The sequence below is a fragment of the Apodemus sylvaticus genome, chromosome 3 (genome assembly GCF_947179515.1).
Source record: "Apodemus sylvaticus chromosome 3, mApoSyl1.1, whole genome shotgun sequence".
NCBI classification, from domain to species: Eukaryota; Metazoa; Chordata; class Mammalia; order Rodentia; family Muridae; genus Apodemus; species Apodemus sylvaticus.
The window spans coordinates 42,406,527-42,550,705 of NC_067474.1; the positions used below are offsets into that span (position 1 = coordinate 42,406,527).

General features: G+C 36.5%; 1 protein-coding gene across 1 annotated transcript; it reads left to right on the plus strand.

The window, feature by feature from the left end:
• Positions 1-7,620: 7,620 nt before the first annotated feature.
• On the plus strand, positions 7,621-98,938 carry LOC127680224 (ephrin type-A receptor 7). The gene is made up of 13 exons (XM_052175777.1): positions 7,621-7,696; positions 8,962-9,117; positions 10,066-10,401; positions 75,659-75,783; positions 78,402-78,570; positions 83,662-83,770; positions 84,383-84,438; positions 88,612-88,737; positions 89,663-89,848; positions 90,409-90,470; positions 91,463-91,672; positions 92,372-92,521; positions 98,741-98,938. The coding sequence occupies exons 1-13, from the start codon at positions 7,621-7,623 to the stop codon at positions 98,936-98,938; spliced, it is 1,959 nt and encodes a 652-aa protein (XP_052031737.1).
• Positions 98,939-144,179: the final 45,241 nt, after the last annotated feature.

Here is a 144,179-nt window from a genome sequence, read left to right on the forward strand (position 1 = left end):
ATCAAGTTGTGACTTAAATAAAACATAATGCATAGTTACTACAGATCAATACATTTGAGTGTGCTAAACTAGCAGCCCTAATTTAAGGGTTTCGCCCCTAAGATAACCATAATAATGATACAGTTTACTATAGGCTCTGAGTAGAGGTAACATTTCTCTATTTTGAATTATATTTTTAAGTGCAGTTACCAAATCTTGACAGTAATTAATTTTAATTTAGAACACAAATATGCATGTATGTGTATGTTTGCACTCACACAGGAGAGAGGGAGAGAGGGAGAGAGTGAGAGAAAGAGCGCGAGAGAAGGAACTGCAGAATTTCAGTCCTAGACTGTGACATAAGGATAGTACTGAGCGAGACTCAAAGGGCATGTTACTTTCCATATTTCTTCTTAATGGAGCTGATCTGTTGTTGTTGTTGTGGTGGTGATTTTTAATGAGATATTTCTGCATTTTTACATACAAGAGTTCCAAGATCATGCAGATCTTGGAAAAGAATTTTAAATAGTGGCTGGGGAGAGCTAGATGTGATAGACTAGAAGACGTGATAGGCAGCCAGGGACTGTAAGGGAAATTGATGTGTACATGCAAGACAGCCCTTCTCTTCCACATTCTCGATGAAAGACTGAGCAAATGCCCTGCATTTGCATACCACTTTCTGTGATGTGCAGGGAGGATGTAATAGAAATATTCACAGCTTTAAAGAAACCCTTTCAATTAATCAGTTATTGGGTCACTAGCGCTGTGCTATCCTTAAGAGATGTGTGACATCTTAAAAATTAATTAAATAGACAACCAAAACCTACAAATATTTCGTACTTAGTATTTTAGGGTTAATAACAAAAGCAACAGAGGAAATTGAAACCTACTGTTAAATGAATTCCCCTCAAGTACATTCTTTCATGGTCAAGTAAGATTTGAACACAGGTGTTTAAAATCGAATTCTCTTTCTCTGCATCACATTACCTTTCTGTCATGGTCTAGCATTTAGAGAGGAAAATAAAGAAGACAAAAAGGAGCTAGAACATTTCAACCATACTTTTTAATTCTCTCTTTCCACCATTTTGATAATGACACTCTAATCATGATGATATTCTGGTAAAAGAATGCTTAAACGTCACAATCTAGCCACCTTATCACATCCAAATAGATAATTTAGTTAAAATACTTTACACACAGATCTGTTTCATTTCACGTCATATATTTTAAAAATAAAGCTTCCAAGTCTTTATTGTTTTCATTTCCACCTTATAGCATACATACATTAAATCCTCAATTAAATAGCCAAAATAAATAACAGGCATTCATGCACTTACTAAATTCCCTGCAATGAATAATTCTTTTCAGTCTTAAAACTCTGAAATTGTTTCCAGACACTTAAGTACCTGTTCTCCTCGAACAGAATATTCTTCATGGTCTCTTTTGTACATTTTTGCAAGTTAGTTATAGGGGAATGTGGATGGCGCTTCACAGACCATAATGTACTCATTACATCATGTCGGTCTGATCCTCCCTGCCCGCTGTTCATTCTCAATGTGAAAAACCATAGCCTATCAATGACAGGAGGTCTGGATTCTGGGCTGACTTTTGTAATTATTCCCACTGCGGGCCTGTCAATAGGATTAAAATACAGAATCTGGATCTGTCTCCTCCAGATGAGGTCAGCACACTGAGCAGGGGGAGTACTACTTCTGCAAGCTGTGCTTCCCTTCCGAGTTATGGAAGCAGAGATATTAACGTGACACAAATATTTGAAAGCTCCTATGGAAACAAACTCCCCGTCCTGAATTAAGCAAAAAAAAAAAATATCCATCTGCAATAAATAAAATGATGGCATTCATTAGAGGGCCGGCCATGTATGTACATAGATTCTGAAATAATATTAAGGTCCAGAAAGTTTCAATTACAGAACAATCCTTTAGTTCATAATTAATAAACTTTTTGCAGCTGTGTTACCGTGGCCGGAAACATCTGCAATCCCTCATATTTAGCACACAGACACACATGATTCCTTTAGAAAAAGTTCAATTGTGCTTAAAATCACAGGTCTAGAAATGAAGTAGGACTTGAGCAAGAAGAATCCAGTTTTATTCAATTAGCACACGGGGAGTTGGGGTGTGGATGATTCAGGGGAATCAAAGGATGTTTGCCTTGCAAAGTTACAGGGAAAACAAGGAGACTGTGCAGGATGAGGTCAGCTACTTGCTCATAACGAGATATATCTGATGGATCCAAGTTCTCTCCTGTAGTCAGATGCTGTGGTTCATGATTGAGCCCAGCAGAAGTAGACACAGACGACTGGAAGTCTGATGTTTACTGGTGCTCCAGCCTCAGCTACTTACTGTGTTTTGAGACAAGTTTGGCCTATATAAGACACCACAGCAAAGCCAATGAGCAAAACTTAAACTAAAATTGTATTATAAAATCGTAACTGTAAATTCGGGCTGCTAATCATTTCTCTTACATCAGAAGTTTCTGTACAGATAAGAACTAAGCTATGCAGCTGTAAACTCCACACCGAATAAACATATGGGGAAAGACGTCGATGATGTAAGATTTTAGTGACTTGCTATTAATTCCTTACATATACATACTTTATAAATGTTTGCATACAGAGTGTATTTGTTGAAAAAGAATTTACATGACCAGTTAAATCATTGTATTTTTCCTAAAGTTTGCCTGCTGGAACATTTAGCTATGAAGTTTGCCTGCTGGAACATTTAGATATGTATTACCATTGGACTTTATTTTCAAAGCTATAATGCAATACAGTTCATATGCTGTATAGAGCAACCGTTGAAGGTCAGACGTTAAGTTTCCCATCGCCACAGCCACTGCACACTGCTCTTAGGTCACTGGCATCACACCAACACCAAACACTTCCCACTAACAGCACTGGCTTCTGCCGATCGCTCCTCCTGTGACCATAGATATACATCTGTCAATAGATACTTATCTGCCTTGGATAGTTCACGTAAGTGGATTCACCTATGTAATAGTCAGGAACTTTGTTCCTTCATGTGTTGGCTTATTTGTACTGCCCTGAGTGTCAGTACTTAGGACTGTTGGTTTTTTTCTTTGTTTTTTCTTTTTCTTTTTGATAAACACATACTATTCCATTACATTTCATGGTTTGAACGTTTACCCTTTTGAGGAAGTGTCACATCCTCATGGTCATGGCAGAGACACTGACTCTAGTTCGCATTACTCTATTTCGTTGCTAATTTTCTCCTGGTGGTTTTGAAACATTTAGTTTTACTTTTTGTTTTGTTTTGTTTTGTTTTTTGTTTTGTTTTGTTTTTTTTTGTTTTTTTCCTTATTTTCTTTTTTTTATTCGATATAATTTATTTACATTTCAAATGATTTCCCTTTTCTAGCCCCCCCACTCCCCGAAAGTCCCGTAAGCCCCCTTCTCTTCCCCTGTCCTCCCACCCTATATTTATCCTGCTCTAAGGCTATGCCCTGCTATGTCTACCCCACCCCACTTCAGCTCCTCTGGATGCCCCTCCCAGGTAATTTTCCCACCCTCATGCCTTTTTCCCACTCTCTTTTTAAGCAGCCTTTGCAACCGCAGCCATCTTCTTCAACGTAGATGGGTCTCACATGCCTTTGGCTCGTGCTTTTCTACATCCCTGTATGTGCCTATGAGCCTTTACATGTCTTCTATAAAGAAGTATATGTTTGTGTTTCCTTATAAGTGTTTTTATTTCATAATAATTATATCTCTGGTTTTGATTGGCTTACAGGTGTGTTTTAATTTTGTAATATTTCTTCAAATTCTCATGGTTTGAGTAGCTTCTTATTTTAAGTCACAATCTTGCAATTTGAGGTAAGGTTATGCTTTGTTGGGCATCTTACATGAACTTCCCTAATTTTGTGAAGATCATGGAATCTTCAGAGTGCTGGCAATGAATATGCAATTTACTTTAAACCACAGAAATTTCCTTTATGAGCAAAGATTGTGACGTGCATGAACTGTCATTAATGAAGTCCATTCTGATTTTCAAATTTTTTTTGTGGTATATGCATGTGTATGCATGTGTGTGTGTATAGAAGCCTGAAGACAACTGATAGCGTCATGCCGGATTGCTCTCTACTATTTTGTTTTTTTGAGATAGTGTCTCTTACTGAGCACAGGCTTGCCAGTTGGCCTGGGACCGCAGGCCAGCAAGCTTCCTGTGCTCTCACTGACTCTCCCTGCCAGCATTGGGATCACAAGGGAATGTTACTATGCCTGGCTTTTCAAGCCTACAGGCTTGGTCAGGAAACCCCTAATCCCTCCATTTCATAAAGTGAAGATACATTAATAATTTTCAAAACAAAAAATATCCAGGGCCCAGTCATGCTTTAACGACTGTCCCTTAGTCAAGGCAATTGTGTCTTTTCAAAACTCTCCTAATGTACAGTCAATATGAATCTCCAAACAAAATAAGGACTTCTAGTCAAATGTTAAGGGTAATGTAAAGTATACTGGACATAGGTGGGTGTGCCCACTCCCAAGCAGGAAGTCTTTCTTAACTATAGAGGATCCTTAAGTTCAGTGGGTTGCATAAAAAGTATCTTTATGAATTTGTTCTCTTATTTGTTTCAATGTGTTTTAAATGAAACAGAATTATATTCCTACCCACTCCTCCCTCTCCTATCTCCCAGATACCCTCCCTCAGGTCTTCCCATTTCTCCTCAAGTAGATAGCTTTCTTTTCTTTGATTTTTTATTCACACACACACACACACACACACACACATGTGCACGCGCGTGCGCATGCACGCACATACACACAGCTTTATCTAAATATAACCTGCTGATTTTCTTTCTCCTAGCACTCTAGTATCTTCCGGCAGTTCTTTGTCTATGGGTGGGATACTAAGGAATTTCCCCCTTTTACTTTAACATGACCATTGATATTGCCATTGTTCCAGCCTTGTGCATGCACTAAATAATTAGGTAGGACGTTCCCCAGGTTTACCTCCATGGGTTTTAAGAACCAAGCCCAGTCTTGATATTTGAACACTGGTGTAGAAGGGAAAGTAGTCATCTTAGCTTTATTGCTTAGCCTGGAGCAGAGCGAACGATGCTTAGTGTTTTTGTGTGGACTTAAGGAATGTTCATTTAGAGCACACATTCTTTCAAACAGAGCTCTGATTGTTCTGCTGACTGCATTAGACAGAAATCAACTCTGAGGCCAGGGTGCTCACTGCTCTAACACCTGGAATCCAGGGAAGGCAACGGTGGTAATGTGATTAGTAGGAATGCAGGAGGAGAACCAAATACAGAGCTTTAGAATCAACTGTCTTCACTATTTTTATATTTGGAAGTTGGCCCATTAATAATACTTTTCTTATGTAATTATTTTATAAGTGGTAAACAGGACTGCCTTTCTGTGCTTTTTAAAAGGAATTTGAGTTGCAAATATTCCTTGAATAAGTTTACTATATAGAAAGATATATTTTCATTAAAAATTAATTGAATGTTAAAGTCTAGTTATTTCATTGCTGCAAACAAGAGAGATTATTGTATGCTATCATAAAATTTTGTAGATTAAACAGAAAATTCTTGTAGTTTAGTATGTGGAGCTTTCCTACACTCTTTCTTCGTCTGATTTTCTGCTTAAGGAACAGTCAAAATAATCAAAACTCACTTAGCATACAAACATTGACTTAGAATAGTAAATTTATTTTTTCATTAAGGATTCAAGAGCAAAAGATCAGTCAAAAGAATCAAATTTAGGGCTTTGCCACAACACAGAAAACTATTATTAAAATCATAGGTGAGAATTTATCTTTATATAGACAATTAAATATTTGAGACAATTTTTACTCATGACCTCACTCTCCAAGAGGCAACACTATGGTACTTTAAACCTATGTTCAGTTTCAAACTGTGAAAGCCTAAACAGTAAGGACATTAAATTGATATGTTTCTTATTGCAATTTATTTTTCCATAGAATTGAGCACCATTAAAGGTTGCTTTGAGTCAAGTTTCATGGAGCTAATTTAGATGTAAAAGGAGAGTTGAAAAACTGAAGTGGCTATTTCACAGTTCCTATGAAGTTTCTCTTATATGATCCATACTTCCGTGTATAGGAAAATGTCCCTTTGTGCATTTGCATGTGTTTACCTCTGAAGTCTTCTCCTAGTGCATTTTAGAAAACCACCTGCATTTCCAGAGAGAAAACTTGCCAGAGTTCCTGTGCAGTCATTTTTGTAGTCCTTGGGAGACTGAATTCTGTTTCTTGTTCATTCTAGATAGGCTACTTTATAAGTTTATCTCATTGAGTATTTGACTTTAGCTATTTTACATAGATATCTTATCTAAGTTTCTAATTTTAAGAACATCTGTTACTTCCTTCCCAAGGATTTTACCACCCACTTGCTCACTGTTATCTCCAGATATAAAGGTTCTGCTTTTACATTCTTTTGCTTTTATTTTAATATCCTTCTTCTAAAGAAGTGGTACTTACTTTTAATATCTCTAAATTGATAGTTTCCTTTGAGGTTAAATAAACTTGTTACAACTTATAATTTTCAACGATTCCTGCACTACAACCAAATATTGCTTCAAAGGAAAAAATAATGAACATTTTTCTAGTATTATCCTTATTTAATTATAGCCATGAATGCATTCCATAATTGTGCACTGCCAGAATTAATAGTGAAATTGAGATGGTCTCCTTAATATCTTTCATTAAAATGTATTAGAGTATTGTTACATAGACTTCTAAACAATGGTAGTAACTTAGTAGCAGTGCATTAAAAAGATAATAAATATCTACTGAAAATTATAAAACTACTTAGAGTAACTAAAATTCTTGGGCTCCAGGAGGAAAATGAGACTCCTGTAGTGAACAGCATACGGTTTTATGTGTGCAGACCTGCATTCTAAATCCAGTTTTAACTCAGGCAAGTGGAATTATTTGAAGAATTCAGGTTACTTTTGCTTCAAATCTGTTTTCCCATCTGTTAAAAGGGAAATACAATTTAATGCAATTTGAAAGATGAGCAGTAGGACTTTTAAATTTCTCAACATTACATATTATAGGTACATTCCCAGCATCATGAGTGTTCATTGGGAAATTGACTTTCAAATTTGGAGGCTGATGGGGTTAGGAACATGGGAGAAAAATCCGTAGGGATTCCATTAGTTAGTCTTAGCTTGCTCCCTGAAATCCGTACCTGCTAAATTTCAAGTCACAGTGCTGTTGTGGTTTTTCTTCATGCTTTCGCGCTCCACATACATGATAAACATACATGATATCAGTGACACGAAGAGGCTCTCTCTGATGTTTCTAAGCCTCAGTGTTTCAAGAAGCAGTGACTTCTCTGTGTTCTCCCATGGTACCTGTTATCCTTGTATACAGATGGAACATGAAACAAGATTCAGTGGACAATGATAAAGTAACAATACTGTATGGGGCGGGAGGGGGTGGGGTGGGGGCTGAGAAGTTTAAACCAGACTCTCTCTTACCAGCGAACATCTATATTAGGGCAAAATCAGATCTGCATGTGTCCTTGATGTTGCTGTGACTTTATATTGTGGAGCTGCCTGTTCTCTCGGTACCTCAAGTGTGTAATAATTGCTACTGAGAATACGTAAGGCTGCACTGTGTGTCTTTGTCTAGTATGATTGGAGGATCGGCTTCTGAAGGCAGTAGTGAATCTTATTTTTACAACGAGATGATGGTGCTTTTGATTAACTGTATGTCTGTAAACTAAATGTATGTTATGGAATATGCTTGTCTTGTAAACAGTGTTCATTGCTTGAAACCTAAATAATAATAAGCCTTTCAAATTTTCAAAGCTGCATACAAAAATATTGAGTGTGTAAACAAAAGCAAAGAATGACTCAAACGTTTTGGAAATATGACACCCCAGTAGGATAGTTCCCACTTTACACTATCCAGGGAGTTAAATCTGAAATATTTTTTTTCTGATTAGTACATAAGGAGAGCAAACTAAACCTTCAATAGAGATTAAAACTTTAGAGCTGGTGTGGCGGCACATACCTTTTGTCCCAGCACTTGGAAGGCAGAGGCAGGCTGCTATTTATAAATTCGAGGCCACCCTGGTCAACATAGGACACACAGGACTACACAGAGAGAGACCTCATTTTAAAATACCACAAAAAAGATTAAAATTTAAAACAGATTGGCATAAAATATTCACTAATGGTTCTTTAGAGATACAGCTGTTTTTTCAAAAAATCTTAAAGTACGGAGGTATTATTTTAATAAATATAGAGAATTATGTTTGATATATTTAGAGCACCCTTAAGAAATAGGAACAATGCTGAAATAATCAGAATTTCAACTTGAGAAATTTTAATTGAAGATAATGATGATCATATAAAATATCTGAGCAGATTAATTGAGGCATGGGTGCCTCACAGAGTGGTGTCTCAGTTAGTGGCTGTAGCCACCTTGGGAAGGAACTGAAGCATCTGCGACTCGGCTCACTGCCTAGAGCAGCTCCTGGCTTCCTGAGCATTAACCCTCCCTCAGCCCAGCTGATCTGGAAGACCATCCATACCAGGTCCTATCTGCCTTCCTCTTTAATGACCTGTCATCCCCTACACTTAGGATTTAAGTATCTCTTTAACAAAATGGTTCTATCATGGAGAGAAGCCTGCTGAATAGCTGTCAAGTGTTCAACTTGAAGCTTGCAGTCCCTGGAAATTTGGAGCATTTTTTAGTCATATCCCGATGAAAGTTTGCATATCATTATTAGCGCTATGCAGTTCAAATATTCATGGGAAATCATGGGAAAGTGCTCTGTTTTTACTTGAGTCCATCACCTGGCTCTTCAGTGTACAATATAGTAAAGCATTTATCAGGTCATGGGAAGTTTATTTTTCACAAAAGAGATAACGATCTCTCATTCCGCCCCCCCCCCCGAATATCCCCAGAAGTAGCAGTCAGTACTGGCCCACTTCTCCTTACTCTGTCCTCCCTCTCTCCTCTCCAGCCTGTGGCCGCAGGTTCTACAAATCTTCCTCTCAGGATCTCCAGTGTTCTCGTTGTCCAACCCACAGTTTTTCCGACCGCGAAGGATCATCGCGGTGTGAATGTGAAGATGGGTACTACAGAGCTCCTTCTGATCCGCCATATGTCGCATGCACGAGTAAGTTCAAGCCACCGAAAAGGCTTAGATCTCCTTTCCATTCTTTTGCAGCACTCCAAAGGGCATCACTCAGGCAGCCTTTAAGTTTGAAACTTTGAGGGGAGGCCCTTGGTCCTGTGAAGGCTTGATGGGAATGCTAGTACAGCAGGGGGAGCGGGGGAGGGGGCGGGAGTGGGGGGGTGGATGGGGGAGCACCCTTGTGGAGGCAGAGGGAATAGAGGGTTGGGAAGGGGGTTAACATTTGGAATGTAAATAAACATAATAACCAAGAAAAAATAAAAAGAAAACAAATTTTCTTTAAGCAGATTCATTTAAGTAGTAACATTAGTCTAACTTTATTTCTCAACATTTAAGAGGTGTTTACTAAATACTATTTTACATATAGTATTTCTTAGAAATTATTACACATTACTGGTCATATGGTGAGTCAATTGTGACTAAGTAGTAGTGTTTTCTGAATTTAAATCTTGGTGATAAACCAATTTTTACATTTTTTTCAAAATTAATGAATATTTGAGAGGCCCAAATAGAAAGCAGACCCACTCGTTGCTATCAATAACTCTTGAGCATATTGTGAGTGAAATCAGTGTGTTTACTGTAATATGGCTCAAAAGAAAACTGTCACGTAACTTTTTTTTTCCCTTGGATGTGGTAACTTTCTTAATTTCTTAGAAGAAATATTGTGAATGGCTGTGGAAAAAAATAGAAGGACAGTGTTATCCCATTCTTGTTCAACATAAATGGAAAATAAATAAAGTCTTGTATCAAATGAATTCATGAGAGGCTTATATAACTTCTCTAGTAACTACAATTCTATGCTTATGTGAAAGAAACCACATTAGCTGTATTCTGTTTTCATATTCCACATAGATGCTAGTGTTCAATTTGTTTGTGTACATTTTTCTTCTTCTTTTGCCTACTTGTTTATTTCTGTTTTGGCTTCCAAAGGGCCTCCCTCTGCACCACAGAACCTTATTTTCAACATCAATCAAACGACTGTAAGTTTGGAATGGAGTCCTCCAGCTGACAACGGGGGAAGGAACGATGTCACGTACAGAATCCTGTGCAAGCGGTGCAGTTGGGAGCAGGGGGAATGTGTGCCGTGCGGAAGTAACATTGGATACATGCCCCAGCAGACAGGATTAGAGGATAACTATGTCACCATCATGGACCTGCTCGCCCATGCAAATTACACTTTTGAAGTCGAAGCTGTAAATGGAGTTTCAGACTTAAGCAGATCCCAGAGGCTCTTTGCAGCTGTCAGCGTAACCACCGGTCAAGCAGGTATGTGCAGCAGCGTGTTTCTACTGAGTTCCTAATGTTGGGCTGTATGAGTTAGTGCTTTTGCTTGAGTGTTTAGTTAACGCCACTACGCAGATTTTTATTTTGCCAGCATTTTGATTATTTAACTTTAGCTTATTTCTCTTGTTACTTGTTAAATGATATTTATAGTTATTAATATCCCCACAGTTGTGGCAGTGAAAGTAAGGGTGGGTGCATTCTAAGTCAGTTTCAAGTGTCATACTCTGAACTGTTTGATTGAAAACTAAAAAGATGTGAGAAACGACTATTGAGATACTGAGTGGTGTTTCTTATGACCGTATTCACTATGGCATTAAAAATAATGAATGTGGCCGGGCGGTGGTGGTGCACGCCTGTAATCCCAGCACTCTGGGAGGCAGAGGCAGGAGGATTTCTGAGTTCAAGGCCAGCTTGGTCTACAGAGTGAGTTCCAGGACAGCCAGGGCTATACAGAGAAACTCTGTCTTGAAAAAAACCAAATCCAAAAAACCAAATAATAATAATAATAATAATAATGATGATGATGATGATGAATGTGGTGGTTGTGCTGTTGTATATTGCTTAAGCCGTTTTTTTAACTGTATAGAATATGATTGTTGTAGTTAGGGTTTTTATTGTGGTGAAGAGACCATGACCATGGCAACTCCTATAAATGAAAACAATTGGGGATGACTTACAATTTGAGTGCTTTAGTTCATTACAGCCATCTGGGGAATTGTGACAGTGTGCAGGCAGTCATGGTGATGAAGAAGAAGCTGAGAGTTTTACATCTAGAACTTGAGGCAGGGCATCGGGAAGTGAAGAGATCTGAGCTTCTGAAACCTCAAAGCCCACCTCCTAGTGGAAGGGAAACCACACCTCTTCCAGGAAAACCACACCTACTCCAACCAGGCCAAACCTAGTAGTGTCATTCCCTATGGGCACTGTTATTCAAACCACCACAAAGGGTTTTTGAAATATCTGAAACTTTGCTTTTTAAATTCTGCGTTAGTATATTTTATGTTCATCAGTAGATGTGGGGTCTTGTGACTGTCCATATTTTGTAACAGATACTTGGCCAATTTAATGAGTATTTCAAAAGAAATGATAATTATCAACTTGTAGCTTACTCTAATACCAGCTTTCATTTTTTTCCTTTTTTTTTTTCCTGATAATTGAAATGCCTTCCTCAGTCAGCTTTTGTTACAGTTAATATGTTCTGAAAAATGTGTGTCAGGAAGTCAGTTGGAGAAGCCAGACATTTCTAAAACCACCAGGAAAAAAAATCTTATTACTGGAAGAAGTTTCAGAAATTGGAGCTTTTCTCCACTGACACTGTTGAAAGATGCTGTGCAGTCGATATTTAGTAGATGTCACTAAGGACTCGGTTATGAACAGTACTAAATGTGGCCCTGCACCAGATGATGAAGTTTGCCGAACATTGCAGTAGGCTTATAAGACATTCTTTGTGATCTTTGGCTGAATCTAAACCAATCAGCATTCTAAGAGCCTGCTCTAGCCTTCCTTTCTTTGCTAATTTTCACACCCTACTGTCTGTTTAAATTGCAACCATATAATGACAACTACATATGGACCTGTAGTGAGGTACACTATACTCTTTTTATTAAATATATATATATATATATAATGGGATATATATATATATATATCCCATGGACTGTATGATGCTCTAGAAAGCACTGGGAAGGAATTCAGCTAAAACCTGAAACTTCATGAAGAAGTAATGGATTGATTCTCAAACCGAGCTTACTAACAAGCAGTCAGCAAGGCTTGCTGCTTGGTACGAGGAGCTTGATTGGGGTGGGCTTGAGATTAGACAGCCAGGAAGAGGAAAGCAAACAGAAATGAGCAGCTGGGAAATTAAGCTGTGACGCCTTCATGTTGGAATCTTCTTTAGTCTCCAGGGAATGGTCCCCATTTAATGAACTTCCAATGTTATCCTCTATTGAAATGAATTTTACACTTCAGTGTCTCCCAGATATTGTCTGTAAGTTTCACCAGGAAGGAATATCATTTTTCAGGCAAATATGTCTATATTCTGATGGAACAGGGAAGTGAGTCCTGCTTCTTGGCAGCTATCTCAGCATCTGGTAAAACAATTTCTTTTGTCCTTCACCAAGGGGACTGTGACCACCACATCACAACATCCATTACATAAAATTAAATCATATTAAAAAAATAAGGAGCTAAGTTCAGGCTGTGTTTACAGAAAGACCATGATCTGGGCTGGGTCAGTAAAGATTTCCCTGAAGGGCTGGTGGGAGCCTAGTGTTGGGAAATCAGGCCCTGTGTAGTGAGAGAAGTACTGTGTTTGGGAGTAAGCAAGTTGTTGTTGATGGAGTATAAATCTTTCTGTATTTTTCACAACACAACTACATATTAATTTTACTGGATTTCCCCCTTTTATTGAAAATCGATTCATTTCCTCACATAACATATCCTACTTATAGTTCTTCTTCCCTGTACCCTTCATAGTTTCCCTCTGCCTCCCTGAGTATTCATTTGTTTCCCATTATTATCCCTTAGCCTTCTAAAGGATGACAATAAAATAAAATATAAGATAAAACAAAAACTAATTGGAATTAGATAACACAAACAATGGGGAGTGAAAGGGCCCTGAAGAAGGTACAAGAATCAGAGCGCCCCCAACTGTGAACACTCAGAGGGCCTCATCTTCAACTAGTTGTGGGGACATTGCATTTATATACAGTCCTTGATGTGAGATTGCTGGAGTACCCTATCGTTTTGGCAATTGCCTGGGCTGTTTGGGGGTTCCCATATGACCCCTTTGACTAACACGTAAATTTGCTGTCATCTACTCTCAGGACTGGATGCTTCCTTTGGTAAAAAGAGATGGTCAGTTTTGGCTTTGACTCTTTATTTGTCATTATTTGTCCTCTCCAGGTAGATTGTCATAAACACTTCTCTAAATTCTGAAAAAAACAAAACAGTATGGAGCAGATATTTTCTGAAGACAGGAGGGTGTATCTGGACATTAGTCAGTGTTTGGCAGACATAATACCACTCATTGATATCTTAGTGTCTTTTCTCTTGCTTATATTATAAGTTTGATTGTATAAGGGTAGATTAGATTCATAGAACTAATATCATATCATTGAAAGTTTGAATGATTTTGTGAAATTTTACAAGTAATACATTGAATTTAGAATGTGATATTAAAGGATCACCAGTAAATTGTTTGACACATATTGGTGCAATTTATTATACTGACTCCCTCAGAATTTTTAAAAGTGTGTATATGATTATATCAAAGATTGTTTCCTAAATCTCTTAGTTGTAAAATCCATGGGAATTCTCAGGTTAAGTAATATATGAACTATTTACAAGAAGAAAGGGATCTAATAATGTCCTCTGGATACTAATGACAAAGTACCTTTGAGACAAAGTATTTTTATTATTTGAGAGTAATAAACAGTATTATCTCTAGTGGTCATTTCAATCCCCTTCTTCAAGGAAAAGGAGAATTATATATTTTAGTTCAATTATTTTTATTTTTTTCAATTCCCACATCTGATTTCTCATCTAAGATTTATTTCAGTGATCCCTTTAGTTTGATTTGTGGGGTTTTTTTTTATATAATGTTCCAAATTAAGTACATTGGTAACATCATATGATATGGCATAATACATCAACAAAGCTGTGCACAAAACTTTTTGCTGACTCTTAGAAATAACCTATTCACATGAATTAATGTGATTCAACTATGAATATTTTTTCAAAAATAAACCCAAACCACCCCTTTCTTATGATTTAAAATGAACACAAATCAACTTATATGTCTGATACGTGAAATGAATTTGTTCCATTTTGGTGCATTTTTATAGTTCTTGGAAATCTAAACCTTGGTTTATATATTAAAGGAAACATGCTATTAAGAAAATACATCCTCTGGTTCTAGAAACTTTACGGGTTATAAAGTAACACTGAATTCACCAATCTTCATAAAATATAATCAGTTCACCACTAGGTATAAAAAATTACAATTACAAAATCCAATAAAACATTTAGGAAGTGTGTTAATTTTATTAAACGTACATCGTAAGCAGACCTATGTCCTCTGCCCTCTCTAAGCGCTTATGCTGACTCTTAGGCCCCCAATGTGTTCAGATCAGGTGACAGGTTGTAACAAGGAGGAAGGAGGAACTGATGGCTTCCAATAATCTGCTTCCTCACAACCCAGGACCTTTAAAGAAGTGATCCTAGGAAGTGGTCTTTTACCCCCTTGCCCCTCCTTCCACGTACACGAGGACAGGCTGTAAGAATACATAGATGGAAAACCGTGATCTCTAAGCCCCAGCGTGAAACCTCGCCAAAGCTGACTCCTGTTGGGTTTTTTGGGGGGAATTTTCATTCCCTTCAACTGTAGGAAAATAACTTGAAGTAAGCCTATGGTGTATGTTCTAACAGACCGTGCTTATTAATATAACTATTCATCTTTGAAATAGTTGGATTCCACTCAGTTGGTGAGGTGTCCTCCCCTTTGTGTATCTGGCAAAATGTGAAAGTTGCAGATACTTACATTTTGTGTGTATGTGTGTGTGTGTGTGTGATTTTCCTCCTCTAACATTTTTCAACTTGTTTAGTGAGAGTTGTGGTAAAAGGCAAATGGACCAGTATAAGGCTGTTCTCTATACTCAAGGCAAGCTGATTAAGTATATAATGAAATATGCAGAATGTGCTATGATGCTGCCGTATAACTATGTACAAATTAGTTAGGAATTGTTGTTTCAGTTTCTAAGCTTAAAATGTTTGTCATATTCTTGGCAATTTTAATCTATCAATTTGCACACAATTAAGAAGTAACTGCTGAATGTAATATTTTGTGCAATATTTTATAACTATATTTTAGAGAATTAAATTTGTAACTTACTAACTTTGAACCCCTTCTTTTAAATAAACCTTGGATTATTATCCTTGAACAGTCCATAATGACAGTATTATGTAAAGTAATTCTTCTACTATGTATTGCCCTTAATAGAAGCTCTTTCATTTTGCTACTGAAACGTTCTTGAATCAAGGCATAAGCCAACTAAAATACATTCCCTAAAGTGATATTTACAAAGAAATAATGACTTCACTTTTAAAAGTTAAAAAAAAATCAGCTAAGTGATAAATAGAAAGTTTCTGTCACTAAAATGTGCCTACTACTTTTCTTTTAAGGAGAAAAGGTACAAAAAACCATGTTTACTTAAGGATTTAAATGAAATATGCAAGAAAAATTCAGAATACAATCTTTGGTATAGATCTGTTGAATCCATTATCTGTTTTTGGAGTTTCTAAACAATTAAAAAGTATTTAGTACAACAAATTAATTACTATGATAGTAATTGAAATGCTCCAAAGGTTTCCAGTATTAATTAATTTAGAGGGTACCTTTTGTGAATCTTTATTTGGTCCAAACCAGTTATTCTCTGTGATTTACTTTCCAATGTACAGACAGCTTTGGTGTGTGAGTCATTAATCTGTTCTTGTGGAGACAGTTGTCAAACCATTTCTGTTACTAAAATAAAAGCATTCTGGAGACAATGAAAAGCCGGAGAGTAGAGAGGCTCACACCCTGGTTGTGTGCGGGTGCGTTCACATAAACGAGAACAAGCACTTGCACCCGTGTAGTAGTGAGACACAGCTCTTGCCAGCTCTGGTTTCTGTGCACTTCCGGTCTTCCCCACGCATGCCCATGGAGTTCCTGAACCTACATAGTGGCATCACCTTGAGAACAGGAGAGGGCGGGCCTTTCACTGATCAGCATTTGGTTGTTCCATTTCAGCACCGTTCTCCTAAAAGAGAGAGTAAATGTTGATTATTTTATTTCTCGCTTTGTCGGTGATGAATTGAAGCAAATTTGATTCGGACAAGCAATCTGGTGGAATGAGGCAGGGATATCCAGAAAACATCTGTATTTATCCACGAAGGCAGTAAATTAGACGTACCTAGAAAAGACATTGATTCACGAGAATCATTAACAGTTCTAACCAAGTGATCCAAGTAATAGGGTAAAGGAGAGAACACTATCAAGATCTCGCTTCTCAGATCTGCCAATTAGAGCTGCAATAGGCTGATCTTTACTTTTTTAAATCTGTTTTATGACTTTGTTCTTTTAGAATCAATGGGCAAAATCAATTAAGAGGTGAAAGACGTATGAAAATTATCCATCTTTACTGCACTTCATTTACAAAGAGGTCAATCAGAAAGGAAGAGATAATTGCTCCATCCTAACAAAATTAATCTGGGACACTCAGACCTGATGATGTATGCTTTGTGACAAAATAAGTGACAGGGATGCACATATAAACCTGTAGATTCTTGTCCTGTTGCAATGAGGACCATCTAAGGGATGTGTCAAAACAGTCATCATAGACCTCAGACATGCAGTTCTTAATTAAGCAGTTCATTTGACATCTTATAATTAGCATCTCAAGTTTTGTTAATATCTAGTCATTAAGTTCAATGTATAGAAAGATGCAGACCATTGAGCATACCATGCAGCAAGACAATTTTATATGATAGAAAGCAAATACTGGTTTGGTTATTAGCACTAGTGGGTTTTTCAAGTGTTGTAATACTGTTAATCACAACTATTAACTCTGGATGTGTCCAACTATACTATATTTATTTTATTGTACAAATGTGAACATAAATTGTAATAGCTGCATATAGATGAGAAAAAATCCTTTTAGAACCCACAATGTTACAAGCTGGTGGGACACCAATGATATAGGATGCAAATACAAATGGAGGGCTGTCTGAGATAGAGAGCAAACAAGGCAGGCTGCAAGGTCCGAAAGGGGCGCTTTCTCCTCTTCAGCCAGGTACTGACAAGTTCAAATGTCTTAGGAGGTCATCTGAATGAAGACAGATGGAAATCCTTTAGAGTTGAACATTTGGAGCTATGAGAAGCAGTTGTGCTGGGAAATTTGAGGTAGAAAAGACTGTAATCCTATTTCCATGGTCAGAAACAAATACACTGTGGCATATGCAGCAGGCGTGCTTGGGGTTGGCTGGACTGAATTGTAATAGATTGCTTTTTATGCTGATTTCATACAACATTTATCAAACCGCTAAAGACTGAGACGGAAAATGAGCCTGGGTTGGGTTTGGAAAGAAATGGCTGCTGATGTTCTCTTCTAATGCATTATCACAACCTTGTTTTCTCCTTGTTTTGACATTTCACTCTATTTTCTTACATGCCTGACATCACTAAAAACCCACATTTAGCCTCACATAAATTTTATTGTTGAGAACCATATAATAGCACAAATAGAGGTCACAAGAAAGGAGAGCCGTTGATTCTATAAAGAAAACTGTACACATATAACCAACTCTCCTGTAATATGTTGCTATTGTTACCATTTTGAATGCTACAAATTCAGTGTGTATCACATAGAGCACCGTGTATCTTTCCATGTGTCACCATGGACATCAATATAGCTTGTCGTTACATAGTGTTGTTTTATTGTACATTTGTTTTCCCCATTTCTTTGTTTTCTCCTTTTCCCATGTACCACAAACTGTGTAGCATAGTGCATGCTTACCTGTTTTAAAGTTGGAAGAAATTTGCATGATACGTACTTGTGTGACAGACATAGGACTGATAAACTTCCTTGTGGTAGCACTTACCTGAAGCACTCTTCCTCAGCTTGCTCTTTAGGAAAACATAGGGACACACAAACACACACAAACGCACTAATAAATACAAACATACACACCAGTACACACACACAAATACAACCTCAAACATTCAATCACATACACACAAACACAACAAACACACAAATATACACACAAACACATAACACACTAAAACAGAAAATTGCCTAAAAGTTTTGTAATGATTCTTGCTATTTTTTTTAACATCTGTTACCACTGAACAAACTTCGTTTTCTCATGTGGTCATCTCTTTAATTTAATTTTAAGTTTTAAAATTTTCATAAACAGAATGCCAAGAAGTCATTTCAAGAACCCTTGGGTTTTAATGTCATTTTTACTGTAACGCTACTGCACTAAACACTGTCATGTCAGAAAAAGTATGATACTGAGTGACTTTCTTTAAATTACCATGTATTTCGAAGTTTCATTTTTTTTATTCAACCGAAGGTAGAAATGTGTGGGTGGATTCTAATTATTGTATCCTGGTGACTCCTCAGTCTGATTTCTGGACATACTTCAACAAATCTGCTGAAGCAAGAAGAGTTGACATTATATTTTATTTGCTATTAAATTATTGATTAGGGAACCTCAGCGGATGTGAAGAGTATTGTCTTCTGAAAAAAAAATACATTGGGTGTTTGCTGAGTCCATTTCAGCTTTAATCTGTAAACTTTATGAATGAAGATGATTCTGAGGGTTTGTTTTCATGTTTCTTCCTTCAATACTACAGAACCAAGCACTCTCTGTGTTTCTGTGTTGAAATCTCCTTTTTGTCTGCTCGTTTCCCTCTGAGCTTTCCTACAGCTGAAACTAGAACCCTATGAAATTCATTTTCCTATAAAACAACTTAGAATTGTATCTTCATTAGAACTAAATTAAATATTTATATTCAATCTTTTAAATTTCTTGTGGTCCAGTGACATTTCAGTTTTGATTGGATTATGTTTTAGAAATTTGAAATAGTTTTATTTCATATTTTGGAAAGATGGAATTTTAAGTGTATTTGAATTCAGAGTTTTGCAATGTGTGATTTAAATTATAAAATTCTAGAAAGTCACACAATTATATGTTTATAAAAGTGAGCCAATAGAAATGAGGGGGTTGTTGGTTGCTCTTATTTGACATATCAAGGATAAATATGTATTTTTACTAAGAACAGTTATCTACCAAATATGTAGGTTTTCTGTACAGCATCAAGTTTGTTTCGGAAGACAAGAAAACTATTATATGTATTCTTAACAGAAGTCAGTAAAAGAAAAATATGTTTATGTTTTGAAGCAGGGAAATGAGTAGCACATAAAACATTTTTTTCAACAACTATCACTTAATTGGACATTTGGTTTTGTCTGTTACTCTTAGGTGTATAATAAATATATCTGGGAGAATTGAACACAGAAATTAGATTTAGAGTTCCTCTGGGTAGCTGAAATTACCCTGCCACTGTTGCGAAACGTTGTTTTTTGTTTTTTTATTGTTCTTGGAGTATGAATAAATGTATTGACTGTAAAGAATTAATAGCACATCCAGGAAGACTTTATTTAATAATAATGATGCAAATAGCTTTTATGCCATTCGATTTATCCAATTTATAACTCTGTTTGATTGCCACTGCATGCCTTTCATCTGTAAGAATTGCACCCTAGGGAGTAGTCAACTTATTAATTCATCGCCTGTCTTTCTTTATGGTTGCAAGTCCTATTATAGTATGAGCACAGACTGACACTCTTTTCTGAAAGCTGCCAGCCAACTGGTTCCAGTCTAGCTGACCTTTTGTTTGTAACCATGATCCTAATGGTTTTCTTATTGGCTTCTGTTTCTCATAGATTACATTACAATCTACCCTTTTGTCTTATGGTATCTTGATGGGGACTGAACAGCAAGAGTGAATTGCACACCTGCAATTACAGAGCTTTAAAAAGAGGAAGGGCCTGCTTCAAGTTAACCTGTAGGCTTTTTTTTAAATGCCTTTTGATTTATCTGTCACTTGATCCATCAGCAATGAATAATTTTCATGGAAGGTGCACTTTAATTACATTCCCATTTGACTTGCATTATCAACCCCTATCTAGGTAATTAATCTCACCAAGTATCCAATTTCGGCCTTTATTGCTGGCAGGCAGACCTTCTGAATTATGTGTGCTTGAATGGATCTTGGGTCTTTTCACCAAGCTGCCCCTGAAAGAGATCTGAGACTCTCCAAATCCCAAAACTGTGTCTTAGGTTTTTTTTTTCTAATAGATACTGTGAACAAATTATATTTAGTATCATACATGTACTTCCACAACTTATAGTTTTGTATTATACTTAACTAGGAGATGAAACCAGGTCATGGGTACCTTGGGGTACCCATACTGTTTTTCATTTGTAAGGGGAAGATGTGTGCTAAGTTAGTAAGTACAGTGAACCCTTGAGTCTACCCGCTGATGTAAGTTAGATAATAACCATATAAACTTCAATGGGTTATTTTACTTTCAGGACTTTGTTTTTTCTGAATTAATGTAAACAATTGGCTTGAAGATAAATCAAAATCAGAAGGACTTAAAATTACCTTTATATTTTATGTCATCAAACTCCATTTTCTATAATTTTCCCCTCTCTGAGTTTAGGTACTTGACCTAGAGCCTAACTTTGCACTTTTAATTGCTTAATTTCCCCCACTGACTAATGCCAGAAATGGCTTTTGCTGTTCTAGTTTACATGTGCTGTTATGCACAAATACTCTGAAATATTTAATTCTCCCCCTTTCTTTCCGTAAAATGCTTGGACACTGATGGTTTCCAGACCTGGGGATTATGCAGTATTTTACTTCTCTATTGAGTACACTTCAAATACATGGAAAACTTCTTGGGAATAAATCAGAGGACAGAAAAAACAGGTTGGCTCTTTGAAAGTGCTCTAAATCCATGACAGGATTTTAAGGGCGGATTTGGCTGCTGTGCAGAAGTGAGGACCGTGTGATCAGTGCACTGGAGAGGGTAATGTGCCACTCAGGGAAATGCCTTGTAAGACAGAGACAGTGATGGGGGGGGGGGAAGAACAGTACTTTCTCATCACATACAGAGGCATCTGCAGAGTGTTGGCTTGCTTTGTATATTTGAAATCTTTAATCAGGAGTGAACTTATTTAACAACAGAAAATTAAACTCCTCTCTTGACTGTATTGGTCGGACTCCTATCCCATTCAGTTTATGTATAGGGTAAAATTAGACTTTGTTGGAGTTTCATGATTTCAGGGGTTTATGTGTAGCTTTAACCCCACTCAGGACACCCTCTTGTGTATCTCCCCAAGAACATAGATTATGATTATATTTATAAGATCAAACACAACACCATTAAAAAATAAATTTTATTTTAATCCTTTAACATGTTTGTAGCTTTAATTTGATTATTTTAATTACCACAATTGAATATATTATAATATATAATTATGTATTATGAAAACACTTAACATCTTTTTATAAAAATAGTATTTCTTTTTAATCCAAGCATTGTTTGCCTTTTTATATTTGCAAACAATTATTCTCCTTTTTTTAATCTTACTTCAATTGTATATTTGCCATCCCGAATATTTCGGTAGAAAGGAAATAATTCAGTTTTCTTCTTAGGATGTGATCATAATAATTGTTTACAAGCTATACTGAAGAGCCAAATGCAGTTGAAATTAGAAAAAATAACTCATTCTCTGTGATGTACTATTATGAATTTCTCAGTAAGGCCCATTTATACATATGCCTAATTTATTTGTGTTATACATTTTGATAAAAGTTATTGCCTTAAAATTTATTATTATCCTATGCATGTCCTAATAATCAGATGTAAATGCCCAAGATTTTTTAAACTTGTGTCGTTATGTTGATCAGTTTTGGAACATCTGAATCATGAAAGTGTATATCTTTAAATAGTTTTATTTTTACTCCCTAGAACACTATTTGAATTAGAATGTGGACATTTCATTGATAGCTAGAGATAAAGGAATTGAAGTTAAATAATAGTGACTTTATATCACGAGTCCACGGGCTCTTGGTTAGCATTTAGAGCAAATTAAGAGGCAGGAGATTTGCTTCTGAGTTCTTTTCTTTCTTATTGTATATCCTTTAGACATATATTTTTTCAATATATTTTCAGCCTAAATGTGTATTACTTTGGTTTTTGAGGCAATAAATATCGTGAGCTGAGATTAAATTTCTACAGAAAAATAATCCCAGTTTCTATGTGGTACTACATCCATGACTAGATATACCATAGAGACAATGACGACAACGTGAATACTGGATTTAGAATCATAAGTTTGCATTTTAAGGTAATCACTTGCCTTTTGTTCTTGGGAAAATATTCTAATTTATAACATTAGTTAATCACCATATTATATAAGCTGTTATGCATTGGTGGCAATGCTTAATAATTGGTTAAGAAAACCACATAAATTTTTGCAAAGTTGTGGTATAAATACAACTGTAGTAAAAGAGTATCTTGTTAAAATCAGTCAAATAATGCTAATAATTTTATGTATGGTTAAAGTTGTCTTTATTATTCTAGTATATAATACTTTTGATAACCGGGACTATAAAAGAATTATAAATTATTGAATAGTCTTTGAGCAAATATGTTAGCATTTTCTTGGTATCTAAGCAAATCTTTTATAGTCCATACTTCCAGGAAATAATAGAGGTTTATTAGGTATAATTTCATTTCAAAATGGGCATCATCTTTCGATAAAGTGGTTTCTATAATGATTTTTTAATATTCGAATTCTGTATGCATTTTATTTTAGTGTACATGATGGTTAAGTTGTGAAACAGATGTAGAGTCTTCATAATACTGTATGGGAATGCACATCATTTATATATAGATTTTAATATCTATGAAATTTAAGTTAAAGGTGATTAATCACTTCCTATATACATTTATAATAAATACCATATCACAGTGTATATAATTTGCCAACAGAATATAGGAAATATTCAATCTTTCTACTTAACTTATATTTTAAAAGATAAGTAAATAATGCTTAATGGTAATATTATTATATGAATGACAGTGAAAAACTTCTAACATCAGTAATTTTAACTTATTTGTGTTTGTAAACAAGTATCCTTTAGCTCCTTCAAACATTGTGATAGTTCAAACTATCTTGGTTTTGTTTTTTTTATTACTATTGACTATTCAAACAGTTAACATCTTTGTAGAGTTTTATATATTTGCAAATCTTTATATTTGAATTTCAATACTACTCATCGACAGACTCTGAGAACTATTATTTGGTAGAGTGCTAGTCTGGAGAGAGAATTTGATTTTGATGACGTGATTCAGATTCTCATAAGCAGAGCATTCACTTTTCTAGTCCTAGCTGAATTTACATGTTACCACCTAAACACTACTCTTTCATTTAATATATTCAATTTGATTCAACTCACGTTAACAGCTCGTTATCAGTTGACCAAAATGAGCCTTTTGTTTGCATGTTTATGCATATGCAATGTTCTTACACTGTCAGAGCATTAAGGGAGAGTTATTAAACTAAAGTGTACAACAGTAAGAAAGATAAAACCTTATAAAGGGATTCCATGTGCTCTTTGGATTTGCAGAGCAAAACAAAGACAGTGAATGCAGACCTTCCTCTAGATAGAGAATTGCATCCTCTGGCTTTACGTTTTTTCCTGTGGCCTGTCTTGTTGGTAGGTTTTTTTTCACACATGTTTTAGGCTCCTCCTTCTCTGCTTTTTTTGTTACTTTACCAGTTCTCCTCATTTGGTCAAATCTCTCCTTTCTTCTGCCCCACCTGCCCTCTTCCTCCTTTCTTTTCATGCTAGGTATTTTCAGGAAGAGCAACTCATTGAGAAGGGAAAAAGCTTATTTATAAATTTATAATACAGCCAATATTTTAGTTTCACATAGGTCCTGAGAAGGGTCAATGCAGAGCCAGAGTTACCTGTTTTATTTTTTCTTTAATTACTTTTTAAAGTTCATCATCATCATCATCGTCATCGTCATCATCATCGTCATCATCATTACTTTACTACTATTGGAGAGAGAAAGAGGAAGGGAAGGAAGAAAGAAGGGATGAGGGAAGGAGGGAGGGAGGATAGAGGCTGACCCGCCACGGCACATGCATGCATGTAAGAGAACAACTTGGTGGAGTCTTTTCTTTCCTCCTACAGCATGTGAGTTCCAGAGATTGAACTGACTCCTAGACTTGAGTCCCAATTACTTTGACTTTCTTGGCCATCTTGCTGGACAGAATGTATTGATTTTTGACTGCTGCCTTGTCCTGTGATATTTACTTCTCCTGAGTTGCTTCCAGCTCAGAGTTGCATTTTGAGACCCGTGCTAAGGATAACAGCAAGCCTGTCTGTGATACACTTTATTAGTTGATATGAAAAACTGGACTATTTTCTTTTTTTAAACCAGTTCCCTATGAAAGAAAACTCTCACCCACCAAACATAATTATATAAACCTGAAAACTCTTTTAAAAATAGCTATTTGAGACTCTTTGGAACAGATTTTCTATCTTCCAACTTATAAAAAATTCAATGCAACAGAATGGCCAAACTGCTTTTATATTTGGAAAAGCCACTATTTTTTATAGCTAAAACTGGTCAAAAATGTATGGAAAAATAGGTCTAGTTTCTAATCTGTATTTCAAAGAATAGAAATGTTCTCTTGCTACGGCCCAGTTAAGACAGTGTGTAAATACATCCACTTACTGAAAGACCTATGAGTCTGACCTTTGAAAAATGCTGTGCCTTCCTTAGAACCTTGCTTTTGACCACTGGTAATCTTTGACATTACTGAGCCACCTTATCTGTGGACATCATCCTCTAGTGTTCTGCCTTCTCATAAAAGAAAAGCGAGTCTTTGAATTGTACATTTGATAGCAGTAGCATTACACTCTCGCTATTTACAGACACTTTCTTCGAACATTTTGACAACCATGTTTGTGTTCCACACAGATATAGTAAATGATAGCATGGATTCCTCTTAAATTATTATTTATGCTTTACTCATATTTTTTCTCTGACTACTTCAAGCCCACACTACTGTAAACTGCAAACCAAAGAACAAACAAGCGGATTTAAGTCTCTTTGTTCTATCCTTCTTATGCTGTTTTTGTTGCTCTGAGCATCTTCAGGTATATGCTAACAATACTCAATTAGGAGCACTAAATGAGACAAAGAAAGAAGTTGCTATTGTGTGCTGGAGCACACTGGAGGCTTGTTGGGGTAAAGCTATCCCATTCTGTTCTTGTGAGATGACTGAGTTTTCTGAAAGCTATTTAGCTGCCACTGTGGCTTTCAAAACATGACACTTAATGTTCAGGCCGCTGTAACACATAGCTTATGAGTAGGACCCAGAATGTTCAGATATGCTCTCTATTTGCCAAATTTACTGATGTTAAATTCCTCACAAAGAACGTAGGAATACTCCTCTGCCACCCTTAACAGTCAAGTGTAGGGTTGGATGCAAATTGTGTGACAATGGTGCATTATTTTCTCTCTCATTTTTTAAAGGTTGGAGGAGGTAAAAAACTTGACAGTTTTATCCAACACTTGAACTGGTTTTCTCTTTAATAGATGACTTTTTTTTGTGAATCTGTGTATGTGAATATGCAGACACATGTGTGCACAGGCATTTGGAGGCCAGAGGTCAACCCTTAGTTGCCATTCCCCAAAAATATTCCATTTGTTTTGGGGACATAGTCTCTGGGACCTGGAGCCCCAAGCAGTAGGTTCGAGTGAGAGCTGAGAAGCTACACGTTTCCTCCTTCTTAGTCCTGGAGGGAGAGACTGTGCCATTATACTTTGCCTTTTCAGGTGTCTTCTAAGGGTTGACGCAGGTACTCGTGCTGGTGGGGCAAACGTCTTACCCCATGGCCTACCATTCTAAGAATTTTAAAAGGACACCTTTTACTAGTGAAGTTCATCCAGTTTGTGTTGAGCATCAAGGATCGTCTCTATGTGTCTATTTTCTATTATAGTAACAAATATCCACTGTGTATATTTCCCATAATGTGCATAGCCCTCAATAAGCCATCTTTGTAGACCATCAATAAGAAATAATGGAATTTCTCCTTGCATGATTGGAAGGTAAATAATCGCAATTTCGTTGATGAATAGAAGTATAGTTTCATCTTTAATTTCACAAAGTGTCAAGGGAAATACATTAATCCATAATTATTTCTTTTTAAGACATAAAGTTTCATAGTTTTGTTACAAAATATGATCGTTTCCTACTCCCCGTTTTAGAAGTGCCTATGAATAATTATTTTTAATGAAAACTTCAATGTTGGGTGATGTGGATACCACCAATTACTATCTACCCTGCTACACTTCAGGGTCAATACTCATTCCCTTGTATGCCTTTCTTTCTCTTATTGTTTCATAACTAATCTTCTGGCATCTCTTGCAAATCACAGGTGTTTATATATATATATATATATATATATATATATATAGAGAGAGAGAGAGAGAGAGAAAACAATTATATATCATTGTTTTTTCTCTTTAAAAATAAAACAAAAAGATGGAGTTCTTTATTTTCTTCATGATGCCCCAGAGCTTAATAAATTCTTTGGAATTATAATGTAAATACCAAAGAACCTATGAAATTTTAAATAGAATTCATGTCTCAGGATTGATCAGAGAAAAAAGATTATGTTACAACTGTAGACAGATAATACATCACATGTGTGGATGATTATGCTGCACATTAGCTGGAAACCTCATGCTATTCTAATAGTAAAACCAGAAGGAAGGTATTTTCCTTCCTTTGTTCTTCTTTTTTTTTTTCAGTATTTCTTGAGTATCCCCATATGTTCTTGTGGCAGAGAAATTAAGCCTAGAAGTTACATGAAAAAGTTTCAAGAGAGGTCAGTCCTTCCTGGTGTTAACACTTCAATGACTCATTAACAATCAAACCTGCAGCATTTTTATAGGAAATATATTGTTCAAAATGCAGGTAGGAGGTAAGAGCTTGTCAAGATGAGAGGGCCTATGAAGAGACAGAGGACAGTAAACAGGATGGGCCAGGAGCCCTGGCCCAGCTCAGCCTTCCAGGTGACATATCCTTTCCTGTCCTTGTATTTCATGCTTATCCTAAGTCTGCAAACAGTCATTTCTGATAAATATGATGCAAGACATAGTGGAAAGCATTTGAATAAGGGCACATATCACAATTTATACTAGTTTTACGTAATATTAAGTCTAAAGGTAAAGCATGCAAATATATTCATGGTTATCAGGGAAGGAAATGAATTTGCATCAAACTTTTAACCTTGATATTTCTGATTTGATTCAGAACATCCTTGTTCTAATACATAGAAAAGCCACAAGCTCTCCGTACAGAATAACAGAAATGACATCTTAATGCGCTACTTTGGATGATATATATTAAGTTTACCTGCTATTAATTGTACAGAGCCTTTAATTGTTTTGTTAATGAAAACTAAATTTTCTATCAAAATTACAAACTATGATCTGATTAGTATTTTTATATTGAATTTAGTTGTCTGAAATCTTTTTTCTAACCCAGTGATGATCATACCATTTTTTTTTAAATTTTGGATTTTAAAAAATCCTAATAATACTTTATTCAAATATGCTAATATTCAAGCATGTTAAAAAGTATATTTTACTTTTACTTTCATAATTTAATCTCTATGGGCAACATAGACACAGAGTTAATAGTAATGTTTACATAAACTAGTTTATTTTTGTTGTGAGTAATTGTGCCATGATATAGCCTAGAATAAAGCTTTATTTAAGTGACAACCGTGCCTCTATATAGAAGGTGAAAGTAATTTAAAATGTAAGCCACAAAGCAAGGTAGAAATGGCATTTTCTGGTGTTCTTTAACCTCATACCTGATTAAAGATTTCAAACATAGAAAGTCCTTGTTTGGCAGGTTTTGCTGTTCACGGTGTGTTCTCTTTACATTACCGGCTTATAGAAGTGTAACTGTTAGAGGTTAGGTGTAATAATCATGGCTGTGTGGCTCATGGCACGCATAAGACTCCAGCACCATAACAGAAAGATGTATTTTTCCAATATTGTGCACATTTTATTCCATCAATATCACTCACTCAATATTTTTTCAAACGTATTGGTTATTTGGGCCTGTTTAGTTTAGTTCCTCTCAGCTCCCACGAGGCCAAGGTCTTCTCCTCTGGTCAGTTGATATTAACCTGAAGTGAGGGATGCAGAAGAGTTTCCTTAGGCTGAAACGAGTTGCACTTAAACAAGTGCACATAGTAAAATGCCTTCAAAGTCAGAGTCCTAACAGAGGAATTGAAAAGCAGTTGTGTATTGTATATTCCTGGGTTGATAAATTATTTCTCTCGAAATATGTGAAGAGACGAAGCACACTGTTGTCTGTTTCCCTTCAGGCAAAGTTGTATAATCAAAGCTTGCTCAGTCAGTCTTGGCTTCAGGATGCAGAAAATGCCAGGATGGTTCAGGAAAGCCACCAAATAATAAAACAGCAGCTTTGAAGAAATAATTATTGATTAACAGGGTGTAGTGGGTAGAATTGTTCTCTAAGTTACACTGTGGAATGTCTTGAAGGACAAGAGAATGTAGTGTCTTTGCACATTTTATTTGAAGTAATTCTGATCCTTGGCTGTTCTCGTCATCTCGTTAACTCTCCAAAATCATTTTCAGAACAAAGGAAGCATTATCTGTGCATATGAAATATGTTTATAATATCTTCTGTAAAGAGGTATCTTTTCCTACATAAGTCTTTTAAAAAGGCTCATGATTGCTTTTAATAGGAGAGGAACTTCATTCAGCATTTGATTTCTGTGTTTTATTCTTCTAACTAGATAAAGTGTATTTTAGGGCGATACACTGTTAAAAGTTGCAGCTCTTTGAAAGAGTTTAAGAATGAAGACAAATCTAAGGAAAATCCTTTGGATTTCTTTGAAGAATATCAGTGGAGGTCATTGAATATACAGTTTTCTTATGGAGTATGTTTGTATATGTGCAAAACAAAATGAAGAGATAAGTTAGACCTTCTCTGCTTATTGCTTTTCCTAAGATGTAGTGGTGATACCCATTCTGCCTGGTTTATTTGTGCTTCCTTTTCTTTTTTTTATATTTATGGATTTTTTTTTAGTTTTTTTATTATTATTATTTTCTAAATTCTTTGTTTACATTCCCATTGCTTTCCCCCTTCCCGGTTCCCCCCTCCCCATATGTCCCATAAGCCTTCTCTCCACCCATTCTCCAATCACTTCCCTCTTTTTTCTCTGTCCTGGTACTCCCCTACAATGCTGGATCAGGCCTTTCCAGGATCAGGTCCCTCTCCTTGCTTCTTCATGGGAATCATTTGATATGTTACTTATGTCTTGGGTATTCAGAGCTTCTGGGCTAATTAATATCCATTTATCAGTGACTGCATTCCATGTGTGTTCTTTTGTGATTGGGTTGCTTCACTTAGGATGATATTTTCCAGTTCCAACCATTTGCCTAAGAATTTCATGAATTCATTGTTTTTAATTGCTGAGTAATATTCCATTGTGTAAATATGCCACATTTTCTGTATCCGTTCCTCCATTGAGGGACATCTGGGTTCTTTCCAGCTTCTGGCTATTATAAATAAGGCTGCTATGAATATAGTGGAACATGTGTCCTTATTTCATGCCGGGGAATCCTCTGGGTATATGCCCAGGAGTGGTATTTCAAAGTGTTATTGAAAGTGTTGCAGACTCAAGGCCTTCCTGGTACTGATTTAACATTGTAGCATCTATAGTACCATTGAAAAATTTCAAATATATGGTTTTATTTTTTCCAAAAAGAATTGACTTACTATTCCCTTTCTTTTAAAGTATTTTTATTGGATAATGTCTTTATTTACATTTCAAATATTATCCCCTTTCCAGGCTTCTGCCAATCCCAGAAACCCACAATCCCATCCTCCCTCCCCCTGCTTCTATGAGGGTGTTCCTCCACCCACCTACCCAGTTCCCATCTCCCTGTCCTCGATTCCCTTACACTGGGCCATCTGTCCAGCCTTCGTAGGAACAAGGACCTCTCTTCTCCTTGATGCCTGACAAGGCCATCCTCTGCTACATATGCAACTGGAGCCATGTGTACTCCATGTTGGTTGGTTGCTTAGGCCCTGGAGCTCTGGGTTGTCTGGTTGGTTAATATTGTTGTTCTTCTTATGGGCTTGCAAACCCTTTCAGCTCCTTCAGTCCTTTCTCTAACTCCTCCATTGTGGACCCCATGCTCAGTCCAATGGTTGGCTACAAGCATTTGCCTCTGTATTTCTAAGGCTCTGGCAGGGGCTCTCAGGAGACAGGCATATCAGGTTCCTTTCAGCAAAAACTGCTTGGCATCTACAATAGTGTCAGGGTTTGGTGACTGTATATGGGATGGATCCCCAGGTGGGGCAGTCTCTGGGTGGCTTTTCCTTCAGACTCTGCTCTACATTTTGTCTCCATATTGCTATTCTTAATGTAAATTATTTATACATTTTACCCATGCATATCTTGCTTCATTCCAACAAGGCATTTGCATCCATTCAGTTCCCCTTGAAAGCAGCAGAACTGAGATCTTCTCACACTTTAGGATGAGTTTGTGCCCCTGAAAGCAGTCCTTAGCATTGTGGCTCCACATCTTCAGATCCGAGCATGTCTTCATATTTATTAAATCTCACTTAAGGTGTCCTGCCCTCAGAAGAAGACTGCATGTTAAATAATATTCCAGATTTCACTTTCCAGTTGTGTCACATTTTTATTATATGAAGGATGCTATGCATAGAAAAATATTTTACATGTTATCAAAATGTTTGTGCTGGGGTCTGTTATGTAAGAAAACTCCAAAATTTTCAAAAGTTTATATGAATTCCTTTATACTATTTAGTAGATAGAACATGTTATTTAAGAGATACCTTTTTATGTTAAAGTTATACATCAAGTGGTGAGTTTTAAAGAATCATTTGAATGGTAAATTCATCCATATTGTTATTTGGAATAGCTCTCTATTTATTAATTGTGGAGTATAATTTTCAGAAGGCTTTTAGAGCATGTGTTGCAGCTCTGTCTGAATGAAAAAAACATACATACTTCCATATTTTCATTGATATTACTTATCCTCTGGTTTAGATATTAATAGCAAAGCCTTCCAACTACGTATGAAGTAAAACCTGTGAATGGCGGACGATCAGAATGCTCTTTGCTGCTGTTTAAAAGAAGCACGATAAACATGTTCTGACTTTGTGGATCATATGCTGTGATTATTCATATTAGTTATATGTTTTATATGATCTTACGGCAGATCTGCAGAAGAGAAAAAAATCCTCACTTAATTTAACATAATTAAGAGTTTCATGTAGTAAAACATCTATTGCTGTATTCCGCTCCACTGTGTGAGTGAAGAGCTACTGTTCCTGTTGCTATGATAAAATGGTGTAATCCAAAGCAAGTTGGAGTAGAAAGGGTTCATTCAACTTACAACTCTCAGGTCACACTTCACACTATTTCAGGAGTTCAAAGCTAGGACCAGGAGGCAGAAACTAAAGCTAGACCAAGTCAGAGGTGTTAAGGATTTTAGAGACTCCATTGGGAGTATGTTACGTCTACAAGGCAAACATAAAATCTAGTGTAACATAGTCTTGAGTTCAAGTCATAAGACTAAGGGACACAAGAAGAGATTACAAGTATAAATACACCAAAAATAAAAAATTTGATCAAGGGAGAATGCCCAGGCTGGTGGACAACACTCAAAAGATGAGCCAGAGGAGAGGTAACCAGTGAGACAGGGAGGAAATTTAGAACCTGATGCCCCAAAGCAAAGCATTGGGGTTTCAAGGAAAACACATGCCTGAGAATAATGAGGGAATCATGCAATGAGAGGAGCGAGCGTAGAATTCGGAAGGTCCTCAGAATGTCTAGTGTCATTCACATGCTCTAATCCAGTGAGAAAAAGCAGCTGATACCTCTGTGTCAGTCCTCACTGAGGAGTTCAACTATCAATAGACACAGCATGTTATCTATTACAAATAGATCTTAATGTTACATGCTATACGAAGCAATTGGCAGTTATCTATTTTAGAACCCTTTAGATTGCGTTGACTAACTTGGGAAAAAAGAGGAAGAAATAATAGTGATCTTCTAAAAAGTCTGCAGCCTCCTGTCTTAGAAACTCCAACGTGCAGTGACAGTTTATCTCATCTGCACTGCTCATTGATTCAAGAGCTATTGGGTGCTTTAGATGAGCTGCACGGTCTCCTATGCAATGGTGCTGAAGGAGTATGGAAGGGAGACAGGATTTTTGTGTAGTGCAGTAAATTATGAGGCACTGCTGTGATTTCCTGGGTCCTCAACATTTCTGTATTCTCAGGAATCACACATTTTCACCAAGTTCCATCCATGAAACTTAAGTCTATTCAGAAACTCCCGTATGCAATACAGGCTCACAAGACACTCCAGAAAAATTACTGTAGAAGGATTGATTAATCTAGTACTTGTATCTCTCTGTAGTCTAGGTCCCACACAATCTGTCTTTGTTTTTTCTGAACACTTTTGTGGCAGGTAATGCAGTCTAAAATGATGAAGAAGAAAATAATGTCTTAGTTTAAATATGGCTTTCTATTCTGTCCACTTGACATTTTCAGTAAATTCCTGGATTCATTGTATGTGGCTGATTTATGTCATGCTACTCAAACTTTATTCTAAGTAAATTCTAGGTGTGTGTTTGGTTTTATATTTAGGGTGCCTAAAAAATTGTATCCATATATTTTCAATCAATAGAAAATTCAGTTAAAGTAGTAACTGATGACACAAGTACTTGCTTAGTAGTGAAGAGCTCTGCCTGCTCTTCCAAAAGGCTAGGATTGAGTTCTGAACACCACATGATTGCTCACAAACATCTCTCCAAGACTGTGAAGTCCTCTTCTGGTTCCCATGGGCACTTCACAAGCTTAAGATTACACTGAATCACTTACAGGGCTGTATACAGATATGGATTTTGGTTTCACTCATTGGAATGATATGTATTATATTCTCATGATGTACAGGTAATCTCTGAGGAAAACAGACATGGATTCTGAGGTACTCTGATTAAGGGGATATAGAGATACCACTTTCTACCCTTTTCATATCTACTAATACTATGTTTTTCTCAAGCGTCTTATGAGATTTTTCTTGTATGAAATCAATCTTGTGAGTACACTCTTTTATAAGGCTAGTGTATGGTGATGATGTCAGGTGTTTAAAAAAATTAGAAATATTATTCCTGAGCCATTTGAAGGTCTTACTGATGGGGAGATATGTTACTGTGTCATTGACTCAGTGAATATAGACATTATAACTTTATCTCTCTTGAACTAGCAAAGAAACATTAATTTCATGTATTTGATAATAACTATTTCTTGGTAAATACTTTAGGCCTATTTTCTCATTGATATTTTCTTGATTCAAACCTTTTTATAGCCATTTATCTATACTACTCTGTGTATGGAAAGAGAGAAGGATAACGATTTGGATTTGGATATAACTATGTTTGTATAAAATTATAAAATATTAAGTAAGCAAGTTAAAAAAAGTTGTATTAATGTGGTCAATATTGAGTAAATCCATGCACACAGTAGTTGAATAAGTGATAGCTTATTTTGTTAGAATCTTCCAAAGATTCTCTTCATTTTCCTCTCCATCTTTTTTCACCTGGGTACTCTTAAGTGCTATGGTAAGCTCAGAACTAACTATGGAGAGTGGGAAGAAAATAATCACTTGGGAATTAGTCTGCTTTCCACTACTTTGGACAGTTTTGTAATTAAACAAAATTTGACATAATTGATCCTAGAAAGCGTCCACTCACGTTATCTCTCCTCGTTGGCTTTGCTTATGTGACCATACAGATGAGGGCATCTAACATAATTTGGAATGTCTTGACTGCTTGTCTGGGAGACAGGAAGTAAGGATGTATGTTTCCTTGTTTGTATCCTGAAATCACAGTTGACTACTTCTTTTCCTGATGGATCACCAGTCTGCAACAATGACGAATATGGTGACTTGCTCTGATATTGTTGTTTACGAAGGTTTTCTTTTTGTTTTTTGTTTGTTTGTTTGTTTTGTTTTACCAATTGGTGAGTGAACTGGATGTTGTGCATGTGCTTTGCCTTGGAGTAAAGGAAGGTCTATGTGCATTAAAAAAAAAAAAAAAATCTGAGCCGGGCAGTGGTGGTGCATGCCTTTAATCCCAGCACTTGGGAGGCAGAGGCAGGCGAATTTCTGAGTTCAAGGCCAGCCTGGTCTACAGAGTGAGTTCCAGGACAGCCAGGGCTACACAGAGAAACCCTGTCTCAAAAAAATATCTGTTCACCAATGTTCTTTGGAGATAAGGTGTGCCATTTTAATTGACCCTAGTTTCCTAAGTCTCTTGCATGAATTCACTGGGACTGTATTATGAATTCTGGTCCTGTATACCTATAACCCCCACTGTATCATTTTACATTACCCTCATTTTTTCTGATAACAGGTGATTGTTTATTAATGATTCTTCTCCACATAAGAAAGTTAAGTAGCCACTGATTTAGGGACTTTTCCTTGGCACTACTTAAGTCTGATTTTAGTTTGAACTAGAAGATTGTTTCATTTCTTGAGATTTCCTTGGTCTATCTAATAGATGGGACCTAATTACAAATATCTTGACTAAGATGATGAGAACTTATTAAAACATGGTGTGACTGTTGGCACATTCATCTTATGTAAAGGAAGTTACATCAGGACAAACAATAGAGATGCTTTTAAATATTCTACCTATTACATTCATTTTGTATTTTCCATTTCTAAGCAAACACATCAACATTGATTAGAAATAGTTTTGCTAGGGTGAAATCTCTCAAAATTGTTTCTTATGCTTTGGTCATCTTTCCCTCATGGATGAGCTAAGATAGCATCATCCACTTGAAGTCGACCACCCAAGGATACTTGGAGGTAGTTTTGTTTCATGATGCAACACATGGGAAGGGTGTAAGTGGAAGGGCTCCTGGAGTTAAGATTTTAATATTTCAGTTGTAGGGAGCTCTCTTTGAAAACATAGCTCTTTATACAGATTTGGTGTGAAAATGTTTAGTGGAGCAGATGGAGATCCAGCTGGTAGAATATATGTTTGTCAGGGTATCTGGCATTTAGCTACATCCAAAAATGCTATCAAACTGAAAGACGCTAAAGAGCAGCGCTGTGTGGAAGCCAGCGTGATCAGCCAGGGGTAGAGCTCTTTCGTTTCTGATTCCTAACCTTGTAGGGATACATTTTAACACACATGGAATTTTCAACTTTAAAAATAAAATCTGAGAAAATGTAAATAAAATTGTCAAACAGCTGCCTTTCCAACTCTTTCTTGATTTTTTTGTAGGCAAGGAAAAGCATGCTACTCTGTGTTGAAATGTAGTGTTTAATGAATAGTCCGTATCTCTAAGTGTACAATAAACATGTACACTTCACAGGGGTTTGCATTTGGGATATTGAAAATCATCATTTTAGCTTCTTTGGCGTAACTGTAAAAAGTGGTATATTATAATCAATAAAATAATGAGAAAAGCAAGGTGAGCAGCCTAAATATGTTTACAAATATTCTACCCAACAGGAAGCTAGTGTTTAACCGCTACTGCAGTAAATGAAGGGTCTGACTAATTAGAAAATAATGTGTTTACTACTGAGTCTTAAAACATGAGCATGCATGTGTGCATGTGTGTGGGTGTATGTATAATTTATTAGACATATGACATTGAAATTGTTTAAATTTAGAGCATTTTAACAAAAGAAATAATTCCACTTAATGAAAAAGATTTCCCTCAGATTTTTGTTTTGCTTTCCATTTTTTATATTAATAAATCAATGATTCATACCCTTAAATTATACTCACGACAGGGGCCAATTTGCAACTTTGTTTTATCGTTGTTGGATTTTAAGTTTTACTTAGTTCTGGTGGTCACAAATAGGCCTGTATTGAAGGCAGCCAGATTCTCCACCATTGCTTCTACCTTTCAGTCTTACTGACTGCTGCCATCTGGGTCCTGTACATTCGTGTGCTAATATTATGCACTACACTGAATCTTGAAACTCCTTATATCAGTGATCAAAAGTATCTATGGAGTGTTTTTAGGAGTCTTGTCTCAGGAGTGTATTCAAATTGCTAAATCCATCAGATTTTTTAAAACTTACATTATCCAATGACCTCATGAAGACAGGTTCTACATATTTAAGGTGTAATAAAAAAACAAAGTGTCTCTGAGTCAGTCACTGACATTGTCAAGAACACAGCTCTAAAATCCTCACCTTATCAAAGTCTTGAACAGTGAGACACATGCTTATTAATGAGGATACCTAATGAGTTAGGACTAGTTAATTATCAAAAGTATATATCTGAATCCACAAATGTTTATCATAAAAGCATCCCTCTAGAAAAAATAACTTTTAGTAGTTCCTAGGATGACTCTTATTTTATAAAGTAAGGCAAAAAATAAAATACTTTTTTTTTTTGCAATAGACTGCCAAAGATCATGACTTTTGAATTCCTGGGAAGTCTTTATTGGACTATCTTCCCTTTTATTTAAAAAGAATATTAATACCATATTTCCATTTCAAATATCATCTTAAACAATGCTTATTTTATAATATATCCTTGCAGTACAATTTTTATGGTATAAGTTAAACATATGTAATATGAATTACATGCAATCTAAATTATATAATTGTATAAATTTATCTACATGCATATATTTTTGAATATATACATCTATGAGGTATGAAAACTTGTGTACTTAGTCTATACCATACCAAGCCTGGTTTTAGAGTCTATGTATATGTTATTTTTTTAATCCTCATTAATAAATGTTAATTTGAATAAGTTTAGGGATGGGAAAATAAAGACATAGGGGATTTGAAACCCTAAATTTGTACAGAATCAAGCATATAATATGAAAGTATGGTCCTTTGAATTATTTTTTATTTTGTATAAAATATATTTTTACTTTTATATATATATATATACGCAGTATCTTTTATTAATTTCTATTATATAAAAATTCTAAAGGATATGTCTATATGTTTACCTGAGGAGCTGATTAATTAGTTTAAGAAACTTGTAAACAGCTGACTGAGGACATTGGTGCAGAGATAGAGCTGTGTAGAAAAATATATGCATGTAGATAAATGTATACAATTATATCATTTAGATTGCATGTAATTCATACTACATATGTTTGACTTATACCATAAAAATTGTACTGCAAGGAGAATTGCTGCTATGAAAGAACTGGATTTCTCTGTGTTCGTTCCGAAGATGCCTTCTTTCCCATTGGATCCAAATGTGTAAATTCTAGAAGACAAAGTAGGTTTTTTTTTTTTCATTTAAATCCCAGGTTTCCCATTTTTGATGTATAAATTTTACTACAAACAGCATCCTCATCGTGTCAAACGATTGATCGTTTTTAAAAAACGTATTTCCCCTTATGAGATCAGCTATGGGCAGTCGTTGCTGGCTGAATTCCATGCGTAATGACAACCTGCGAGCTGAACCCAGCAGAGAAGTAGGTGCAAATTTTAGCTCTGGTTGTAGACTTAATACCTTTCCTTACCGAATCTGTGAACATGACCAGTAATTAAGATTTTACTCTTGCCCATTATTTAATTACTTTATTAGCAAATTTTCACTCCAAAATTTCATGTTAGTTACTTGCCACAAATGTGGATCCTGTGGAGTAACATTCAGGAAGTTCTGATTTTGCTGGTAAATTGGATGAGAACCAATTATGTCAAGTTTACATGTATTCCTATTTTTCTAATTATTCAATATGCATATCAGATCTTTAGTGGCAATTCGATAAACAGATTTACTGTCCCACAAAATATAAATTCATATTTCTTTCACAACAGAGTTTTAAAAGAGCTTTAAAAAGAATCTAAATGCCCGTTTTAACATGTTTTAAGACAGAGTGCCTCGGGGTTACGCAGCCGTTATTGCCTGAGAACAAAAGATACACAGATTATTTTTTAAATCATGGAACTTTTTAAGGATGCTTCTTTCTAAATTAATCTAAATCATTTCTAAAACTTCCAGTTGGATGAGCTCCTACAACCCCATATTTCACACTTTAATTCTGTCTCAGGACTTAGCTAATTAAATTAGGTAACCTTTTCTCTAAAACACTAAATAATAGCAAACCTATTTAAGCTTTGCATATATTTTTCTAAGTTATATTCTTAAATGAATTCTCATGAAATCTATTTTTGGCCTTCTTTGATTATGCATCTAACATGTGTCTACTAGTGTTTTAATGAAAAAAAGAATAATTAATATTGTCCTTCTGTAGGGTGCGTTTTGCTAGCTCCATTTCATATGTAATTGTCAAATGTTAAATTGAATCTCCTATTTCCCAAGTGAAGTACAACTGAAGCACAAATTGTTTTGTAGTGAGGACTGTCTTCTTTGAAAATGGACAGTCGTGTTTGCTTTTGATCACATAGGTGAGGGCCTATGCCTCGCCCTGTATCACTATGAAAGAAATTCAGTATGGAGTCATTCCTAAAGTTTTGTTGAACTTGAAACAAGCACTCTGCATGATTCACACTGACGGAGGACTCGTGATAGATGCTTCTCACTGTGCGTCCCAAGCTCTGGGACTACATGCCTGTACCACTACACACTCCTTACATTGAGTCTTTATTTGAATTTTAATTGTCTATCAAAATGGTTTTTCTAAGCTTTTATTAGATCTGGATAATATTCCAACATGGAGATACTCCTTGTGGTTAGAAGACATCCTTTATTAAAGTATGTCTGAGTGTAATTAAAGTACCACAAAAATATCCTACCAGGTGCATGTTCTATATATTTGCAAGAAGATTAGCTAATCAGTGAAATTGGGGGTCCATGAATTTTCCTTTAAATTAAATTTTTCACTTAGACTACAAAATTCATTCTAGGGATTTTGCCACAAAGCCAATTTTTGTCTACTATGATCTTTCTTATTGAAAAATGTCAGCTCATTTAAATATATGCAATTAACCACCACATTTGATTTCTGTGTTGCTATGGGTCAGCCCAGGGCTTTGTGCATGCTATGTAAGCTCTCTATTAGTTGCATGCATCTCCATTGCTCATCATGTATGTTCAACAATGTTGTTTGATATGTTAATAAATTGATTCCTTTTTAGGGTACCACAGAATGAAAGCCATATAATAAATTACTTTTTTTGGTCTATAGGCATTATTTCCATGTATATTTATAATAACTCTTGATGGCTGTATTTATAGATGTATGTGTTCATGCTCCCATGTGTAGAGGCCCAGGCACAACTTCAAGTGTTGTCCATGACATGCTATCTCTTATTTTCGGGTATAGTCTCTCACTAGCCAGATGCTTGCCAAGGAGTCAGGGCCTACTCAGCAGCAAGCCCATGGGACTGGTGTGACTGTGTGTCCAGCACCAGGTTGCACATCACTTCCAACTTCTTTACTTTCATTCTGGGGATGAGCTTTAAGATCCTCCCGCTTGCATAGCAAGCACTTTACAGAATAAGCCATCTCTACTCAGCCGGTGACACTTACTACACTGTCACACGGTCAGTCTGTGCGCTCCTGTGAGATTCTGCTGAATCCATTGTCAACCTACTTGTGATATGGATGTAGATATAGATGATACTGATACAGATACAACCCGAACACTCTCTCCTTCCATGACCATCCACTGCTAGATTTCTTGCTTAGATCACTCTAGATCTCCATTCTAGAACTTAATATCTTACGACTGGTTCTGAATAATTTTGTGAAGCACAGACACCCCTCAGCTGTGGAAGGCACCTGCTGGGATTCCCATCTCTATGCGAGCATCAACGTCTGCCACGTGTGTTGCCCTGTGTCCTCCCCATCCAGGCTCACCACCTGCTCACTCAGACGTTCTAACAACATCAGTCTTTTGGATAATCTTAAACACATGAAACACGCACAGCACATTTGGACCTTGGCTCTCTCTCTTTCCAGTGTGGTACAACTATCTTCCACTGGATGATGGCTCGACTATTTTATGTCCGTCCGTCGAGTAACTGTTCTGATCCTGCCCAGCTGTTCTGATCCTGCCTTCTCCAAAGCTCTCTCCTGTCAACCTTTCCTAGTGCATACTTTGTAAGTGAGCTTTGGCTGAGCTAGTCAGCGCTCACTCCCTCCTTCCTTATGGACCATATCCACACCATGTCAGAATCGTTAGAAAGGTGTGTCTTCTCCCAATTTCACTCTCATAATACTGCAAGGCCACTATGCACATATGAAGCTCCTAGCATTGAACTGATTTTGAATTTGTGTCATTATTAAGAAGAAAAGTTACTAGGCGTATACAAGATATACCTGTAATTCACATCCTATTTAAGTAACAGCAGAGTGAGGAGGTAGAAGGATCAGCAAAAATCTAATTACATGTATGACAAAAGCCTACATCTGTGCTCATGGTTTCCCTTTTCTAGGATTTCGCATAATTGTAAAATGAAGGGAACACATTTTTAAAAACAAACGAAGTAAATAATGACCAGCCTTCCTTCTAATATTTCCATGAAAATCACATCCAGCTTTAAGAACCAACTCTAGTGGTATGAATAATAAAGACAAACAGCATTTTCAAAAAGGTGACAGAGGACTTCCATGGCCAGAGTTTCCCTAAAGCAATCCAGTTTACAACTGTAAACAGGAGATATAACTATAAAGTTAAAGCTATGTCTTATGTCACATACTCTTTTAAACATACTGATTCGTCTGTTCTCTTTTCATTTCCTGGTGAGAAATGAAAGAAGCAACAGAACTTTAGATGAAGTTGAGAAGAAACTGAACTTAGCCGCTCTAAGTTAGCGTACTTAGCTCAGCGGTTGTTTCCAAGGAGCCTCTGTCTGTACACACCTTTCGCTTTCCCACCAAGCAGATGGCGGCATAATGGCAAGCGAAGCAGGCACGCAGGCCAATTTATTCTGCCACACAGTGGAAACTGTGCTAGATTTTGTGGGCAAAATAAAAACAAGAGAAGGAAACTAACACTGTTATGAAGCCATATTACAAACCAGGCACTGTGTTGCTGTTTTCACGCCCAGATTTTTTTTTCAAGAAATATTTGCATTAACAAGGGCTGTATGTCAACACACAGGAAGGGTACAGAGGCTCAGGAGTTCAATTTTTAAAAAGTGCCTAACCATTGTTATTGTCCTGACTTCAGGCTGTATGATCTCTCAATCTTAACGAAAGTGTAGATTCCAGACACACAGCATGGTGATGGAGAGGGTCTGGACTTTAACGCTAGAACAGGGAGATGGAGACTCGCAGCTTTAAGATCGGAGGCTTTCCCCTTTCCAGCCTGCGTCTCACCAAAGGGATTCCCTAGGCAGCTGTGATGGCAGCAGGGGCCAGGCTCGCACCATGCAGGTGGTAGGCAAGGTCAAAGATTTCTGCCTGACAACAGCTGAGGAGATTGGAGAGGAGGGCAGGTGGATGAGTTGCACTGGAAAGACAATACACTTAGCTGTCCTTTTAATTCTGCTAAAATGGATCTACTCAGGTTCACACTTAATAGTGTGATTATGCATAATCCTGTGACCAAGTTTAAACGCAGCTTAAGATTAAATCTGTGGCAAAGCCTCATTAAGTGAAAGTTTGGAGCTGAATTAATCAGTTGGCTCACAGTAAAAGGAAAGCCTGAAATATGTGTCGGATAATTAATTCATGCATTCAAAAGGTTCAAGGTCTACAATAGTACACCCTATAAAAAGGCGCTCCCCAAATGAGTGCCTTTGCCTTATGAATGCATTTGCCCCCTTAGGTTATATATTCTTGCTACTTAAACTGTGAACATGCTCTCATTTACCATAAAGAATCCCAAAGACAGTAAATTGGGATGGTCCTCTCAAATTATATTCTATCTAACCAAATATAAACCAAAAAACAAAACTGCTTTAAAGCAATCAGTTGCCTCCCTTGCTCTAGAACAGAGAGGATGAGAGGGAGTAAGGACAGAGAAGGAAAATCCCCAAATGAAGTTACTGCGTTACACTGGTCTGTGTCTGAGTGCTCGACTGGTCACAGATAATCATAGTTTCTCTTCTAGCTTGTAAGTGAATTTGGTGTTCGTGCAGTTTTATCTCTTGTACACTTAGAGGCTGTGTACATAGAGAATGAGTTGGAAGTTCTTTAAATGAATATTTTCAGTTTACAAAGCTGTCGATCGATCAGATACTCAGGAAAATATATAATTCCTCAAGGATATAATCATACATAGTTGAACTAATGCCTTGGTTTATGTAGTTTGATATACTAGTATATGATTACATTATTTGCATTTTATATACAAAATGTTTATTGTGCTATTTATTAATTAATGTATATAATGTAAAACTATTGGTGTAAATAATTTGGGTAAGATATTAATATATTTAAAATAATAGACTACAGTGTAGGTATTTGCACAGAAATTTTCCTATAGGTACTCCATAATGTATATAATTATATCTAACTAAACACATGTTATAGTATTTAATCATGAGAAATTCTCCTGTTTCCTTAAAAGACTACTTATAGTTTTTCTAGGTATAGTTGTCTTGGCTTATATCTGTGTTCTTTTATAATGTGTAGAACTCTGGCCCCAACTTATCTGGCCTTTATGGTTTTCACTGTAAAATCCCATGTTAGTATTATAGGAGTGTTGCTTTAAGTGACTTAGTCTTTCTGTCTTACTGCTTTCAATATCCTTTCGGTGTTGCTGATGCTGTTGTTGTTGTTTTGTGTGCTTAATGATTTGACTGTGATAGGACATGTGGGAGCATCTTCTCTGCTCTTGTTTATAGGTTTTCTGTTTGCCTCTTCAGATGTTATAAGCATCTTTCCCTTAGATTAGATCTAAGAGATCCATCTTCTATAATTTTATTGAAAATATTTTCTGTTCCTTTGACCTGTATTTCATATCTTTCTTTTATTCCTATCATTTGGATGTTTTGTCTTTTTTATAGTATCTTGGAGTTCCTACATGTTTTATTAATTGGTTTTGGCTTGTGGGGATAATAGTTTATTTGACAGAGTAATCCAGGTCCCCTCTCTTGGTTTCAAGACCCAATAGTCTATCTTCCATTTGATCCATTAGTGAAGCTCTCCTCCAATTTAAGTTTTATTTTATTTTGACTTTTCTTCCAAGATTCTCTTTATTAAATTCTCTTTTCAAATATTAAATTGGTTTGCTTTTCATTCAATTAGTTGTTGTATGTGTGTGTGTTTATGTGTGTCTGTTTCTAATTGGGTCTTACTTTCATTCTAATATTTATTCATTCTTTCTGGGTTGCTTGTCATATTTATTATTTTTATTTTGAAATCACTGTCTTATATGCCTTCTACGTTTCTTTGGGGAATATTACTATGAGAATATTGTTTTTATAATAAAAGTATTATTTTCTTATTCATGTTTATGTTATTATGAGGAGACCTAAACATCTGGAGTTGGATTGTTTGCAGTCCAATCTCATGGGATTGGAATCTTCTATCTGCTTAGTTGAGTAGATGTTAGAATCTCTGCTTTCAACTACTCAAACTTGTTATGATTGAGACATACTAAATGGGGCTTGGAGCTGAGTCTTGGGACAAATTCTATGTAGATGTTTAAGGAGGGTATCAGCGATAGTCTAGGGTTATCTCACACTAAGTGGGATTTATAAGCCCAAGAGTACATGTTTGATAGAATGGGATGATTCTCATAACTACTATTCTATAGTCTTTGTGGGTTCTCAGAACTTTTCCTTAGGAAATAGGGGAGGTTAGAGTTGGCAATAGAAGTCATCAGTGAACCCCAGACACCTTCCCTGTACTGAGAGGTTGGAGGCCACACCTCTAGGGTAGGAGGACTTGGGAGCATAAATGTAGGGTGCTTCCATGGGAAAGGGAGCCACAGCATGAATTCCTCAGATTGGGTGTCTTACCTGTTTTGGTAAAGCTGGCTTGCCTGGTCTTCGTCCTTATTGTTGATGTGTCTGGAATTATGCTGAGCCTTCCTATGTTAGCACAGTGAAACAGTTGCTTTCTTTTAAGCCATGGATCCACACTGTACCTCTTACTTTCAAAATCTAGACATTGTTCATTTCACTTTAAGCAATTCCATTTCTACAACAGCACCATGAACATACTCTTAACCATTTCAGGTATATTTTAGGACACGGGTAAAGTTCTCTAAAGATTATCTGAAACCGAGAGGGAATGATTAGCTTTGGACTAGAAGTAGAAGTTATACATCTTCATATTCTGAAATCTGTATGACAAAGCATGGTGTTTAATGGCTATGAACTTGAATAAAGAAAAAGAATCAGTGCATTGATTTGGACGTCAAGGGTAGACACTCAGAAATCTCCTCAACAATTTGTATAGAATTGTATGAGAAAAACTAGAGTTATATTTTCTCTCTTTTTTATTTATTATTCTATTTATTTACATTTCAAATGCTATCCCTCTTTCCAGTTACATTTCATAAAGACTGCTCTTTGTTAGAGCAACCAGAGAAGTCAGATGATACCAAAGAAGGCTGCTGTTTGAAAGGGAGACAGGAAATTTTGTTTAACATTTTAGATTGTTAAAGATTTAGTATTTTCTCTTTAAACATGTTTTCAGTTTGCATGAATTAGGTTCCTGAGACAAGGACAGATCACAAAATATTCTGTATGTAGTCACGATATGCTTTTATTCTAAAGTTAGATATACATGTTTGAGATATTTGATAATCAGTTTCAAATGAATTAAGCTAGTTTTATTTTAGTTTCAGTGTCTAAACACTGTATTGCACATGTGTTAAAAAAAAAAGGAAAGTGCTGGAAACCCACGTATGAAGAAGAGAATAAGGAGGTTGTAATTGGAGTGGGGGAGAGGACATTGTAAGGTGTGAACTAAATACAGAAGTTAAAAACATGAAAGGAAATGCCCATCAGCGCACACTGGGCCTCACTCAATGTACTTGTCAGTGTGTTCAAGGCCATCTGGGGCTGGCTGACAGTGAGTGCCAAGGCTTCTTCCTGTTGTCTCACTTTCTTCCTTGGAGGGCTGAGGCCTCCTTCCTGGCCTGCACTTCCCACCAAGGTCTGAATCCTTCCACAAAGATTCTGTCTCTTTAAGGACTCCTTACCCTTGATGATTAGTACTCAACAATTTCTTTGTGTCATTAAAATCAGAAATCCAATGAAAAGTGTCTTCAACCTAGCATAGCAATGTAAAAGCATGTCTTATTTGGTAATTGTTTGCAAGATGAATGTCATGTTGGATTATGCAAAATAAGGATGTTTTACTATATGGAGTTCTCCTATGTTAGAATATCTGGTTTCAGAAGATGAAGATAAAATTAATTTGGTATTGAATATAGAAAGTTCGGATATGTACTGTTTTAAAACACAAAAGAGTATTGCCTGATGCAAAATACTCAGAATTTTTTTATCAGATTTTACACAATTGATTGAACTCATTATTTTTCTCAGGACTATATAGTACTATTTTTATCGAATTAAAATAGTTCTTGAAAATATAGCTTGCAGTATTCTCATAAAAGTCAAGGGGTTAGGATTTCTAACCTGTTTTCTACATTCCACTACTTCAGATAACGGCTTCAGTTTTAAATGCAAATTTGTAAAAGCCAGGTTTTTGTTCAGGATACTTCAAGAAGCCAGGTACTCAGTTGGAGACTTGGTGCATAGTGTTAATTGACTTGTCCATGAAAGTAAATCTCTGTACATTATATTGAACTGTATATAGAAGAACCTTCAAAAAATCTTTTTTGGTTTTTGGTTTAAGTTAGGAGAATAAAGTTAAACACTGATTTTTAAAATCCCATTTATTTTAAGGATGTTTTTCTCAATACTTATTTTCATAAACTGTCAAAAGGAAGCTGAAAAATTGGTTTTAGTTGAGAGTTATTATACCTATCACCATTAAGACCATAAACTGAATTTATGTGAACTTTTCTTGTGATACAACACATGCAATTTAGTCTCAAATTTATCATCGCCATGTAAATTAAATTCAATTAAATAATTTGTGTTTATTGAAGAATTTAAACATCATAACCTATTTTAGGTTCAGTCTTTTTAAGTGCATTTGAGAGATGGCTGATATAGCAACAAAGCTGTCAAGAATTTTCAGAATGTGACTCTATTATAAAATAAGAAAACTGTAAAAATCCACTCCTTAAAAAAGTAATTGTCCATGCCTGTGTAACAGCTTTCTGCATTTTTCTTTTTTTAAAAATGTAATACCAGAAAAAGGTTATACCTTTAGTCTGGTACATCAGGCTGCTAACTGATCCTGCAGCTAACTCATTCCACGGGCATGCATGTCTCCCACCCCACAGCCTCTACCAAACGAGACACTTCAAGATCATATTGTCTTTATTCTATAGATGATGGCATCTGAACAAAAATGCACCAATTCAAATTCACTGGGAAAAAGTCTGGCCATCTGAGACCTACGTAAAGGTCATTCGCTATTGTCGCTGTTGTTAAGGGAAGACAAGACGTGGCTAGTGCAAAATCTTGTTTCATGCAGACTTGAAACATATATGATAAGTACCTTCCCCAAAATGAAAAGGACAGACCATGTCCAATGGGTCACCAGGTGACACAGAACCCAACCGGCCAACAATGATGACTTGTCCATGATCTCTTTCACATCTACCCCCATTGTCTGCACAGCGCCTAATCTTAAAGCCATGACATTTAGTTTTTTTTAACCAGTGTGTGCTGACTATGAATAAGTGGCTCAAAGTTGTGTGCCTTAAAACATGAAAGTTAGATTCATGTTTCATTTTCTATTGAATAGGTAAACCTCTCAAAAACCTCTTTTGAGAAGAAAAATAAGTGTGGGCCTAAGTATACTGTTGTTTTCATGGCACCTTTTCATAAAAGAGGAATAAATCTTTTAGATATATTTGATAATTTAGTCCAGAAATATCTGAATATTATTGTAAAATTTTATGCAATATGTTATTACAGCCAAAACCTAAATGTTTTCTTTTATCAGAGTCAGAAAAATTTCAATGAATTGTCTAAGATAGTTTTAAATGCTATCTTTTACTTATGAGAGCTTTATAATATCATTAATGAGAGATTTATATTAATGCTCACCATGAGGGGGGAGTTTGTTATTTCTGATAGCACATATTTTCATATTGCTAGATTATATTAACAGAAAACCTAGCATTTTTAAATGCAGTGTTGTCATAATTTAACTTTCATGTTCATAATAGGTACAGATTATATAGACTTGCTAATTAAAAATAAATTTGATATATGTTGGTTATATTTAGAGCCTATTTTAGATATGATATTTTATTGGAATGTTTTCATGTAAGATAGTATTCTCTTAAAATTAAGTGAAGAAATTAACTGAGTGTGCCTATATATTATGGCATTTTCTTTTAAAATAAACTATATATATTTCTAATTATTTTATTTATTTAATCTTCATAGATTTTTTTTAAACTCTTCTTATTTTTGTAATAGTTCAAGAAAAAATTCATTTCTCTCACCAGGCTGATAAGAACTTAGTTTTCCTATAGTCAGCAACAGAATTCAACTAAACTTTTATCCTAATGGAAGGACACAGGTGGTAGATGGGCTAGTGAGTGTCGCTGTGTTTTTAAAGGACATATATTTGCTTACTTTTTAATAAATTGTTTTGAACTGCTTATGAAGTTCAGCTAAGAATATTTTGAATGGGAGAAAATCCACACTCAGTGTTAAAACTCTCTTAATGAATTAAATAAGATGAGGACTTCTCAATAGAATCTCTGGCACATAAACAAAAGGAAACGTTCAAAGGAGATTCTAATGAGAATTTATTATAGAAGAACAAATGTATTTGCTTGTTATGGAATTAAACATCTAAGACAAATTTATTTTATTTTATAATTATTTTATTTTTATACTTGGTATTAGTGTTTTGTGAGTTTTAGGTTTTATAAAAACATGTTTATATCATATTCACCCTAAATTTTCCAGAATCACCTCTTTCCCTCTCCTTTCAACTTTTTGTTCCTTATTAAATTTTGTTTATAAATTCTTCAAGGCCAATTTGTTCTGCCCATATACTCTTGGGTGTGTGGATATGCCCTTAGGGGGAAAAAGGACCTTTTCTTTCCCAGTAACTAACAATTTCCACTCACTCCGTGGCTTAGGGAAGAGACTGTGTATCCAAATTCTCTCCACGCTGAAATTTGGTCTGATTTCAGTTCGTAACAGTTTTCTACATGCGTTCAGAACCTCTGTCTTCATAAATACAGCTGCTTCGTCGTGACCAAATGTTCCCTCAACTTCTTATCATTACCAACCTCTTCTGGCTCTTGTCTTTCCTCCACCTCTTCTTCCATAAACTGCAGTGAGCCTTGAACCTTGGAAAGAAAAATGTAGTATGTTTGTTCCCTTTAGAGATAAGCATTTTATAGTCTCTTATTCACTGCATCTTGGCCAGTTGTGGAGCTGTGTTTCACCAGCTACTACAAATAGAGTCATCACAGATGAAAGTTGAACGATGAGTTTTTTATGGCAATAATAATAAATCATTAGGAGTCAGTTTGATACTAAGTCCATTTAGCAGTAATAGGAATGAATATGTTCTCCCCTAGGACTTAAACATGTCTAGGCATAGGTTCTTGGCCTGATAATCATGCCTTGTATGAGTTTCTTCTTGTGGACCAGGACTACTGTTTGCTTCCATGATGTTCATGCCACTATTGTGCCAGTGGACGAGTCTTGCTAGGGTCATTGGTGTATATTACATGATTCACATGGGGATGACTGATGATTACATTTCTCCTTGGAGAGCTTGCATATTACCTTCCAATTTTCTAAATAGAAATGAGGACTCAGGTCAATAGTAGCTTTGTTTCATCATGTACAATACCTCAAGTATTTGGTGTCTCCAGCAATTGGAGTTCTAGAGGGTGAAAAAAATGCACTCACAGTAGCCTGTCTTTGTGTATGAGTAGGGCTTCATTATCTAGTAACTCCAAAAGAAGTAACCTATTCCTGGCACTGGTCTTATTTGTTAGCTTCTGGTGGCCTGGTGGCTACTGAGAGCTGTCCCATTATAGGGAAACTCTGTTTTACATATATGTGTGTGTGTGTGTGTGTGTGTGTGTGTGTGTGTGTGTGTGTGTGTGTGTATTTGTATGTATATATATATGTGTGTGTATATACACACACATATATATTTACATGCATCCATATATATATATATATATGTACATGCATAGTTTACATAGTAGATTTACACACATCTTTTTTAAAAGCTCATTAGTTTTATGTATTCCTCACCATATTTCTTCTTTTAGAAACTTCTTCTTCTTTGGACTCATTTAGTTCAAACAGGTACATTTTTATATAGTAATTTCCACATGAATTTTTCATCATTAATATAGATATATTGACATGTATTCTATTTTCTTAGATGAAACAGATTGTGTTCTACTATGTTAATCCAATACCATACAGGTCAAACTATTTTCAAACAACAAGATTCTGGATCATAACTGTGTGTCAGTCATTAGAATAATAACTATCAAATATTGTAACGTGCAAACATTCGGGTTACATAAGAAAAAATACTGTTTTCATTTTACTACTTGCTGCTGAAATTGTTTACAAGTATGTCACTTAATGGTATTGACAAAAGGAACCCAATCTATTCTCATGGGTAATGGAATAAACTAATTATCTGAGATTTCCATTAACTTGAAAATGCAATATGTAGAACTTTCACAATGCCTCAGTATGTCAGGTAACACTAAAGTAGCAGTAAAAATTTATTAGAGAATATAAGAGAAAACTAATTTCAGGAAAACTTACTTTTTTCTGTGTCTGTGTGTGTCTATGAGTCTGTCTGTGCACACACAAATGCTCCAGAGTTTTTTCTCAGATTGGCACTTTTATATTCCAATCACTCAAGCATCTTTTAAAGTTTATCGTAAACAACAAACTATTGAGGCAGAATGATACTTTAAAATGTGATTTCCAGTGGCGTGTGTGGGCATCTTGAAAATCTCTGTGATTTCATTCCTCAGGGCTGCTTTTGTGCCACTGCAGCCTCCAATTTTGCTTAACCACTGCCTTTTCTCAATTCTATCACCTCTAATTCTCTTCTTGTCTTACACTTCTCTTTTCCCAATCCTATCTTTGCAAGTTTTTTTTTCCCCCTCTGAACTCTGTCTTGCCCTGATTGCACATATACAGACATAATCGTGGCAGGGAAACTTTCCCCCTGGAACCAATGATCTATTGAGATTAGACAGTTATCTGACCACTCAAATACATTAAGAAGTTGCACTGTATTTTAGAAAATGATGAGCAAGTGTGGGGGTTGGACCAGAGCAGTGAACCATAGCAATTCCAAGAGAATCTTAAGCAACAGAAGCAGACCGTGTATGCATCCAAGTACAAAGTTTTGGAAGCAAGACTGTATGCTGCTTTGTGAGTTCTTGCAAATAGAAACTGTACCCATTGCTGAGGAGGCAACAGGGAAACTCACAGGCACTGGAGCTTCATACCCACAGTGGAATTTGTGCTTTTTCACTTAGGTTTCTGGAAAGCCTTGGGCTGGTTTTGGAGAGCTGTGCTGTAATCCAACTCTAGAGCCAGGACACTGTGACAACTGTAATCATGTTCCTTGGCCCAGTCTCTTAACTTTCATAATGTGGCTAGATGTTCCTTTTACTCAAGGATAACAGATATAAAACCCTAGCCTATCCACCCCACCCCCAGCCTGCCATAGCATGTAGGACAAAAGAGAAAAAGCAACATTGATAACAATAATTATTGATTTGCCTTGGAAATTGGAAATAAGTCCTGCTTCAGCACTGGTATGTCTCGAAGTAAATCTTCACAAATCTGTTAGTTTGCCCATAAATGCAAATAATCCAATAAAACTGTTTGTGTTTCCAATCTAGAACTAAGAATAAATTCCTAAATTTTCAAATCTTCAGATTCCCTCTATTGTCTTTCAAAATATGAAAATCAAGCAAGTGTGCACAATTTAGGATTAAGTATCACCGCCACCACCCCTCCCCCTAACATGCCTCTTCAAGTCAATTAGAATGCTTCCTCGATGCCCTCATTCACTGGATTCTGTGATTTTATCAGAACAGTGCCATTGTCTCCTTCATTTAAATGCTGTGAAGGCTGTCTTAAACAACAGATGCAAACCATCTTTCTCCTATTCTCTTCTCAGACATTTATGTCTTGCAGCATGTGAGAAGCATGTTAAGTGGGCTGCAGGTAATAGAAGTAAGGTTTCCACAGATAGTGCTTGACAATTCAATCAAAGAAAATCAAGGGGAACGATTTATGGAAAAGGGTGGCTTACCGTTGGCATTCCTGAGGACATTTACAGAATAAAGAGCAACCCCTTCCTTGCTTGTTACAGTATAAAAATTCAGCAGCAGTATAAATCACCTATATGCAGGTGAACTTGAAACATTAAAAAGGCCATAGAAAGCCTACTTACTTTCTATTTTTCAATCCAGTATAGATAATATCTGTTTTTAATAATGTATGCGATCATGTAGATGTCCTTTTTTATTGCTTTAAAAAGGAATATATTGTATATAGTTATATATACCTTAAAGCAGTAGATTTCCATCTGTGGTTCATGACCCATTTGGGGGGTCCCATATCAGATATCCAGTATATCAGATATTTACATTATTATTTATAACCATATCAAAATTTCAGTTATGAAGTTGCAATGAGGCAATTTAATGGTTGTGGTTCACCACAATATGGGGACCTGTATTAAAGGGCTGCAGCATTATGAAGTTTGAGAACCACTATCGTAAAGTGATTTGTGGGCTAGATTTAAAATTGTAGACATTACTAATAATTCCTATCTCTCTCTTCAGCCTTCTTATTAACATGATTCTGTTATAATGGCATGTCCGTTACTAATTCATGGCATCCTCTATGAATTTGATTGGTATATAAGGTTGGATACTTTTGCTAGAACAGAGTAAGTGGAGTGCATTGGTGACAGCAAGACATAGCAAGAGCAACGAAAGGGTATAGTGCTGTCACCTATGGCAACAAGAGAGTCTGCTTTTATTTTTTAATATCGTAATGTAAATGCATAATTTCCACTTCCTTTCCTTCCTCCAAGTCTCTCATATAATGCTAGTTGTTCTCTTTCAGATGATTTTGAAATAAATATTTTATATACTTATACACATACTCATACACACACAGACACACACACACACATACACACATACACATATACACATACTTTTTTCTGGATATTTTGTGGATATATATTCTAGAATACATAAAGAACTGCAAAACCAAACAGTGTACATTTTGAAGATTGCCTGGGAAAGCTGGGTTCCTTGAGATATAATAAAAAGCCTGGTGCTAAATACAACGCCTCGTTTCTAATCAGTGCTACTGCAAACAGGGTTTCAACTAAAACAGCACTAGCTGTAAGCAAGCCAGATCGAGCTTCGGGCAGGGCAGTTGTGTTTTGAAAGTCTTAAGTCTGAGAAAAAAGTTTGACATGTGTGAAGTTTATTATGGCCTTGGGCTCTCTGACCCACTCTGTGCAACTTCCTTGCCCTGTGAGATGTGTAGCCGCACTGAAGAAACCTGGCAGCATATATGTAGTGATGTTAACCAATAAGATATAGCCAAACTCAGGGAACATCTCCCTTTCTTTCTATTTTAGTTGTGTTTTCTATGGAGTAACATCTCTCTGGTGACTACAGGTCCCTCAATGTAGTACTCTTTCAGTAACTGTTTTACCTGGCCTCCCTCCCCGCACTTTTACCTACCATCTAAGGATACAAAAGCAAGGAAAACCTCATTTTATAAGCTTTTCTAGCACCCATAATAAGAATCAGAGCCTCTTGTTTCAAATACAGGATTTTATCTATTAAATCCAGTTTTATACAATTTAAGATTAAAGCTAATAGATAAAACAGTCTAACTCAGAGGGTTATGTTAATGGTCACCATGTTCAACATACATGAGTGAGGGAAATGGAATATTAGGAAGTAAAGCCAGAGAGGGGATGTAAATTGTTCTTTGGTGGGAAGGCTGAAGCCTGCCTGGCTTGTGCCATTTGTTCCTTAGAAAGTGACCAGCAGAGATCCAGAGATCAAGAAAGTAAGGGATCCTGATCTCTAAAGCACCAGCTGCATGGAAGTGAATGTGGGCACGTACTGCAACACGGAGAGCATGAGGCTCAACAGACAGAATTACCCAACCGGCAGGTTCTGTGCCCCACTAACGAGACTGTAGGCTGAGAAATAAGCAAGCTCTCTATATGGAGGGCAGAGCTTAACAATTACTGACTCTAAGCTGGGCACTGGTGGTGCACGCTTTTAATCCCTTTAATCAGGAGAAAGAGGCAGGTAGATCGCTTGAGTTCTTGGCCAATGTGGTATACAAAGCAAGTACCCCATGACACCCACTGCTACACAGAAAAACCTTATATTAAAAAAACCAATAAATAAATAATTAATAAATAAGTAAATAAAATTACCCACTGTAGAGTGATATGTTTTGATAGATGTCTGATTTATTTAATGAAGATTATAGTTATTTCTTAACAACAGACATTGATTTCTAAAATTTTACTCATTGAATATCACATATAGAAATATTAGGCATTTCTAGAATATATTTTCATGTTAGAAAATATGTTTTAGACTCTACACATTCCTGGCCTGCTCTCTAAATTATGGGATTCATGTCAGTAACTTGAGAATGTTCCTTTCATACAGTCAAAGAAACTCAGAGAATACGCTACCCACTTTAAGAATTTTCTCCCATTTTCTAACTAAAGTACTTTACATGAATTTGCCATGTTTGCATAATACATAATACATAATAAACTGCGAAGTTCAGTTGGGTTGGATTTTAAATCTGTTGGAGTCTGTTACTGGTTAGTGGCTGTGAGGTGCTGGAAAAACCTTATTCATAAATAAGTTAGGAAATCCTGACTTCCTTCTTCTTCATTTCTTAAATGGCCCAAGTGTGATGTTAAAGTTTTAACTTATCAAGATGTGTATAATGTGGAAGTGTTTCTGACTCTGTTCCCACTAATCTTCCCGAGCTCTTTGATGCTATTTACTGTAAAATGCCTCCTTCCCACGGCCTTTTGAAATGCTAATTTTTTCCCAAGGCAATAAAGAGATGAAGCCAATTTCCAGACTTTCTGATCTTATTTAATTCTTCATTATTTGTCTTGTTTGCCAAATGACATTGTTTTGCTTATCAAAGATTTAGATGTTTATTTTTTATAATTTGTGTCACCTAATTACAGTTATCTTAGTGTTATAAACTTTCATGGACCGTTCATTTTTTTTGACATGTGAATTTTAACTTTTTTTTGTGGTGAAGATTTATTTTTCTACCCCGAGGACATTGTTTAGTTATCATCTTCTTGAAGTTATGAATTAATTTGGTTACAATTGATATCAACCCAACACCAATTTCCCATCAAAGAACATAGGACATCACTATGTTTAATTAGATATATCTTTTTGTAATCCCATAAATATTGTATGCTTTATATAAGACCTAAGTGATTAAAGACAAAGGCTGAAGTATATAATATGAAAGCTAAAATTTTCCATGAGTAAAAATTACAAATATTTGCTTTATTTTAAATATCTTAACAAATGACACTATGAATAATCATACAGTCTTCCCCCAGTGAGTTTGCTTGCTAGGAGTGTCTATACTACAGCAAATGTTTGCTGCTATACCTAGTGTTGTAGCCTTTCAAACTCTACGAGGAAATGAAATCTTCCTGGTTCCAACCCAGGAATCACAAAGTGACAAAACAGAAAAACCAGTATCCAAAATACAAGAAGATCTAAGTTCTATGGAACTCGAACCAGATTCTACCTTTCTTCCACTCTTTCCTTCTTTTTCCTTAATCATTTTAATTTTAAATAAAGTTTAATTCCATCATTGCTCCTTCCCTCTGCTCGCTCCAAGCCCACCCCTCCCACTTCTCCCCTCCCCTTTGTTCTCTCAAATCCATGTTCTGCATGTTCTATTTTTCTTTGATTATTGTCAGATAGATATAGGTCTAGATGTAGCTAAAGATATAAATGCATAAATATATAACTGAACCAGGTGAATACATTTAGTGGTGTGTGTGTGTGTGTGTGTGTGTGTGTGTGTGGTGTGATTTCAGGGCTTAGGGTAAAACAATAAATCTTCAATACAAAAAAACCTTAAAATTCAGATGGAAAAAATGACTATTCATGAAAGATTTTAAAAATGAGATAACTATAATTAGGTGAGAGAAATTATAAGAGACGCATCCCCTGGCAGTGGAATTCTTGCTTTCTCTGCAGCCCTTAGTTGTGTGTGGTTCTTTGTCTAGGGATGAAGCACCATCTGATTTCCCCCTTTCAATACTAGTATATCTACTAGTGCTATTGTTTGCATATTGTTTGGATAGCCATATTGTTGTGGCATATTGGGTGTAAATCCCCTGTTGTTTCTAGGAGACATAATCTCACGTTATTTTACTTCTTGAAACTCAGTGTCCACATGGGTTTTTTTTCCCTTTCTTTTTTATTGGATATTTTCTTTATTTACATGTCTAATGTTTTCCCCTTTCTAGGTCTCTCCTTTGGAACCCCCTATCTTATCCCCTCCCCCCACCTCTATGAGGGTGCTCCCCCACCCACCTACCCACTCCTGTCTTTAGGCCCTGGTGTTCCCCTACACTGGGGCATCAAATACTCTCAGGTCGAAGGGGCTCTCCTCCCACTGATGTCCAACAAGGCCATCATCTGCCACATATGTGGCCAGCACCACGGGCCACTCCATGCGTATTCTTTGGTTGGTGTTTAAGTCCCTGGGGGCTCTGGTGGGTCTGGTTATTGGACACTGTTGTTCACTCCATGCACCTGCAAACCCCCTCAGCTCCTACAGTCCCTTTTCTTACTCCTCCACCTGGGACCGCTGCTCTCAGACCAATGGTTGGCTGCAAGCCTCTGTCTCTGTCTCTGTCTCTGTCTTGTCAGTCTCTGCAGAGCCTCTCAGGAGACAGCCATATCAGGCTTCCGCCAGCAAGCACTTCCCAGCATCCACAATAGTGTCCAGGTTTGGTGGCTGCAGATGGGATGGATCTCCAGGTGGGGCAGTCTCTGGATGGCCTTTCCTTCAGTCTCTGCTCCACACTTTTTCTCCATATTTTCTCCTGTGAACGTGTAGTTTTCTTATTTGCTCAATAAGAAAACCGAACTAAACTCTACTGAATAAAGGGGTCAGCAGACTCTTAAGTTTTTCTGACATTAGTAAAAGTTGAGAAGAACCCAGCCACAAATTATAAACATGGAAAGTACTATTATCACTGAAATTAAATCTCAGACAAACCTTTGATATATCTTAAACCAAGAGGCTGTGGTACACATAATATACTAAGGCATATACCTTGCACATGTAAGACTGTACTCCAGTCTGCTTCTGTGTGACAAAAGCCAACTACCTTATCTTTGTAGAATTTTACACACCCTTGCATAAAAAGTCTCTTAACTGCATCACTGTTTTCTTAAAAACTTATCATTTTTATCTCTGTTCATTATGCCCTGAATTTTCTTCATCTGTGTATTATAGTGTATTCATCTTAACTCAAAATTGTCAATAGGCTGAAAGCTGAGCAGATGAAAGAAAATCACAGAAGAAATCCCTGGCTAACAGAGTACTCTGCTGCCACATGTTTCTTTGAAATGTAACCTCTTGGGTGGTGAGTATCTAAAGCTAACCCTTGTTCAGCCGAGGAGTAGTTTTGCTCATTCTCACACAATCCTGAGACAATTCCTTTCTAAACCTGTGCGGAATTACATTCGGCATGTTAATACGGCAACAGGGATGCCTTGAATGTTTTTTGACAGAGATGTATGCTGAAGTAGAAACTTTAGTGGCTTACAAGGCAATTAGCTCAAGCTTTTGTAGTGTGGCTGCGTGCAGGCTTAGAGATGCAGTATATATGAGCTTCAATTACTGAGTTCCTGTTTTTAGTAAATAGCCACCCTGTAGGTTGCTAAGTGCTATGGCTGACAGGCTGTATATGAAAAAGCTTTTATTTTAATAACCAATGGCAACTTGCATATATATATATATATATATATATATATATATATATATAAAAGAAAGAAAGAAAAAATCCTTTCATTTCTCGAAATACTTCTTTGGTTCAAAACCGCTGAAGAGAATTACAGTCACCTCTGAGAAAGTAGACCTAAACAGTTATTAACCAAGGACCAAATGACACATCAAAGAACGGAGATTCTAATACCAGAGTCAGGGAGCAAAATGGATCCTTGAAATGAGCCTTGGGGTCTGTATGTCTCAGTTCCAACGACAGGAACCAGAATGTACTCATGAGTGAAGCTTAAGGCTCGTATGCCTAATTTTGAACTAAGAGAAGTTATATTTCAAAAATATTTTATTTAAGACCACTACACAATAACCTGGAAATAAGCTAGCTTATTTATCTCAATGAAATATCAAGTGCTATTAACCATTACAGAAGCTGTGTTGTAGCTGTCAGCTGTTCAAGCCATGTGTTTCGTGAGCTTAGAAATTATTTTAACCCATCCCTTAGTGGGAAAATGGCAAAAGTGCCTTTCCTAAAGATGGCTCAGATTAATCAATTCGGAGAATATTTTTAGGACCATTATCAGTGTGTAGCAAAGGGGAGTTGAAAAATAAATAGCAATCCATCAAAAACATATTTGCGGATAAATTTAAAATTTTAGAATAGTTCTGTGTGCTAAATTTGTAAAACATGTTATTAGATAAAAAAAATATGGTCATTAATACTGTGAAGCAATTTGACATATCCAGTTCTTATTGTTTTCCCTCATTTTATGACAGAGCAATATAAAATCTACTTATTTAAAGACATCTCCAATACACTAGAGTTTTAAATTTCTATCCACAGATTCTACGTTATATGTCATGTATCGTCTGCACTAAGGATCTCTGTGAGTCACCTCATGACCCCCTACCCCACATATAAATGTAAATGTATATGTATATTTATATGTGCATGTATATGTGTATGTGTATATGTATATGATATATATGTGTGTGTATGTATCTAATGTTTACATGTCATATTCATGTCTGTCTTAATGTTTATGTTTATGACTTAATTGGTTGATTTCTGAATTAATTGGAAAAGGAAAAATGACTAGGGAGTGCTAAGCCAGCTTTGGAGGAAATCGTGTGACAATATATGTGAGAGTTGTCAAATTCAGGAAATTTACTCTGATGAAAGTGAAAAAGCTAAATAGCATAAACAGATGAAAATTTCATACATTAGAGGAAACACATATACAGTTTACTCACTAGTGTACTCATAGTAAATAAAAATCAATTTCATAGAAAAAGTTGTAAAAAAAATGTCTTTTGACACATGATTAAATAAATATTTATCAGAGAAACGCTGTCTATGACAAAAGTTTTGATACAGATGACTATAATTTAAAAATATTAATATAAGCCACTTACTGGGAGAAAATATCAAATATATGTGAAACATATATGCAATAACATTATTTATATATTCTAAAGAAGTAATAAAATCTTAACTCAGAAATATGAAGAAAATATCAAATGTGGAAAATTGAAACAAGAAGAACGGCTAATAATTTAATAACTAAATGTGGAGGAAAAAATGTCCCTCATTGAAAGTGCATTTTAGGAGTGTGGAGAGATGGCTCTGTCAGCAGAGCTTGTGCTTGTCATCTCAGCACTGGGCTTCCTAGAGTTGGCTGGCCTCCCTGGTCAGCCAAGCTAGCAAGCATCAAGTTCATTGAGAACCTCGCCCCATCCTCATTCCCTAGTCACCCTCCCCTGTCCTCTCTCCTCCGTCCTCCCTCCTCCCTCCTCTCTCCCTCTGCCATCTCTTCTTCTAACAGCTTTCCTGTTCCCCTAACTTTTCTTCTCAATTTCCAAATGTAAGTAATACTGCAGGATTTACAAAGTTGTTCTATATTCCACAGAATAAAAATAAGATCATAACTTTTAAATAAAAACCTTTTAAAAATAAATGACCCGCTGACAATCTCATCAAGCTTGAGAGTTTTCTTGTTCCATATGACTTCCATAGGTTGTGTGCAAACAAAGCCATGTATGGATTAATATTCTGTTAACTCCATATTCTGTGGCCTTCAAATGTGATATTTGGCAATTCCTTACATGAATTATAACTTTTAATTATGTAAGAATACATAATTAAAAAGATAATGTATAGGTATGAATTAATATTGAAACTGATAAATAATGATATATTCAGTTTGCTACACTGAAATCAATTACATATATATAATTATATGTAATATACTTGAAATGAAACTCTGCTAATACAAATCCATACCAATGTGATATTTTTGTTAAAAAAAATCCTCTGTACTTTGGAAAACTCCCTTAAATAAATATCCAATTAGTTTTTCATCAAAAAGATAGAAATTGTTAGTTAGATATGGTGATAAATGCCTATAAGACTTGATAGTATTACATAAATCCACGACCAGTCTAATATGCAAAGTAAAACCCAGGTAATTTTTTTTAATATATATGTTTATATATAATATATAGATATATAAACTTTTAAAATATATATGTGATAGAAAGATACTGTTCAGTTTTAGAATGTTAAAACTTATATTTAAATTAATATTTATTACTTCAGAATGTGTATCCTTAACAAGAATAATGAGTAGATTCAAATTTAGCTACTTTAGTTTTCCCAGATATGTCACCCCATCTGACTCAGAGTCCATCGTTAAAACCTAGGCTATATATTTTCATCTCTGCTTTTAAAATCTTAGAGTATTAAGACTCTCCTCAGCTGACATCCTTGAAGTTGACATCGTCCTGTGACTGAGTAGATAGCAGCGAGAAATTCAATTACGGCAAGTCAGCTCTGTCATTGCACCTGTCGGCTTGCACGGAAAATGATTTGTAAATTGGGCTTTATCTTTCCCATCCCATAAATCTGCTGTCCATAATTGACACTTGTCAACATAGATGAATAGTGGGAGAAAGAAAACAGAAAGTAAATGAGTGGCCCACCTGGGAAAACGATGTCTTGCTGCCCGTGGGAGTCATTTACAAACAGCAGTACCCAGGAACCAGAGTGTGCATCCCCAAGCAGGTGGCCGACTTTCTCCTCGCCAGAAATACAGTCCAGGGGTGAATCATAATGAAGACAGAACACAGTCACGACAATTAACACTCAGCATTTTTTCAGAGGATATAAATGTGACTTCCAAGAAAACAAGAGCTGAGTTGCTGTGTGGAAGGCGAACGCTGCTGCACATTTCTAAGTACCGGGTTAGTGTCTGACCTGTCAGAATGCATTCAGGAAGCAAGCATTTTGCCTGTCTAGGGAGTTAATATTGTCACTTGTTACACAATTCAGCATCAGTTCAAAGTTGTTTGATACCCGTGTTGACAGACCGGTTTTAAAAAGACATAAAAACGATGATATTTTCTTTCAAATCTCAAAGAAACAGGGTTTCATAAAGATTATCTTGGGAACAAGCACTAACCACATAGGCATGACAGAAAAGCCTTCAGGTGGCATTTGCCTACATGGCTTATTTAACGTCACATCTTCTAATGTTTACCTTTAAATTCTGAAGCACTCAATTTTAAACAACCAAAACTATTTCAAAAATGCATTAATAATCTTATGATTCTAAGAAATCATTTTTAAATCATCACGCAGAGTATGATGGTTAAAATGAAAATACAAGTGCATAAACGTAAGCGATAACAGATTGAGCACTTTGCAAACTAAATTAGCAGGCTGAATTATGGTTTCAAATCATTAGCTGAAGAACGTGATTTTACACTCTCTTCCCCATATATCCAGATTATCAACCCAGTACTTTAAGTGTGCCCTTTGATTTTAAAATATTTAATTGATAATGAAAACAGTTTTTGAATTACTGTGAAAAATTTCATTTCCAAATCATTGTCATTTTAAAATTTATAGCTAACTTGAAAGCATAACATTTTCTTTACCCCTTCTACTTCCAACATTGAGCCTGAGTAGAAAATTTATATCACCTCCAAAATGAAGCAAAGCATTAGAAATGGAGCATTGGAGGGAGGATTATTTATCTTCACAACTCTTCCTGCCCCTTCACGGGTGGTTCAGGGAAATCTTTGTCGAGATAGCTAATGTTTGCAGAAATGAAGCATGCTTATGTTTATGGTATGTTATAGGATTTTGGCTAAGAGGTAAGCCACTTCTCCACAGGGCGGTTATGTAATAGCTGATGTATAGATGCTGTAATGACACCTGGGACATTCTTGTGGAATGATAAAATACTATGTATTAACAGCATAATGCAGAGGGCGCAGCAGTCAAGGTCAGCTTGTCTTGAAACTCTGATCTTCCTCACCCCACATCCTATGTGTTAGCCATGCTTTGTTCTTGATACATACATATATGTGTATGTATTATAAATCTATATTTCTTTTTCATGTGAAATAAAGGTATAGAACTTATGTTTATTTTTTATTCTATATATTTTTTATTTACATTTCAAATGATTTCCCCTTTCCTGGCTCCCTACTCCCCGAAAGTCCCATAAGCCCTCTTCCCTCCCCCTGTTCCCCCATCCACCCCTTCCCACTATAATATTTCTAAAGTACATATCATAACTTATATATTAGATGCTAAGATTCAAGGAGCCCACGTAGTGTGGAAGGAGAAAACATTATTTGAGTTATCCTCTGACTTCCACACATATGTCATGGCACAGGTGTGCTCAAATTCACACACATGCATGACATGCATCAATAAATATAAATTTGTACTCATGTTTTCTATTAACAGACAAGATAGAATTGGCATCATTATAAATTTTTAGCTAGCATTCAGATGAAATAATGGGAACGGATTGAATTTTGGTTTTGTATTGTAAAGTCAGATTTACACATTCTTCCTTCCCTAACTATTCAGGATATTTCCAAACACCACTTACTTTTCAAAATAATTTTTGTCACTTCTGCATTTCTATATTCTGTATTCAGACATGTGGTTCCTAGCAGCTTATCAATTGGGGTAAGATGCCATAATTCATAAGTGGGAGTGCAGTTTCTGAACATTTCATTCATGACTTCAAATCCCAAGAAGGCAGAAGGCACCTTCAGCCATATGAGACTGACTTGAAAGTGTGATCGTCCACTCCAGGATATTATGCAATTATTCAACTCCATGTTCATTATATATTTTGTTCATGTGTATGTAGCCACATGTTTATGTGTATGTTAGTAGCTGTGTGCTTCATTTATGTCTTTATGTGAAGATTCAGGTGTCACACTGTTTTCCAAACTGGCTAGTGTGATGCAGAGTAACAGTAGTTCCTAGTAGTTTCCAAAATTTTTTGATGCATTAATACAAACATAGTTATGGGATGTTGTGATATATTTTTATAAATCTATACATTTTATGGTTTTATGCATTCCTTATATTCAACAGTTGCCATTTTTAAAAGTGTCATAGTCTTTTTATCATTTTGAGTTAGTTATGTAGTGCGTTGGTATCAATAGTCATGCTGGTGATTATTTCTTAAAAACAGTAGCCTTGCACCCAAATTAGCATTGCGTATGTGTCTTTTTAGTGGTGGAATTATATTACTCAATTTTTGTTAAATATTTATTTTAGCTATATGATTAGGTGCTCAATGTTAACTGTCTTTCACTACTGAAGATATATATGTATCTCTATATGTGTATGTATACGTGTGTGTATATGTACATATATATATCATGCATATTATATAAGTAGATGTATGTGAATATCATATTTCTGTATTATGCATATATAATTCTTAAGTCATTTAATACATATATGCATACATATATAATGTAAACATATGAATCACATAATGCATACATATATGAATTACATATATAAGTATATGTGAGACATTTTTTAGTTTCACAAGAACTTACTTTAAAATATAGTATGAAGAACTGGCCATTCAAAATACATTCTTAATAAGTATCAACCACAGAAAAATATGACTTTCATTTTTCATTGATATGAGAAGCTTCTAAATAAAGTACTGCACACTCTTGCTTTGTTTGCTGTCTGTGACACATTAAAACAGAAATGAGAGATGTTCTCATAAGTATTACAGATTTTTTCAGAGAGGGGTACCACTGGAAAAACATTTATTACTAGACAAAATGGAATATGTACTCATTTGAAAAAGAAATTGAGCATGTTGGTCACTAAACTAAACAGATTAGGTGAACATCTACAGAGAGATATTTGCAACATCAGTTATTGGGATGTGGCAGGACTGCAGTCAAAATGTGTCGTTGTGAATTTGTGTTTTTATTTCTCTACTAATAAGAGAATAAATATCAGATCGATGATATGAGCGGCCAAAATGCGCATGCAGCTTTCTGCTAACGGCTGAGTCCTAAAGTCCTAGGACATGCTCCTCATGCAGAGGCCAGCCAGCTGCTGCAGCAAGCGAGATCTTAGACGTGAGCGTGTACGGAACACATGCAGCTTCACATCTCAGGGAACAAACCAATATCGCCAGAGCTTGGTCACAGTTTGTGAACAGTCTGCCAGTTTAAGGGAAAGGATCTCTACAAAGCAAAATAATGGTTAACGTAAAAATAACACTGAAATGAGAAAACCGGGAAAGGTTTCTTCTTATCTACAGGAAAATCTGGTGTGATTTAAAACTGGCAGTCTCCCCTCACATCTTACTTTGTGTATCATCCACAACCCATGTTCTTTACCTACCTGAGTTTTAGATAAAGAACTAGGTTCGTTCTATAGGGCCATAATTTGACACTAGGAATAGGGGAGGAGGTCGTCAGGTAAAGTGTATCATCTCCCTCTTCCCAAGCAGTGATACACAGTGCTAGCTCCCTTCTTACTAGAGTCTTTTCTCAGTTACACCTCTCCTGAATTTTTGGAGTCACACACTCAGCTTTATTGCCCAGCCTAGTGAATGAATAAATGAGCAATAAACAGATAACCAAGTCTACTGGAAACATTGGTTTTTCTGTCCTAAGTCTGAAGCATTCCACCTTGTCTTACCATTTCTGTGCAAGGAGCTTGTGTGTGATAGCTGCTAGGAGCGGCCATATTGCAACTCAAGAGAAAGGTAAAAAGAGTCATATTTGTGTCCTTGTTCTGTTTATCAAATCTATCAACTGTCAGCAGAATACATTTTCATGAGTAAACCCAAACTTAACTACAGTTTATTTTTGTTTTCTTACAGTCAAACAAATGCTACATCAGAGAAAGTCATATTGAGAGAGATGGAAGGAGGGAAAGACAGAGGGAGGAAGGGATAGAGGGAGGGAGGGAGAAGGAGAGAGAACACTTGGTAATAAATGTGTTCCAATCCACGGGCCCCACTTCTGTGTTACAGTTCTTCATTGTCATGTGTTAACACAGAGGTATCATAGGCAAGAGGTAGAAACACATAGCCAGTAGGTCAATGGGCCAGCTGGTGATTTTCTAATAAAAGGTGAGACTAGAGGTGTTATCCCTGTACCCTGTATGTGTCTCCTCATTGATTTTTCCCACAGTTCTTTCCTGGGTGAGAATATGTGTCATACTTGTATGGCGTATATGGTGTATGTAACTGCATGTATGCCTGTGCTTGCAGAGGCCAGAGGAGAATGTTTGGTGCACTGTTCTTTTCCATTCCACTTTGTGCCTTTGGCAGAGGGTCTTTCACTGAACTTTGAATTAAGCTGCTTTCCAGCCAGGCCCAGTGACCTCCTGTCTCTGACCCTGATAGTTCTGGGTTTACAGGCCTGTGTGAACACAGCTGGTTTTTTAATCGAGCTTCTGGGGATTTGAACTCAGGTCCTCAAGGACTTCAAGCTAGTGTTCTTACCAGTCTCCACAGACTCATTATCAGCTATTAAGATGATGGTACTTCTTTGCTGGCTGAAACTAGTTTTCTATTGTATTCCTTATACAATAGAAATAATGGAACAGGCCAAGACACAGGCAGAAGCTCATCTGTGTAGGTTTTTGACTAGAGACACCAGACTGTTGGGAGGATCTAATGAGGAAGGTATAGTAGGAGGAGCTAGAGAGAAGGAGCCAGAGAGGAGGATCCACTTAGGCGGAGCATGAGAGGAGGAGAAGGAAGTGAGGAGGAGCCAGTGAGGAGGGTGCACAGAGAATTAGCCTGTGAGATCTTGATTTCTGGTTTGGTGCATCTGTATGCACCAGCAATCATTAGCTTCTATTCATTATGCCTTCCTCTTTGTTTGCTGGTACAACTACTGCTATTATTAAGACACATTAGTTTTCGACATCCTTTCTTGTGCACATATGATAGTTTAAAAGTATTCTAGAATGAGTAGTTTGTCAGCCAGAAGAGCAATCAGCTCTTTAAATGATTCTTTAGGGAAGAGATGTCCAAGATAAAAACGATTAGTTATAAATTAATATCTGAAACACAACGTGTTCAAAATTGGGTAACTTTCCCTACCTGTATGTATTTGTTGCAAGCTTTATTTTCCAAGTGCATGAAAAAATGACTCCTGTGTATCAACAGCCACATGAGGAAAGAAAAATGTATTAATCGCTTCTGAAACTAGAATATTGTATAGACATTAATGCTATGTCACAGTGTCGGTATCACTTGTGGGACGAAATCTAATGCAGTTCTTAGCTATGGCTTTCTTGGTGCAGCTTATGTCTTCTGATACAATAGCTATGAAGTACAAGCTACAAAATTAAGCACAGCATGTTTACCAGACTGTAAGAAATTGTTTTTTGTTTTGTTTTGTCTTTTGTTGGTTTTTTTTTTTTTTTGCACTCAGTTTCACAATAAGTCTTAAATCTAGATGAGTTTTGAGGACTAACCATTGAGCAGCATGGTTGTTTATATTTCTATGAACAAATGGAGCAGTTGCGATGGTGACTTTTCAACTCATCTTTTTTGATTGAAGTTAAAGAGGCGAGGCTGTATCTCTTCTGAACCCCTTGGTTTTCCTCTGCCTCTTTCTTCTGTTCTTGCCCCTCTTCCTTCTTCCTTCTTAGTTTCTCCTGACTGACTAATCAATGTAGACTAGGATGTGAAATTTAAATCAGATGAATCCTGTGATGATTTTGAAATTAAAAAAAAAAACCTGATAAGCAGAGGTGAACAATACTGAAATGTTATATTTTATTATGAGAGTATAATATAATCTTGTATCCCTTATAAAACCAGCTTTCAAGTAAAAGACAACATCCTCAACTGAAGTCATTTCTCTGGCTGGTTTGAGGCCATTATCAGTGCGCCTGTGCATGTGTGTAAGGTCCACTTGTATTTTTAGAAGGGGGCCTGGGTGAGAGCCAAGGCTTTATACACTTACTGATAAAATTCATTCTGTAAATATTCTGTCTTTAAAGCAAGGCAAATTTCAATAGTTGACTCTACAAATAAGGCAGCGAATGACTTTAGATTCACAGAAAGTTTGAAATGAAACCAGGTTTTCTGACAGACCAAGCAAAAAAGAAGTGGTTTGGAAAATAGCTCGGAGTTTCCTCAGGACTGAAAAGTGAAATCACTGGGTCTTCATTTTTTTATACCACATATTGTTTGGCATTTTTTTAAAGGAGCATGTCTTGATGGTCTTCACCCCACTAGAGTAATTTTATTTTATTTTTACTATAAAGTATCCCTTTGAAATGACTTGAAATTTAGGCTTTAGTTTTCTATCTTACTTTTATTGATAAAATATATCATATTATATAACTAGAAAATTTCTTTGGTAAAGCTATCAATGCATTATTTACAAATCAGACAGGGTCATCATTTGTTATGAAAGGCAGTGGACTCACACCTTAAAATGACACTGTAATTTCCCAAACACATTTCAAAGGAATCGTTCTCAAACCCAGCTGTGCATCACTGGACCAGTGCATTCATCTATGCATGTAAAAGACACCTATGCCAGAACTGGTATTTAGAGTATCTGATTTTAGAAGAGAGTTGTTCTGGAATGGATCCCAGACATCAGTTATCTTAATACAGGAAAAAAATAAATATTTTTCTAAATACCTGAACTGACTGTCAATTTTTAATATTATTTCTTACATACATTTCTACTACAATCTATTTGTAAACTATCGGTATTTCTATTTGGATCTCAGAGTCCCAGGCACAGTACAGTTCATTTTATTGCTCAAGGTCACATAGCAAAGAAGCCATCAACTCCACTGCAAAGCTCTTGTCTCTTGTCCTCACTCTTCTGCATTGTATACCAACATCCAAGAAACACCAGAAGAATTGAGGAAATAAAACATAAACTCATGTCTGGTTCCTAGCAACAAAAATAATACATTTGCTGAAGTAGGGCAAAATGGTGCTTTAACTAGTTGATACTTAAGGCTGCTGACCAGAAAATCATGAACCCAATCTGGGTTGATAATGCCTACACATTAGCTTGCATATAAAGATATCTCTAGATATTATACAAACAATGCCACCCCCTCTTTGCTAACTAATTTGGATGCATATTCCACTACTGAAACATGAAGTTAAAATGTATAAGGCTAAATGCAAAATATTTTGTTGTTTGCTTGTCCCCTAAAGATTTGCTGGCACCTGGTTTACATAGTCTTCAGTGTGTTTTGCAATCTATGTGTGTACAATCCTACTTTGACTTTACTAAGGTTTCCTTGAGGAGTATACAGTATGTAGGTCAGTTGATGGAGTGTAACATGGTGTTGCATGCATGTGACCTCAGGATTTGGGAAGTGGGTACTGGAGGGTGGAGAGTTCAAGATCATCCTCACCTATATAGAAGGTTTAAGACCAGCCTAAAATACTTGAGACCCTGTTACAGAAATGCAGCTAATTTCTTTAGAAGGCAGGAGGTCAGTCTTTGTTATCCATCATCTCTGTAGTCCATAGAAATTCTGTACACAATACTGTACAATTATACTATAATAATTCATGGAAAAATTACGTGCTGAAGTTCTGAATAAACAAAGCTCACCTCCAAAAATCAATAGAAATGTTAATGGTGATCGACTTTGGGGAATTTTAGTTCAGTGAGGGGCACTTGACCAATACTGTAGTTCTTTGAAAAGACGCTGCTACTCAAAATATCAGTATAGAACAGATAAGTAGCTTTTCTCAGAAGGAAAGCATTCAAAGAAGCTGTATAGAAAAATAAATGCTTCTTTCACCAAGAAAACTTGCCAAGAAAAAAAAATATCAGTTAAGCAACACACAGAAGAGGAATTTAAGGTACAGCCAGTGTATATCTGACATAAATTTTCTAAGCAAAGCATGCATACTGCCCTTGAGTCTATGCCTTACAGGGCACCTGCTGTAGAAAGCTTTGAATAAGAATGGCCTTAGTCCTTGCCTTCTTTTACAACAGTAATTCTAGGTGAATCTTGGCACTTGGCTCATCTTGTCTCTCCATCTTAGAGCCTTATCCGCCACTTTCCACCTGTAAAAGGGAGATGACTCTAAAACATTTGAAAAATATTTCGTTCTCCTTAGAAAGTCTGTATTAACTTACTGGTGCCCAGACAGCTTTGTCCATCTTAATCTATTGCTGATTGTGGTAGGAATTTCCCATGCCCATTAGTAAGGATGTGGTCCAATAAACATGGCATCTTTGGGAATGAACCCCAGCAGCTAATAAAAGGTACTACAGGTCTACACATGATAAATGTCTCAGCTCTTGAAGGGCTGCAGAGAGAAACATCAAGATTCACAGTCATTAAAATGATACCCTTCAGAAAACAAAATCCATGTATTTTGGCTTACTTTGACTTTTCAGAAAGGTTATCAGAGAAAATTAGGAGAGCTTACTTTAACAAAGATATCTTTGAAATGTAGAGAATGTCAAGCAGAGATTTTCACTTTTACTTTTGTGCTTTTAAAGTGATGTAGTGTATAAGTGGCCTTGTCATTTTAAAAGGGAAGGTTTTTTTTTTAATCTCTACTTGGTCTAACATCTTCAGGTACCAGCAGGTTGTATAAAGATTTTTTTCTTTTGTATAGCATGATGCCCACAGTTTTTCCACAACCCCTTGTTAGCTTCCTACTCACTGGGACAGAACCTCTATTATAAATGAGTCAGAAGGGAAAAAGGATAGTCTGGCTCATGGTTTTGGGTGTTTTGCCCTCATCCTAATCATCTCTGTTGATTCTGGGCTTGTGGAGAGGCACAGAATTATGGTGACTGGAGCATATGGCTGAGAATTCTGACACCAGTGCAGACCAGAGAGAGAGAGAGAGAGAGAGAGAGAGAGAGAGAGAGAGAGAGAGAGAGAGAGAGAGAGAGGAGGGAGGGAGAGAGGAGGGAGGGAGGGAGGGAGAGACAGAAAGAAAGAAAGAAAGAGAGAGAGGGAGGGAAGAAGGAAGGAAGGAAGGAAGGAAGGAAGGAAGGAAGGAAGGAAGGAAGGAAGGAAGGAAGGAAGGACAGAAAGAAAGACAGAAAGACTAAGACTGGGTGCTGCTTTAAAAGCATGTCCCCAATGACCTACTTCTTCTAGAGATACCCAGTATATAAAGTTTCCAGAGCCTTCTAGCACACATGGGAACTCTAATTAAGCTTCTGCTGTGTCCTCCCAGGAAATGAAGTACCTGGAATTATTAGTCAGGTATGGCAAATATGAGAGAATAATAGGACTAGAAGGCACACGCTTACTGGAGGCTGCCTCCTCCTCATAAGCTTTGTGGTGTCTGTATTACTCTACTTCTTCACAATAAAATGAAATAACAATATCTATCTACCTTGTAGTGTTATAGGATGGAAAACATAATTCAAAATGAAAACTCTAAGAATTATATGGATGCATGTAACACATGAACAAAGAAATTTCCAAGTTCCTAAAGATCAATAAAATGTCCTTTCTTACACTAGTAAGTACCAAAGAAATATTGGGTGACGGCAGTTAGACTAGTTTAAAAAAATGGCTCCTAAATACTGATTGAAAAGCTAGATACCTCCTCTAATAGGGCTCTTTAACCTCCCCACATTGTACTCTGAGGCTGTTTCCTCGTTCCTCCAGGAATAAGCCTAGTGAGGAGGAAGTCTCACTAAGAGAAGTTGCCTGATTGATACTGCTGTATTCATAAGTTTAAATCCAGAGGAGTTTTTTTTTTTTTTGAAGATTAAAAATGACCAGGAATTACAAATTAACTTTTAACCAGCTGATGCTCTGACAGTCCTTCATTAGAGATCGGCAGAATCACATTTTTGGGAATTCTACCTTCATGAGTCTCCACAACTTACCACACTGACCCTGACCCATTTTACTGAGAAGTTTTGCTGTAAAGGTCAGACACTTAGACTTATTCCACATCTAAACAATAGTTGGCAATTACCTAGTGATTCTAGAGAAGAAAATTTGATTCTCATAGATATATTGGCAGATCCTTTCTGTAATTCTTGTTTTAAAGATGAGGTTCTGATCAATTAGTGCAGCAGACATTGATCAGATCTGAAAATATGCTGGCATAGCTTCTGCATGCACTGGAGGAATTGTCTCACCAGGATGCACTTCTCCCAAGCTTTGCTGCGTAAACATCATGCTCACATTTTCATAGAACTCCATGTTGTAATGATAGCACTTGTGAAAACCATAAACTCATTTCATACGGATTTTTTCAACTACTTGTTATAGAATGGCATGGGTTTATTTTAGCCTAAAAGCACCCTTCCCTCCACTCAGATGATTTACAGACTTTATTACACAGTGTGTTCTTCATTGTTGCCAACTCAAATGCCTTTAGTCGTTTTTATGATCTAAAATATTTAGTTACTGTTTATAATATGTTATTAACCCTTCATAAGCAGTTAAATCTCAGTGCTTAGAAAAATCGTGTGTTGACATTTTATATATACTCTTACTTGTCCCAGAAATGAATTTGCTATATATACAATACAATATTGGAACAATTTTACTTAGGAACTAGTCCTCTGTAAATGAAATAAATTATATGTATTTTTGTTATTTTAAAATGTGAAAACAAATACTGGTAGGGACTAGGAAGAAGGCTAAATATAATCTAATGACATACTAGGGTCTAATGACGCATGTAACTTTCACTTCAAAAGGTGCTTAAAATTCAATTCTGTGTTAATGATGTATACTGACAAAAGGTTTTAGTGAAAGAAAATTGTTGTTATTCTAGAATATTACAGTACATAAAGATCTAAAGTATCTCACTTCTAGCTTTTGAATCATCTAATGGAAACTTACAAATGCCAAAAGAATTAACATGTATGTATGCATGCTCATAGGTCATTTCATACATGTTGATTGATCTCTCTTCATTGCCCTGCCAGAATTATTGATAAATGTGTACTCTTTTCCTTGAAATAAAGTTAGAAAATATGTCTCAATAAAACAGTGACCTCTATAAATAAAGTACTTTCAAAAATCCTTAACACAAACGAATGCAAGAGCTTCACTAGAGTTCTACCACACACATACAAAGTTTCATCCTATTGTGGAGTGGAATGTCTCCCTATAAAATGTTGTGTTGGGGACTTAAGTACAAAATTATCTATTGTACATTTTAGGGTAGTGTCTGCCAGGTCACATCGTGATATATGCCACTGCCCTGTCTATAGAAATTAAAAAGGGAAGTGCATACAGTTTCTTTGCTATTGCTGTGATAAGAAATTACCTTAAACTGAATAACCTAAGGCCCTTTATTTTATAACCAATATTTGGTGAGTCAGAATTCTGAAAGAACATCATTCAACTCGATATTTTTCTCACAGTTTTGCCAGGCTGTAAACTGATTTGGGCTAGCCTGCCCGCCCTCCTGCCCACCCTCCTGCCCACCCTCCTGCCTGCCTGCCTACCTGCCTGCCTCCTTTTGTGTTCCCTCCTGTATTCCCTCTCTGTTTATTTTCTGTTCTTAGGTTTTGTAATTTGGGAAGCTTAAGAGAAAAAAATGCAACCATGCTCATTCAATTCTTCAGTGCTTCATAAAGGAAGCGTTTCTCGCTGTCAGCCAGGGTCCTGAAAACCTGCCTCCATATCTTCTTGTGTTTCCCACTGAAGGTGTGCTGTCTTCCCTCACCACAAAGCACTGGCCCTAGCTGGACCATCTCTCCATATTAAAGTCTCTAGTTTTTCTTTCATCTTCAGTGTCCTGTGTAGTGTCTCCTTACCTCCTGCTGTGATTTCAATTTTTTTTTCTCTACTTCATGGAGAAAACTTTCTCTGCATACATGTGCATGCTTGTGTTCATACACGTGCACACACAAGCACACACACATGCACACACAAATTGGCATGGTTAACATTTTTGCAAGACAAAAATAAATGCCTTGTTCTGAAATCTAAACGTAACTTTGAAATCGAATCAGAAATTAAGATAAAAGATGGTATTTGGCTGTGTGAAAGCTCAAACTGTATAAAATACCTCTTGGTTAAGCTTTATACGTCAATTTTCCCTCCTGCTTAGAGATTATAAATCCAAGGTTGATCTTACCACATCAAAACCAAAAACATAGTTTTCTTGCTCTTATTTTACTTTGAATTTCTGGTTTCATAAAAATCATCAACTTTGTTATCATGCTATTGAGATCTACTATTTATCTGTGGAAATCATACTTTGATTTCCTAAGATCATATTTTAATTATCATTTAGTATCGATCTCAACTACAATTAACAGTCTACCACATGGCTTGGTGTTATATGGTGTATTTTATATATCTCTCTTGTTTCAGAAGAATTTTCAAAAACCAAGAAAATGTTATCTATTTCCCTAGTTGAAATTGTCCTATTTGAATATTTCTGTACATATAGGTGGGAAACGTTAATCATTCAATACAAACTACTAAAGGTTGTTAGAAAGCTCCGCCATATTAATACTTAACAAATATTTCCAAGTTCATATTATTGCTTACTGCTTATTAGTTTCACATCAGTTCCAATTGAATTATGTATTGATTTCATTTTAATAAGTATGGACATTATAAATTAGTGTCCTACCATGCAATTGGTTATGAAGTGTTATGTAATTTAGTTTTAGATTTCATTTTCGGAGATGAACCATGGATTATAATTAACTGAGCATATGGCGTGAGTGGATATACTGTGTCTCAGAAAGTAGATCACATATGACAAGGTAACCACAGAGTGCATTGTGTTTTAGCACCAGCACACCTATGGCACTCTTATATCAATTACTTTGTAAATGGACTTGGAATCTGACTAGTTCAGAGTTATCCATGTTTATAGATGGTATACTTTGGAAGCATCTACCTTCTATACCTAAAGTAGTAAAACTTGGGGAAAATATCAGTTTTTCTGACCCAAAACCTTGTGTTCAAAGGACCTTTCGGTCGCATGACTTGCTAATCTCAAGCGTCAGTTGCTAACACTTTGGTCTATGCCCTCTGAAATTATGTGCCTGGATATACTGTCAGGGGGAGTTTCAAAGTCAAATAAGTGTACAAAAGGATTAATATGTCCCTTACGGCATAGTTTCCTGTGCAAAAGCGGAGACATCTGTGATTGCATAGTGCACCATTAGTGCAATAGGGTGAATTTCAAATTATTACACATTTCAAATGTTTTTTTTTGGCATCCTTTTCTCCCATATCCTCAATTATCATAATTATATCTGTAAATGTTCTTTTACAGTTTCAAATAGTGAGCGTAATTTTAGTGTAACTTTCAAAACTCAAGTCTTGTTTTACAGTAGAGCTTGCTCTACATAGCAGATACTAAGCATGGTGTATTTATAGCCCACATTTTCTCCATAGCACTGAGAATCCAAGGCTTCCTGTGTCTCTCAGTGTTGAGAAGGCAACTGAGCAGAGCTTGAATAGTCACTGAAAACTACAGCATGCGACGCATGCTATTTGAAAGTAGCCCAAAGTCTTAAATGTGTTAAGCGACATCACCCATTCCTGCCCAACTTGATTTCCTGTGGCACACCTAAATGACATGTGGTAAGCACACAGAAGCGGTCCTGGAGGGCACGTCACTGGAAAGCTCTTTGTAGTATTTCCACCTGGGCTGCATTCTAGGCTTCAGAGCATATGAGACTATCAGAACCTGTTAAATGCAACATCACCTTATCATTGGTTGTTTACTCTTCCCGAGAATAAGGAGATCACTCAAACATCTCCCTCTGTGAGCTGGTCTAAGCATGATGTTCTTCAGTTTAGAGATAGGTTTTCACAGCTGCTGCAAAGGCATAAATGTTGATGAAAATGGGTTTCTCTTTGCAAATTTGCTTCATGGCAAATTTACCAGATATGCATTGACCTGTAATCAGAGGTATACAGTATACAGAGGACCTCACCTGAATTTTATTCAAGCGAAAGCCATTCGACTTCATCTGCCTAGTTATTTTTTATTATTAATGTGGGCAGAAATGGCAGTCATGAATCTTGCCTGCCCTTCTGTCAAAACTGCAAAACATGGAAGATGTGCAAAATGTGTTTTCCAGACATTGATGCAAGAAAGTATTATGAAGTAGAAGAAAAACAAAAAGCCACAGGGATAAACATCAGAAATTCGCTTAAATGACTTTGGTCCCGTATAATTGCTTTTCTGTCAGCAGGATTATTAACAATTTCGGACATCTGAAAATTAAATTAACAGCCTGAAAAATATTTTACAGAATGAGATAGAGCATGATCCATGAAACATAATGACCCCACTGAAACTCGGGCAAGCCGGTGCAGCTACTCACTTAGGCACAGTAGACGACTAGTAAATCATCACCCAGCAAATTGGACAGAGCAAATTAGCTTACCGAATTCCAAAGCCTTAGCTACCAGAAAGAGGATATGGCACTAATTAGAACGAAGGAACTCAACGCATACTATTATCAGCAAAGAAAGAGAAAGCAGCACTGGAGCTTTGAACTGCCTCCAAGGAAGCTCCCAAGTCTGGGTTACAGGGCTGCATTACGTCTGTAAGTGTATAAAGCCAATGGTCCACCTTGACCAGTGTGATGTGGGAGAAATTGCACACTTTCTAGCATGTTCACCTAGTGAAGTATAACCCTTCTCACCAAAGTCGGTTACTATTTGTTCAGAATAGGTATACCGGGACTGAAATGTATGCAGATACTCATACACAGATGAAACATAAAAACATTTTAAATCGTGTACCCTTTAAGTGAAGATTCTACTTCATGAACTTTTTTTTTCCTCTACAGTATTCCGATTTTTCTTTCAAAAGTGTATTTTTTGTTTTGTGTAAAATAAATATTTGGACTCGGTTTATCACTGGAGATTAATCCGAAATCATATTTTCTAGCCTTAATTAGCATTCATTTGCTTAATTGTCATCCTCAGCCCCATGATTTTCGTTTTCCAGTAACTCGAACAATGCTATCTTCTGCTGTTTGCACTTTCATTTAAATTTCTATTAAGGTTTATGAACAGTAATAAGGTCCTGTTTGAATATTCATTAGCTTTTGAATTGTGAGCTTTGAAAAGGTGCTTTCTTTTACCTTAATGAAACTGGCACAGCATGGGACTGATCAGTTGTGACATTTGATGTGAGGCACCCAGTGAATTTTCTCGTTGTTTATTGACACATCTTGTCCAAACAGCTCCCTCGCAAGTCAGTGGGGTCATGAAGGAGCGAGTGCTGCAGAGGAGTGTGGAGCTTTCCTGGCAGGAACCAGAGCATCCCAATGGAGTCATCACGGAGTATGAGATCAAGTATTATGAGAAAGTAAGTGCGAGAGAGCCGTGGTGACAACAGTGCGAGGCCTGCCGCCGTCCAACTGCACTGCCTGCCAGTGCTGGTCATCCCACTACTATCCGCAGCTACTTCAGATCTGTACTTCCGATTAATAACCATTTCCGCCGTCTCTGGTTTACAGCGACGGCGACCAAGATCTCTATTTGTTAACTTTCTGTGTCACGCAAGAGAGACTGTGTACTTAAAGTGGATTTTTCAGTTTTTTTTTAATTATTCGATAAAGAATGCTTTAATGGTACAGACGCAATCCAGTACATTTTGAAAAGTGTCCCTTTCAGTTGATTTGTGTGCTTGATGACATTTTAGGGCTCTCATAGATATCAAATTCTGTTGTAGCAGCTGATGATGTTGTATGCAACATGTATTTAATGTCCTCCATCACTAAGATTGTGATACTGTTATTCCATTCCTTAGATTGTCTAGCATACAGACTGAGTTATTATGTCACATGCCTGTCCTACAGAAAGTTTAAAACTCATGTGCTGCTCCTTTCTCTACTCTCTGTAGAATGACCAAGTATTAATAAGAATCTGTCCATAGGAATCTATTCACCCATATCTTATTTAGAAAGGATAAGCTGTCAACCTTACTTACAAACACCTATGTGAGTTTTACCACACAGAAACACATCCCTCGAAATTTAAAATGCAGAACTTACCACTAGTAAACAGTATGACTTTAATTGTAATACATGATACTATATCCATTTAACGGAGTTAGCTGAATGCTCCAATACATCTAACTACTTCACTATTTAGACGTGACCATAAAATAAATCCTAACATTTTGGCAAAATCTGGGAATGATCGTCTTCATTGAAATGTGTACAATTCAAGGCAGTGGCACCCTGCACCAGGTAAGGAAAACCAAGGACACTTTAAAGTATGGCACATGTCAATGTTCACAATAAACTAATGGGCTTACCATTTTCATTCGGATTTGGTTTTTCTTGGGCCCAGCTGCATTTTTACGCCTCAGATTTGTAACAGAAAGCACATTTCTTGTCCCATCAAATGTGCTTGAAGGGGATCATTGTTTTTAATGCTGCTTTCGTTATATCTGTTACACCGTAATCCCTAATAGTTATGGTCCTCGCAGAAATTGGCAGATTTTAAAGTCAATAAAGCACATTTTACAGTACAATGTGGCAGAGTTTCTCACCGGGAATCTGCAATCTTTTGCAAATCTTAACTCTGAAATAAGCGCATTCAAATTGCTGGGGTTTATTTGCATGAAAGAAACAGAATATATTTTCAGCCAGTAGTGTGTAAAATAGGCAGTTATTGGAATGCAGCACTGGAGTGGCAAACCTGTGCCCTGTGTGTGCTGAGTGAAAGCATAGGACCTGAGCATGGCTGCTCACTGAGTGTGAATCTCTCCAGCTCTGCTCAGATATACTTCAACTGTCTATAATTACATATGTAATATCCATGATCATCTTTATAAGTGATTATGCGCATGGCTAACATGAATCTCAATAAAGTTAGTCCAATTTTATTTTCAGTTTTAGAAGAAAAGGTAAATAATTCAAGGTGATATTTTCAGATTTTAGTAAATAATTTTAACAGTGGTACTTACAAAAGTCATAAACTATCCAAAAATATATATTTAAAGACATATAGCTTTTCAACTCATCTTCATAAATAGCTTAAGAAATCATATCAAATGAAAATTCAACTGTTACTCTTTTTAAAATATTGTTTTCAAGAGTTTTTATGTGCTTGAATTTTCACATTTAATTAATTCTTAAACTTATCCCATAAATGTATGAAAAATGTCATATATATAAATATAATGTGCTTAACATGAGATTTCAAAAGCTAAAAAAGTTATATAAGCTATTGTTTTAATGAACTTTGCAAGCCTTGCTGTTTATACTTTAAAAGTGAGTAAATAAAGTTAAATAAGATGTCAAACAACAACCGTAATTTACGTTTACTCTCACAGTGAAGTTTATTATTTTCTTTTCTTTTTTAAAAATTTTATTTATTTTATGTATATGAGTACACTGGAAGAGGGCATCGGATCCCATAACAGATGCTTATCAGCTACCATGTTGTTCCTGGGAATTGAACTCAGGACCTCAGGACGAAGGGTCATTGCTCTTACCCGCTGAGCCATTTCTCTTGCCCCCACATTGAAGTTTATAATTTAAAAATTGTGCTAAGTTCTATTCTGCAGATGTAGTTCTCTTCATTTTTATTGAGAGTAACTGATGTGTCACAACTATGGTTGTAGTATTTAGCTGAATTTCTTGATTTCATAGGTTGCTTGATTTTTTTTTAATACATAAATTTTGTCAACAAAATATCACTCAGAAAAATGTTTGAAAGAGCCAGATTGCTATATGAAATCCCGTACTAAGCCAGAGGTTTCCCGGATCTACCTGCATTTTAGTTAATAGAGAAATGCTGCCAAAAAGTTGTGGCCATTATGCCCTGTCACAACACAGCAAAATATTTTATCTCAGAAAGAGTGTTCCGGTGTTCTAGAAGGTTCTGTGTAGCCTAGGTTTAAAAAAAAAAAAAAAGCGGTGTAGTGACCAGAATCAACTGCCAAATAAAATTTCCCTGTAAATATCATTGCAGGATCAAAGAGAAAGGACATACTCAACACTGAAAACCAAGTCCACCTCCGCCTCCATTAATAATCTGAAACCGGGAACAGTGTATGTTTTTCAGATCCGGGCGTTCACTGCTGCTGGGTATGGAAATTACAGCCCCAGGCTTGATGTTGCCACACTTGAGGAAGCTTCAGGTAAAATGTTTGAAGGTAATTACCACCCTTGGTTCAGATTCTTCCCTTTATGAATGGTTCTAGGCTTTTCCCCTTTGGGTTTCGTTTTCCCTTTTGTATTGAGGGTGATGATTTCGCATCAAGAATAGTTTTTATATCTAAAAGTGAATATACATGAACCTACTGGTTTCCCTTATAAATTCCACTCGTCAAAATAAATATTAAATGTCTTTATTCAACAAGGTTCAAACTTTATGATATCAGTCTTTTAAATATATAGTGTATTTATTTATTAAAAATAAAATAGGAAATACATGTGGGTGTCACTCAGTTTGTGTGTTGGCATAAGGCCTTGTTGTAACTTGAATTATGTGTATCAAATAGATACCTCAAAAGATGATTTGATAGATAATACCATTCATGATTTTGAGCTCATCAAAGCTCTGTGCTTCCAGCAATGGTTTCCAACATCGAGGGTTTGGAAAGATCTCAAAAACTCATGTCTGTTTTATTTGGACTTTCTCTTTTAAACATTTGTTATGCATTATTTCATTTATACAAGAGAATATGAGGTTTACATGAAATATAAATGAATTATCTTGGAACCCAGCACTCATCCTGAAAATAGAACATGATCACTGAGATTTCAGCCTTTTTATCAATTGCTCCTATTTCACAATGACGGTGTTATATGTCATATATAAAGAGTTATAGTGTAAGACGTAAGTTTCTTCTCAGACTGTACTCAGGGAGCGGTGAGAACAGCTGCTGGTCATTCGTCAGCTGGCCTGAGACCTTGGTGTATTTCCACATTTGGGAGTTTTGTCATTCTAGCATTCCTCTAAGATTTTAAGCAAAAGTGAATAAAACCATGATATGACTTTCTCCCTTTATATTTCAAAAAGTTTTAAAGTAACAAAGCTTTGATCAGAATTATTTTGATCTGAGAAAAAAATAAAACTTTTAAATGGTAGAATAAATTGATAAATATGCTTTGTGAAAATTGAGCCTTGGTAAATTTGCTAACCATAATATCTTCTTTAAAATATTATTATATTTTAAAATAAATAGCAAGAAGGGTATATTAAATGAATATGAATGATAGATCCTTTGTAGCAAATGTACATGTAAAAGTATCAATTGAGAAAACTTGCCATAATGTGAGACAATGTGTTGAATGCCATTTAGTTTTATCAGTTTCACTTATTATGGAATATATAATAGCAAAATTAAGAATATCTGCATTCACTAGCTCCCAAACATCTATTAAAGCAATTGAAGTAGATATTTTAGCATTGAAACAAAAAAGTCACTTAGAATTGAAGTGTACTGCCATAATTTTTAACTGACATCTTCCTAATATCACCTTATGCTTTCTAATGTCTAATTAGATACTTTCAAGTTCTGCTATGTCTTCTTTAGCTTTGAAAGCTTTGAAAATGAGTTTATATCCTTTCCTGATTTTGTGAATTTAGACAAAGTCTTTATTTATTGAATTAGGATATTCATTATTGTAATTTTCACTGTTTAAAAGGAAGTAACTAAGACTTCAAAAGTAAGGTGAAGTGTCAGAAACTGAGTATCCATGTGAAATTAATGTTAAGATTATATTTTGTATTAGAAACCCTCTGGTAATTTTTATTATCATGATATCCTCTTCCATTAAGATGGAAAATTGAAGAGAGAATTTGCCTTGTCAGTGACCACTGTACTGTTTGTTGCATAGAAATCACTCAATGAATAAGAAATGACCAGATCACATCTACACAGGCTAGGTTATCAGGATAACTCAGTGCTCTGAGATAGGTGTTAGAAATCTCTCCTTAGCACAGTGTACCACTGTACCATGACAGTGCTCCATAGGGGCCACTGCAATGCAGATTTGTGACATCAGGATGCCCTAGTGTTCCTTAACAAGACACTTTTAGCTCTCATGATGCCCCATACGCAAAAATGACACATCGTAACATGACAAAACCACATCGCAACATCACAAGGCTCTAGCGCAACAACCCAACACTGAACTACGATATGGCAGGGCTGCAATGCTGTAGCACAATGCTGAATTGTAGTGCCACAGTGTTGGTTTGTGACATCACAATGCTGCAATTAGTCCACACGATATTTCTGCTTTGCCTTGATAATGCTGAATGGTGGCATCACAGTTGAGAATTCTAACATCGTAAGGCTGCATTCTGACAGCACTGTGGTCCATTTTACCATCACAAGGCTGGATTATAGCCTCCCAGCGCTGCAGGTGACATACAAGGCTTTATCATGCCATTCTAATACTGAACTGTGCCATTACAATTCTGAATTGTAACCACAAAGTCCGTTGTATTGTAACATCATAATGCTAGCGTATAATCTCATAATTGTGATGAATTATCATCATCATAATCATCATCGTGATGATTTCTGATATCACGGTGTCCCACTGTGCTATTGTAATGACACATTGAGACATCACGAGGATCTGTTATGCCATCAAATTGTTTGACTGTGACATCACAAAGTGCCACTGTGATGTCAGCATGCTACTTTGTGGTCCTTCATTATATCCTCACAGTTGTGAATTATGATGACACAATGCTGCACTGATCCATCAGAATGCAGCATTGTGACATCACAATAATAATGGGAAAGGTCTGCATGAAGGGTTACTGAGAGGAGAGTGGGGCTGATTTGGGGATATAGCATGAATAAATAAACATTTAAAATAATAATATAATAAAATAAAATGCTATGCTGGGGCCTGAGCGATGGTTTAGCCACTAAAGGACCCTGCATCCAAGTTTAACCAGTTGGGTGTGAGTCCTGGAATCCACGTGAAGAAAGAAAGAGAAAAGTAGCTCCAGCCAGTTGTCTTCTTACCTGTACTGTACACAATTAAATAAATGCAATTCTTTAATGTTAAAAAAGAAAGAAAGAAATCTTTCCTTGGTGTATCCATGTATGAATCCAGATGCACTGCTCCTTCCCTAAGTGCTGGGAAAGTAGGATCCACATTAAATTTATACATACAAAACAGTGTGGTTAATGCATAGTTTGAAGTTTCTAAAGGTCTCATTATTTAGCCAAGCTATTCTCAGCAATTTCTTTTTCTCAGAAGCACTTTTACTCTTTTATTGAGGAACCCTCAAAAGGTTGTGTTTATGTTAAAGCATTCCATATTAAATTCACCTCCTTTAGCCATTAGTGTGATGTCATTAGGTCACTGAGTTTCTGAAAAACTTGATATTGCATTTGTAAGCAAATGAAAGTATAAATAAACAACAATATATTCATATTAAGGGAAAAATGATGCTGGCCTTTCTGATTTCCTGGAAAGCTCTCCAAGACTCCCAGGGATGCCTAGTCTAGTCCCTTTGAGGGCTGCTGACTCAGCATGTTGCTTCTCTAAGAATTAAGTACACACCTACACATGATATATTATGTCCCTAATCTAAGCTTAGTGAACCAAGCGTGCCAAGTTTATGAATTCTGGCCATATGGTTAACTCTAGAAGAAGTCACAATGCACTATTACTGCTCAAGAAATGGTGATGTGCTATATTCAGACTCAGGACAGAAGGGAAGATTCTCCCTTGGAAGAGGTCACTTAGACATTATTCACACTGAAATTAGCAGGCTATCCCATTGTGCTTGCATCCCCAGTTTCCCTTCTATTTAGTCAAATTACGTCTTTTGCAGTTGTCAGAAGATGGTCTTTTGATTATGGCCTCAATAGTTCTATCTGAAGTGGTCTACCCTTGATATAGATGAAAATATTAATAAAACAGGTCAGCTATTGAAAGACTAAGGTTCAACACTGAGTAACTGTATGTAAATAAATATTCATCCATGTTGATTGGCTGTTCAGCTGAGCTCAGTGTTTCCGTTGGAGCGCTGCCTGAAAAGCAAAGGGAAGAACTGAGCCTGAGACAAGCAGAGAATTGACCTCTGGGGATCGCTGAACACAACGCATTTCTACACTTGGGTGTATAATTGTTTCCTTTCCAGTGAGAATTATTTCGCTCTGTATCTTCTCTGTCTATGTAAAAAAAAAAAAAAAAAAAAAAAAAAAAAAACCTAAATATACAAACAAGCAAATAGATAAATAAGAAGAAATGCGACTGAACTAAAAACTTGTGCTTTCTTAGTATTAGACTGTAACTCAGCTGTTAGAATGTAAAGGTGATTCACTAAATAAATAATCTTTCCTTTGTTTAGTTCTCTCTGGAGGCAGATCACCAGGAGACAAATTAGGAGAGTGTTGAATACACACATTCAGAAACTGTATGACTGGGTATCTCTATAGTTTTCCTGTATAATATAGGACCTCTCTCTTTAGGAAAGTAAAGTTCTCAAATGGAGACCACATGGGTAATACAGACAAAATCTGTTTAGTTGTTGGCACAACTGGCTGAGGCAAGGCAGTTAGTTCTGCATATATAATATTTTCTTCCCTAGAGACCCAGTCCCTTGCTACCAACAAGAAAGAGTAATGTTTTCCATCATGCCTTGTATGAAAGATTATAGTTGTTGACAATTGTAAAAGTAGGCAAATTATATTGATTTGAGTTTGCGTGTTACACATTTGTAATTGGGTAATTTTTTAGATGTAAATTTTCATTGTATATTGTCTCCAGTAATTGTATCTATCTATCTATCATCTATCTTGGTAATGGAAATGCAAGCTATAAATAAGACATAACAATTGTTACAGAGCTGGAAGTGATAAGCTCTTGTTTCTTGTAACATCCTGAGTCACAAGCTGCTTTAGGGGAGATGACTCATGGATTTAACTGTATGGAGACTATAGAGACCAGCTGAACTTTTGTTAATGATCTTGGGAGCATGATTAGTATGTATAGGAAAGACTACAATTCAATAACTCTAAGATATTTTTAACTAGTTGGAAAATTTTACTTATCATAAATATATTAATGCCTGTCTAATCTTGCTACTTCCTTAAAATCTATACATAACCATTTGTGTACATTTATATTGTTACTTAAAATGAATTTGTTAGAAATTCAAAAGAAAGTAAATGATCTGAATTGTTTCCTATTCAGCCTTTCATGTTACTCCTAGCAGTGAGTGGGTCTGAGTCTCTGTCTTCTGTTTGTAGCGACAGCAGTCTCCAGCGAACAGAATCCTGTCATCATAATTGCTGTGGTGGCTGTAGCAGGGACCATCATCTTGGTGTTCATGGTGTTTGGCTTCATCATTGGAAGAAGGTAAAGCACAGATTCTCCTAGGATTTGGCATAAAATATGTTGATTTCCCAAAGTGCAGACCATTCGTTCTATTAGAATGTCATTAGCCAATGTGAGCACTGATTTTCTGATATAAATATTAAAGGTCAGTCCATTGCTTTTAGTTTCCCCCCAAATCGACGTGCATTATGAATTTGATCACTGCTTTCAGTATAAAATGAATAATTGCTACAACTAATGTTAGGTGAATATATATTGGTTACCTTCAGTTATTTCATAATAAATACAGAAGAAACATAGGGAAAGATTTGCTCTTTTAATTTTGTTTTATCAACTTTTGTGAAAACCACTTAAGATTTGTAGTCTTTTCCACTAAAACTATAAAAATGAATATTAATTGATAAATCTGATACAATAAAACTTCCCTGTTGTCTGGTTTTGCACATAGACTCCATTTTCTGTGAATATTTTGATCATATAGGTTGCCATGTTATCATCAAGTAGTTCAAACCTGTGGGTATAATGTATTTGTGTTTATTTATACCTCTAGCTAGCATGTTCTGATGTTGTCATCTAGTCCATGAGACAAGATCAGCCTGTAAACTTTCCACAAATCTACTTTTGTCCCTCCAGGCACTGTGGTTATAGCAAGGCTGACCAAGAAGGGGATGAAGAGCTCTACTTTCATTGTAAGTGTTTGGCTTTTTCTTTCTTTCAGTATACCCAGATTCGAACAGAATAATGATTGTTCCTATTGGCATGAATGGATCCCTAATGCATCACGCTTGAAATTCTGCAATGAGCTCAAAAATATAACAGTTACATTACTTTAGCATATTCAACTGCTTTCATATCACAGATTTTGCCTTTTGCAAACCCTGCTCCTGCCTGGGTGTTCTCGCTACAGTAGCGTGCTGCTAATTGCAGCACTTTCCTCTTTTCTAGAAAGGGGTGTCATTGTAAGTTACGATAGGCCCGTTCTCCCACCCAGTGAGTGATGCTCACAAGAATCACTTCGCACAGGAAACCAGTATGAATTACTACAGAGAGATGTGTCATGGGAAATAAATAGTATAATGTTAGTCTCCAATCCTCTGATGCTTTCCTAGGAATGTGAGCTGCCTGGTTCTTAAAAACTCATGTTAGAAATCAATTCTAAAGGAGGCCTATCAATCCAAAGAAAATAGGAGTGCATCTGCATTATTTTTCTTGCAAAATGAATGGCAAGTGAAAATAAGGTTTTGATAATAAATGTTGATACTTTTACAGATGGAATAAAATCCTCAGAAGCAAATTATTTCAGTTCTGTAATTAATGAAATTCAAAACCAATCTCATTATTCCTAGTTTTAAACCATAAAAATATAAAATCTGGGTATAACTATTATTTTTATTTGCTATATCTTCTGCATAAAGTTCCTAAAATGATATAATAACTAATTATTACCTAATTGGCCACATTATTCTTATAGTACCTAAGAATGATTATAATGCCCCTATTCTAAAATGTTGAGTGTCTAAATGGCATTCAGGAATGTCAAATCATTTTAGAGTATCCTCATAACTTAAAGACAGCACGCATACTGAAGGTGTGGGTCAAATTAAAAATATTCTGCTCTGAATCTTAACTCCTTTGCATCTGTCAAAGCAGAGGTCATTTTAACTTCTGCTTTTTAAAAGAGTTGGTGTTTTGTAACAATGATCCAAACTGAACAGGAAGCTCTGTAGAATCTTAGCAAGGAGGGCATTCTCACAATTATACAAGTCAAAGGAGAGATGACTTTATCATGAGTCTTAGGCTTCAAGTAGTCTGTTATTGAACCATTCCTACACTCTGGGAGGTCCCAAGCCTTTCTCTATATAATTTTATGTATATTCCCTTTAAGTTGACATCCAGATCATATACAGTTCAAAGCTTACATGCTTTGAGTCTCCCTGCCTCTACATAATTCTGTTCCTCAGTCAGGACCTTTGACTAATTTGCCAGTGAGTTCCCTATAAAAAGCATCTTTGATGAGAATCCCATAGCCAGTTTATAGGTAGAAGAGAAGGACAGCTCAGATGTTTTTGCCTCCTTTGTGACAGAAAACAAACAAACAAAATAATACTTCCCAAAATGAGGAAGAAACCACTGGAATCTGAGTGCCTAAGACTGTATTTGCATTGAAAACCATCTACAGAATAAAAATGTAAGAGCTGGATAGGTTTCCTGGCATCATTCGTCATTGCCAGAGATGGATAACTTACGGGTGTACTGGCTTAATATCACCACCATCAATATGTCACTTTCCTGTCCTTTAAGGGATTTATATAAGACCTTCTCAAATAATCAAATATACTCTTGTTCATTGGCTTTTACCTTGTAGCGTGATGCAGAATTTAGACGGAAAGACAGCTTAAGCAAAATTCATGCTATATGTTTAAGTGTCATCCTTCAGTTTTAATATTTTGCAACCATTCACATTTTTTTTTCATGATTTACATCGAGTTTTTAATTAGAACCATTCAGAATGGGTGTTTTACGTGTTTATGTAGACAGGATGAACTTGCTGTAGATGAGCAGCTTCCATCTCTTTGGCAAAAATATCTGTGGTGGTTTTGAAACACTTAATATTTATGAGAAATGTAAATGAGGTATGAAAACACATCCACACACAAACACGTGCACGCGCACGCACACACACACACACACACACACACACATACACACACACACACACACACACTTATTTTCTTATGTTGGACAAAGCAATGGTCTGAAATTATGTCAATATTTCCTTTGATTTGAAGCATAAGACTTTTAAATGAATAAGTACTGAAATACTGAAATAATACTGAAAAAGTAAAGTGTGCTTGATTACTCGGTCCTATGTTTGACCCACTCCTTTTAAATAGCTGTCATTCAGTGTGAACCATACACTGGATCCCACTTTACTGCTTTATCTAAAAGACCTAGCTATTTACATGACATGCTGGTGTCCTTTTATTCCCTCAGCACATTGGAGATGCAGAGAAACCAGACTTGATTTTTTACAGGGATTTGGAAGCCCTGAGTTTAACAGAATGCCCAGTCATTTGTAGCAGGTGCCCTGGGCTCCCAAGAGCCCCCAGTATCACATTTTAAGATATAAATACAATGGAGGAGCTTAGGGAAGCAGTCACAATTTGCATTTTGTTTCCTCCTACCGTTTCTTCTAACAATGTCTTAGAATCCAAGCTGGGTAGTATTTCATGTTTTTATGCCAAAACAGCTTTGGCCTGTCAAAATGTTTTATGACAGCTTGAATAAAGAACCATCAGAGACCCGTTTGAGATGCAGAAGGCTACTTCCAATCTAGCTTCCTTATCGAAAACAAAAGGAAATCAAAAAAAAAAATGACAGAAAGAGAGAGTAAAAAGGGAGAAGATGGCTCTTTCTCCAACTGCCTGACAACCTAGGAGGTTAACCTATTGTTTTCTTCCCTTCTTTCTCTTCCCCTCTTTCCTGTACTCCTTTTTTCTCTTCCTATCCCCTCTCTCTCTCTTCCCTTCTTGTGTTTTTTTTTCATGTTCAGCTTTAGTAACAAATGAGCATCTGTCAGTTTTATAAACCGCAACAATAACTGTTTAAGACAATCAATTTTGGATAAACAATCAACTACAGCAGAATAAATCAAGATTTTTAAGTCCCATTTTCCTTTATACATTCTGCTTATTTTGTTGTTCTATGTTTATTTTTTAAACTCTGATCTTGATTGAATGTGACTCCATAAGCACAGTTAGGCCGCAGTGTAAATAGATAAAGACATTGTTCTGAGAGCAGTACGGTTTCATGGAAAGATTGTTTGGTGGCTTTGTTAAAAATAATAAAGAATTTTTAAGGATATAGTGTAATTTTCTTCATTGCATTCATATAACCAAATATGCCTACCTATCTTTGTCTTGAACCAAATGAGTAGATTTGGAATACTTTATTGTAATTGAATTTGATATCAAGTTGACTGAGCATTTATCTGTTACCTGCATGCTTCTGGGTGCACTGAAAGATTTTAACTTTTAAAATGATACGATGTTGTTTCAATTTTGACTACCTTTTGTGAGGCATACTGGCTACCTCCTCCTATTAGCTAAGATCTTCCAAAGCCTTATAATGAAAAGTTTATATAAACCATTTCTCTTTCGAATCACTGTCATACTTGGTAACAGATCCCAGGAATATTGTAAATTTTCTAACTTGCTCTGCACTTTGTATATCCAGCCCCTATTACCCTCAAGGTGAATATAAAACTATGTCTTTTGAATATTTCTCTTTGATTTTGTGATAGCAGTCCCTCATATCTTGTACTAATTTTATGTATATGTCAACAGTGGTTGGTCTTTAAAAATAAATCAAAGAATAAGTAAGATGTCTAAATGTTTTTAATATTGCTGTCAGTGTAGTGGTCTACCTGTAAACGAAATGTCTTATTTCCCTGGTGTATTAATTTGACGGATTGACTGGCTGATAAATTTATCAATGTGTCTACAAGTCCATTCCAACCCTCGGTATGGCTTGAAGTAAGCTGTGACGGCTCTGAGTTTAATCAAAACCTCCAATCCGATAGGTACAGGCACGTCAGAAATTTCGGTGGATGTCTTTTGTTGATTTACCGGAAAAGCAATTCAGTTAGTAACCTATGAGTTGGATCCTATGCTACCTAGAGAAGCTTGCAGATAATACCTAGACGTCAGCAGACTGGACTAGTCTGTTAGAACTGCTGTGAATGAGGTGATGTGGAAGCAAGGTCACTGTTCCAAGGAGCGCTCTGCATAATGACATTCCTGGGCTGGCTGCACAATAAGTGCTTTGCTTCATCACAGTCATGCTTTCTTACATCATTACAGTTAAATTTCCAGGCACCAAAACCTACATTGACCCTGAAACCTATGAGGACCCAAATAGAGCTGTCCATCAATTCGCCAAGGAGCTAGATGCCTCCTGTATTAAAATTGAGCGTGTGATTGGTGCAGGTAAGGCTGTTGTAGCTTCCTTATTCAGCTGTTCTATTTAGCCAAGATCGAAAGTCATATATCATAATGACAGCCAAATAATTATACTTCAAGTATAGAACTCTTGCATTTACCTGAACTATTGGAAGCAATGAGGCTGTATTTGTTTATGAAATCTTAAAGAAAAGAAACAGAAAGGGAACTTGTAGTACAGAGGCTGAATATATATGATTGTGATTTCAACTGTGGTCTTAAGATGCTGTGTCATTAGCTAACTCACAGTCACCTTTTGATGTTTTTCAAGAATAGCCTAGAATTTTAAACATCAGAATTTTCTTGAATCTTGATATAATATACATTCCTATCTTTAAAACTCCTTTTTTCTCTTTTATCTGTAACAATTAACCATTGACTATATACATTTATGTAGAAATGTGTATATACGTTAATTATATGGAATAATATAAATTTAATTTTTCAGCCAAACGGCTTATACCTAGGAAGTATAAAGCATAATAATTCCATATTTTAATAATCTTTAATACATAATGTTCCTTATACTGTAAAAGCAATAACAATTGTTATAATTTGGTAATGTGCCTAATGCTTTAGTGAGTAGATATTTTGAATCTAAAGGCTGACTCAGAAAGCGTGTTTGTTAATCCAACTGAAAAGTCTATGTAACAGACAGTTTAGCAAGGCTTAACTTCTATGAATAAACAAAACTGTGTCTTCAATTTTAATTTTTTTGCCCTTCATTTCATAAGCTGTTTCATGGCATATAAAAAAATAAAAATCTCCCATCAATTTGGATGTATCTGTTTTCATTTAGGAAAAAAAACACATTATTGCTTAAAACTTATTTTATAAATATTTTATTTCATTTTCTTTGAAAACATGAACCATTTCAGCAATTAAAACATGCCTGCTTGTTCTTTTACTTCAGGAGAATTTGGAGAAGTTTGCAGTGGTCGTTTGAAACTTCCAGGGAAAAGAGATGTTGCAGTGGCCATAAAAACCCTGAAAGTTGGTTACACAGAAAAACAAAGGAGGGACTTTTTATGCGAAGCAAGCGTCATGGGGCAGTTTGACCACCCAAATGTCGTCCATTTGGAAGGGGTTGTCACAAGAGGTAGTCACTGGTGATATGCTTCAGTTATTACATGCTGGAAATTAGTAGCATTGCTTATGCAATTAAAATCAAATTCTGGATGCATTACATTTCTAACTGATTTTTACTGGTGTGTAACTAACAAAAAAAAAAGCAATTATTTTGCTGCTACTTGAGAATATCATCAAGGAAAACACAGGATTAGATTTGAAGAATGAATCCCATGGCTAATATGACTGAATAATGTCTGTATTTATCTTCAGACGCTGTAAGAGTCTTGTAGCTCCCCTACATCGTATATAAAGTTTCACTGTTGTTGTTGCTGCTATTGTTACTCACAAAGTACAGATGCAAAGGGCAGGGAGCAGCCATGGAGCGGAGTGCTGTAACTACCTTCTGCAGCCTTGCATGTCGCCCAGTCTTAGTCCTGTGATTAGAAAGTGTCATTTCTGACCCCCCTCCCCCAGCATCTCCCAAGATTACCAAGAGGATTCAGAGTGAAAGAATGAGAAATTCTCAAGTGTAGGGCATAGCTTGTAGGAAATAGCGTTTTCTCCTTTTTTTTTTTATTTTATCATTAGGGAAGCCCGTCATGATCGTGATAGAGTTCATGGAAAATGGAGCCCTGGACGCATTTCTCAGGGTGAGTTCGCACCTCCTCCTCCTCCCATGGCACCTGGACTGGGCCTGAGAGGGGCTCAAGTGTGTGAACTGTCTTGAAGTGTGACATAGTAAACTGTAGGAAGTCAGGAAATGATCTTTGAAAACAACCACAATTTTAGACTGGGTTAACTGAGAATATTTAAGAAATTGTCTTATTAATATCATTTCTTGAAGTATTAAAGATATACCAAAGCTGTGTGATTTAAATGTCTATTGCAGGGCAGCAAAATATTCTTAATGAATGGCATATGATGCTTTGATAAATCCTTAATTATTAGCAAGCACAATTTTACTATAGGAAGCTTGTCTGTTCAAAATATGAACAAGTTAAGAATTTTCCCAGTGGCGTATCTGTATCCTTTAACAACTGAATGGTGACCTGCTTGGTTTTGAAGGTCTCTCACACAGTTGTAGAGGGTTAATGTAAGTCCTGTGGCAATACAAGAAAAGGGATAAAAGAAACTAAGACCGGCCACTGTTAATCACTTGCTGTCTTTAATTTTTCAACATTCTAAATCAAAAGTAGTTGACCCCTTTCCTTTTTTGCTAAGCAGAGAATAAATAATACATATGTAATCCTTGCTCTATGCATTCTTACGTACATGTTTTGGCATAAAGGAGATATGCTTCAAAGTTTATTTCTGGAAATTCTATTTCCTAGTCATTGTTGGAATTTTAGCATGTACATAAGTGGATTTTTAAAATGGCCAGTTATTTTCGGTTATCATGAAAATAACAAATATATGTAATATTTGTGTATATAGGTATTACCACAGATCTATTATATTGACTATCAACTAAAGCAACAAGTGCTATTTTTCCCACTAATTATTTACATCTACATTACACAGCGCATTAATTGACACGTCCTATTATGCAATGGTAAATTGCAAGGGCGCATACATTTTTTTTCTGGTGACTTTTGTTCCCTTTATAGTCTCATTAACAGGACTTTCTTTTGTCTTCCCACAGAAACATGATGGGCAGTTTACAGTCATTCAGTTGGTGGGCATGCTGAGAGGCATTGCCGCTGGGATGCGATACTTGGCTGATATGGGATACGTTCACAGGGACCTTGCAGCGCGCAACATCCTTGTCAACAGCAATCTTGTTTGTAAAGTGTCAGATTTTGGCCTGTCCCGGGTTATAGAGGATGATCCTGAAGCCGTCTACACAACCACTGTAAGAAAACCCCTATTAGTATGCTTCTTATCCTTGAGCTATGCCAAGCATGCCAGAAGGACTTAAGGTAAAATGAAGCACCAAGAGATATGCACATTGACCTCAGATTTTCCCTTCATTTGAGGAAATTGGTGTTGATTATTGCAGTCTACACATAATACCAGAAAGGAAGGGAGAAGAATAATAATGTTACATCTTACCCTAGTGTTTCACTGTCTGGATTTATACTATGTAAATATTATTCTGTTAAGTACAATACCTACTTACTGGCGTATTATCACAGAAGTAAATATAATGGTGTTTAAATAGAGACACCAAAAGACTAGGGATGCTAACTCAAGACTTTTATATTAGTGAAAAGGGATGGCATGTGAACGTTGACTTAAATGGCACAGTTTTTCACTCCAGTTTACTGGCAATGTGGTCCGATTTGTCATTATCTATTCATTAGACTTTCGCCCTGACACATACAAGGTCCATTAAGTACAGTTGCCTTAGAAATGAACACATAATGAGTGCCTAATAGAAAGATTGGTAACTTTGAATACAGAGAAGTTCAAGGTTCACAAACCTGATGCTGCTGGGCTGCCAACCCATGGCGAAACATTTAACATAGCTGATGGCGTGCCCATGAATGATGTATAAGCTACTGTGCAGACTTAAAATGTCAACGTCTTTTTTTTTCTATATATATACCAGGGTGGAAAAATTCCAGTAAGGTGGACTGCACCTGAAGCCATTCAATACCGGAAATTCACCTCGGCCAGTGATGTGTGGAGCTATGGGATTGTCATGTGGGAAGTAATGTCTTATGGAGAACGACCTTATTGGGACATGTCGAATCAAGATGTAGGTATACACACAAGACTTACGTGTTTCACACCCACTTCTCATGTAACAACGTCAATGGATCATTAAGGACACATTGTTTTAGGTTTATAAAAATATAGTTTCCTAGCCTCCCATCATTATCAATGCCAATGATGTTAATAATTATCATGAATAGGAGGGTTATTTTTTAACTTAAAATGATTACTTTCTTCTTTTCATTTTAATTGTATTGACACAATAGAATGCTGAAACTGGTATTTTGTCCTTATTTTTTTCATTTTTATTGCACATTTTCTTTACTTACATTTCAAGTATTATCCTCTTTCCAGGTTTCCCCCCAAAACTCCCTATCCCATCACCCCTCCCCCTGCTTCTATGAGGGTGTTCTCCAGCCCACCTACTCCCACCTCCCTTCAAAGGAATTCCCCAACACTAGGGCATTGAGCCTTGCCAGGACCAAGGGCCTCTTCTCTCATTGATGTCCTACAAGGCCATCGTATAGGGAACCCCTTAGAGAGTTGGGTAAAAGCAATGTAGCAGAGCAAGATGGTCTTCGCTGCCATTTAGAAGAATACCAGTAGTAAATAAAGTAGATCTGTAGTTCTCAAGTTGATATAGACGTAGGCGAGGACAGGAATCAGCTGCAGCTAAAATTCAAGTATTTTCATTAGATCAATATCATTGTTTATAATTTAGAGTTAGCTAACAAGTTCCTGTGGCTTTTAAAGGCATGTTCTGTACACGGAATGCTTTGTGATGCTTTGGCTCTCCGCATTAATTGAGAGGCATATGCTAGAAGGGGGAGATTTCTAATCATTTAGGGATTTTGGTATTTTTGAGTTGAGCAATATACCTTTGCCTTTTTTTTTTTTGCTTTGTTTTTACTGTTTTAAAGACAAAAAAAAATCTAAATGATGCTTCCTTTTGGCAGAGGCAGAGTTTGCTAATATTTGACAGGTTTCAATGTCAAAGATTTCATGGACTGTCAAAATGTGGCAAACAAATCCTTGGGGTAGAGAAAGGGAATATTTACATCCCCAGATACTCCATAGAGTTTCATCTCTTCTGACACCTTTCCTCTCATACTAGTTTCAAACCTAAAAGGATTGACAGCAATGTGAGATGACTTAAACTCAAAGTTTGCTTAACTTCTAAACATAACAGAAATGGTTGAGGAGGAAAAAAAAAAAAACCTTACACTTTTAAGTTTGGAAATTACCTTGTTTTTTGTTTGTGTGTTTGTTTATTTTTTTCTTTTAAAACAAACATCACAAAGAACTGTTATGACAAAAACAGCATTATATTGATCAAATAGCATTATATCTGGAATGGGGTTTGTTCTGACTTCAGTGTTTAGCACCAACCTTTTAGTATTTTTATCCTGGAGGTGTGAATTCAATTTGGGCATGGGTTTTTTGTTGTATAAAAGGCTGCCTGTATGGTGAATGTACAAAGAGAAATTTTTATTAATTTTTCTATTGAAGCAGATTTTGTTTTACAGTTAAGCATTAATATATAATTTAGGGAATTATGCTTCATTTTCAAGGTTGAAATGGAGATAAAATTAATTTTTTTCAAGAGAAAAGGTTCTCTTCTGGAGTCTGGCCAGAGGTTATAGCCAGTGGGTAGATCTGTGGATTCCCCAATGCATTAGAAGCTTCGCTGTTTACAGGAACATATTGCCTTTCCGGAGATGGTTGCTCTAATCAGATTTTTTCATATGTGCCAGCGCCCTAACATTGAGTTATATCCACAACCTTCTGGATAGATTTATTAAGTGAACTGATTCATTTGCATTGTTTAAAGTTAGCAGCTAGGCATTTGTGAGGCATTTTAGAAAGGCCTCAAATTTCAAATGCATTTGATTCTGAAGGACTTTTCATAATATACAATGAAAACGTGATGTAAATTTATGGTTTTGTTCCTATGCAAATCTTCAAAACTTTAGTCCGAATGTGGTATTTGATAAAGTGTCTACAGTCAATATAAGGAAATATAGAAAGGGTAGGTGGCAATGGGACAGTAGAACTGAGAGTTGTCTGGTGCTTTGACTTCATTCTGGACAGAAGAATACTAGAATACGGGGCAAGAAAATAGGTATATGCATAGCCATATATATTCAAATAACTTATCACCTCATAAGCATTTGAATAGGCATTTTTATTTTCATATACCTATAACTTTCTATAGTTTCACCTGCAAATGAAGCAGTGTTATAGGTAATATGAAATTAATATGGTAAGCTTTTTCAATACATTTCTATCTTTCGTTTTCCAGGAAATAGTGTGGATAGTTACCTGTTTTATTTAATGTCCTTAAAATCTTGTTGTATGTTGGGCAGTGGTGGCACATGCCTGTCTTGAAAAAAGATTCTTTCTGTAGCAATCAAATAATTCCAGTTCAAAGCCATATTAATTACATTGTAGAAATATGATAAATATTTATAGTACTTGTTAGTTGTATCTTCAATTGTTAGTTGTTTTTATGGTATGTTAACAACAAAAACAAACTACAGAATGTTGAACATCAGTTTCCAACAGGGTACAAGTACATTGACCAGTTTATCACTAAAGAATAGAACTTGACTTGTGCCAAGATGCTCTAAATGGAAAAACATTGCCACTGGTCGATGTCAACAGTGTCTGTGGCAACTTCTGGGTCCAAACTGGGTCTCATGCTAGGATGTATTGAAGATTTGTACTCAGGTATCAATGCTGTGAATGTGTAGCCCATTAATCTTTAAGCAGTCAGAAGAATTTTGTTTCCTACTGAGGTCAGTAGTTTTTGTCAGTAGGCTGCATAAATTTCTGGAAGGCAATGGGATGCCTACAAAAGTTTGCTAACTCTTTCCTTCCTGTAAGGTATTAGTAGTACTTGCTTCATTGGCCCAAAGTTCTAAACTTATATGGTATTCTAAGCTCAAGAATACTAAAAGACATACTGAAAGCTTGGAGCCATCTTGAAGAATACATTGTCAGAAATATCATTAAAAAAATAACTATTTTAAATGAAGATTATGAACAAAAGGAAAAATAAATAATTTTTCCTACAGGCAACCTAAAGCAGTATAGACAGGGAAGCCAGTTAGGTGGTAGAGGAAATGCTAAGAACTGAGCAAATGCTGTAGATAGTGAGTTGAAATTTTGTCAAATTAGAAAAAACATTTTATGTGTTCAGTATCAGCAAACCTTGGGTATGAGGAGAGTTACTCTTCCCAATGGGGAGAATAACTTCCCATATATTTATTGTGTGGTCATTTTAATTTGCATACATTTACATTTATGTTTTTTATTTAAGTTTCACAGGTTAAGCCACTGTTTAAATCACTTAGCCTAGATATTCAAAAGTGCAACCACTTTTCTCTAACGTGTTTTACATGCAACACTTGAATCCAAGAACAATGTTGTTATTTGAATGTAAAATAAGTTTTTGTTATAACCAAGTGGTTAGTTGCACTTAATGCTTTTGCAGAGGACCTGGGTTCAATTCCAAGAAAGTCTTACAACTGTGAATATCTTCAGTTCCAGGAGATCCAATACCTTCTTTTCATCTCTGTAGGTATTAGGCACACACCACGCTACTCATACAAACATGTAGGCAAAAAACCCATACACATAAAACTAAAAAATAAATAAAAATTTTGAAAATATGATTCCATATGTATATGTACAAATATTTGTAATACATATACATATATGCGATCTTTATAAAGTTATCATTTATGTATATTTGTCCATGGGATAAATAGCATGAAAAAGATGTATTTCAGGGGAATGTTTTCAGTGATATATGCTTACCATTTGGGGTCCACCAATGCTCATATAACTTCTATTAATGCTCATAATGTTTCCTCCTTTATTGTTCAGAAATAAACAGTACTTGTAGAAACTTGGTGAAGACTTAAGGCCATACCTGTATTCTATGAGATATAGAGTGATTGTTTCAAGACCATGTTTTTCAGGACATAAAACCATGAAAAATTGGTAACTAGTTACCTATACATACAAAAGAGAGCTCAAGACCATTCTCAGATGTCTGGCCAGGATAATGCTAAGTTACATTGGATAAAACAGAAAAAGATTGAAGGCAATAAGATACATTCAATTTTAAACATATAGATTGTGATATGGCCATGAAACCTATGAGATTTGTAGTAAAGTAATCCAATACAAACACCTGTACAGTTTGAGACGATTTGGCACTAGGGTTTTATAGTTAACACTTTTTAAATATTGCTATAATTGCATTTATTTACCTTCTCACATTATACTGTATGCATACAGGTTTCTCTTAAGGTACAAAGAGAAACCTTTGTTTTTTGTATGTATCATCAATTGTTCTCCTAAAGAGTTAGTGCTAGTTGTCTGATTTGTGTCATCCTCTGTCTTACATATGTTTTCATGTGCTATTCCTTTAAAAGAATATACATCTTGTTGACAAATGTCCCTAAAAATACCAAAGTCATTCAATAACATTTAATAATGTCAGTTCTTTGTTTGACTGTGTCTGCCTCTTTTTCTTCAAAAATTCAAGACTAGCTTTATTTAGTTTCTTTTCCAGAAGATACATATATATCCAAGCTCTCCTTCAATTTCATGTCCCCTTTTTTAATCAGTTGTTATTACAAGTATATATTAATAGTATATACATACATGTTCCTAAATATAATCTGAGTCCATATGATTTTACTTGTATGTACGTTTTCAGGGCTGACAGTCTAGCACTAGACAGCCAATGGGAGTGCTCACTCCAGTGGGCAAAGCCCACTTCTGCTGTTTTTAACTTTGTCAGTTCCTCAGTTGCCTGTAGTTCTTGGTGTAGTGTCAAGGACTCCTGGCTTTTTCTCATCGACTGTGGTGTACTCATTGGAGACATCCTTGCTCAGTTTATGTCTCAGTGATCGTGCTGGTGCAACCTTATGTGGATGGCTACTGTTGTTGCTAGGAGATATAGTCTCAGAGCAAAGTCCCTGTTCCTCTCTATCTCACTGTCTTTCTTACTCCTCTTCCACAACTAGCTCTGAGCTTCAGGTAGGGGACTGTCTTGTAGATGTATCCTTTGTGATTAGGCTCTACACCTTTGCGTTCTGATTGGTTGTAGTTTTCTAGAGTGGTCTCTGTTACACAAATAAGTTGTAGTTTTACAACTGCAGTTTACTAAATCAGCATAATTTCTAACAACAATCTATAAACATCCATCCTTACACCTTAAATTTTTAATACTATCATGATGTCAAGGGTTTGTATATCTCCTTGAGTAATATTTTTATTTGGTTTTTAATCCCTTATTTACTTATTGATTGCCTTCCTACTGTTTTCCTTGTGCTGGTCAGACTAATAATAGTTTTAGATTTTTAAGATTTTTTTGCTTTTCATATAATCAAGAACATTGGTAATAAGAAGCATAATCTCTCTAATCTCTTTAAAGAAATGTCTCTACAAACCTATTTGTTTGTAATTAATATTTGAAGTTGGTACAAATAATTACCTTGGCTGTTATTTATCTATAAATTATCTACTGTAAAAAAATGTACTACGAGGGGTACTACGAATCACTAAGCTTTGACTAACCACCCATTTCGGCTTTCTGCTGTAAAGCTTTCCCTATATCTGTCAGGTAGGTGAATATGGAGCCAGCAAGGAATCCAGCCACCCTTCACGTGCCATAGCAAACTCTATGCAGCAAGCTTTTTCATCACATTACCCAGAATAGTAGCCCTCTTGGAAGTTAAAAGAACTGTGTCTGAGAGTAGGTTCTGGCAGGCCACATTCACACTGTGTGCTCTCTTGTTTGCAGAGTGTCATCTGCTCCCATCAAAAAGTGAAACTCTTTGGCTTACTTTCAGTAACTCAATTTCCTTTTCCACTTTCATTATCTTTTACTTCTATGCACATGTGTATTCTTACAACTATATTTGGCAGAGAGAGTTCCATGACATGTCCCCTTTTGAAAACCTCTGGGGTGGCATTAAAAATATTTCCATCTCTTGCTCCCCGTGTGAACTTAATTGCTGTTCCCTATTGCTGAATTAACTAGGAAATGTCATCATATCCTGCACCTCCTGGACCTCGTAATAACATGCTTAATATATTCATGAATGTTTTGGGAAAAAAGAAGTCTTTGTAAGCAATATGTCTCACTCTTATCGGGATAAATCATTGTGCCTTCTAAGCAGTTCATTTCATTATAATTGAAGCTCAGTTGGTAATCTTTTTTAATGTCCTCTTTGGCTATCAGGTCATTAAAGCAATAGAAGAAGGTTATCGCTTACCAGCACCCATGGACTGCCCAGCTGGTCTTCACCAGCTAATGCTGGATTGTTGGCAGAAAGAACGGGCAGAAAGGCCAAAGTTTGAGCAGATAGTCGGCATTCTAGACAAAATGATTCGAAACCCAAGTAGTCTGAAAACACCCCTGGGAACTTGTAGTAGGTAAGAAATCTCCGGTGAGATGGAACTGAATGAAATTAAAACAAACCATCTACCTCCTCACCCTTTCCCCAATAGCAAACTGACTTCTGTGTTCAACCATATATTTATACCATAATGCTATGCTTGCAAAGCTTTATTGGCTTATTTGTTTTTTCCTTTCTAGATGGTCTACATTACTTAGTATTTAACAAAATCCATTCAATGTTGTTGGATTTCTCTTTTCTTAGGACTTCTGAGAACATCATAGGTCTTTCTCAGAAAGCGCTGGTTGGGTCTTTGTGACCAAGTAGCCAGCCATGCCTTGCTTCTGTGCCTCACTGTTAGCTTTTACTGTGTGGCTGTAGCTTTGCTGTATTCTTATAACGTAACTTATTCCTTTTCTTTGTTATCTGATAAATGCTTCTGTAGAGTTAGAAATTATAAAAAGTAACTCAGCATATGCTGTGCAAGATGCCCATTACGTACAGTCCCTTCACTCTGAGCACAGGGCACAGCAGTAGTTTTTCAGCTTCGGCTGCAGAAAAGCTTGCCACTGCGGGCTGCACTCAATGGGGGTCTATTATCTCCATGGGACTCCCAGTATGTCATCAAAACAGAGAATTCTTAATGCTCTGAATAGCACCCTGGTGGCCTGCGTGAGTTAGGATACAGCCAGATATCTTTTACTTTTACTCTCATCTACTTGTAAAAAAGCCAATGAACAAATATGAGTTTTCCAAGCATCATCACCTATATGGTGTTTATGAGCATGTAAGAAGACACAGGCCAGTGAGCACTCTTACAATGAAAACTTAAATTCAGGTAGTTGTAGTTTCTGGATCATTTACTTTCTTTGGGTTTTAGCTCAGACATCTTACTGTATTTCCTATAACCTTCTCCCTGTGTGTATCCAAACACCCTTTTCTGATAACTGCTGTGAATATTCTTTTTTATTGCTGTATTTTACTCTTACCTAGACCCATAAGCCCTCTTCTGGACCAGAGCACTCCCGACTTCACTGCCTTCTGTTCAGTTGGAGAATGGTTGCAAGCTATTAAAATGGAGAGGTATAAGGACAACTTCACTGCAGCGGGTTATAACTCACTCGAGTCAGTGGCTAGGATGACTATTGAGTAAGTTGATACTTATTAAGTTGTATTTAATAATTGAGGAGGTACAATCCATGATTCATATGCTGGGTTATCTTGTTTAGAGTAAAAGTCTGTAGATCACAAATTCAAGAGGGAAAGGCATTTCTCTTAGAAAATGGTTATGTGACAACAGTGTTTTTAAGTATAGTTTTCTTAAATAGCCTATTAACCATTTTATGAAATCAATAATCACATGGTAATTTTGTAAATGATAAAAGCTAAAGGTCAGAAAATTTAAATGTCCTCTATGATGACACAACAGGAGTCCGACATCTAATTTGTCTCCATGGCCAGCATTCTGGATGACTCTGCACAGTGGGACTTTCTCCTTATTAACCACTGTATCATTCAGGTTCCTATTCGCCGAGGAATATTTCTGCAATGAGCTTTCAAACAACTATAAATTTAAACTCAGAAGACCTAAGTTTTCCTTTCTAGTTAATCATTGATTAAATAGTCATTAAAACTCTCCTAAAACCCTCTCAGTCTTGGAACCAAATATTTTTTCTGTGCACACCAAGAAATGACATATACTGTCCCCTTCCATTTTTTTCTAACAACCAATACATAAAGTTGGCATGCCTATACCTGTATTTTTAAAGTAACCTTTATCTCTGTAATTCTGTGCTTTTGAAAGAACCTGCAATATAATGCAGTATTATTACATCATTGCAAAGTTTCTGGTATTTGGAAATATCTAAGTTCAACTCTTGTGGCTATTAGAAAAGATACAAACATTTACATAGTTATAGTTAACTTACTGAATATTTAAGCTTTGACTATAGCATTGTACATTTTTATTCTTGCTATTGAATTGAAGGAATGCAATTTCACAGCTAGGAATATATGCTCAGAATTATTCCTGGAATTTAGCTCACTGCACATTTTTGTCCGACATTGACTTTCTGAGCTATCTCCTGGGTTCTAAAAATGATTTCCACTGTTACAACACCCCGTGTTTCCTCCAGTTATATAATTTACAATGTCCAGTGTTTCAAGTAACATTTCATTACCTTTTAAAATAAAAATCTCAGAAGGAATTAAAAAGCAACAGTATGGTAAATTAAGAGACAGACTTGCTCATCCAGTTTTTTCAAATGAGGCTGTCCAAACAAGTTAGTATACGGTCTTCTTTGGAGTAAGACTGTAGCACTTAAGAGGGATGTTAGTACCTGTCAGCTTAAAGGTGAGAGAAAATGTGAGTGACAGGCGAGGAGCACGTGGAGCATGATCGCATTTTTGTCATGTATCTGATAAGCATGCCCTTGTCTTTTTCAGCGATGTGATGAGTTTAGGGATCACACTGGTTGGCCATCAAAAGAAGATCATGAGTAGCATCCAGACTATGCGGGCACAAATGTTGCATTTACATGGAACAGGGATCCAAGTGTGACACATCGGCCTTCCTCAGATGAGGCTTAAGACTGCAGGAGAACAGTTCTGGCCTTCAGTATACACGTAGAATGCTGCTAGAAGACAGTTGATATACTGGGTCCTTCCTACAATAAAGAGAAGATTTTAGAAGCACCTACAGACTTGAACTCCTAAGTGCCACCAGAATATACAAAAAGGGAATTTAGGATCCACCACTGGTGGCCAGGAACACAGCAGAGACAATAAACAAAGTACTACCTGAAAAACATCCCAACACCTTGAGCTCTCGAACCTCCTTTTTATCTTATAGACTTTTTAAAGTGTACATAAAGAATTTAAGAAAGAATATATTTGTCAAATAAAATCATGATCTTATTGTTAAAAATCAATGAAATATTTTCCTTAAAATATGTGATTTCAGACTATTCTTTTCCAGAATCATCTGTGTTTATTCTGCATAAGGACTTTGTTTTAGAAAGTTATTTGTAGCTTTGGACCTTTTTAGTGTTAAATTTATGACACGTTACTACACTGGGTACCTTAGAAAGAATCTCAAACTTAAAGGAAAGCAAAACTACGCACACAGTTGAGGATATGGCTTTGTCCTTCAAGGCTCTGGTATCCTGACTGTGTCATTCCGTTCTGTTACACCAGTGATGTTTTGATATTGTTTGCTGATTGGCAGGTAGTTCAGAATCGCAAGTTGCCAAGAGCTCTGATATTTTTTAACAGGAATTCTTTTTTTCTTTGTAAAAAATCAGACAACATACTAACTTTTCAATGAAAAAAAAAAGAAAGCAATAATGATCCATAAATACTATAAGGCACTTTTAACAGATTGTTTATAGAGTGATTTACTAGGAAGAATTTAATAAAAAAAGATGTCAAATTTTAGGTTTATGTGTATATGATAAAAGGCTGAGGCTTCCTCTGAAGATGCTGGTGAAAGCAGGTCCTGAGGCAGAGCTCTCCAGTGTGGGCTAACCCAATTGGAGCACATCAAGAGTTTCAGTCTTGTGACAGTAAGAAATTTAGGAACATAGTTGACCTATATTTTGTATTCTTTCTTGTTGAATGCAGTCCAAATACAAAAGTAATGAATTCAGTTTTCTATTGTTACTCTGATGCAAGATCACAGGGGCAGTTCACTTCTCACCACTCACAAACTTGCAGCAAATATTTCCACCAGAGCAGTGATATGAAAGCAACACAGGGGTATTTTATCTATGAACCGTGACACACATGCACACACACACACACACACACACACACAAACTCTTTTAAGTCAAAATTTCTTTACCCCAGAAGGAAGAAGTAAAGGGTCTGGCATTTCTGCTTCCACTTTATTGATCAGACCATATTATTTGGTTACTGTGTTAGAATTTCATAAGCAATAATTAAATGTGTCTTTATAGCTATTTCAGGAATGTATACATATTTGAGTAATGTTTTCAAAAGTTACAAAAATCATGAACTACCCCAAAAACTGAACTGTTGTACTTCCAAAGAAAATTGGGCTGTTTATAACGATTTTACTAGAGAAAGATCCCAGGGATCGGTCCTAATTGGTGTTGTTTGGTAATGTGGACCTCCACAAACAAACAATCAAGAACAGGTAACAAGCAAAATCTGTAAATGTTCCTTTGTAAAACTTGTAAATTTTATTTATACCGTCTTGTTTTGTATACACATTTCTCAGTAGTGGCTCCGAGGACATGAAAATGCTCTATATTTTTCTATTTTACTTGCAGAGCTTCACAAAGAAACAGGTATTTTCAGTGCTACATAATGTGTTTTCCCACATTTAGGACCAAAGATGGCTATAGAAAACTCAAATGGATTGCTTCCCAAACCCCTCCCTATCCTTAGTTTTTCTTTTTACCACTGTACAGTGTTATTTGATATTTTAATTTATTTTTTTCGATTGAGTAGAAAACTCATTTTAATTTCACTAAAATGTTTTTTTTGTCCCTAAGGAAAAAAATAATAATCTGTAAAAATAGTTTTAATTAGCATAATCCAGTCACCGTAGACACTTCCATTTGTAATCTTTGTAATAGACTGTAAATATATTTTTGGAACTATAACACAATGTGCTTGAGGGTTATTTTTCAGTGTCTGCAGTGTATACAAAAGTGTTTAACCTCAGTATAGCACTTTACAATTCTAATCAGTAGCGTTGGCCTTTGTGCGAATGAGTGCGAGCTTGCGCGAGTGTTCTCTAATTCCTTTTGGATTCCGGACTCACTAATAATGAAGTTCTTTTCTTGTTCATAGCTTAAGGTGCTTATTTTTTCTATTAAAAATTAAATTAACAAAAAGCCATTCTAGAAATAGAAGACGCAGTATGGTACATGCAGACAGAGTCTTTCCTGCTTTTTCTAGTAATAGATTTATAGTTGAGTAGTCTTTCTTGAGTAGAAGGGCAGAATAAAAGTGGTTTTTTTGAGTTTTCTTTTCAAGAAATAACTTTTTCCTTCAGCAATATACCTCATCTGCCTTAAATTTTTTACAGCTCTTTACAGGGAAAGGGGAGAAGGGATGGGAAAGACACAGCACAATGGGAAATGGATGATTGCATCATGCTCTCTTGTAGGTTTCTTTTGCTAATCAACACTATGATTTTGAAGTAGGCATACATGAAGCAAACGTGAAGAGATAAGGAATTAGCATTGTGAACCTGATTGTAATCCTCTCTTCCGGAAAGAGATGAGATGCTATTGCGATGAGAATGTACAACTTGCACCTTGAAATCTTTTTTGATAATTAGTGCTCAGGAGGGGGAGGGGGGAAAGTGGAGAAAGCAAACGCCCAACACAGAATTCCAAAAGTATAGAACATACGACAGGAAATGGCCTCCTTGCTTTAATACAGCCACCTTTTATAGAACACTGCCCATCCAAACCACCTGGTTTGCATTCAGTACTGAGACACATACAAGTAACTTGTTACATTGGGAGCTAATATTTTCTCAGCAATGGATCAGGGCCTTGTTTACTAGACTGGAGGCTCATGCTTCTCAGAGCACTATTAGTTGACTCATATTGTATACTTATGTAATCTACATTAGCTAGCACTCGTTAGGACTATATTTTAATTGCTCCTCTTCTTGGTGTTTTTAAGACAATGGAAAGGGTGTAAGTCACCTCTCTTTTATTTAGGTAATGCTGATCCCTCCCCTTTTGTTTCCTGAGCAGCCCAAAACTGTACTGCTCCCCTATGTGCATGTTCCAATGAATTACTGATGTGTATTTTTTTGCTATATGTGGAGAAATCATGGGGAACTCGGGGCGAAATATGCTTTTTGTTGGTTGAATTTTGTCCCTCCTTGCCTAAGAATTACTACAGGGGTCATCCTTTTATAAGGACAAAAATGCTTTTGAACAGTGTCTTCAATGTATCAAGCACAAATAACTCTTTCTTCAACACGAATCATAAGTCTCTTTTTACCAGCTTAAAATAATAAACGAGTCTATTAGACAATGTAAAGAAAATCCTGTCTCCAGTCATTGGTGGCTTCCTTCACATTCCTTATGCTTTCCTTTCCTACCTAATAGGATTTTGTGAAAGTAGTTGAGTGGGCTGATCAGAATATGAATAAAACTGATTATTCCTACTCCCCCTCATGGATACTGACCTAATTTCACTCTAATCATTTATTATGGAATAACAAGACTGTTTACAAAGGGCCAGATTGTTGAACATTTGAGTTAAAATCTGGTTTTGTTTGTTCCTGAAGCAACTACATGAGAATACCAAGAATATTTGCATAAGAAAGGAAGTAGTTTGTTGCTGGCCCTTGACAGGCATGCTAAATGTCTGACAAAGCTGAGTGACAAGGGGGAACATTTGCATTTTTACTGCTGGGTAATGCAAACAGAAACCAGCAGAAAAGGAAATGTGACCCAACTAGTTCTCTGTTCCAGCTGTGTAGCACAGACCCTGGCTTAGGGATCAACTTGCAAATTAACTAAAAAAAAAAAAAAACAAAAAAAAAACAAACAAACAAACAAACAAACAAAAACCCAAAAAAGAAAACAAAAAAAAAAAAAAAAAACAAAGACTCTTAGAGCATCTATAGGTGAAAATAAGTAGCAAACATGTCAAGAAAATACGCATTGTGTTGAAGTATCCAGTGCTGATGCAAGGAAATCTTAGCTGTGCTGATGCTCATGCTCGTCTGAACCAAAATGCAAGGTGAATATTGAAAATTAGGGCTACACTGCCCATTCCTACTGAAAGCACTAATAATATACCAGGCAAAGGGGTAATGCAGTAACAAAGAAAGAAAAGTCGCATCTTAAGTTGTACATATGAATGACTACACAGTTCAGAGCACAGAGGCAAATCCCTAAAATGAGTGGATATTTATTAAAGTTCTGTGTCTATATGTGCTATAAAAGCATCATCATTTCTCAGTTGTCTTTCCTCAGTATTATTAAGATATAATTTATAAGCATGTGACCACTCTGAAGCAAAAAAAATTTAATATTTATGATACTCATCATTTTTTGTGTATAGCATTTATTTTTGCTTCAATAAAAACTCAGTATCAGTTCTAAGGAAACTTTCTCAAAAAAAGACATGAAAATCAAAAGTAAAAGGGGGAGAATCATCTTTCTAAATTCAGAGATCATAATTACATTTATTATCCAATTGATAAAAGTCAGCACATGATGCTTGGGATATTTTAAAACTACGGCAAGGCAGTGCGCCTGAGTCCGTGTCTTGTCCTTAGACCCTTCTCTGGTCACTTTGTTGTGTGTATCTCAATATAGTTTGATGAATATAGGCAGGAGAGTAGCATTGCAATACAAAGTCTGTGAGTTGCATTAGAGTTAAGTGCTGTAGGGATTTTTTTTTCAAGTTCAATGATTGAATGTAATTAAATCTATAATTAAACAATAAAAGATCCCTTCTGATTGACCTTGAGGTTAAAATAAATATAATTAATTGATTCAGTTTAATTGGTCCTATTGCACAAATGTTTTGCGGGTAAGAATAAGAAACAGTAGTCTAGTATTTCATAGGTTAGTAGCAATTAAAAGAATTCCTAAGATATACAATAGTTATAGGCATTCCTAAATTTGATACTTTGGCAAAATAATAAGGTGCAATTTATTATGAGCTTCCATAGATAACTGAACTCCAATGAGCACAGCCTGCACTTATATTGGATTACTTCAAATGTCCCAGGTTTCTGGAGATTATTTTTGCTTTTCTTTTTAGATTGGCCATCTGTAATTTGATACCTTTATAGATTTTTGTATGTAACCAGAATAAGCACAAGATACTTTTAGTGTGTGGGTATAAACAAATGTGACTATAGAACTTACTCAATGATGCTCCTGAGAAGAATGTGGCCCATTTGTCTGGAGCGATGTTTATTCTGGTTTAGGCTAAGAACATGTTCAAGTCTCACCATTGTACCACATGACCCAGAGTACATGAAATGCAGGCCTGGGCAGCAAACCAGAACAACATACAGAAAATTAAAGTGCATGTGCAGAACTGGCATTTGGTTTGTTAGTCTTAATAATTTTTGAAATGAGACAAGCTCCTCTTGCTACCATGCAATGCCCATGTGCCCCAAAACCAGCAATCTCAACACCTAATTACCTGGCAGACTCATGACTTAAAGCTTAATTTATCAATCAGATTTATGTATCAATAATATCACAATTTACAAAATGCCAATACAATAATTTCAGAGCCAATTGATAATGATAAAAGCTTTATCCCAATATTTGTACCCTTGTGAAATCATAGCTACTTGGTAGACCTCAGCAGCCATCTCCCCTGATGCTCCTCTCTCCTCGACTCTTAGCTCTGCCTCCCTTTCCCATGTCCAATCACAGGCCCCCACTGCCCTAATGTGATTGGACAGAGAAAATCCTGCAACAATAGAGTCATCTTAAAAGTTGTTAGATTGAGTCAGCGAAATGGATCAACAGGTAAAGGTGCTGGTGCCCATACCTGATAACTTCTGATTCCCTGAACTCAAGTATAAATGCAAAGAACCAGCTCCATAAGCTCCTCTAACCCTTTCATACACATTGATAAACAAGTTCTTTTCCATTTTAAAATTGTCCACTATCCATTTGCACATACATATGTATGTGTGTATGGATGGATGGATATATATATGTATATGTTTATATTCATACATGGGCACATTATTGTGGAGGTCAATGAACAACTATAGAAGTCAGTCCTCTTAGTCAATGATGTGAATCCCAAGGAAGAACTAAGGTGGCCATGCTTGAGAGCAAATACCTGTTACTGGTGGGGCATTTTGGTGGCGCAAGGAATATGTTTTAAAACACATATGCATTCTTAACTATTAATTTACCAACAAATGAGATTTAGGTTGTAAATCATGTTTGACCCCTACCTCAAACTTATCTTTATTCCTTTTTAATTTTTTCAGTAATATTAACCACATTTGTGAGATGAGTATCAAAAATGAAAGACTTTTCCATTTATATACAACTGTCTGGTATATACAGTTGTTGTTAACATTTTGCTGTTTTTTAAACTAAGTATGATCTCACATCCAATTTCCTAAATTATGTTCACATCACATTCCCAAACCCCGTTTGGACTTGGTTTTATATTTAACTTCCTTAGTAATTTCTCCCACACCACATATAAAGGATTGTGCTATTGCGCAGCATAAAAGAATATAATACCAATCATTAAACAGAAAACTTAATTTTTAATTGACATTGATAATTTGGACCTAGTCCATGGGAGAAATTCACCTTTCCATGTTCTTGAGAAACTAAACAAATCAATTTTAGCACTTAAAAATGTTTTATCTCATTGTACTACAACCATTCTTTGGAGAATAAGAAAACATACCTATAAAATCCAACACAATTAAAGGCTGTATATGGTGTGTCTTCCTATGCAGTAATAGTTTTGTATCCTTAAATTAATCAGAAGCATGGATCTCATGCTGCATTTGTCATTCAGGGTTAATTTCAACACAGTGGTGTGTGTGTGTGTGTGTGTGTGTGTGTGTGTCTGCGTACATACCTGGTCTTACCTGTCTCTCTCCACACAGTCCTAAAATAAACAAGGTAATCAGACATGTATCTACACATTATTAAAACAGGAAAATTAAATGTTATCTAGTATGAAGCCCCAACAAAGCAAGACAACACAATTTATTCATGCAGAAGTTACAGTAGTTAAACTCAGAAACATTTTATGAGACTTGGATCATACTTGCAGCTCATAGGCTTAAGAGTGTGCATAGGTACAAATTCAAAGATTTTCTTGTTTAGCTGCTGAAGCTTGCTGTGATGGTGCAGCTTGTGAGATTTTATGCTTTGATCTCATAAAGTCTACATCATGCCTCCATATATATGGAATACATATATATATATATAAAATCTTTCCATTGTAGTAAACTAAGGATTGATTATCTTCATTTTGTTGTAATCATAGCTTCAATCCCGCAAGTGTTCAGTTCCACATATTCATTAATTCCTGCAGAAGCCAAAGTCTGCACATATCAATAATTTTAACTCTAAGAACAATTTTGTCACTGCATTTACACTATACTATGCATTTCACATGTAACAAATACAATGATTCACCTGCTTAGGAGGATCTCAGTTTTGATTAATGAATTAAAATTTTCATGTATAGACCTACATAAATTGATAAAGGAAACTTTATTTGTTGTCAGTATAAAAAGAACCAAAGGTGAGGAGAAATGTTTAAGCTTTCTACAGCAGAAGCAGCCACCCTGTTTCTAACATTCACTGATTCCTTGACATTTGGCCAAACAATTTAACTCCATTAAGCACAATTTCCCCACTTATCAGACTGGAGATAACTGCTTTGCTTGTTTCTAATTAAGAATACATGGAATTCAAAGGATAAATAAGCTTTATATATTATAGAGCAAATGTAAAATAGCATGAAGAGTATGATTTTGAAAAGATGTTATCTGCTTTCCAACTGCCTTCTCATATGCTTCAGTTCAGCCTCCTAAATTACAAAGTATTAGGAAGCAATAAAAAAATTACCTGTTAATGGCTCTAGTATATTTTCTTGGCATTTTGTGGGGATTTTCATCTCGATTGTGGCTTTTGAAGCATAATGACTTGGATGTGAATAGTCCAAAGGTCTCTGCAGAACTTTTGCTTTGATTTTGTTTTGATGACTTCCAATTAAGCCCAGTTTCAAATTCAAAGTTTTTCTCTCTTAGCTACTGAAGCTTTCTGTGATGTTGCAGCTGACGACTTTCAATGCTCTTAAACTTATAAACTCTATATCACGCTTCCTACTTCCCAAATGGGATGTCATTTTCCTGCTTCACAGCTTATCCCAGAGGTTTTGGCCATCAGTATTCTGTGTGCAGACCCCTAGCCTATGACTGAGAGATATGTATGGTTTAACTCTTACAGAATGCTCCCGAATTTAACTTTATATATATATATATATATATATATATATATATATATATATATATATATATATATATATATACATGAAGATAGATAGATAAATTGATAGATATAGACAGACAGACAGATAGATAGATAAATTGATAGATAGATATAGACAGACAGATAGATGGATAAATAGATGGATAGATAGATTTTTGCTCTGTGGGGGCTCTGGGATAGATAACTTTCAATTTTTCTGTTTAATCATGTTTAAACGCATGTCTGTTTATCTTATTTATTCTTGCTATCTCTGTGTAGAGAGGGCAGGAGAAGCCCTAACTGATGCCTTGCCCACTTTGAAACTTCAGTGACAGGACTTAAGCAGAATGCTTATGCAAAAACGAAATGGCTAAGGCTGGCAGGATTGCTTTGAAGCTTTGTAAAACCTCCATGGTTTAGAACTTGAATACAGACATTCTCATCTTACTCTACCACGACAGGCTCCAGCTTGCTCTGCTCCCTGTTTCTTTAGTTATTAGAAGATCATCTTATAGGATGTTTGTCATTTTTTGGACTTTTTACTGGGTATGTGGTTATTTCTTAACAAGTCATCTGGTGCATTGGATTCACAAAGGGCACAACAGTGCCTTGGTTTGTTTTTAAATACTAAATATGAATGTAGATACGTATGTCCAAAGAGCAGTACCTTAAAACCAGCCACTTCAAAGCTACTAGTGAATAAGCAAGTGCATTTATAAATACTATTGAGATTAAAGAAGAATACTTCAAAGTGTTATTGAGACAAACTCTTTGGCTTATAGTTTCTGCAGCGTTATGACTCACACACTTTGCCTTGCACAAATCTATGTCAGTTTCTATATAGAACTTTATGCCTTGATTCACACCACATGACTTTATAAAACCGTCTGTCCTTGTGGTTCCTTAACCTCTCAGTTGGGCTTATCATATCACAGTGTTTTCCCTTCTCAAGTAATAGCTCACAAAACCCAATGACAAAAAAGTCCGTCAAAACAATCACTTATTTCATTTCAAAAGTGTGTATGCAAAATTTTTACCATTGAGAGAGTCCAAGACAGAAGAATTAAGCCTCTTATCTCTTCGGAGGGAAGAACAAGATTAGTCTTCATAATTGCTTGAACACTGTGGGAGGTATAGTAATATGTGTCAGTATCAGAAAACCTTGGCTTGTTTTGCACTGTGATACTGCCAGATTCTAGCACTGTAACCATGGTATAGAACAAAAGCACACTGGGAATCATGCTTCTCTGTGCAAGTGAGAATGAATGATTGTAAAGTATTTCATGAGGTAACTGTTAGAAATATATACGTGTGTGTGTGTGTGTGTGTGTGTGTGTATTATTTAAATATATAACACATATGTATATATATAAGCAAAATCAGCCTTGTATATAAAAATACACACTTATACACACACACAAACACATTCATCCTTAGAAGAGTGGCAGAGAATATGACTAGGATTATTGTAATTGATAAGCTCTGTAAGTAAAGATCCTGTAATATACATATGTCAGATTAAAGCGATATTAGTCTGAGGATGGTGTCCTCCATTTCAAACACTCAAATGATTCTCTGGCAGTAGGTGAAAAGTGAAGCATTTCCTTGGCTCAAAGCTCAGTGAGTACAAAAGACTGAGCAAGCCCCCTCCGGGGTCTAGAAAAGGTTCGAGAGAACTTTTGAGAGAAGTTGAGACGTCCTGGGCTTCAAAGGACATAATTTCTTTATGCTTGCAGTACCTCAGCTATATGAATTACAGAATTCTAGAGGAAAGAGTGGCTTCCAGAAGTTGACTCCTTTGTTTCTGCCTTTGGGTCCAAAAATAAATAAGATTAACTGCACAGATGCACACCAGAAAGGCACATTATGCTCGATTAAAGCATCTGTCTTTCACAAAATACTACTTCAAGAAAAACCTTAAGCTTTTGAAACTGTTTCATTACCACGCAAACACATAAACTGTGTTGCCTTAAAGTGCTGCTTTAAGGGGCAGGTAGAGGAAGGAAAAAGCGAAAGACAAAAGACAGAGCTATCCCAGCATACCGTCTGCTACTATGACAAAACATTTACTTACCTCGGTTGAAACAAAAGTCTTTACAAGATGTACAGAGTGCAGAGCACATCCTTTTCTTGCTCCATCAAGGTATTTCATCAGTGATTTAAAAAGAACTCCTGGCCCTGGATGCGGGTGCTCTATTAACAGCATCTCAACACAGCACACAAGACACCAGCGAAGCTGGCAGTGACGGTTCCATTCTATGCAGTCTTCGTCATTGCTGCCCAATGAAGAACAAGTGATCATTAGGATGTCAGAATTTTTGAAGATATAACAAAAACTTTAGAATCACTAGAATCAACAGTAAGCATGTGCTAAAATGCAACTGACATCACAAATGCGCAGATTCAAAATAGAAATAAAAAGAGATAAAAAGCCATTTGGTTCATTGAACAGAGAGGTAATTGATGGAAGAATGAATTGAGCTAAGAGATAATGCAGCATACACATATACATATCACACCCATCCACATACACACACATATATAGACACATAAATACATATTATATATCATGTATATGTATATACATGCCACACACAAACACACAGTACATATAGACATGTATATGTGCACATAATACACATGTACATTTATATACACTTACTACAGACATTCATATGTGCTACAAAGACACACAAAAAACATACACATGTACATACACATTTGGGGATATGTAGAGATCCCCAAAACATATATATGCCAATGTGGTCATGAAATATTTATACATATGCATATAAATATACCACAAATATATACACATCAGCTAAACAAATATGCACCATAAACATACATATGCCTGTACTCACATACCCCATACACATTTACACATACCCCACACATGCACATGTACATAGTCAGGTACCTAAATGAATTATTATTTAGTATGACAATGGCCTGACATTTGTAATCATGCATAATCTAATAGCAAGCAGATAGTGTTGAAAATACACTTTTTTAACCCTGTCCCAAAACTCAATGTAATTTATGATTTTATGAAAATAAAAGGCAAAAATCTTGGTTTTTATAATTTAATTTTATTTTTTGCTCAAATATCTTTTCTTTTGGAGGTCAGGACTCACTGACAGCTAATTTTCAATAAACTGTATCAACAGCCTGTCTTTCTAAATTTGAATTGATTTATTGAACCTAGGCAAATCATGCAAGTATAGCTCTAGGCAAAATCATGCAAATTATATTATGCAACCTTGATCTTCTTTGTCATGGGAGGAGAGAGAGAGAAATAAAGAGAGAGAGGGAGAGGGAGAGAGAGAAAGAGAGAGAGAGAGAGGGAGAGAGAGAAAGAGAGAGAGAGAGAGAGAGAGAGAGAGAGAGAGAGAGAGAAATGGAGAGGGAGAGAGAGGGAGAGGGAGAGAGAGAGGAAAGAGAGAGAGAGTATAAGCTTCATCCTTACAGAAATGCTTCTAAATGGGAACACAGAGACTTTGGAAGGATAAGATGCAACCATCGTCTCAGAGATTCCAGTTTGGTAGATACTTTGCTGCGAAAAATCCACATGTGTAATCATTTAAAGTTGTTTTAAACTGACTTTTATTCATAGAAGTTGGGCTTCTCTTCTTTTTTACCAAGGAACTTGAAATATTGACATTGTTGAAATCAGGCTGCTCCCTTTTCACTTTCTCCATAGCATGCCCCCCTCCCCCGAGCTGGGACTGTTACAATCGGCGTTTGACTCCCTTGTGAGCTAAATTTAGAAGTAGGATGACCCTCTTCCTTGGTGGATATGTGAGTAACACCATCCAGTGGGCAACACCCAGAAGGCACAGGCAAGTAAAGGCTGCCTCTTTATAGTGTATCAAAATTGAGGTGGTAAGTGTATTAAAATGATATCAGGAAATCTGGGCCTGAGAACTTATATATACACCATGCAGCAAAAGTGTCTTAGCACCTTCACCTGGACCCTATAAGAAGAAGAACACCTATGATTGTAATAGGACCCAGGGACATGTCATCTGGCCAGAGTGTGTTGTGAACAAGACATCAGAAAGCAAAACTCCTCATGCACTAGGAGCAACAGCTCAGCTCAGTGGCTGACAGAGATGACCAGAATGGCATTGTGGTCTGCTCATTTGTCCGTGAGGAATTGGAATTGTCTTTTATCAATATTGCCTCCACAGTCCTTCACATGGCTTCTGCAGCCCAAGTGGACCCTCAGGATTGGCTCAGCTTTAATTCTCCTGCAACAGGATCCAGAACTAGTTTCTGCCTCATCGCCATATCCTGATAGGTCATATCCCTAACAGCTCCCCAATTTCTGCCTATCAAAGCCTATTTGAAATTCCACGAATTGTGCTATAGTCACTTACTTGTTTAATAAGTTATGCTAAACATTTTATATGACTATTAATGTAAACCCTACTTTTTTTTTACACAAGCTAAATATGGTCTTCTAATTCTCTTGCCATTGAGCACTAGAGCCCAAGATTCAAGTATTAGTCCTTTCCTGCTGCTCGCAAAATCTGAAATTTTGTTTTTAATGCTAATTTTACACTATTCTTAAGAATTTGAAATATCTACAGACCAAAACATGATTATATCCACCTCCCACTTTCAAACACTCCACACCTGGCCTCCTTCCAACTTTGTGTCATATGTTTGTTTGTTGTTAATAACAAAATCCAATTAGCACTAGATCATACCCTATAAACACTGTTGGCCTCACTAAAAAATAAAATTAAAAATTAAAATCTCTGTCCTCTAACAGTAATCAATTGTACGTGGCTCCTTGGTAAGAGATGGGGTCCGGAGAAAAACTTTCCCACCTATGACAGAATTTTGACTGGAGTGATTGTGTGCAAGTCTTTTGCATGTAAACATAGCTGATGTGAATTCACAAATGCAATAGCCAGGTCATGTCCAGATGACAGCATCACACAACATATTCCCCATTTTTAGACTATTAAATTCTTTCTCCCTTCACTTCCCAGCTATTCCTGGAGCCTTGATAATAGTGGTAATGAAGGTAGGAGAGTTTAGAGAGCTGTACCACTTAGGACTGAGCACTTAGACTTCTATTCTCAAGCTTTTGACCTGTTAAACATCTTAGCACTGACTGTTTCTCATTACAAAAAGAAGCTTCTATGAGCAAGGTTGAGAGAAACCCAGGTCTGTAGGCACAAATGAACAATATCCAGTTCTACTGGAGGCTCTATGACAACCCTGCCCATGGTGAGAACACCAGGATCACAGTGTCAGGTATGAAATTCTCTCCTGAGAAAGAGGCCCAAATACAATGGTGTCAGAATGCTGTTGTCCCGTAAGAGCCATACCATTATTGAAGGAGTGGGTATATCTTACCAGGAAGGTCATTTGTACAGAATACAGGGCATGACTTCAGGTAATACAAGTAATGTCTTTTCCCCCATACATCATCTGTTACTATGAAAGCTATCCATGTATAAAGAAGTTTCTTGTTTGGACTGAGATTGTGGGTTTCTTTTTCCTTTTTTTTTTTTTTTTACTTATTTGTTTGTTTTCTTCCATGTCTTCTCTCTAAAGTATGTGGTATCTTCAACAACAGGGTCTTACAATGTTGTTATGATGGGTAACCAAAAGCAATGGCAATAGACTGGGTTGTTTTGGACACCTCTGTGGTACCTCTGTGCCCAATAACTCATGATTTGCACAATGATTTTCATTGACTAATTCCAGGGGCATCAATTATCAATGTAGAGTAATAATATTCAAACACTTTGTGTTTCGAAGCTCTATTTTGGAATTAGATCACCAACTAATAGATGTCCATAGTGGCTTTTCATGCTTCCTAGATTTTAGATAACTTACTCCACCACTCTGTCATCTCTCCGTTCTTTGCAATCACTTTCCCACTTGATCATGTAATGCCTAATGTGTACCTACTCTTTCTTCTGAAAACATGTGTTCTACCATCTCTTCAATAATATTTTAAATTAAAATGTGAGATATATTAGACTCTCATATAGCTTTTCCACATCATAATCTTCCCTGCTATCTGAATCCTATTCCCATAAAACTTCTTCACTCCCATGGAACAGCTGCTGGCACAAGGAATTCTGTGGCAAGACTCACAACCACACTGCCCATGGGCAGTTAACTGCACATAATTTTCTCCATAATGAGTGAGTCTTAAGTCCAATTAGACAGCCATGGGCTACCAACACAAAGGAAGTGCCACTAATGAACTTTTAGGAATATCTTACTGTTCTGGTCATTGTTGTGGATCATGGGATCCCCAGTCGGGTATAACTATTGATTTATTTCCTCACTTGATAAATTGCCTGGAACTTTTCAGTCCTATGAAAGCTAGGCCTCAGGTAGGCTTTAGGTTGCAAGTTATGTGGTACCTTCTGAAATAGGGTCTCACTTGCATCAGTTAGGATGCAAGGAGGGGCAAAAGTATTAGCTTATAATGTATTAGGATAGTTCCTGGAATGCCTCTGACCAAAAGAATTTTTTTGATATAACTGGTACTATTTTTTTTGTGATTCAATAACTGCTGTTGAGAGAATTATCATCCCAAGTGATGTGTGTGTGTGTGTGTGTGTGTGTGTGTAAGCATGTTCTTACATATGTAGCATATAAAGGTAAATAGAAAATAATATTACTGCTTATATCTTGTTCGGATATCCTTAGTACTATTGTTCTCTTCTCTTCTACCTTCTTCTGCATTTTCCCTACTTCCCATTCCCCTTTTAAAGCCTTCCCCCATTTTGCCTTCACATCACCTATATTCTATTATTTCTTTTTCTGAAGCCACAACCCTCATGGTCCCTTTTTCTTTTTTTCCTTCTTCTTTCAGTGGAACCTTTTACACTATTCTAGAGGTGACTAAGTTATGGTAGGGTTAAGGTGACATTTTGCTCTATGTTACTGATATTTAAGGCCAAGGACTCCATCCCTCATCTTCTTCTTAGGGTTAGTTATTGCCCTCAGGACACAGGGTTTTGATTTGTTTGTTTGTTTGTTTGTTTTGTGGATCTGCAACCTGTAGGAGGACCCTTTAGTCCTATTAGTCTTTCCCTCTCCACCTAGCTACTTACATCCATAGGCCTATAGTTTCTGCTGCAGGGTTCTGGAAGCCATGACATTTGTTTCACCTGTAGGTCTTAACCTGGACCTGAGGCAGGTTCCTCACAAAGTATGAGATGTTATTAGTATTAGTATCTTGTTGTACTATAGTAATTTCCTCCTTTGCTTCATTATTGCATCTCCAAAATCAAAACTTCATGGAAGAGACCAATTTGATTTCCCCTGTAAATGTGTTTTGTGGTTAAAATATTCAGTTCAAAAATTGATATCATATATAAGGAGTCTTTAGCTATGATGTCAAGTTAATATTTAAGCCAATGATTCCAAAATCTGGCACATATCTGAATCTTTAAAAAAAAAAAGCACAAAAAAGCAGATGCCTTTCTTCTTCCATAAGTAGTTTGATTTTCTGGGTCTGGGATATAAGCACCACACTGGGATTTTACTTTTTAAATCCAGATAATTTTATAAGACAGCCAAATCTTGGAAGTACTGACTTTGACTGCAGATTTACAGACTTTTGGAAAATTCAGCAAATTCTCTTCCAGCTCTTTCTTCAATCAGTTCATAAATGATTATTTCTAGCAAATCTCCTTTCTATCTCCAGCTATATAACATCAGGGGGAGAAAAGGAAACGGTTTCTCTATCTCATGATTTTTCCTAAAACTTTAGACACATCTACAGTGGGAGAATGTTCTGCGAAGGATGTTCATCGTGATTATGCTAATCCTGCTCAGGCAGAAATGGGAAGTTGAGATCATCTCTCTGGATCAACAGAGATATGTTTATCATTGCCACAAAACTCTTCAGGGTAATCTGAATACATCCTTTGGGCTTGTAAAAATTCATGCAAAAGATAAAAAAATAAAACCCAGTACATTTCCCCATGGGTCAATAGATACTACATAGAATATTAAAGAGTAAGACTAAGATAAGCAAACATTTCAAAGGTTATTATTCTCAAAATTTCAAGGAAGTCCATATGAATGCATGACTTTAACTCTAATAGTTAATGGATTTTCATATAAATTATATTTGATTGTATCTCTTCGGTAAGATTTTAAAATACACAGTCACTGTGGACACGTAGCAAAGCTCTTTGCACCATCTTTCAGGACAAATATGGAAAGTGATCCTAAACCTTCATTCTTTTCTCTTGGAGATCTTTGAGGTCATTGAATATGTTGAGATTCATTTTCATGACCCAAAGTAAATTGAAAGATTTAACTATTTCCAGGTTTTAGATCCTGAAAATTTTAAATATTCTAACTTGTTTCTAGATAGATAGTAAACAAGAGACTATGGATGATAATCTGTTTTCTTTTCTTATTGAATACTAATTCAATAACTTTAAAAAATATAATTAAATATGTAATTTAAAAGTTACCCTTAGTAATATAGATAATGATAATACAAACAGAATCATAATATTGTACAAAGATTATGCTAGTATAAATTATGAATCATAACTATTTCTTCTAAAGCTCAGTAAGATGACCATTTTTATTACTCATGTTATAAGTTGGAAAAATAGAATTAGAAAGCTGAAGAATTAAAGCTAGAATTTGAGTCACATCAGACTATTTTCAGAATCTATGTTTGATATAATACAATAAATAATCTCATGAGCTGGAAGTTAGAAATCCACCATGATATGTTACCTATACAGTTAAGAATATTAATGGATAGTGGTTTGGATTCATTCCTATCATTTATGTCTAAAGGTTGGTTTAAAAATAAACAGAATACAATTATTAAACAGAATAAACCAGTATTTTCAAAAGCAAAGATTCCAATCCAATTAACTATTACAACATACTTTAGTGAAAACTTCAAAAAATATGTGAAACTAGTTTCCCAAATGTGCAAAGTTATGGCCATTTTGATAATTAGAACACTCACATGCCTCATTTCCCCTTTATTATCTGAAAAACCACACTAGCTCAAACAGACCAACTCATCACCTACCATCATACACTTCAAGAAATCCTAAGGTTACTCTAGTAGTTTGATTCACATAGTGGTATGCATTCGAATGTTCCAAGACAATGCCTACAAATCAACATGTTCTTTCATAACTTGTCATTCTACAACTACAGAAACAGATTAGCATTCCTCTTAGGTGGAAGTTTAACAAGCCAAGTGTCTATAATTTCAATAAGAGTTATCCTTCAAAACATAAGTAAACTGTGTTCTCAATAGAGCCAGAAAAAATGTATCATGAGTATTGACAATCAGAAAAGAATTGCAATGATAAAAACCAAAGGAAACTCAAAAAGGATGCTGGGCAAAGGAATGGTATAGAAAGCAAAGCATATACACTTGTTATACTCATAACACAGCACAGAAAGGGTAGCCTTCTGATAATAAAGTAAAAGAACAGGTACATATTACAGCTAAACTTTAGTGAGCATTTAACTAGAGAGACATTAAATCATAGCCATTTGACAGAGGTTAATTGCTACACTGAATAAATGGCTTCAATTTATTTATTATGATAATTCTTTGAGGGAGATATCATTATACTCAGCCCTATGACAACAAAATCAAGTTCTGGAGAAGTAGCATTTTGAAGGTCATAGATCCTTGAAGCTACAGCTGGCTCTAAGCATGTCATGCAGTCCCTGGCATTCCACAATAAGATTATACCTTCCTGAGTTTAAATGTTCTTGCCTCTGACTAGTAGAGAAATACAGGTATTTCTTCCTTGAATTTCATTATGTTTCCATAGCCGTAAAGTGTTAATGTCTTACCTTTTCCATTAAAATAAGCCAGCAACTTACAAGGAAAATTCACTCAAAATCCTTATTTCTAAGTTGTTAGTGACATATTTCTTAAAAATTTCTAATTAGAAAAAGTTTCCCAGTTTTAATGTATTTCAATTCCTGCATTAAAAGAATATTTAAAAAGTTCAACAACTGTTGCAGGATATTTGATCACATTTGTGAACCTAAAAATTGTAGTGTTTACTGGAAAAACCTGTTCTTCTTGTTGAGTGAATAAGCCCTCGGCACACACTTTTAATCCCTCTGGCTGGAATCTAGACACACCCTTGGTACACAGCAATGCTTCATCCCAAACAATGAAAGTATAGTTAGCTTTTGGAAGGAAGCATCCTTGTTTGAAAGTGACTTCTAATCGAGGTGCAGAAAAATCAACAAATCAGAGAGAAAGTCAAAGATACAATATGCCCAACTCACATAAGAGCAGACAGGAAGAAGAGGCAACTTGAGGGAGTAGTGCAGAGAAAGAGCGAGAAGGAGGCAGTTTTACTGGGAAATTTTACAGAGAGAAGTTGCAGGGAGAGAAAGTTATACACAGGCAAAATGGAATAAACCAGAGATGAAGACAGCATTAGAACATATTGCCAAAGTTAGTTTGAGGCCAGGCAGAGCAATTCAGGAGAAGCTGAGAAAAGACAGATTAAATCAGTTTGTGTACACAAGAGTTTTGAGCCAGAATGGCTGACTTGATTCAGCTAGCAAGAGATCAGAAAGCATGCTATTTGGTGGTTTAGTCTTCTGGGAGCTCTCAGGGTTCCAGGTTAGTTGACATTCTTGGTCTTCCTATGGGGTCGCCATCCCCTTCAGTTCTCTCAATCCTTTCCCTAACTCTTCCATAGGGGGTCCCTGACCTCAATTCAATGCCTGCCTGTGAGAATCTGCATCTGTCTTTGTCAGCTACAGATAGATCCTCTAAAAGGACAGCTCCTGACTGCAAGCACAACATAGCATCAGTAAGAGTGTCATAACTTGCCTGCCCAAGTGATGGATCCCAAGTTGGGCTGGTCCAAGGCCTCTGGTACATATGTAGCAGAAGACTCCCTTGTTTGGCCTCAGTGGGAGAGGATGTGCCTAATCCTGTAGTTACTTGATGCCCCAGAGAAGAGGGATACAGGAGGGACAGGGGATACCCTTTCTGAGGCGATAGGGAGGGAGAATGGGGGGAGATAGGGAGGGAGATGAGCTCTGGGAGGTAGGGTCCGGAATGGGGGCAACATATGGGATATAAATATATAAAATAATTAATAATAATAGATAATAGAAAAAAGAGATCAGAAAGAACTTGGAAGGGGTGAGCTTATTAAGCAGTAAGTCTCAGAGGCTGAAACCATTCTGGGCCTAGATGAGATTGTACTGAGGAAACTAAAAGCTTCCAGGACTAAGCTTAGTTTACCAAACAGAGGCAGTAAGCCTCCAGACAATTATTTCAAGTGAATACAAATTGTTTTTACAAACAACAAGAAAAAAGTCAAGTAGAATGGCATTCTACTGTATTTGTAATATTTGGGAGTTCTCTCTCTCTCTCTCTCTCTCTCTCTCTCTCTCTCTCTCTCTCTCTCTCAGATGAAAAGATTCTTCCTTGGTTAGATGGAAATTTCTAGCCCAAACCTGGACATGAGAAACTATCTAAAAACAAACAAACAAAATTGTCAATAAATAGATAATTTAAGTAGAAATTCAAAAGGAATAAGTCAATAAAATATAGTAAGAAATATGGGAAAATTCTTAAAATGGAAAAATGATAAAATAACCCTACTTTCTGAATATGCATCATAATGTTTTCAGACCAGAAAGATGTCTCTGTAGACAGAGATGGCTGTGTCCAAGCCTGATGACCTGATTTGGATCCCAGGGTCCCCATGTTCAAGGGAAAGAAATAGCTTCATCTGCTCACAACTTGATAAGTACATAATCCCTCCCCAAACAGAAAAAATAAATAATTGTAATAAAAATATTAAAAATTTCTAAAACCTAGTTTTCAAGTGCCAGTGCTTAATAAATATTGCTTAATAAAGGGCACAAATGATATTAATCAGAGAAAGTTTAAAATTACTTAAAATGAACCTTGAAGAATAGAGTGCAGTAATGTTACAGTCCCAAATTACCAACATCCACAGTTAATTTTATTATTGCTTTTGATTTGTATTCTAACTCCTGGGTCCATACCTGCATCTGACTGTGGTTGCAAAGGCTGGGATGCTACAACTGAAGACTGCTGAATCTGGCCACTCCGCCTTACTTCATCCTGCAGACTTCAAGTATGTTCTCTAGCTTTCAGAGAAAATGCTTCCCAGATTCATCATTTAAGAATTCAGGCAGTATCTGCTGTCCCTTTAGGTTTTTATCTTAGCCATTCTCTTGGGTATAAAATGAAATCTCAGAGTCATTTTTATTTTCATTTCCCAGATGCCTAAGGATGTTGACCATTTCTTTAAGTATTTCTCAGTCATTAGAGATTCCTGTTGAGAATTCTCTATTTAGCTCTGTACCCCATTTTTTAGTTGGATTATTTAAGTTGTTGGTGTCTCATTTCTGGAGTTTTTTACATAGTCTGGATATTAGGCCTCTGTCAGATGTAGGGTTGGAGATGATGTTTTCTTAATCTATAGACATTCATTTTGTCATATTGGCAGCATCCTTTGCCTTACAGATGCTTTGCAGTTTTATAAGGTCACATTTATTAATTGTTAATCTTAGTCCCGGAGCCACTGATGTTGTGTCCAGGCATTGTCTCCTGTGCCAATGAGTTCAAGGCTATACACTTTCTGTTCTATTAGTTCTAGTGTATCTAATTTTACCTTGAGATCTTTGATTTACTTAGACTTGAGTTTTGTACATGGTGATAAATTTGAAACTATTTGCATTCTTATACTTCCAGACATCCAGTTAGACCAGCCCCACTTGTTTAATGACGATTCTTTCCCTTTTCCACTGTATGATTTCGGTTTCCTTGTCAAAAATCAAATGTCCATAGGAGTGTAGGTTTATTTCTGATTCTTAGATTCAATTCTATTAATCAACCTGTCTGTTTCTCTACCAATAACATCTGAGCAAGGAATTCTCTTCCATTGCTGGTGGGAGTACAAACTTGTACAATCACTCTGGTATTAAATTTGGTGCTTTCTCAGAAAATTATCAAATTAATTCTACCTCAAGACTCAGCTGGAAATAACCTAGATGTCAGATTTCCCTCAACTGAAGAATAAATAAAGAAAATATGTTATATCTACACAAAGGAATATTACTCAACCATTAAAAACAAGAACATCATGACATCTGCAGGCAATGCATGAACCTAGAAAACATCACGATGAATCTTTGAATCTGTTTCCTGCCAATGGATCTTGGTCCCTAACTGGGCTGCCTTGTCAGCCTCAGTTGGAGAGGCTGCACCTACTCCTACAGTGACCAGATGTTACCAGGATGAGGTTGGGGGTGGGGGGTGATACCCAAAGGGGGGATTCTCCCTTCTCTGAGAAAAAGGGAAGGGGAATGAGTGGAGGATTTGTGTGATAGAGTACTAGGGGAAGAGGGGGAACTGATATTGGTATGTAAAATGAATGAATGAATGAATGAATGAATGAATAAATAAATAAATAAATAAATAAACTAACAGATACAAAAACAACAAAACAAAGAAAGAATTCAGGCAACTTCTAGACTCCTGTCAGGCAGAGGTGGCCAACCAAAGGCCTGTCAGCTGCAATGAGAGTCACTACAATGTACAAGTATTTGGTGAAAGAAAAGAGAACGAGTTTAGCATTAGAAAGAGAGGTGAAACTGGAGATGAGGGGGTAGAGAGGAACAGCCTGATGTGAGTAGCCTGCCCTGTCACCTGAGGTCATGATGAAGACCTAGCCCATGCTTCCACAGAGGGTCATGTCTGGGTATGTGGCCATGTAGCTGCAAGAGTCTGTGTTGATGTCCATGTTTCATATTATTACTAAGACCATGCATAATTCCCTGGTCTAGGCTGTGGCCTGTGGCCAGATTGATATTCAAGGGCCATGCAGAGCTGGCCCCATACTTTGCTGGCTGCTGCACTCTGAAGAGCTGGCCCCAAGTCTCTCTAGCCACAGCACTCAGGAAGGAAAGCCCTGAATCTCACTTGGGCAGCACAAAAGAGCTGGCCATGGTGGTAGGGAAGTGGGTGAGCTGGCCCTCAAAGGGCATGAGCTTGAGAGAGCTGGCCCTGCTACTCCCCTTTGTCTATCATGAGGTGGCATGTCTACAGGTTCATAGATGATCCCTTTCACCCCCATGTCCATAACCAACTGTGGCATTTGGGGGAGCTGAACCCAACAAATTGAATCAAGAGTAAGAGATGGATCAGCCCCTCACTAGCTGCAGCACTTAGAATGGTGAATTCACATCTTGACTGGGCAGCACAGTAGAGCTGGCTCTGGCGCCATGGGTGCTGGTTAGGTGGACTCAAGGGCATGAGAGCAGGAGAGCTGCCCCTGTCCGTTGCTGGCTGAAGCATTGGTTGAGCAAGCTAGGGCAGTGTTGTAGAATTCACAGGGATAATGGCAGCACTAGAGGGCAGGCAAGCTGACTAACTCAGCTACTACCCATGTCCAGATCTAAGGCCTTGAGCTGGCTCATCCTAGTATCTACCTTGTCTGCAAACTGCTGGAGTGTGAAAGGGCCAGTTCTGCAGATGCAAAGCTGTAGGATCTCTAAGACAGAGCAATAACAGAATGACTGAGAGAAGTCCTGGTAAGGATCCAGTATTAACAATTTAACAGAAGCTACTAGCCTCAAACCAGATCAATGACTCATTGCAATGAATATTTCCAATACTGTGGGACACACTGTGACCTACTAAAGCCTTCATGATGAGACATTTTCTATGCTTTTTTTTTTTAATTTTTGGTTTTTTATTTTCTTTGGGTAGGGAGCTTGCACGGGAATAGGCTACATAGGGATGGGGACTGAGGGGCATTGGGGTACATCATGTAAAACTCACAAAGAATCAATAAAAAGTTAAAAAGAATTGAGGCAAGTCTGGGGATTAAAATAGTATCTCCCCCTCCAATGGATTCTATTATAAACTTGAAATCAGTTTGAAAGATATATCTATTGACCTGAATGCACCTGAATTTCTGTGTTTATCTAGAGACGTTCTGAATTGAGCCAAGTGTTTCATAATGCTGGGTACCACCATTTACTGCACTTGAAGCAGGAATTTCTGCAGCTGACAAGTTCACAAGGATGCTCTGGGCTGGTGTGGGGGCACACTCTAAGAACCATTGACTAGGATGAAACAAAAGTTCACAACAGTAACAAGCATTTTGACATGTTATATGTAGAGATTACAAAGTAACTTCCTAATATGTCCTCTTGTACTATAACTATTAATAACATTCTTATGCTTTTTCACTGTGTGAGTAACAGAATAAACATACCCATCTATCAGCAGAGAATAAAATATCCAGAGACAGGCAAAGATGCTTTCATTTTCCAGAATCTCTTCAGAAGAATAAAGCCAGTACCTAGCCTACTGTCTGTTGTCTATTGATTTTATTATTGCTTTTTTTTTTATTGTTTTGCTATTCACAATACCCAAAAGCGAAACATCAAAATTAAACAACTTCTCCCTAGAGCTTACTGATGAACAGAAATTTCAAACAACTCAAGTCCTTTTCTCAGGCCACAAAATTATCCTTTAGTTCAATCTCGTGTTAGAAATGAGCTGATAGTCTGTCTTATGAAGAAGTATCTTGGAATCATTTTAGTATCTGTGTCTTCTCTAGACATGAATAGATTCAAATCTAAGTCATCACAACAATCTAAAGGTGCAATTTTTCTGGGTAATAGTGTGAACAGAATGATACCAACCATCAGAATAATTCTGATCACAGTCGCACACAGCAGTTTGAATATGTATCTGATGTGTCAGCTTTGATATCAGTTCTAGGTATACTTATCAGTTTCATAATGCATTTTTTTTTCCTTTCAAAGAGACAAGTTCAACAAGAGCTCTTTAGCAGTCATGAGGCTGGGACAAGGTTATAGAGTAGCCAGATATCTCTGCTGCTCTCCTGTCACCTAGATCTTTCTGCAGTACTTAACAAATAATTGTCAGCAAGAGCCAGAGGAGGACTCCAAGGGCAGATAACGGCACAAAAGGGCTATTCTCTCCCAACATCTACGGGACTTAGGATATGCTGATCATTTTTCTAATGACAGCCCTAAATTAGATTCTTGATATGGGTAGATTTATGGGAAAATCATGCATATTCTCCCTTCTTTTCTCTTCAATAAACACAACCTTTTTTAAAAAATGTGAATTAGAATATATTTTTCCATATCTGGATCACAGAACAATGCTGACATGCTTGTATTGGGGAAGGAGTCTGTTATCCCTTTCTGACAGTCTGAGATTATCCTGAAGGGTAAGACTGATCCTGGGCTGCAAGTAGAGTAGTCACTGTGCTAGTCTCCAAGGAAGGCTGAGTGTAACAAAATGGTCTGGTAGTAACATTTTTTTTAAGCTTAAATTATCATTTATTGATATTTTAAAAAATGATTAAAAATTTCTACAATGGGCCACTGTTACAAATGATCTAAGCAAAACCATCTTTGACTGCATTATGTCCAGTATATAATCAAAATTACATAAAACTTACTATTCTAAATATGGATTAAATATATATTAAATTTTTATATATTATATATAAACATATACATATCAAACATTGATGTATAATACATTTAAACATGAATTCAAATAAATATTAGAATATTGTTTACTTTAGAGAGTATTTTCCATTACAATGTGTCTTAGTCAGGATTTCTATTCTTTTTTTTTTTAATTTTTTTTTATTCGATATAATTTATTTACATTACAAATGATTTCCCCTTTTCTAGCCCCCCCACTCCCGAAAGTCCCGCAAGCCCCCTTCTCTTCCCCTGTCCTCCCACCCACCCCTTCCCACTTCCCTGTTCTGGTTTTGCCAAATACTGTTTCACTGAGTCTTTCCAGAACCAGGGGCCACTCCTCCTTTCTTCTTGTACCTCATTTGATGTGTGGATTATGTTTTGGGTATTCCAGTTTTCTAGGTTAATAACCACTTATTAGTGAGTGCATACCATGATTCACCTTTTGAGTCTGGGTTACCTCACTTAGTATGATGTTCTCTAGCTCCATCCATTTGCCTAAGAATTTCATGAATTCATTGTTTCTAATGGCTGAATAGTACTCCATTGTGTAGATATACCACATTTTTTGCATCCACTCTTCGGTTGAGGGATACCTGGGTTCTTTCCAGCATCTGGCAATTATAAATAGGGCTTCTATGAACATAGTAGAGCATGTAACCTTATTACATGGTGGGGAATCCTCTGGGTATATGCCCAGGAGTGGTATAGCAGGATCTTCTGGAAGTGAGGTGCCCAGTTTTCGGAGGAACCGCCAGACTGATTTCCAGAGTGGTTGTACCAATTTGCAACCCCACCAGCAGTGGAGGAGTGTTACTCTTTCTCCACACCCTCTCCAACACCTGCTGTTTCCTGAATTTTTAATCTTAGCCATTCTGACTGGTGTAAGATGAAATCTTAGGGTTGTTTTGATTTGCATTTCCCTAATGACTAATGAAGTTGAGCATTTTTTTAAGATGCTTCTCTGCCATCCGAAGTTCTTCAGGTGAGAAATCTTTGTTTAACTCTGTACCCCATTTTTAATAGGGTTGTTCGGTTTTCTGGAGTCTAACTTCTTGAGTTCTTTATATATATTGGATATTAGCCCTCTCTCTGATGTAGGATTGGTGAAGATCTTTTCCCAATTTGTTGGTTGCTGATTTGTCCTATTGATGGTGTCCTTTGCGTTACAGAAACTTTGTATTTTTATGAGGTCCCATTTGTCAATTCTTGATCTTAGAGCATACGCTATTGGTGATCTGTTCAGAAACTTTCTCCCTGTACCGATGTCCTCAAGGGTCTTCCCCAGTTTCTTTTCTATTAGCTTCAGAGTGTCTGGCTTTATGTGGAAGTCCTTGATCCATTTGGATTTGAGCTTAGTACAAGGAGACAAGGATGGATCAATTCCCATTCTTCTGCATGCTGACCTCCAGTTGAACCAGCACCATTTGTTGAAAAGGCTATCTTTTTTCCATTGGATGTTTTCAGCCTCTTTGTCGAGGCCATAGGTGTGTGGGTTCATTTCTGGATCTTCAATCCTGTTCCATTGATCCTCCTGCCTGTCACTGTACCAATACCATGAAGTTTTTAACACTATTGCTCTGTAGTATTGCTTGAGGTCAGGGATACTGATTCCCCCAGATTTTCTTTTGTTGCTGAGAATAGTTTTAGCTATCCTGGGTTTTTTGTTCTTCCAGATGAATTTGATAATTGCTCTTTCTAACTCTGTGAAGAATTGAGTTGGGATTTTGATGGGTATTGCATTGAATCTGTATATTGCTTTTGGCAAAATGGCCATTTTAACTATATTGATTCTACCGATCCATGAGCATGGGAGGTTTTCCCATTTTTTGAGGTCTTCTTCCATTTCCTTCTTCAGAGTCTTGAAGGTCTTGTCATACAGATCTTTCACATGTTTGGTAAGAGTCACCCCAAGATACTTTATACTGTTTGTGGCTATTTTGAAGGGAGTCATTTCCCTAATTTCTTTCTCAGCCTGCTTATCCTTTGAGTATAGGAAGGCCACTGATTTGCTTGAGTTGATTTTATAACCTGCAACTTTGCTGAAGTTGTTTATCAGCTGTAGGAGCTCTCTAGTGGAGTTTTTTGGGTCACTTAGGTAGACTATCATGTCGTCTGCAAATAATGATAGTTTGACTTCTTCCTTTCCAATTTGTATCCCTTTGACCTCCTTATGTTGTCGAATTGCCCGAGCTAGTACCTCAAGTACAATATTGAAAAGATAAGGAGAAAGGGGGCAGCCTTGTCTGGTCCCTGATTTCAGTGGGATTGCTTCAAGTTTCTCTCCATTTAGTTTGATGCTGGCTACCGGTTTGCTGTATATTGCTTTTACTATGTTTAGGTATGGGCCTTGAATTCCTGTTCTCTCCAAGACTTTAAGCATGAAAGGATGCTGAATTTTGTCAAATGCTTTTTCAGCATCCAATGAAATGACCATGTGGTTTTGTTCTTTGAGTTTCTTTATGTAGTGGATTGTACTGATGGATTTCCGTATATTGAACCAACCCTGCATTCCCGGGATAAAGCCTACTTGATCATGGTGGATGATCGTTTTGATGTGTTCTTGGATTCGGTTGGAAAGAATTTTATTGAGTATTTTTGCATCGATGTTCATAAGGGAAATTGGTCTGATGATCTCTTTCTTTGTTGGATCTTTGTGTGGTTTTGGTATTAGCGTAATTGTGGCTTCATAGAAGGAATTGGGTAGTGTTCCTTCTGTTTCTATTTTGTGGAATAGTTTGAAGAGTATTGGTGTTAACTCTTCTTTGAAGCTCTGGTAGAATTCTGCACTGAAACCATCTGGTCCTGTGCTTTTTTTGGTTGGAAGACTTTTTATGACTCCTTCTATTTCTTTAGGCATTATGGGACTGTTTAGATGGTCTAGTTGGTCCTGATTTAATTTTGGTATTTGGTATCTGTCAAGGAAATTGTCCATTTCCTCCAGATTCTCCAGTTGTGTTGAGTACAGGCTCTTGTAGTAGGATCTGATGATTTTTTGGATTTCCTCAGTTTCCGTTGTTATATCTCCCTTTTCATTTCTAAGTTTGTTAATTTGGATACTTTCTCTGTGCCCTTTGGTCAGTCTGGCTAAGGGTTCTGTGTTGCCTTGGTTCCACTGCTGATGGCCCTTCAGCTGGACCAGCCACTGCTGTACTGCTGCCGCTGCCGCCTCTGCAGCCGCCGCTGCCGCTGCAGCCGCCGCCGCCCCAGGATTTCTATTCTTGTAGATTCCTATATTCTACTGCTGCTGCTGTTCTTGGTAGTTGCCTGATGATACTCTGGTAGCAACATTTTTATAGTGTCCTTGACTGACAATTTGGTATTCTACTCTGGCTCTTAGGTAACAGCTTCTCTCTTCAGTCTAACATTTAGCTATCTACAATGTGTCACATTTTCTTAAACATTAAAAAAAATCATCTTCTAGGCAATTAGAAATGTCTTCTTATTACTGGTGCTATGATGAGTGAAAAAATGAAAAAAGTAGGAAATATTTTCTGGAGGTGATTTCAGACACTAATCTAGAGTTTGGGAGCTAAAATTATAGACCTTCAAGAGTCCAGTAGGGTAGTAAGCTCTGCAGTTATTATCTTCTCCTTTGCTATCAGAATTGTTCCTATGAAGTTATCATCACATGTGACATAGAGGAAACACTGTTTTATTTCATTCTGTTTTTCTTTTTTTTCTTTTCTTTTTTTGTAAATACTAACAAAAAGTGTACTTAAACTAAACAAGGCAGAGGATTCAGTGAACAAACATACTAGCTTAAAGCTCTTAGAGATTTTTTTCCTAATGTCTGCACGTTATTAGTAGGAAAGCACTCTACCTGTTAGTTAATACCTGCAAAGGAAAATCTAGCTATGTGTACATGGGCATTTTATGATATCCAATCAGATATCTTAAAGTGCCTCTGGAGACACCTAGAAAGGTTACCTTGGATTGGGTTTCCCTTTTCTGAGCATTCAAGGGAGTATCTTAGTTAGAAACTTGAGAAGGAATAACACTTAATCTTGCTCCGCTTAACATGGAAAGGATTAGCTTATCAGCTGCACTGGTCATGATCAGCTTCCTAAGGATACCACATTGCCTTTCCTATAAGCTCCTGGCATCAATTCTTCCCTGTCCGTTGGACTATACCTCCAAAATGTGAGTCAAAATAAATTCTTTCTCTCTTACGATGTTGGTACATTATCAGTATCTCAAGAAAAGGAACTAAGACACCTATGCTTATATGAATATCATGCATGTAATTTCAAAGTATGTAGTTCTTTGTTATAAAATTTTCTATAGTATGTCTATTTCAAAGCCCTATTTGAAAGGTAAAACATTGAAAGAATAGGTGTAAATGTGAAAGAGCCTCCTCTTGCACGACCTTCTACTCAATAACTTTTCATAAAAAGATTCCAGCATCCAAAAATGCTGACAAAGTAGACTGGGCTATTATGTCAGTTTTTTTGTGCCTGTGACAAAGTACCTTAGGATAAAGAGCAAATATGTTTTGGCTCATCTTCTCATGCTCAGCCCTAGTCATTTGGCTTTGGGGCTGTGACTCTGAGCTAAGCAGAGAATCATAGCACAGAATCTTCTTGGAGTGATAATGCCTGCTTCATGCGGTAGGGAACAAAAATAAAGAAGGGTCATAAAAGAAATTAAATTTGTTTTGGATGTGCCTTCAGTGACCTACTATGTCCAAGAACACCTCTAATTTCAGAATTATGGATAAACTAGTGGAATCACTTCACAGGCCTATGATCCATGATCTTTGCAGTGTTCAGAGCCACTATCTGGAAACATAACGGTCAACATATACATGTTTTGCAGTGCTGTTAACCATGTATTTATCCAGTCTTTTGAAAAGGGGAGATGGGCCATAGAAAGAAGAAAATCCAAGGTTTTGTGCTACCCCAGTCTGCCCACTGAGGATATGTTGACACCCTGCTATGGTATTTGTGAATTACTGTCTCTTCACACCATCAGATAAAACTCCTATTTTTAGATGAACAGCCACTTTTTGACTTTTTATCTGAGTCATTCCTTATATGAATTTTTAATTTAATTTTATTATTTGAATATTATGTACTTCAGTTATCATTGCTTCTCATTGCTGATTCTTGTTAAACTGATCCAAGCATGATCCTCTCTGTGTATTCAGCTATTAGTTTATCAAAAGGAACTACAAAACTCAACATGTTAACTACTATGAATTTGTGAATACATTATTGGTTATTATTTATACTGGCTTTGCCAGAAATATAATTAATATAGTAGTAAATCCTAAATATTTGATTAAAATGCTATAGTGAGCAAATAACTTTTGCTTTTTACTGACCGAAGATACTACTTTGAATATCTGATCTCTATCCACTTTTTATGATTTGATAGGTTCTAGTGGAAAGGCTTCATGCAACTAGCCATAGGATGGGCATGCGACAAATCATTCACCTCCACACTGTGAATGAACAAAGGATGGGAATCTTACTCAGAGGAAAAAAAGACATTGTAGACAACAGAGATCAGGGTCCTTACAATGTAGAGGAAAATGAGATTTCTATAGCCACATTACCAGCCTTGCTTATGGAATGGATCCAATTATGGAATAATTTTTTGCAAATGGCTGTATCTTGAAATCTCTTTGTCCTTTTACTATAAGTAAATGTTACTGTTCTTGATCCTGATGTATATACTGCCTGTTCCTAGAAACCTCAAGTCCTGATCTAGTCTGGGTAGTCCTTACTGGCTCTTTGCCCTGATTGTACTCATGAAGTACCATAAACTGCAGTGGGTTTCTACATATACATGTTTATTTTATGGAGCCATTAGCCAAAGAAGTGGATGTGGCAGGCAATCATAGGATTATGTCTGGAGTTTAGGACAGATATTGGGGTGAAAAATAATTTTGAGATGAAGTAGTGCATCTATGAGAAGAGAAATAAAATGGACCAACATCAAAATGGAAAGGTTCCAGAATCCAAAGTGAAAAGAAACCACCAAGGTTGCATGATAAGGAGGGACAGATACTGAGGTGAGAAGAAATTTGTTCCTGAGCAGAATTTTTTCCCTGAATACAAGAGCCAAGGCACTTCATGGATGGATACAGAGAGGCAAACTCTGTCAAATAACACTCTTGAGTCAAGTGAGATGAAACCCAGTACTGGGTTGTTGTTGTTGTGTTGTTGTTGTTTTTGAGAATGAGGAGGTAACACTTTATTAGAGTAGGTTCAAGAGAAAGTAGCCAAAACAAAAGAGAGGAAAAAGAAAGAAATTGGAAATACCAAGTACGGATGCTAATCTTTCACCAAGGAAATTCATATCTTAATCTTTCAGAAAGATTTACTAGCTATAAGACATTTACTAAATGTATAACTTACATGGTGGTTAATTTAATAAATTCCTTCTTAACATCTAATAAAACATCTGAGCCATTTAGTCTGTTGTGATGATTGAAATGTATGGCACATAGTAAAAATTTTAATAATGTTATCCTCTTTAAGTCTCATCTACTTTTTGATTCATTATATTAAATAACTTCTTAATCTCTGAGCCAAAATGTCAACCAATACTTTGGATTATTTGTCTATAAAGAACATTCCTTAGCTGGTTCACTTTACTTCAGTATTGGAAATAGCTTGGCTCATCTCTATTTGTAGTAAATTGCTTTCCATGCAGGAATTTGCAAAGAATTCAGTTGAAGCATTTCTAATGACATGTATGTTTGTATTTGCGTGTTCATGTGTGTGTGTGTGTGTGTGTATGCGCGCGCGCATGCATGTGTGTGTATGTGTGGGGGGGGAGGTGTGTGTGTGTGTGTGTCTTTGTGTTAAATTCTGGCTAAAATCTACCGGTGCAGGAGCTTCACTGTTTTACAGATTTCCTGACTTGTTTGTCACAGAGAGTTTGGCAAAATTCAATCTTTGTTGTTTCCAGGTATCAGTTTCTGTTGGCAATAATTCTGTTTCACTAGCATCCAAGATGTCCCATGCTGGGTGCTGGCTAATGCTGAGCCATTGTTGATCAAATTCAGAGCCATGCATTCATAATCCTCAGTCTAGCATATCACCAGACAGAAAAATGAAAGTTGGTTATTTATTCTAGGCAATGCATTTCCAGCAACTGACTTGGTTGCAACTTTAGAACAGGTAAATTTCAATGATATTCATGTATCAAATCTCCCACAAAAAGTTTATGCATTTACTTTTTTTGTTTTGTTTTACTTATAGTAATTAGTAGATAAATGTATCATCTCATAGGCTATAGTTTTACCACATAATTTTTAAAATGTACAATTTCAAACTACTTAATAACTTCATTCTTTTCACATATACTTTAATTGGATATGTGATTATTATATACAAGATTTTATTACATCTTATTATAACAGTATAACCTTAATAAAGGAATATATAAACAAAAAATACTAAACATTATAGAAAGAATAAAACCCAACTCCTGGGCAGTACTGCATTAGCCTGTACATTTTTCTATTGTCACTATAAATGTCACAATCCAGGAAACAGGAAGGATTTTTGTTTTCACACTTACAGAGACAACAAGACCAAGAGAAGGATACTGGCAAGGCTGGTGAATGGAGATCTTTGTCTTCAGTTCAGCATGTAGTTCCTTTGTTTGTATATGGATTTTTTAGGTTGAAAATGACAACAACCACAGGAAATGAGGTCTCACCCTAGTTAGTTAGTTAACTCGTGTGTCTTTAATACACTTACTATTGTATTTTATTTCATAATTTATCTTGTATCATATATGCAATGAAAATTTAGGACTTCAGTACATGTATTTATTAAGGGGAAACAAATATCATCCAGGTCATCTTCTATCATATCAGTCAATTTAGAAAAATTCACACCAGACAGTGAGTACATAAGGAGACCATGACACACGTGTAAGGGAGCTCAGCCTTGCCAAAAGGGGCACTTCTGCCATTGGTGAAAAACATCATGTCAATCAAGATGAACATAAGCAAAAGACCAATACCATATGTTCTCATTTTTTATGTGTGGACTCTTACAAATGAAGATAGACCAAGGAAAAGAAAGTAGAATGTCCCATTATCAGTGGGTTATCTGTGAGAAAAAGAGAAGTGTTGGTCTAGAGTGTAATGATGTAGACAAACTTGCCACTTTAATTAGTGTGATTCAATTATTATACATTTACTATGTATCACAGAACTTCCTTTTTGCCCATACATGTTATTATTATTTGTCAGTTTGTAATAATAAAATACATAAATGGCACATACTTAGAAAATTTGTTTCTCTAGTGTATCAGATAAAAGTACTTTGAACATAGAACAAGAGCATACCAATATTTATTAATGTCAAAATTAAGGTGTTTTCATATACATGAAAACAGTGTAGAAGTGTCTAGATGAAATGTGCTAATGGGTTTCTGTATGTCATGGTGCAATACAATAATCTAGTTAGGTAAGATACAGGTTGCATTTACTAGAAGTCTATTCTACCAAGAGTGATTAAAACTTTATATTTCAAGATAGCAGTTAAAGCTTACTATATGTAACAAAATTTGTTAGCAGTGGCTAGTTGAATGGAAATTTAATTATATCTTTAGGTAACTTTAAAGAGTACTTATCTTTAAATTTTTTGGCAATAAATAATAAGGAGAAGAAGGCTTATGCCAATGCAGTATGAAATGCATTTTAATAAAGAATTTGCTGAGAATTTCCATAAATGATGATTTGAAAAACTGTCTATCAAGTGTGAGCACTGGGAAATTTCCAACAAAAATTGTATGTGGGACAACAATGAAGACACAAGGGAATGAAGTAGAGACAACCTAGCCAGCGCAAGAAAAGAGGAGTCAAACACTGTGGAAATCAACCTGACAGGTGCCAAATTTCAGGTCTTAAACATTTGTAGAATCTTGGATCATTTTGGCTCTCTGTGAAAGAGATGCTGAGACAGAAATGGGAGTTAAAGGGTCTCATTAGGGGAAAAAACTGACTGTGAAAGAGAAAAGAAGGAATAATATGAACCTGGAAGACTTCAGTCATAAATCCAATCACATGGTGCTTTTGGGACATGGAAGAGGAAGAATGTTTTGTTGTGTGGGAGAAATGAGAAGCAGGACCATCCATAGAATCCCTTAGATTGAGACGCACTTCTGCAGATGTCAAAAGCATAACACACACACACACACACACACACACACACACACACACACGCACATGCACAGAGAGAGAGAGAGAGAGAGAGAGAGAGAGAGAGAGAGAGAGAGAGAACTTATAAACAAACACAGCCCTTAGGCAAGATCCACTGTGCAAAAGCAGTGAGGCCTGCTTGCAGTCCTGACAACAGAAGCTGCTATCCTGCCCCTGAGCTGCTCCAGACAGCATACTCATCCTCCTCAGAGGTCAAAGTGCATCTGCATACCCTTGCATAGGATTTCTTGGATCCCTTAACTTTATAGGCTTCTGTGATGGTGTCATTGTTTTTTTTTTTTAATCAACAATCACACTTAGTTTCAGAAAATATTTTAAGAGCCTTGGCAGTGTGGGTACATCAATTTTATTTAAAGTACCATATAATTCAAAACTCTATGTAGATGGTCCTGAGCAGTTGCAAACACTGGAAATTTCTGAAAGTAAATGGAACAAGGAGATTGTTCTGTTCCTCTTATCCAGTCGTAAAGTCTTATTCAAAGTCTCTAAACCTTCATAACATATTTATCCCACTAGAACTATCTGGAACTCTCTAAGAAAACAGCCCAAGCCAATTCTTTGGTTTTGCCATATTTATAAATTCATGTGTGCAATCAATTGGGAATTATAATAATTCTTCCTAGTGCCTGATCAGAAAGAATTAATTGTGACACACAAGGAGAAGATTCCTGGGAGCATAAACAGCCGCAGAATGTAGGAAGGCTGCACACGGTGAAGACTTTGTTCACTGCATCTTCCAGTGCTCATACTGGCAGATGCCATGAAATTCAGATAGTGGTACCTTCACTCCTAACTCCAGTAGCACATTTATGATTTAGATTTTGCTATTAATACCAACATTTTTTTTTAAATTCATCTACCCCTCCTCCCTCCTCTGCCACCGCCTACCACTTTCCTTCCAATGTGGTAGACCCATGCTACTTCTGCCATAGGGAAGACCTCATTTCCTTATACTTACTAGAGAACCAGCATCAGCAGGACATTCAAGAAACAGCAGCATGCAGGGCATTTGACCCTTGCTAAGTCTGCCATACAGAAGACCCCATATCCTGATACTTCCTGGAGAACCAGCTGTATGCAGGGCATTTGAGAGAAAGGGAATCCCTGGAATACAGATACACAGGCCTGCAGGACAGAGAAGTCACAGTCTAAGAGACAGCAAGACCAGCTAACATCAGAAATAACTAGATGGCCAAAGGCAAATGCAAGATCATTACCAACAGAAACCAAGGCAACATGGCACCATCAGAACCCAGTTCTTCCACAACAGCAAATGCTGGATACTCCATCACATCAGAAAAGCAAAAGCTGGATTTAAAATCACATCTCATGATGCAGATAGTAGAATTCAGGAAGGACATAAATAACTCCCTTAACGAAATAGAGGGGAAAGACTCAGTGCAAGAGGATAGGGGAATTCCAGAACAGGGAAGTGGGAAGGGGTGGATGGAAGAATAGGGGTACTGAAGAGGGCTTATGGGACTTGGGGGAGTGGGGACCCAGAAAAGGGGAAATCATTTGCAATGTAAATTTAAAAAAAGTAACAAAGGTTGGGAAAAAAAGAAATACAGGGGAGAAGGTGAGAAGCCCCAGAACAGAAAAGGGTCACTAGGTACTGTATCACCCTGAGCTTTAGATCTCTGGTGGTACAAACTGCCAGGGGTCTGCCTGCACTCAGGAACTGAGCACATAGGCGGTTTTTCTGCCAGCCCTCTGGGCGTGGAGCCTATGTCCTGCCCAGAGAGCAGCAGAGGAAGAGATTTCCTGTGGCCATATTCACTCCCAGCGGGGACAGAAAAGCATCACTTGGTACTGGATCACCCTGAGCTTTAGATCTCTGGGGGTGCAAATCTCCAGGGGTCTGCCTGTACTCAGGAACTGAGCACTTAGGCGGTTCATCTGCAAGCCAGGCTGTCTCGGGACCTGTGTCCTAGGTGAGAATCAACAGAGGGAGTGACCCCCACCAAAACATCTTTGTTCCATAATAGAGCAGACAGAGAATACCTGGTTGACCTTGACAACCTAAGTGTAATATTGCTTGAGGCAAGACTGAGCAGGGCTCCAAAGGCACAAAAGAGGGAGGCAGCATATCAGTAATCTGTGCCAGAGGAAACCCAGTCATCCAGTGTTGCAGAAATAACCTTAAAGATCCACAGTAGGTTGAAGCACCAGCCAGTGACAATAAGACCATCAACACCTGGGAGAACTAGATGGCTAAAGGCAAACATAGGAACATTACTAACAGAAACCAAGGCATTATGGCAGCATCTGAACACAATTCTCCAACAATAGCAAGTCCTGGATACCCCAACCACCAGAAAAACAAGATTTGGATTTAAAATCACTGGTTATGATGCTGGTACAGGAACATATGAAGGACATACTTAAAGAAATTCAGGAGAAAATGGATCAAAAATTAGAAGCCCTTACAAGGGAAACACAAAAATCTCTTAAAGAATTAGAGGAAAACACAAACAAGCAAATGACAGAACTGAGCAAAAACTTCCAGGATCTAAACAGAAGTAGAAACAACTAAGAAAGCACAAAGGGAGACAACTTTGGAGATAGAAAACCTTGGGAAGAAATCAGGCACCCTAGAGGCAAATATCAACAACAGAATACAAGTGATAGAAGAAAGAATCACAGATGCCAAAGATACCATAGAAACCATGGACTCAACAGTTAAAGAAAATGCAAAATGCAAAAAGCTTGTAACCCAAAACATCCAGGAAATCCAGGAACGAGAAAGCCAAATCTAAGGATTATAGGCATTGATGAGAGTGAAGATTTACAACTTAAAGGGCCAGCAAATATCTTCAACAAAATTATGGAAGAAAACTTCCCTAACCTAAAGAGAGAAATGCCCATGAATATACAAGAAGCCTACAGAACTCCAAACAGACTGTACCCGAACAGAACTACCTCCCGTCTCATAATAATCAAGCCCCCAAATGTACTAAACAAAGAAAGAATACTTAGGGCAGTAAGAGAAAAAGGGCAAGTAACATATAAAGGAAGACCTACCAGAATTGCACCAGATTTCTTACCAGAGACCGTGAAAGCTAGAAGATCCTGGGCGGAGCTCATGCAGACTCTAAGAGAACACAAATGCCAGCAGAGATTACTATACCCAGCGAAACTCTCAATTACTATAGATGGAGAAACCAAGATATTCCATGACAAAACCAAATTTACACAATATCTTTCCACAAACCCAGCCCTACAAAGGATAATAGGGGGAAAACACCATTACAACAAGGGAAACTATACCCTGGAAAAAGCAGGATATTAAGCTTCTTTCATCAAACCCAAAGAAGATAATCACACACATATAAAATTAAAATCAAAAATGATAGGAAGCAATAACCACTACTCCTTAATATCTCTTAACATCAATGGACTCAATTCCCCAATAAAAAGACATAGACTAACAGACTGGTTATGTAAACAGGACCCTACATTTTGCTGCATACAGGAAACACACCTCAGTGTCAAAGACAAAAACTACCTTAGAATAAAAGGCTGGATGACAATTCTTCAAGCAAATGGTCCCAGGAATGTAGGGAGCTGTTTGCTACCGTGCCCTTAAAATGGTGCCCGTTTCTGCTTTCCGCCTTCCCACTGGTGGACTCCCAATCGTAAACAACTCCTTATTTGGCTAAAGCCTGTTGAGTCTTGCACCTTCCGCATGGATACAGACTATCCGCAATGCCCACGTGGCTAAGCCTGATTGGCTAGCTATTAGTATTTAAGGGCTTGGCTTATTCTCTCTGGGGTCAGAAGAAGCTTGTACAGGGATCCTGAGAAAACTGCTTGAAGAAGATCTTCCTGTGTTGTGTCATTCCTTGCTGGCGAAGGTGGTCGCGACACAGGAAACAAGCCGGAATTGCCATTCTAATATCAGATAAAATTGACTTTCAACCTAATGTCATCAAAAGAGACGTGGAAGGTCATTTCTTGCTGGTCAAAGGACAAATCCAACAAGAAGAACTCTCAATCCTGAACATCTATGCCCCAAATACAAGGGCAACCTCATTCATAAAAGAAACTTTACTAAAGCTCAAAGCACACATTGCACCTAACAAAATAATTGTGGGTGACTTCAACACTCTACTCTCACCAATGGACCAATCAGGAAAACAGAAACTAAACTAAACAGGGAGACAGTGAAACTAATTGAAGCTTTGGACCAATTGGAGTTAATATATATAAAACTTTTCATCCCAAAGCAATAGAATATACCTTTTTCTCAGCACATCATGGTACCTTCTCCAAAATCAATCATATAGTTGGTCACAAGACAGACCTTAACAAATATAAGAAGATTGAAATAATCCCATGCCTCCTATCAGATCACTATAGAGTAAAAGTGGTCTTTAATCACAATAAAAACAACAGAAAGTCCACATACACATGGAAACTGAACAATACTCTACTCAATGATACCTTGGTCAAGGATGAAATAAAGAAAGAAATCAAAGATTTCTTAGAAATTAATGAAAATGAAGGCACAACATACACAAATCTATGGGACACAATGAAAGCAGTGCTAAGAGGAAAACTCATAGCTTTGAGTGCCTCCAAAAAGAAATTTGAGAGAGCATATACTAGAAGATTAACGGAAGAACTGAAAGCCCTGGAAGAAAAAGAAGCTAATTCACCCAGGAGGAGAAGAAGACAGGAAATCATCAAAAGCAGGGCTGAAATCAATCAAGTAGAAACCAAGAGAACCATACAAAGAATCAACAAAATCAAAAGCTGGTTCTTTGAAAAAATCAACAAGATAGATAAACTCTTAGACAGACTAACCAAAGGGCACAGAGAAAGTATCCAAATTAACAAAATTAGAAATGAAAATGGGGATATTAAAACAGAAACTGGAAATTCAAAAAAATCATCAGATCCTACTACAAAACCTGTACCCAACACAACTGGAGAATCTGGAGGAAATGGACATTTTCTTAGACAGATACCAATTACCAAAATTAGACCAGGATCAAATAGACCATCTAAACAGACCCATAACCCCTAAAGAAATAGAAGGGATCATAGATAGGCTTCCGACCAAAAAAAGCACAGGACCAGATGGTTTCTGTGTAGAATTCTATCAGACCTTCAAAGAAGACTTAACACCAATACTCTTCACACTTTTCCACCAAACAGAAACAGAAGGAACACTACCCAACTCCTTCTTTGAAGCCACTATTACGCTGATACCAAAAACCACACAAAGATCCAACAAAGAAAGAGAATTTCAGGCCAATTTCCCTTATGAATATCGATGCAAAAATACTAAATAAAATTCTTGTCCACCGAATCCAAGAACACATCAAAATGATCATCCACCATGTTCAAGAAGGCTTCATTCTAGGGATGCGGGGATGGTTCAATATAAGGAAATCCATAAATGCTATCCACTACATAAACAAACTCAAAGCAAAAACCACATGATCATTTCATTAGATGCTGAAAAAGCAGTTGACAAAATTCAGCATCCTTTCATGCTAAAAGTCTTGGAACGAACAGGAATTCAAGGCCCATACCTAAAATGTAGTAAAAGCAATATACAGCAAACTGGTAGCCAGCATCAAACTAAATGGAGAAAAACTTGAAGCAATCCCACTAAAATCAGGGACTAGACAAGGCTGCCACCTCTCTCCATATCTTTTCAATATAGTTCTTGAATTCCTAGTCAGAGCAATTAGACAACATAAGGAGGTCAAAGGGATACAAATTGGAAAGGAAGAAGTCAAACTATCACTATTTGCAGATGATATGATAGTATACTTAAGTGACTCTAAAAACTCTACTAGAGAACTCCTACAGACAAAACATAAACCAACAGATTGGCAAAGGATCTTCACCAACCCTAAATCCGACAGAGGGCTAATATCTAATATATACAAAAACTCAAGAAAGTAGAACACAGAGAACCAAATAACCCCATTAAAAAGTGGGGTACGGAGCTAACAAAAAATTTTCACATGAAGAACTTCGGAGAGCTGAGAAACACCTTAAGAAATGTTCAACATCATTAATCATTAGGGAAATGCAAATCAAAACAACCCTGAGATTTCACCTCATGCCAGTCAGAATGTCTAAGGTCAAAAACTCAGGAGACAGCAGGTGTTGGCGAGGATGTGGAGTAAGAGGAACACTCCTCCACTGCTGGTGGTATTGCAAGATTGTGCAACCAAATGGAAATCAGTCTGGTGGTTCCTCAGAAAACTGGGCACCTCACTTCCGGAAAATTCTGCTATACCACTCCTGGGCATATACCCAGAGGATTCCCCAGCATGTAATAAGGATACATGTTCCACTGTGTTCATAGCAGCCCTATTTGTAGTAGCCAGAAGCTGGAAAGAACCCAGGTGTCTTTCAACGGAGGAATGGATACAAAAAATGTGGTATATTTACACAATGGAGTACTATTCAGCCATTAGAAACAATGACTTCATGAAATTCTTAGACAAATGGATGGAGCTGGAGAACATCATACTAAGTGAGGTAACACAGTCTCAAAGGATCAATCATGGTATGCACTCACTAATAAGTGGATATTAGCCTAGAAATTTTGAATACCCAAGACATAATCCACCTATTAAATGATGTCCAAAAAGAATGGAGGAGTGGCCCCTGGTTCTGGAAATACTCAGTGCAGAAGTAAAGGCGAATTCCAGAACAGGAAGTGGGAAGGGGTAGATGGAGGAACAGGGGGAGGGAAGAGGGCTTATGGGACTTGTGGGGAGTGGGGATCCAGAAAAGGGGAAATCATTTGAAATGTAAATTAAAAAAATATATCAATAAATAAAAAAAAGAGTGAATAACATCCCATCATGTATCCACCACATCTTAACTAGTCTTCCATGGTTTACTCTTTCCCATTGATTTTAATTCTCTTTGTCACTCTTGTTCTCCACCCCCCAATAAACATCCTTCTTTTCTGAACAAGAAAAAAAAAAAGAAATACAGGAGAAAATGGGCCAACAGGTAGAACCCCTTAAAGAGACAACACAAAAATCCCATAGGGAATAATGGGAGAACATGTAGAAGCTCTTAAAGAAGAATCACAAAAATCCCTTAAAAGAAACACAAGAGAACATCGGTCAGCAAGTAAAAGCCCTTAAAGAGGAAACACAAAAATCCCTTAAAGAATTTCAGGAAAAAACTAATAAGTGAAGGAACTGAATAAAACAATCCAGGATTGTAAAAAAGGAAGGAGAAACAATAAAGAAATCACAAAGTGAGAAGTCTCTGGGGATTGAAAACCTTGGAAAGAATTCAAGAGTCATAGATGCACGCATCAACAGCAGAATATAAGAGATAGAAGAAAGAATCTCAGATATTGAAGATTTCATAGAAAACATTGACTCAACAGTCAAAGAAAATGAAAAGTGCAAAAAGCTTATAACCCAAAGCATCAAGGAAATCCAGGACACAATGAGAAGACTAAACCTAAGGATTATAGGTATAGAACAGAGCAAGGATTTACATCTTAAAGGGCCAGTAAATATCCTCAACAAAATTATAGAAGAAAACTTCCAAAATGTAAAGAAAGAGATGCCCATGAACATACAAGAAGTCTACAGAACCCCAAACAGACTGGAACAGAGCAGAAATTCCTCCCATCACATAATTATCAAAACACCAAATGCACTAAAAAATGAAAGAATATTAAAAGCAGTAAGGGAAAAGGGTCAAATATCATATAAAGACAGACCTATCAAAATTACACCAAACTTCCCACTAGAAACTATGAAAGCTAGAAGAAGATTCTAGGCAGATGTCATACAGACCCTAAGAGAACTTAAATATCAGCCAAGACTATTATACCCAGCAAAATTTCAATTACCATAGATGGAGAAAACAAGACATTCCATGACAAAAGCAAATTTACCCAATATCTTTCCACAAATCCAGCTCTACAAAGGATAATGGTTGGAAAATACCAACACAAGGCTGGAAACCACACCTTAGAAAAAGCAATAAAGTAATCTTTCAACAAACCCAATAGAAGATAGCTACACAAACAAAATTTCACCTTTAACAAAGAAGATAACAGTAAAAAACAATCACTTTTCCTTACTATCTCTTAATATCAATGATCTCAATTCCCCTATAAAAAGACAGACTAACTGACTGGATACGTAAACAGAACCCAATGTTTTACTGCATACAAGAAACCTACCTCATGACAAAGGTAGTCACTTCAGAGTCAAAGGTTGGAAAACAATTTTCCAAGCAAATGGTCCCAAGAAACAAGCTGGAGTCATCATTATTATATCAGATAAAATTGACTTTCAACCAAAGTTGTCCAAAAAGATAAAGAGGGGACACTTCATACTGGTCAAAGAAAAAGTTTATCAAGATGAATTCTCAACATCTGTGCTCCAAACACAAGGACACCCACATTCATAAAAGAAAGTTTACTAAAGCTCGAAGCACACAATGACTCTACACAATAATAGTGGGACACCTCAACACCCCACTCTTAATAATGGACAAATCATGGAAACAGAAACTAAACAGAGACACAGTGAAACTAACTGAAGTTATGGACCAAATGGATCTAACAGA

What these genes read in the sequence shown, in the direction of transcription:
- LOC127680224 (XM_052175777.1), top strand. Translation starts at nt 7,621, where the DNA reads ATGATTGGAGGATCGGCTTCTGAAGGCAGTAGTGAATCTTATTTTTAC. An exon ending in GCCATATGTCGCATGCACGA is followed by an intron (nt 9,118 to 10,065) that starts GTAAGTTCAAGC and finishes TGGCTTCCAAAG; the next exon opens with GGCCTCCCTCTGCACCACAG. An exon ending in GGCTTCATCATTGGAAGAAG is followed by an intron (nt 83,771 to 84,382) that starts GTAAAGCACAGA and finishes TTGTCCCTCCAG; the next exon opens with GCACTGTGGTTATAGCAAGG.